Raw genomic sequence first — 140867 nt, forward strand, 5'->3', positions numbered from 1 at the left:
TTCCCCAGCCTACCTCTCATGGCCTGAACCACTCACCGTGTCCATGGGAATTCTCTTGACTAAGAGAGACACATTTTTCAACGAGCAAGCCCCTAAACAGAAGCCAGCTGCTCCGTCTGGTCTTAGCAGCAGACACAGGATCTATTCCAGGACGAAGTGTAGGCACCATACGTGCAGGGCAACAGAGGGGCCTCTGGAGAGGATCGGAGGAGGGGCAGTCTGTCCCCACTGTGGTCGGGCACTGGGCACCTTGACCTCTTTGTGCTCCACCCCCACCCCACACTGCCAGCATTGCACAGTCTGCAAAACCCAGGTGTCCCTCTGCCCTTAAGCGGGGAATGTCCTCTGTCACCTCCCTCCTGTGAGACTGAGCCCTCATTTCCTGACTCCTTGCCCTCCTTCTTCTGGAAGCCCCGCCCCACGCCTGTGCTCCTTCACGCAGGGCCCCCCCGCCCCCCACCCTTGCCAGGGAGCTTCTTGGGGGCAGGCTGTGCACCTGGTTCACCCTTGAGTCTTTGGCACCCGGCACATAGGAAGTGAACAATAAATGATCTCTGAAGGAAGGCAAGGAGGAAGTTTCCTGTAACTCGAGTCAGACTGTACGGGATCCGCTAGGCTTGTTCACATGAAGACAGTAAGCTACTGAATTCCAGGAATAGTTAATAGAGGAAAATTTACCGGGCGCCTAGGGGCTCCATTCTACACACCCATCACCTCATCACTGTCAAAGCCAGACGTGTAGCAGACAGTGTGCCATTTGTGTTGCCCTGTTAAGCCTCCCTACACCCCCAGCAGGTGGCTACCCTCACCGTTCCCATTTTACAGATAAGGAAGCTTAGGCACAAAAAGAGCCAGCAGTGTGTCCGGGGCACAGAACAGGCCACGGGGATGTGAACAGGGGACAGCTGAGTCCCCAGCCCCGGTTCTAACATCCCAGCTCCATGCCTTTCAGTGTCACAGACCCATCCAGCCATCCCCACAGATAGGCCTCGGCTGGGTAACTTAGGCTCTCAGGGACCCAGGTTCATTTAAGGTGAAAGCATTCAGCTAAGGGGAAAGTGTCCACAAAGGCCAAGGGAGGTGGGCAAGGGTGGTAGCCCTGTGGCTATGTGCCCGTGTGTGAGCACGTGTGCAAGCGCGTGGGTGGGTGTGCGTGTGCATGTGCGTATGCGTGGGTTTGTGTGTGGATGCCTGTGTGTGCCGGGGCAAAGGGAGGGGTTTGCCAATTAGGAGAAGGTAATCAATGTGAAGCTTCCTCACATGGTCGGCACACAGTAAATATTTGCAGAATTGAACTGAAATGCTAAAGAGAGTACTCTACCCATGTGACATGTTATTATTACTGTGATCTCCAAGTTGCATGCCTAGGGAAGAGAGGGACAGGTAGAAGGTTGGTGACAGGGTTAGTTAGCCTCATGTCACCTCCAGACCCCGTGGCCCCACCTCCCCTACCTGGACTCTCTCTGAGAGAGAGTCCTCCCGAGCTGGCTGAAGCAGGGATCTTGTCAACTGTGAGGCTGGCAGCAACAATGACAGCGGTCACTTACACACAAGCAGCCCTCTCAGTGGGCTGGCCCCCGTGCTCAGTGCTCGGTCTGCCCGCTCTCTGTCACTCCTCCCAAACCAGCTACTATAGTCCCACTGCACGGAGGACAAAAACGAGGCTCAGAGGGGTGGGCCGAAAAACGTATACATGGCTACTCCTCCACCATCAATATCCCCAGTCCTGCCGGACCGCATGGGCGCAGAACCAGCATGCAACAGACCAAGGAATGCAGAGAGCCAGGCCCGAGAGCTGGTCAGCCCCGAGCTAGCCCCTTCCTCTCCCACTAGCTCGATTTCCTCAGAGAGCATCTCTGGCAACAGCATTCAGTCTAACATCCGGTACCGAGCACTCAAACGTGGAGGCTCGTCCTGTAAATGCACTCGTTCTCCCTCGAATCTGATTCTCACTTCTTCTCCCACCAGCTAATGAAATCAGACTCAGAGAATTGGTGCCCATTTCGGAATTATCTAGTCCAACCCCCTCTGGGAACAGGTAAGAAAAATGAGACCTAAAGAACAGCACCAAGGTCACGTGGCTGGTCAGTGGCAGGGCCTGGACTGAAACAGATTGTCGGCTGCCAGGCGGGACCTCCCCGCTGGCCCAGAGCGTCGCTGATGGGGATTCGTGGAGCTGTCCTGAGGGTGCAGGAGGGCCAGGTGAGGCAGGGAGGGGTTCAAAGGCCCAGCCGCCAGAGGAGGGGCGGCAGCAAAGTGCCCATAGAGCTCAGCTGCCACACTCTTCCATAGTAGATGCCGGGCGGGGGAGGAGAGCCAGGCGACCCTGAGTGGTCCCAGCTGGCCCAGCAGCTCATGGGAGACAGCGTGTCACTCATTACAGCCCAGAGCCTCTCAGCCCTCCTGAACTCCTGGGAAGAGGCCCTTCTCTTCTCCCTACTCACCAGCCCCACAAGTCTCACGTCTTCCCCAATCTGAGCCACTGACCAGGACATGGCTTGGGAGTGTTGGGGGGGGAGATCTTGAACACCATGCCATCCCCCAGTGCTCTTCCCTGCCCCGACCACCCCTTTCTAAGGCCCCTGCCCGCCTCCTCAGTTCCAGTTGGTCCCTCCCGACTACCACGGAAACCAAGAGCCCACAAAACACCCGTGTCAACGTGCCTCCTCCCTGGAGGTCCAAAGCCTTAAAACTTAATAGTCTCTCAAATGCCGTAACGCTAGAGGGGGCTTTTATGGACTCAACAGGGATAACATTATGAAGGGCGTTAGCAGCCTACAGTGGGCAGCTTGCGGTGGGCCACCTGCCTCCACCTCCCTCACACATACTTCAGGGATCTCTGAGAGGCCCCTCCACCGTGAGGCCACGAGCCCCCCACTCCTAGTCTCCAGCAAGCCAGCTCCCCTGCCTTCTGAGGACATTATTAGGAATATTAGGTACAGTTCGCCACAAACAGGGGCCTAGTGGGAGGTTGGGACCCCGCTGGCCCCGGCTCGATTGAAGCTAGACGAGTGGGGGTGGTTGGTCCAGGGGAAATATCTTGGTGACTAATGAGCGGGCAATTGAAAGCCCCTTGTGTCAATGGGGAGCAGATGGGGAAGGAGGGGAATTCCTGAGGCCTGGCCTCAGAGGTGTGGGTGGCTGGGAGGGAGGGGGAGATGGGGGAGGCATGTGGGGTCAGCAGGTGGGGGCTGGGGGAGGGAAGGGAGGCCCAGCCTGCTGTCACCCATGGAGCAACACAACTTCTGGCAGCCCAGATCCAGGGACCCTGGCACACCAAGAGCAGGGACCCGGCAGGGGGCTGGGGTGAAGTCACCAGCTTTTTTTCTTCCCTTCTCAGAACCATATTTTTCTACTACTTCCTCGGTCATTCCTTTTCTTGTCCACTCAGGATCTCCTTGTCTGGCCTTGCCCTGCCCTCTCCCGCCCCCCACCCCCGCCTTCTTCCTCCCTGTTCCCCCTTCTCAGGTCTCTCAGGCCTGGGAGACCACAAACAGGGATTCTGCCCTGTCTTCAGGATGAGTGGACAGCCCCCATCCCCCCCGCCCCCGCCGTCCAGTAAATAAAATACTAAACAATGCTAAACAAGATACCCCAGCTGACTTACCGACGGACACACACACACTCACACTCATCCTGGGCGCACACACACGCACACGCACGGGCACACTCACACATATTTTCCTCATTACCTCCTCTAATACTGTCTTTCTTCCATCTTGAGTTCAATGTTGTTTTTTGTGTCTTTTTGACCCTCCCCCTCCACTTCCCCTCAATTTATTCCAGCTGTGAAAACCTTTTTCCCATCTCCTCTGTCACCCCGGCAGATAGGTGAGTGGCAGGCAGAGGAGTCCACTCCGCAGCCACCGTGGGTAATGGATGCCAGATGTGGCGCTGGTCCCCAGCCCACCCCCAGGCGGGGCTCCTGCGCCCGGCCCCTGCGTCTGGGTGTGAAAGGCAAGCTGCAGCCCAGACCTAGGAACATGGGGGGCTGCAGGGGAAAGTGCTGGGCCCAGGGCTGCAGGGGCAGAGAGGCGGGGTGCAGAAGATAAGGTGCGAGAACCCCTTGAAGAAGGTGGCTGCCCAGCAGGTTGCCTGGGATATGAGACTGGGATGAGGGAAGCTGGGGCAGCCCTTGGCCCCTTGTCAGCCATTTGACTTCACGGGGGTAAAGGGTTTGCTGCTGCAGTTGTTTATAAATGTATGTAAAATGCATGTAAAATACAAAAAGCCAATTAGTCACACTAGAACTCTCTGTGAATATTCAACTATTAATGCTCCTGAAACCAGCTAACATTCATGGAGTATTTTAGGTGCTTTCTGAGTCATTGCACGCGAATTCACTCATTCTCTTGATTAACTTTCACCAACAATCCTCTGAGGTAGGGACCATAGCGGTCCCCATTTTACAGATGTAACAAAAGAGGCCTAGAGCATCTAAATGGCTCATCTAGAAAGTGGTGGCAACAGAATTTGAACCCAGATGGCCTGACTCTGGAGACTACATTAGGCTCTCAGGGAAGGACTTTGAAATGTGAAAAGGTCAGAGCTAGAAGGAACTTGGCCCACACCCTTTTTAAAGAAGGAATGGAGGTCCAGAGAGAAGGGACTTGTTCAAGGACAAACAGTGAGTTGGACCCAAAGTGGGGCTGAATCCCAGAACTCCTGACCCCCGTTCAGACCCCTTCATACAGAACCATGGTTCTGACTCGGACTCAGGGCTGCATACCCTTGACTAAGAGCCAGGCTTCCTGGAGGAGGTGTCTTCTATAGGGTTTGGGACAAGATGAGGACCAGAAACTGGCAGAGAGGTAGGAGGAAAGAGTTTCAGTGGAAAGCATTCTGTTCAAGGCTAGTGTGTGCGTGGAGGCCAACACCAAGGTGGAGCTGGCAGATGGTATTAAGTATGTCTCTACTGGCGGTCACTGGGGTCACTAAAGAGACTCAGAGCCATATTCTGCTGGAAAAGAAAGAAAGAAAGAAAGAAAAAGAGAGGGAGGGAGGGAGGGGGAGGGAGGAAGGAAGGAAGGAAGGAAGAGAGGAGAAGAGAAGGCAAGTGCGGGGCTACCATGAGGGGCAGCAGAATACTGTTTCAGATAAAGGGGCAAGGTGATGTTTGAAGCGACCTCTGAAGAGGCAAGGGAAAGAGCCATGTGAACATCTGGGTGAGAGTGTCCCAGGCAGAGAGAAAGGAAGTGCAAAGGCCCGGAGGCAGGAGTTTCCTTCACTAGCTATGTCCAGAGCACAGGATGCAAGGGAGAGAATAATGGGAAGCAAGTCAGAGGAGGAAAAGAGACACATAGATCACATAGGGATATTTTAGGGGTCTGGCTTTTGTTTGTTTTTTTTTTAAAGATTTTATTTATTGTATGGTGACTAACATAATTTAAAAAAATATTTATTTATTTACTTGAGAGAGACAGAGTGAGCACAAGAGGGGAGAGGGTCACAGGGAGAAGCAGACACCCCACTGAGCAGAGAGCCTGACATGGTGCTCAATCCCAGGATTCCAGGATCATGACCTGAGCTGAAGGCAGACGCCCAACCCGCTGAGCCACCCAGGTGTCCCTAGCAGTCTGGCTTGTATTCCGCTGCAGGGGGACGCCACAGAGTGATTCTGAACAGAAGGGAGACATGGGATTAGAAGATCAGCAGTGAAGGTGGGGAGGAGTGGTGGCTTCTGGATGTGTTTTGCAATTAGAGCCGACCTAATTTCCTAAAAGTTGGACATGGGTGTGAGAGAGAGCCATCAAGTCTGACTCTAGTTTTTTTGGCCAGAGCAACTGGGGCTGCCTTTGCTGAAGCGGGAAGACTACAGAAGGAGCAGGTTTGGGGCAGATCAGGAATTTGCTCTGGAGCCCACCGAATTCGGGGTGGCTGCTCTCAGCGCTAAGATGAGTCGCATTGGAGACTGAGGCAACACCACCATTCGGGGAAGATTCTGTCTTTATTTAAACTTGTGGTCTCTTGTGCATCGTGGAATTTTTTGGCCATCATTTTGATTTTTTAAGATTTTTTTTTTTAAGATTCTATTTATTTATTTAAGAGCGAGAGAGAGCCAGAGCAAGCATGAGTTGGAGAGCTGCAGATGGAGAGGGAGAGGCAGACTCCCCACTGAGCAGGGAGCCCAACGTGGGGCTCTATCCCAGGACCCTAAGACCATGACCTGAGCCAAGGGCAGGCACTTAACCGACTGAGCCACCAGGCACTCCAAATTGTTTAAGGTATTACATCAAAATATTATTTATTTATCTTGATTCCTAAGGTTTGGGACCCCCACTGATATTTAGTTTCCTTGTCTGGGCACTGCCTGCTTCAAAGATCCACATGGAATGCAGGACTTGGGCCAACCTCCCTCGATTCCCAGACACTCTGTGTCCACAGTGAGCAAGAGGTCCCCTGAGTGTGATCTGTTGCAGGAATGTGACCTAAAGGGTAGCGCCTTATAGCCAAGAGGTGGTCCGGAATGGGGACCTTGGCCAGGGTGGGCCAGGAGATGCGTTTGTTCTGATGTGTGGCTCGCTGACCTACAGGCAGCCAGAAGGGTGTGAGTCCGTCAGCTCACCGCGCCCCACCCAGGGCCCCAGTGATGGATGGCATCTGTCTTCTGCTTTATTAAACTCACGCCGCTCCGTTCAGCCCTGGATTTGCAAACGGCTTAATAAGCATTTGGAAGGGATGGGGGGGGGGAGGCCGGGATTTCAGGGGGTTACCAAGACCCAGACAGGAAACGGCTTGCGCCCAGAGTGGGCCCCAGGAGGGAGTCAGTTGTCCCGGTGGGCAACTGGGGGGGAGTATTTGGTTTCACTTGGGAGCCCCAGAGGGAGACCACGGGCCTTTGGTGCCACCCCTCCCCCAGCACCGTTGTTACCGTGCACTAAGAGTTTATGGCACCTAGAGGGACTTTCTGGACACTCTGGCAAGGGGTTGCAGGGACTGACCAGGGATGGGGGAGGGGAAGGGGCAGTCCCCATCCTCTAGGAGTTCCCAGCAGCAGAGAACAGTGGGATGCAGAGAATTGACACCCCCCCTTCCCCCGCCACACACACAGAGGCACTCCCTTCCCACTTCTGAACTTCTCCCTAGCAGTTTGGAACCCTGTATACAACCCCTGGAGTTGGGCTCTGCTGCCCCTTCTCTCCTGAATGAGGCTGAAACCCCCAGGGGAGAAGAGGGAGCTCTCTGCACACGCTGCTTGTGTCCCTGGCCTCAGTGTGGTGCGGGGTCCAGAGCAGACTGCGGGCAACAAGTCCCAGCCCCCTGGCCAGCGAAGGGTCCCAGGTAGCCCGGAACCATTGTGGTGCGAGTATGCACAGTGTGGAAACTAGTGAGCACTTTTTTTTGCCCTCCTCTTGGAAGGCCACTTACCTGTAGACCTCTGCCTCGCCCACTCTTCCCCAGCAAGAACTGCAAGCCCCTTTGGATATATAAAAATCGGCCCTTCTTCTCGGAAAGGTTGTGGGGTTCCTTCTGGACAGCGCCGACTGTGACTGCGTCTTTTATTAATAAGGACAGGACCCAGGGGCGCCTGGGTGGCTCAGTTGGTTGGGTGACTGCCTTCGGCTCAGGTCATGATCCTGGAGTCCCGGGATTGAGTCCCATATCGGGCTCCCTGCTCAGCAGGGAGTCTGCTTCGCCCTCTGACCTCTCTCCTCTCATGCGCTCTCTCTATCAAATAAATAAATAAAATCTTTAAAAAAAAAAAATAAGGACAGGACCCAGTGTAATTAATAAGTCTCGAATGCCTAGGCTCAAATCATGGCTTCACCACTGAATAGTTCGTGATTCACAATGGTCTTCAGTTAGAGCTTGGAGTTGTCCTGAGATTTAAATGAAATAATACTTGAAAGGGGCTTTAGAACAGAGTCTGTGAACAGTAAGGAGCCAACAGATGTTAGTCCTTACTGTGGGTCTGCGGAGACGTTAATTACCTTGCCCTAACTTGCGCCTTACAATCCTTGATAGAGATACCACTATTATCGCCATTCTATAGATGGGAAAAGTAAGGGTTAGGGCATCTGGTATTTGCTGTCCACCTCTCTTCCAACTCACTACTTTGGTCTCTGGGCAGGTTTCTGGCCTGTCTCTCCTTCTCCCTCTCTCTGCATCTCCTGCCCAAGCTCCGTTCCCCCCCCCCCCAGGTCCTCCCAAGCTGTGGAAACCTGCTCCAGCGCTGCCTGGCTCAGCAAGGGGCCAAGGCCAAGGTCCCCGGAGCCAGCCCCAGGGAGGTCAAGAGCTCAGCAGCTTCCCAGCAATGTCCCTTCGAAGTCTCCTTTTATTTATTTATTTTATTTATTTATTTGGTTCCGTTTCTTGCCAATTTTACCATCTCTTCTTCCCTTTTCTCCCTCCATTTCCTTTCTTCTCCTCACCCTTGTTGATCTCTTTGGTGTCTCCATCTATATGTCTTCCGTCCTTCCATCTTTCCTCTGCTTTTGTCTCTCCCTGGGTGTGTGGGTATGTGTTTCTCTGTCTGTTTTTTTTTTTTGTGGAGGTCAGTGGGTTTGTCTCTCTTCCTCTGTCTCTCCCTTTCCCCAACATCTTAGAGTCTGGGGGTGGGGGGCTCCCCATGTCTCAGAGTCTAGCTTTAACTACCTCAGTGCCTTTCTTGCTCTGTGTGTGTGTGTGTGTGTGTGTGTGTCTGTCTGTCTGTCTGTCTGCCTTTGACTCTGTGTGTCTGTCTTCAGGGCTGTCTCTCCGGGTCTCTCGCCAGCAGCATTCTTTAGGGCTGCACTTTCCAGGCTCCCGGAGGAGACCCCCACTCACCCCTCCCAAAGTTCACTGCCTTGTCAAATGGAGCTAATCTCTTCTGGGAGGAAAAAGCCTCATTCAAACTGGGGGGTGAAGGGGGGGAGCAGAGGGGGAAGGGGAGGTCTCCTTGGCTGCAGCCTGAAAACACCCAGGCCCATAATACCCCTTTTGTTCTAGGCTAGTGGGAGGGGGTGGGCGGTGGAATGAAAGAGGGGGGATATTAAAGGAGCAGGTGAAAGACATGTGTCTTCAGCAGCCAGAGATAAGCGCTTACCCCCTTCTAATCTGACTGAGGCCTATTATCTTCCCGCCACAGTCATTACTATTAATATTAAACACCCCCAACCCAGCTAGAAAACAACCTGAAGGGGCTGACTTCCAGCCCCAGACAGTTCTGGGCGGGGAGCTCCTGCCCTGACACCTCCTCCTACAGGACTTGACTGCTTCCTGGGTCTCCCCAGACCCCAAGCCCCCTTGAACTTCCCCAGGACTTCCAGTCCTTTCTTCTGCCCTTCCCCCAACTCTACCCAGTAGCCTCTCTGATTACCAGTCCTTTCTCTCTCCAGCGGACCCTCCATTTCAGCTTCTTTTCTGGGGTGTCTCGGGGCTGCAACCCTCTTCTCTGCACACCTCAGTATAACCTGAAATGTTAGTTAGAAGCCTGTAGAGGTTGATTCCCCTGACTCAGACATCAGACAGAATTGTATTTGCATTCCAATGTCAGCACTTGACAGGCTGGGGTGACCTTGACCCTCTGAACCTCAGTTCCTCACCTCTAAAATGGGGGCAAGTTATAAGCCCTGTGACATGAAGCTGTTGTCAGGATTATACAAAAGGACAAATGGAAGGACTCTTCGTGTATATACTCAGTGCCTTTTAATGGCTCAATAAACGTAGTAACTGTTGTTACTTGGAGGAAAAGCGACCCAGGACAGCAGGTCTCCCCGCTCATCCCTTCACCAAACCACCGAACAATCCCCGGGCCCCTCCGCCGCAGCAGCTTCCATGTGGAGCACCACAAATACAGGGGTGAGAAAAAAAGATTCCTGCCTCCAAGAATTCACAAACTGGGGACAGCAAGAGACACATAAACAGGCAAACGCATCATTGCAGTGCTCAGTAATATGAACCACAAGAGAAGTTCGTACAAAGAGCTTTGGGATCAGGGGACAATGAATTCATCCTCCATGGGTGGTGTTGTGTCTATACAACCAAAGGATTAATTGCCTATTCAGTGTCTACAAGGTGGTAAAGCCAGTTATCACTGTAGTCATGTCTATGGTTATAGCTCTCAAGAGGAGAAAGTCATTTGGCTTCTGCCAGGAGTGGCAGAGGTTTAGCTGGGGGCCATCCGTGGGGGACCCCTGCCCTGCTCCCAGGACCCTGGAGTGCTGAGGCTGGCCTCAGGAGCCTACAGACTCAGGAAGGAGGGAAATGAGAGCTGATGTTTGGTCAATGTCTTCCTCTGAGACAGCACCGGCTGGGTGTTTCAGTACCCTTACCGCCGCCACTCTCCCCAGTGGGCATTGTTGTACCCATTTTGGAGGGGAGCAGAGAGGCTCACAGAGAGGGCATGACTTTCCTAAGAGCCCACTGCTGGAAAATGGAAGAACACATCTTCATCTCTCTGCCTCTCAAACCCATGGTATTTCCATTCCCAATGCCTCTCAAAGTTCCAACCCCAACTCCACCCTTACCATCAGAGAAGCTTGAAAAAATATGCAGGGGGTAGGGAGGGGGTTGGATGAGGAGAAGAGCCTGCTTGCTTGCAAACCCTGAACTCTTTTGACATCGTCTGTTTTATCGTAAAAGTCTATATGAATTTTGAATTTTACTCCATAATTTAGCTCTGTGTGCTATAAATAAAAATGTTTTAAAATGTCATTAAAAGCTTTCCCCCAGAAAATCTTGGACTAAAATTTGAGACTCCAAAAAGGTGTGCCAAACTTATTCTATTCTTTTTTTTTTTTTTTTAAGTTTTATTTATTTAAGGAATCTCCGCACCCAACATGGGGTTCAGACTCATGGCCCTGAGATCCCGCGTTGCATGCTTCACGTCTGAGCCACCCAGGTGCCTCTATTCTACTTCTCTTTTCCCTATGGAATGTAGCCTTGCCCGCTTTTTGCTGTTGTTGTTTTCCATTTCTGTGACTTATTTATTTTATAACTAGAAGTTTGTTCCTCTTAAGCCCCTTTATCTAGTTCACCCATCCCCCACCCCACCCCTCTGGTCACCACCAGTCTGTTCTCTGTCTGGGTCGGCTTGATTGTGTGTTCATTTAAACAAATGTAGCCGGGTCCACTTTTGGTGATTGTACCCCCTTCCTTCACAGAACAGCCGCTCCCCCATTCCCTGCAATCCTATGGGGCTGCCAATCACAATTCCCCACTCCACTTGCCTGGTGGGCGGGTGAGCCCAACTGAGCCAATCAGTGCACAGCATTTTCCTAGCCTCTTGATTTGTCTCAGGTGTAGGTGCATGACTCAAGCTAAGCCAATAGGAGCCTTCGCCAGGATTCTTTTAGACAGTGGGTGTTGAAACTAATGCGTGTTCTCTTTCCTCACAGATGTGAGCATAAGATTGTCTGTTGCCAGTCTCTTCTATCAACCTCTCCCTGTCCTCCAGCAAATGAGAAACCCTGACCTTCCTGTCCTTCCTCACTCGCAGTAGGGGGGACAAAAGAGGTCATCATGCACCAAAAAACACAGCCAAGGTGTGAGTGAGGTCAACAGAGAGTACCAGAGAGAAAGCAGATGGTATCTTTGAGGCATGGCAGTCTCTAAACTGTGCCCGCACCCGTACCCTGTGTGTGTGGAACAGACACACACACTCCTTCCTGATTGAGTCAATAAATCTCTTCCTTTTGCTTTAACTGTTTGGGGGTAGGTTTTCATCCCTTGTTTGCTAAGCAGCACCTCCCAGAACACTCAGTTCTACTTAGTTCCTCCCAGCTCTCCAACAGCTGCAGGCAAGAGAAGGAGCAAGGGCCCAACTGGCTTTGGGATTAAGAAAGCTCCATTAAGCATCTGCCTTCAGCTTGGGTCATGATCCTAGGGTCCTGGGATGGAGTCCCAAGTCAGGCTCCCCACTGGGTGGGAAGCCTGCTTCTCCCTCTCCCACTCCCTCTGCTTGTGTTCCCCCTCTCACTGTCTCTCTGTCAAATAAATAAAATCTTTAAAAAAAAAAAACAAAAACTCCATTTATATTCAACACAGGTGTCACAGTCTTCCACCAGGGACCTCCACGGGCTCTCCCTCAGTTCTGGGCTGGAAAGAACCAAGAGCAAAGGGAAGAGAGGGAATCTATTCTTTTTTTTTTTCTCTCTCTCTCTCTCTCTCTTTTTTTTCCTTTTTTTTTTTTCTCTCTCTCTTTTTTTTTCAAGATTTTATTTATTTATTTGAGACAGAGAGAAAGAGAGGGTACATGAGCACAAGCTGGGGGAGGGACAGAGGGAGAGGGAGAAGCAGTCTCCAAGCAGGAAGCCAACAGGGGGCTGGATCACAGGGCCTTGGGATCATGACCTGAGCCAAAGGCAGATGCTTAACCGCCTGAGCCACCCAGGCTCAGGGGATAGGGAATCTAATCAGAGCTCTCTGCTGTCTTCAAGGACAACTGACCATGACCTTAACTACGTAGGTTCACGCACTCTGTGTGGATTGTGTATTCGTTAGGAGCCCAGACTCTAATCAGACTGCCCAGGATCAAGTCCCAGCTGGATTACTAGCTATGTAACTTTGGGCAAGTCGCTTACCTCCTCTGGACTTCAATTTCCTCCTCTTCGAAATGGGAAGGATTCTATGAATTAACGCATGTCAAATGCTTAACCCATTCCTGGCACATAGTAAGCACTCAATAAATGTTAGCCATGATTATTATATATTAATGCTCTGTGTGTGTGGCTTCCTCCATCTGACTGGGAGTTCCCTGAAGACCCAACCAAGACTTGCCTTGCTCATCGTTGAAGGCTCAGGCTCATTGAAAGGATGCTTAAAAGATGTTAGCTGAGTGAACAGTAAAGGAATGAACGTCGGCTGGCTGAACACTCTGAAAATTCCAATCTTGATTTTTGTCCTTAGGTCTCTCAATAGCTCCGCGTGGCTAATCAGCAACTCTCCCTCCTCCTTGCCCCCGGAAGGGCACTTTGTCAGGCAGAAGAGATCTTGTCCCAGAGTAACAGTAGAAGCAAAAGCAGTCATTTCTGTCCTCTATCCAGGGCTCTGTTACAACACCACACAACACTTTGTGGGTCAGACAGGACAAAGGCCACCCCTAGCCCATTTTGCAGATGAGTAAACTGAGGCTTAGGGCAGTTATATGACTTTCCAAGGAAAAGTCCCAACTGAGGCCAGAGCCTTGTCACCAGACTTGGGTAGATCTCTGTCAACCTCCATCAACCACATCCCAGTGTTCAGATCTTTCTCCCTGTTCCCTCCTGATGCAAGGGGGAGGGGTGGGGGGAGGCAACAAGGCCTGGGCCACGCAGCGTTCGGCACATCATCTCTCTCCATGTGGTCCAGGCAGGAGTGGAGGAGTGAAAGCAGATGGCTATGAATTCATCTTCCACATATCTTGATATTTGTACAGCCCAGCGGGAGGGGGGTGGGGAGGGAGGGGAAGCCCAGAGCCTGGGCGTGACAGACAGTGACTCCAGAATACACAATGGCCCATTGTGACCCCCCATCTGTGGCCCCCCTCCTCCTCCACCACACCCAGCACACCACGTCCTGTTTACCTGCCTCCAGGACCTGGCTCTGTCTCAGGTGCCACTCCAGCTGGGCCGATGCACAGGCATTGCCAAACCCTCTGCCCACGAGCCTCGGCCTGGCAGCAGTGTACCTTCCTGGGGGCTCCCCCCAGCCTTTGTCCTACCCCACCCCCAGCTACCCAATAGAGACACCTCCTCTTGGCTCACAGCACAGTGCCTGGCACACAGTAGGCTCTCCGGAAATGGTTTCTGACTATTATGAGTGGTTCCCTCGTGACGCTAATGGCTTCTGGCCCATGGGCCTCTGTGAAGGAAGAGCTTCTCCCAGCCTCAGAGGTGGGAGAGGGTATTGTGAAGGAGGTGGGTTGGGGGCTGAATGTCAGCTAGACTTAGAAAAGGCTTGCTTTCCTGCCCCCTTTCCTGAGCCCTGGATTCTGAGCGGGAGGGAGTCGCATGGCAATATCGAGCCTGTCAGGCTCTGGAGACAGAAAACCCATATTAGGTGTTCTCTTGGTCCAACTAGGATGCCATTTTGCCCCTGTCTCAGAAGTCAGAGGTCAAGGGTCAGAGCACCACCAAGACCTTCAGGGACAGAATCCCAGCTAAGAGGACCATGGAGAGGCATGGTTCCGCAGGGCCAGGTTCTGTCTGGGGGCTTAAGAAGCCAGGTAAAGGTGAGAGGGGAAAGCCTGGAGAGGGAGCCGGTTCATCCACACATTCTCTAGGCCCTGGGTCTATGGCAGAGGAAGAAGAGGAGAAAGAAAAAGAAGAGGATAGCCAAAGGGAGCAGGAAGGGAGGAAGAGGGGTGCACCACAGAGAAAAAACAAAAGGCAGTCCAGAAATGGGAGAGCAGAAAACCATTCCCTCAGCTGACCAGCCTCCAGAAATGAAGTTGAGCCCCACCCCCACCCCCACCCCCCAGCACAAAGGAGAAGCAGACCTAAACCCCAAAGGCTGTAGGGGAACTTGGAAAGCATCCAATCCAACCCATTCGTTTTATTTATGAAAAATCCAAGGCCCAGAGAGGGCACATGTCTTGCCCAAGGATACACAGACAGTCAGGATTCAACCCAACCAGAGCCACAGCATAGTGACCCCGGGCCGGAAGACACTTCTTGACTTTCTGCTGAGCAGCAAATAGGGCCTTCAGATGGTCCTGCTCTGCTTGACTTCCAGAAGAACAGCCATCCCGGCTCACCCAGCCAGGTATCAGAAGGAAGAGACAGCCTATCCAGGCCCACGACCCCCCGGACCCAGTATTGTCTACCTAGTGTCAATTGAGCCAAGATTTGACAGGCTTCCTATTTACTCATCCATTTATTTTACCATGTACTCAGTGTACCCAGCACAGTGCCTGGTCCTCAGGCTGAGGGGAGCAAACAAACCCAGAATGGCAGGGAAGCTCCAACCTGGTCTGTCCATATCCTCCAGAAGAAAGAGAGTTAAGGTGGACATTCATTCATAGCTTACCAAAGGCCAGCTGCTTGTCCTCTCTTATCCCATTGGATCCTCGCAAAGCAGTTACTATTGCGAGTCCCACTTTTTAGATCAAGAAACTGAGGCTCGAAGAGGCTAAGAAACCTGGGATCCCACAGCTGATCTGGCAGCTTCCTGGCAGAGGAGGAAGCTGAACCATACCGTCTAGCTTCAGAAACCTTGTTGTTTGGTTTTTTGTTTGTTTGTTTGTTTGTTTAAGATTTATTTATTTACTTAAGAAAGAGAGAGAGAGCACGGTGCCAGCAAGCCCAAGGAAGGGCAGAGGGAGAGAATCTGGAGCAGACTCCCCACTGAGCACCGACCGTCCCCCCTTCCTTGGGGGGACTGGATCTCACAGCGTCCCCCCACCCCCAGGATCATGACCTGAACCGAAACCAAGAGTCCGCCGCTCAACCGACTGAGCCCCCCAAAGACCCCCAGAGTCCTGTTCATAACCACGAGGCTCTACTACCCACAGGATGAGCTTCAAGAACCACCCAGGACCCATCCCTCCCCTCCTTCCATCCCAGCCAAGCTGAGTCCGTCCCTTCTCTGGGCACACCCTGAAGCTGTAATAAATACGTCACTTGGGCCCTTATTTTCTGCCTTGTCTTAGAATTGACTGTTGGCATGTCTATCTCCCTGGCAAGTTTAAAGGGCAGAAATGGTCTTTGATCATCTCTGAACCCCCAGTGCTTAGCACAGTGCCTGGCACATGGCAGGTATTCAATGACCGATTTCAGAAGGAGTGTAGCTGGAAAATGTGACATCCCCATATGAACAAAAGATAAGTGTCAGAAGAGGCTTAGGCCCCGGGGGGACAAGGAGTCTGATCCATCTCCTTCTCCTGACCCCAGTACACTGCCTGGCATACAGTAGGTGTGCATAATTGTCTATTAGAATGAGTACAGTCAATATGGACTATGCTTCAGAGATGAGTCTTCTGTGGGTCTGGAGGGTCGGTCAGAAGAGCTGGGACAGCATCCGGAGAGGGGTCAGAACTGAGGGTCTCTCCCCAAGAAGTCAGAGGCCCAGCCAGGCCTCCCTGAGAGCCTGTAGAGGGCCAGGGTTCAGGATGCCAGGGACAGTGATTCCTGGGGACTCTGCCAAGACTCAGAGCTGGGGGCCAGGGGTGGGCTGGATCCAAATGGAGAGGAGTGGGCAGACTGGAGTTGGGGTAACTTCTCCAGCCTCTTCTATTTGCAGGTGCCCAAGGACAGTACCCTAAGCTACAACTGCCACAGCTAACCTTGTACAACTATCACCAGGAACTGGGGAAGGGAGCTACCAATGGCTAGGTTTTTGGTTCCAAAGGCTAGAAGAGGAGCCATAGAAACTAAGAGATGGACAGAGAAAGGTGAGGAGTTGCAGGGAGGCCTCTGAGGAGGAGTGGGAAGGTTACTGAGGAAGGAAGTCTGTACTCCCAGCAAGTCATGCCTCTGGCAGCAACCCCACTGGGCTAGGGTCCCAGGGATTTATTGACTAATCCTCAAATGATACACTCTCCCTGATTTATTCTCTATCCCGCTAGCGCCCTCACAAGATCCCATTGTCTTCAGACACTGCTGGCCCAGGGCCTCCACCTCGGGGCCTCCTGCCTCCCATGCATTTCCGGGGGGTGGGAGGGCTGGTGATGGAGGCTCCCAACCGCCAAGCACCGACCCTTCGCTTTGCTCTTCCCGCCAGAGGGTCAGGCTGCCAGGCCACCAGGCAGTGCCAGGCACAAGGCAGGCGGCACCTAGTCAACTCTAGGAGCTGCCGGTGAGCAGGGGCACTGCCTGGGGCTGCTGGCTTTCGCGCCGACTGATGCCTACGCTGGGCGAGTCTGAGGCGGGAGGCAAGGGCGGGTGGGGGCGTGTCACCAAGGAGTGGGTGTCAGGGTGCTGAGCGAGGGGGCACAGGAAGGTCAGAGTGGGGGTTTTCACTGATCCGAGTGGGCGGGAGTAAAGAGAATTCATAAAAAGTTTCTTTCTTTTTTAATGGTCTTTTTTCCCTATCCGAGGGCCCAGGCGCGGGAGGTGAAGGAAGACGGGCGGGGGGCAGGGCAGGCCCTCCACAAGTGACACTTAATTCCCGGTCTGGACTGGGCCGGCGTTTGAAAGCAGCTAAATTAGCAAAACAGAAGTCAACTGTCGATTGCTTCATTGGAGGATTAAGTGTGATAAATGGGGGGTTTGTTCGCTCCCAGGCCCAGATGTTGTGTCTAAGTGAGGGGTTTTTTCAAGTTCTTTTTTTCTTTTTCCTTCTTTCTTTTTTTTCTTTTCCTTTTTTTTCTTTCTTTCCTTTTTCTTTCTTTCGTTCTTTCTTTTTTATTCTCTTTTTCTTTTTCTTTTCTTTTTTCTTTTTTCTTTTTTTTTTACATTCTTGGCCCAGAGCCCATATATATTTTGGATACTGCTGGGAGTATATAATATCATTGGAAAATGATGCGGTCTGCTAACCTTTTAAATAACATTTCCTCCCTCCTCTATTTTCTAATAGTTTGTTTTTCTTTCCATGTTTGCCTTTTATTGGGGGAAATTTTTTTTGGAAATTAATGAGGCTCAAGTTTGGAGACCAAAATAAAGAGAGAGAGAGAGAGGAGTGTAAGCGGCAGAGGGGTGTGGAATGAGGCTGGGCGGGAAGAGGGCTGCTCTTTGTATCTTTTAAAACTTTCCTGGTTTGATTTTTTTCTTTTCTTTTCTTTCTTTCCTTTTTTTTTTTTTTTTTAAATCTTCCAGCGGAGGCTGCCTGTGGCCCTCCGGCGGGGCTGCGTGGTGGCGCGCGCGGGCAGGGAGCCCGGGACTCTCCGCGCCGCCCGGCGCCCGGCGCCCGCTCGCCCAGCTCGGGGCCTCGGGGCTGCGCGCCGCGGGCCTCCGGGAAGAACCTGCCATTACCCCTGCCGCTCGGCCCGACGTGAGACGGGGTGGGGGTGGGGGCGCCTCCTTCCTGAGTGAAACCTACGGAATCCGGCAGGAATTCGGGCCTCCCAGATTTAAGAAAACAAACAAAGGAAAGATTGTCAGAGAGGGGCCGCCAAGAGCCGCCGGGCCGCCGCGCTGCCCTCCGCGCTCACCCCGCGGGCGCCCGGGCCTCCCGGCGGGGGCGGAACACGAGGCTGGGGGTGGGGGTCCCCCGGGTGGTCCCCGGTGGGCTTCCCCGTCTTGGGCCTCGGCTAACCTGCCATCCCCCTGTCTCAGGGCGCCAGGGAAAGGAGAGTGCCTCCGGTGTGGCTGCCTGGTGGAGGAGGGGCCTTGCGGGAGTCTTTTGGGAGCATCCCAGCTCTGTGAATCAAGACCCCGCAGAGCCCCGCCCCGCACTCTCCCGCAGAGTCCAAGTCCCTAAGCCGGATTTGGGGGTGAAGGGTGAACTCTATGGCTCAGGTTCCTTTGGGGACCAAGGCTCTTCCTCCGCGCAGCCACCTAGGTTCATCGAGGCCAGGACTGGGTCCCCGTGCGGGCGGGCCCAGCCTAGGAGGACTCTAAGAAGGAATATAAAAAGTGCGAATGTGAGAAGGAGGTTCTGTGAAACAAGACGGGTAGACACCTGTAACGCAGCAGCGACCTGGCAGTAAACATGTGGGTCTCATGGGCCCGATTCTTCCCTGCCGTCCGCGCGTTTAGTTCTCATTCACGACTCTACTACTCCCGGGTTGGCTCCCCCTGCCTCTGTTTCCCTGTCTGTCTTTCCATCTGTCTGCGTCCGTCTCTCGCTCCCACTCTTCTGTCTCTGCCGCCGCCTACATCGGAATGGGGCTCCGTGTTTCTGGTTCCCTCTTTGTCTTTGGGGCTGTCTCTTTTTGAGACCGTCTCTGTCCCTTTCTGTCTGCCCTGTCTCCGTGTACCTCTGCCTCTGAGTCTCCCTCGCGCGATCGCTCTTGCTCTCTCTGGCCTTCTTTCCTCCTCCCCATTCTCCTCCGTCTCTTCACCCCGCCCCCGCCCTAGGTAGTTCAGCGGACGGGCCCCGGGCCAAGGCCGCCCCCGACTGGGCCTTGCCTGCGCTGACAGAGTCTCGCGCCCGCGGCCCAATTAGCGCGCGGCGCGAGGGACGCGGCATCTGGAATTGCGCTGCGCTCACGGCCAAGGCCGATTGTTTAGTCTGCGCGGCGGGGCGGGCGGCCCGCGCGGTGGCCCCACATCTGGAGCCGTGGCCAGACGGCCCTGCTGGCGGCTGGCCGGGGTGCGTGTGCATTTTTAACTCTGGGATTTGCTGACAAGTTAAGAAGTCAGAAAGTCAGTGGCGGCGGGAACTGGCGAGGCGCGCAAGGAAGGGAGGGGCAGGCCAGAGGCCCAGGCGCACACGCCGCCAAGGAGACACGCTCCCGGGGCGCGCACAGCCGCTTGGCGCTTTGGCGCAGCGTGGCTTTCCCCAAACCTGCCCCCACCCACAGGGGCTGAGCGCCACAGCCGCGTGTTGACTTTTCTTCAGGATTGCTTCCCTCCCCCGCCTCTATCCTCTCCCACTTCTCCTTCCTCTTCATTAATTAAGTGGCTGAATTATTCCGAAATCCCACACTCCCCAGCTGGTCGGAGCTCCTTGGAGGCCAGCCTCTGAAGAGGAAGCCTGGGAATTACAGCCCCTCCCTCCTCCCCACCACACTTTGGAGGAAGGGCAAAGAGACCCAGAGAGGGCCAGCGACTTGGACGAGGTGGCACAGCAGTTAAATGGCAGAGCCAGGGCCAGAGGCCAACTCTCTTGACCCCTAATATGGTTCTTGGCACAGTTCCGGGCTCCCTTGGGGCTGGTCCAGACTGATGAGTATTCTCACGTCGTCTGAGCTCCTTCCCATCTTTAGAAGCATGCTTCTGCACTTCCACTCATTCATTTAACAAATATCTGTTGCTCACCGCTGGTGAGGCTTGGGGAATACCCCTGTAAACAAAACAGGCACGTTCTCGTGGTAGGGGACAACCATTTGAGAGCAGAAGCCAGAGACTTCGCGGTGAACAAGCAAGTCCACGTGTGTCCCCACTTTGCAGATGGACACTCTGAGGCCCAGAAATGTTACCTGATTTGTCCCAGGTCACATTCACACGTGATGCAACTGAGGGGCAAGTTTAGGCCTGACTCCAAAGCCAGGACTCTTTGCAGTCAAGAGAATTTCAGAGGTGAATTTCGGAGTTGTCCAGACCTGGGTAACTGGCATCCGGGTGCTGTACCATTTCCTCCCAACAGCCAAACAAGAATTCACCAGGCCTCAGCTATAATGATCGTCACTAGTATTTGTGCACACCTTTCATTTTCCTAAGCCACTTTCCACTCACTTAGTCACTTTTCATCTTCACCACAACTTAGAGATGTAAAGCATTATTATCATTTCCCTGTCTGGAAACCAAAGACCGCCAGTGGGCCCAAGCTTCTTGGTAACAGGCCCCTTCTTTTCCTTTCCAATTTTGGTCTGTTTTTCTCACGTTCTGTTTTCCATAGAAACAGACCTCCACACCCACCCTCGTCCCCAAGGGAAGAGCAAGGACATCATGCCTCTGAGATGTCTCCCTGCAGGGGAGAGGGGTGTGCATGGCTGTGGGTTCTCAGCCTCATGGGAAGCCGGGCCTGCTTTTCGGGGCCACAGGGCCACACAGGGCTAGGGACTTTGGGGTTCAGCCAGCTCTTGATGCGTCACCCAGCAGTCACATCCCCTCTCTTGAGATGGGACACTTGGGGCAGACCACATCTCCTTTTCCTGCACCACAGACTCATTTGACAATTGGCTGGAAGCTTCAGATCCCCAACATTGAGTGGTTCCCGCGCATGCATATATTCACACACTCAATTTTCATGCACTCTCAGGAGAGTTAGAGGCTCCCAAAATGTGTCCATGGATTCCTAGGAATTCCAAGAGCCCCACATTCCAAATCTCTGTACTAATGATTTCTCTATTTGGCAGCCATTGGCAACTCCTGGAGCTAGAAATAAACCACACAACACCCCTGTGAATTCCCTCAGATCCTTTTGGGATTCTTGCCACTGAGAAGTCAGCAGTTTGAATCCCTTTGGCATCTTCTTTCTTGAGCCTTTACCTTAGAAGTTATCATGTGACAAGAAGAGGCAAGGGACATCCCCAAGGGGCCAGGGAACTCACCTGTGTGTTTTGACCCCTGAGCGTGTGTGAACAGTGTGTCCCTGGGCAACTCCTGCTTTAGATAAAGCCTGGATAGAGGAATCGCCCTCTGCCCAGCATCATCACAAGCCACACCTTACCTGTTCTCTGTACCACCCCCCCCCCCACAAAGACCGTCCATCCAATGGATCCCAACAGGGCTACGAGTTGAACAGGGAAGGTCACAATGCCCTGATTTTACAGAAGAAGCTGATGAGGCCCAGAATGCTTGTACATCTGCCTCCGCATCACACGAGTTCATATCTGAGCAGCAGGGAAAGTCTAGGTTTACCCAGCTCCCAGCCCAGGCTTCTTGTGGTCGCCAGTAATGATGGTGAGCCTACTGGGTACAAAATCTTGTGCTGCCTGGAAAAGTCAAGAATTCAGCCAAGGGCACTACTGAGGCCCCTCTCATGCCCCCAGGTCCGCCTCTTAGGTCCTGTGCAGCTGTCACGGCCAGGGGACAGTGGGCACGAAGGACTAGCCTTTCTGCTTCCCACCTATACAGTTTTTCCAGCGCTGGGCCCCAGAGAGCTTTACTCAACCCACAGGGCAGCTGGGACTTGCCCAGGATTTATGGCCCCGGGGACAGCCTAACTAAGGAGGGCCAGAGTGAATGGATAAATAGCCCGCTGGGGGACAATTCGACAATGTGCTCTCCCAGTCCTTCAGCGAACTCCCAGGCCCCCCACCCCCCTTAAGTGGCTCATTCACCTACTTTCATTGGTTTTTCCCCCTTCCCTTCCCTTCCCGTCTCACTTCCCATCCCCTCCCTCCAGTTTCCAAGGACCACCTTCCAAATAAACTACCTGCACTCAAGTTCTTGTCTCAGAGTCTGTTTTCAGGGGACCCAAACTAGGACACACACACATGCACACACGCACGCATGGCACAGAAAAGGCTTGCTACTCAGTCATGATGGGATAGCACCAGTAGTAAATGCCGACATGCACGGAGCTCTTAGACTAAGCCCCTCACTTAGCTAATCACATTCATTCTATACTTGCTGCCTTTAACCCACACCACCACCCCCAAAATATACCTGTTTTACAGAGTAAGAAACTGAGGCTCACAGATGAACTTACTCCAGGTCCCTTTGCTTACTGGTAAAGCCTGTCTGTAGGCCCAGACCTTCCCACCTCCAAAGCAGTCTAGTAATGACCACGCTGGGTTCCCAGGCCAGTGCTGTAGGAGCCCAGAGAGATCCAGAAGGACTAGCCGATGGGGGACTTCCTGGAGGAGATGGGGCTCGGCTTGGGTTTGAAGGACAGTGTAGGCTTTCACCGGTGGGGTGGAAAGGTGGAGGGAAAGTTCTAAACAGGGTGCGAGAGTATGAAGAACTTGGGCGAGAAGATGAGGAGCTGGGTCTGGCTGCTCAGAGACCTGTGTCTAGGAATTGGAGCTGGTTAAAGCCGGCCTGTGGAGGCCTGACTATCAGCCTAAAGGAATGGCTTCTTCTTCTTCTTCTTCTTTTTTTTTTTTTTAAAGATTTTATTTATTTACTTGACAGACAGAGAGGCAGGCAGAGGAGCGTGGGGGAAGCAGGCTCACCACTGAGCAGAGAGCCTGATGTAGGGCTCGATCCCCGGACTCTGAGATCATGACCCGAGCCAAAGGCAGAGGCTTAACCCACTGAGCCACCCAGGGTGCCCCTGGAATGGCCTCTTTTTTCCCCTTCCCCTGACTGGCCTGTGTCAGAGAGGGCTCAGTCCGAGCTGTCTCCAGGAGCAGGGATGAAGGAAGAGGGTGGGGACTGGCCCCGGGGAGTCCTGCCGTCCACCTGGCCTGTCCTGTTTCCCGGCCAAGCATGTTCCTGGTCTCCCTCATCCCCTGTTTCCAAGTAGTAAATAGATGTACAAAGCAACCATCTCCATTTAAAGTGCTGCAGACCGTAGGGAGGAGGGCCTGCAGGCCATCTGGGCCCTTGTTTGGCAATGTTTGTGCTCACAACAAACCTGATAGACAGAGATTTATCACCGTTTTCATTAGCTGGGGTTGGTTTGGTTTGCTGCTTTTCCACCATAGTACCCCCTCCTCCCCGCCGCACCCCCCAACACATACACACACTCACTCCAGAGTGGGAGGGCCAGGGGCCTGGGGGAGAGGGGAGGAAGGAGGCTGAGAGCAAGGTGTGGGCTTGGAGCAGGGAGGGAATTGGGGCCTCTAATATGTGTACGTGCATGTGTGTGTCTGTGTGTCTGTGTATGTGTATGAAGGAGTGAGGAAAGATATCTGCAACAAACCCCCCCCCCATCTCATAATCACCCTAATTGTTGAACAGAGAGGCTACTGATAGTCTAAGCCCTGCCATGCCAGGCCAGAGGCCCAGGAGGATACCCAGCCTGCGTCCACTCCACGCTGAACGGATAGAACAGGGGCTTATCCAGCCTTCCTCCTCTGCCCCTGTTCTGTGACTTTAGCTACATTCACTCCTTTCACCTCCAAACCAACGTTCCAGAGCAGATACTCTGGTTAGTACTACTCCCTTCATGCTGGTTCCTGTCCTCTCCCGCTTCAGGCGGTGCCCCACTCTTCTGGGGGAAGAAGTCTGGACATGTGTGTTCCCAGAGGCTGTGAAAGTCATCTTTACCCCCTGATGTGCCATGTGCTTCCATGAACCCCAACTAGGAATCTGTTTCTTAGGTTCCCAGCTACAGGTTCCAGCTACAGGACTGCTCCAGGGCAGCCGGGCTGGCTCTCTGTCCCCGGGCACCTTGCCCATCCCTGTCATAGCTCCTTTCCTCACATCCCGCCTCCTCCCTGCCATGCCCTCCCCGCATCTCCACAAGGCACAGAGTTCTTCCAGCCTTCAAGTTCATCTTGACTTCCCCAATGAGGCCATTCCCAAGCTTTCTCAAAGTGCTTCTGGCCTTCCAATCAGAGACACTTAGAGCTGCCCTCCAAAACTTCCTGAGAACAGGAAGAAGCCAGAGAACATGGGCTCCCCACCCTCAGAAGCAGAGCAGCTCTACATTTTGCGGCAGAGTCCTGTGTTGGATTTCGTTAGAATACAGGTGCCATATCAAGGAGGAGTAAGAGGTCAGCCATTCTCATCTGATGGTTGACAAACCAAGATCAGAGAAAGTAAGTGACTTGTCCAAGGCCACAGAGTGAGTTCACATCAGGGCCAGAAGGATGAGGCTTTTTTAAAAAAGATTTAATTAATTAATTTATTTATTTGAGAGACGAGTTAACAGCAGGGGGGGCAGAGGGAGAGAACCTTAAGTAGACTTTGTGCCACGTGCAGAGCCCGATACAGGGCTCAACCCTGAGATCATGACCTGAACTGAAATCAAGAGTGGGTCAGTTAACCACTACACAGACTGGGCCACTTGAGTGCCCCAAGGCTGGGGCTTTTTTAATGTGATGTTCCCCCAGTATGAGTGTCCCATCTCCCTGTGAAACTAGACTCTGGAGGGCAGGAGCCAGAATCAAATGTCTCTGTCTCCAGTCACAGTTGAGTGTCATTTCATGGGCTTTTGCTCCTCAAATCAGGCAGCCTTCCAAGGAACCGTTGTGAACCTTGTCACCAATTTGCCTCCATGGTGCCCGGTCAAGACGGGCTTATGGGGCTGTGACAAGGTGGGGAAGGAACAGCATCTTGCCGCTAGAGAATCCTCTCTGGCTGGAACCTACATGGCCAGAAGCGGGTCTGCCCCAGGATTTCCAACACACAAGTACCTTCCTTTGCAGACCCATGCCACTCATGTCTCTAGGAAAGAGAGCGCTGTTTTTGTTTGTTTTTGCCTGGCAAGTCCTCAGCTATCATCTGAAGGAAACCAAAGGAACTTCTTTTTCCCCAACAAACCAGATCATCAACCCCCATCCTCCTGCTCAGTGCCGGCAACTCCCCCCATCAAAATGCCTCCATTGGGATGGGAACTCGTTCCAGCAAATCTAAGCCCGATGGAGCAGGAATGTCACAGGAGCTCTGAATAAGGCTGGCTTCCTCATGGGCAAAAGAGTGCAGTCCACCCCACAGTCCTGGATTCCAGTCCCAGATCTGCAATTTGTCAGCTGGGAAATCCTGGGCCATTCACTTAGCCTCTCCGCTCCGGTCTCTCCAACGTGCGGGATAGTAGCATCTGGAATAGCACTCATAGGATCATTACAAGGATTGGACGAAATCCTGAGTGGAGGGCACTCAGCACAATGCTGGGCCCACTCTCACCCCATGATAGCTTCCTGTGAACGGGAGCCTCAAGAACTGGCAAGTGAGTTGCTTGGCAAAGCTTCCAGGGAATGAGAGTCTATAGATAATAGAGCAGGGGGAGTCACCCAAAATATCAGACAGCCCTGGGAGCGAGGGGGACCCCAGAGGGGGCATGGGGGAGGGGCAGCCTGATCACTGAGTGGCCTCCGTGGGAATCCTGAAAGGGGGAAGAGAACGACCTGAAACCAAAACCAATGCTGATTCCTTCCTTGGTTTGGCAGGAACCCTTAGCTTGGCTTCACGTTCCCTCGAAGGGGGCATTTTATGTGATAGTAATAACAAATGTTTTATAGCACTTACTGCCTGCCAGCTCGGTGCATCTCCCCCCCCCCCCCCCGCCCCCCCATGCCCTCCGAGGTGGGTAATTGGGGATTATTATCACCAGGCAGTTCTCTAAGCACTCAGAGCTGAAACAACCTGCTCCGGGCCACTCAGTCCTAAAGAGCAGGGCTGCCCTTGGCAGCAGGCAGTCTGTGAATGGAGACTCTGCTTTTAACCCCCAGGCCCCCACAGTCTGCTATCTCCCCAGCCCCTGTGCAGGCCACGCCAACCACAGGCCTCTGGAGTCTCCAGAATGACCTTTCCCCCTGGGGCCATATCAAGTCCACATTTCTCACTATCAGGCTGGGATCTGATTTTCTTTCCAGTTCAGTGGAAATTACCAAGCATAGGGGCCCCGGGTGTGGTGCAGGGGGTGCGGAGGGAGGGAGAGTGAACAAGGCAAATAAGACCTAATCCTGGCCCTGGGAAGTTTTCCACTCACCCCTTCTGGACCCGGCAAAAGTACAAATGCAGGCCCATATTCCATATGTCTAAATATTTAAAACTTATAAATCAAGTTAACAAACTGTTAAATAAAATATGTTCTGTTCTCCTAGGCTGACACATATACCTTCTAAAAATCAGGAAGGCCAGGTTCAAGTTTAGAGTTCTCAGGCTCCCTGGAGCTCTGCACAGGGCAGTGCGGGACAAACTTCCTCTGTGCTCCCCCAGCCTCTGCCGCCCCGCCTGCCCTCATCCCTTCCTTCCCCAACTTCACCTTAAACTTTGAAGGGCTTCAGTGTGTGCACACCCCAGCTCTGTGCACAACCCCTGTGCTCAGCCCAAAGCAAGGGCAGGTTTCCCGGGGTGGGGCGGGGAGGATGTGTGGAGGACCCAGGGCAGTGGCCCTGGGGAGGCGCCCGCACAGGCCCTGCACACAGACTCTTAGTCCTCTCCATGGAATTCAGGAGCTCTGGGTATCTGGAGAGCGATCTGGAAGAAGGGTGGCTCCCAGAGCAAACTCCTTGTCTTGTGAGAAGGGGCAGAGGAGGCCCTAACTGAGAGACCCTCATACCCAGTCCTGAGGACCTGGAGCTGAACGTGGACCTCCCCTCATTCCCCTGCACCTAGCTCCCTTTTATCCAATCAGGCAATGTCTGAACATCCTGAGGACTCTCCTTTCTAAATGGTCCTCTGAGCCCCCTCAGGGCTCGTGTAGTCCAGGCCCCTCTCATCTGTAAGTGGGTCCCACCAGCCTCCCAACTGACCTCCCAGCCCCCAGTCCTGTCCTTCCCCCTCTCCACAACCAGTGGGATCTTTCTCCAGCACAACCTGGATCGTGATGAGGTCAGGCTTGGCATGCTCTTGGCTCCCAGCTGCCCACTAGACAAAGCCCAAACTCTTCAAGCCCCCTTGGCTTCTCCCTGCAACCCCCTAGCAGCCTCAGCCCACACCACTCCCGCCTCTGAATTCTGCTCTGACTCCTCTATGCCCATCCCAACTCCCTGCGAAACAGGAAGCATGCTCCTCAGTGCTTGCTGGCCCCCTGGTCCGTGGCCTGTGGCCCATCTCCCTTCTGGACCAGTTCCTCCTCTTGAAGTCCCAGCTCTGATCAAACTTCCAGCAATCCTTTCTTGTCAGAAGCCCCATCCTGCCTCCAGGTCCGTCAGAGGTCCTGGACTTGTGCTCTCATGATAGAGTGTCTCCACTGTACTGTAATTATCTCTAATCTGACCACTTCTCCATACCCCAACCTCCTCACCCACGCCTGGCCGGTTGCAGTAGCTTCCTAACTAGCCTCCTTGCTTCTACTCCTGCCCCGCTCCAGGCAGTCCTCTCCCAGGAGCCTTCTGAAATGCGTGTTTGCTCATGTCACTCCCTCTTTAATATCTCCAAGGGCTCCCATGTTACTGTAGAATCCGCAGCCCTTGCTGGGATCTGGCCTCCCTTCCCTCTGACTCATCTCTTCCTGCTCATTCTTCTTCAGTCGCACTGGCCTCCTTTTTCTCCTCGCACACCCACGCATCTCTGCCTCAGGACCTTTGCACAGGCTATTGTAACCCTTCACTCAGGTCTCTGCTAAAGTGTCTCCACCTCCCAGACCCTTTTCCTGCCCACTGTTTCATTTCCCTTCACACTCTCATCTCCACCTCGCAGGTTATATATCTCTCGGTTTATATGTGGCCGCCCCAACTATATAAATTGAGAGCAGGAACTTGGGCGTTTTCCACCTCCGTGTCCCTGGGGTCTAGACCAGCATCTGGCACATAGTAGGTATTCAATAAATATTTGGCAAAGAAATTAATTAATCTGTTTCTGCTTCTCTGTTTTAACTAGGCTGTGTCGCTCTGAGAGCAGAACGCATGGCTTATTCATTCCAGGGTCCTCACTGCTTCGCCTGGTGCTGGGCACATAAATGAGGCCTTTGTTTAGGTCAAGGAGAGAAGGGTAGGAGCGTCCCATGTGCAAAGGCACAGAGGTGACTTTAGCTGAGGTGGGAGTAGGGAGGGGCGCGAAGGCTGCTGGGAAGACTTGCCCCTAGATACGGAGCATTGCAAGGTCTTGGGCCAGAGACAAGAATTTTCTACAGAAACTAGAAAAGGGGGAAGAGTAATCAGGAAGACATGGAATTGACTGAGAGATTGCAAACGCCCCTCATGTCCCAATCACAGATCCCAGAGGAAGAGGCTCATTTTGGAGTCAGACATCATATGCTGTTCCTGCCTTCTGAGGCCTCTGGGCCTGCCTACCTTGGGTTTTGTACTTTCTACCTCTTCTCATTGCTGGTGAACACAGCTATCTGCCCACCCCTGAGGCTGCCTGGATTTGCAGGAGAAGCTGTATAAAGAAGGAGTCCCAGGGCTCAGTCACCAAGAAAGACCTGTGGAAACAGGGTGACAGAGTATCTTGGGTCTCCCCTCTCCCTTGCCCACCCCCAAAGCTTTACTCTGGGTCAGTTGGAGCCTGAAGTGGATTTTAAGCAATTAGACCGAGCGCTGGGCACTTGCAAATCTAATTGTTTCAAAAGCCCTTGAAGGGTTTGAGTCTGAGCTCTTAAAATGCCAGAGAAGAGGGAAATCAGTGAGGGTGGGAGGCGTGGAGGCCCTGCCTTCTCTTCCCCTACCCCCCTTTCAGCTCTCCATCTTCTTGGGAGGTTGAGGAGGGGCCAGTTCAGGGAAGAAGGGCCCTTTCCCCACCCTTCAGTCTCTAAAGGCCCCCCTCACCCTACTTCAGGTCTCCAAGCAACTGTCTGATCAAACTCATGCCCCCACCAGCCGAGCTGAGGAGGACTAGTGCCTCCGGGGAGGCAGACCCTTCTCCCCACGGGCAAAACACCTCACCTTCAACCCAGAAAACACGTCAACAGCTTCCCTGGGACCACACACCTATTCACAGGCTGGATGCTTGAGATTAAAAAGACACCCCTGACCTCAGAGAGCCCAACAGTCAAGGGAGGGAGAAAAGACCTGCCCTGGAAGAGCAGAAATGCCAGGAAAGTGGATCCTAGGAGACATGTAGAAGCCGACGGGGTGGCGGGGGGCGGGGGGTGCGTGATGACACTCCACAAGGAGGTGGCATTTCACTGAGCCTCAGGGTTTTGCAGGGGAGGATTTTGCAGGTCCAGCTGGAAAGGAGGACCCATCATGGGTCCACAGAATGAACATGGACCAGAAGCTGACCCTGGGCAGGCAGAGAACCCTAAGGACCACCTCCCCCCCCCCACATCATGTTCTGACTCAGTTTCCAAGCAGCTCAGAGGATTCTGTTTGCCTTCTCTAAGCTTTGGAGATCCACAGGGGAGCTTTGGACCACTTCTGCGGGCAAGTGGGAGAGTAGAGTAGGCGGGGTCCACCCCCCACCCCTGCCCCACTTCAGCTAGGGCTATAGCCCTTGCCTTTTTACATTTTGGGTTTCAGTATAAATTAAGTTTATTAAAGGGCTGTACTAGTTTTAAGCCACTCCACCCTCTGTAAACTGCTGGTCTAGATGGTTCCTTGGGTCCCTTCAAGCTCGGAGCTCAGAGTCTTCTCATAGCTCCCCGCCAGCTCTTTGTCTACTGAAAAGGACAGAGAGACAAACAAGCCCAGAGCCTTCATTACCCGTGGCCCTGCTTGGAAATTTCGCCTGAGCCCTGATGTCCTGGTTGGACCCCTTCCCAACCACCCTGAGGAGCTCAGCCCCAGGACCAGACTAGGAGAAACTGATCGTTGATGCCTGAAAATCCACCATCAGAGCGTCTCCTTGTTCACTGAAGGCAAAGCCCCCTGAACTTTATTCCTGAGGATGTTACCTTTCCTTTCACTGAATTGTGACAAAGCAAGCGCCAGTATACCCACGTGGTGTGTCAGAAGGTAGGCTTGTCAGAGCTTGGACAGCTACCTGCCAAGCCACTTCGGTTGCAGCTAGGGCTCTCCGATGGGAGGGAGGCCCTCCAGGAACACCAGAGGAAATGACTGAGTAAATCAGAGAATGGATGGACCAACAAAGATGCTCTGCTCTCATGGAAGGGTTATTTTATTTTATTTTATTTTTAAAGATTTTTTAATTTATTGGACAGAGACACACACACAGAGAGAGAGAGAGAGAGAGAACATAAGCAGGAAGAGTGGGAGAGGGAGAAGCAGGCTCCCGGCTGAGTAGGGAAGGGAGCCTGATGCAGAGCTCAAACCCATGACCCTGGGATCATGACCAAAGCCGAAGGCAGACACTGAACGACTGAGTCACCCAGGCACCCCACGGAAGGGTCATTTTAGAAAGTGTTATCAGTCATATTGACTTTGGTGTGAATGAAGGATCTTAGAGCAAGAGTTGATGGGGATAGGAAAGGTTTTGGAAACTGGTTGTCACTATATAAAAGAATAATACAAAAAAGGAAGGTGACGGGGGCACCTGGGTGGCACTGATGGTTAAGTGGCTGCCTTCAGCTCAGGTCACGATCCCAGGATCCTTGCTCAATGGGGTGTCTGCTTCTCTTTCTTCCTCTGCCTCTCCCCTAGCTTGTGCTCTCTGTCTCTGATTCTCTCTCTCAAATGAATAAATAAAATCTTTAAAAAGCGGGGGGGGGTCACCAAGCGCAAAGCAGGGAGTCACATAATTTTGTCCCCCCCTGCTACCCCCACCTCCCCGCCTTACCTCACCTCACCCATCACACTCCCCCACCCCTTTTTTTCCCAGGAAGCCTGGCTCAGCTCAAAGCCCAGGTGCTGAAAGGTGCCTTCAGGGTGAGGGGAAAGGTATCTGGCCTGGAGCAGGCAGGTGAGGGGACAAAGTGTCAGTCTGGGCCCTGCTGAGGGGTGTGTCCGGTGGAGTGTAAACACGGAGATGGCTTCCGGCCTGAGCTGCACCTGAGCTCCAGGCAGGAAGGGGTGGAAATTCCTACCTGCCTTTCTCTCCCTTCCCCACCTGCTTACACAGCCCCATCGCTTCACAAAGCACAGACTGGAAGTTCACAGAGTCTCTGCACAGACACCCTTCCTCGTCCAGGGCTTCGGCCCTTATGGAAGTCCAGGACAGGCCTGCCTTGGATCCAGCCTCGGGGCCCTGCTCTCAAAGGCCTCTAGCAAGGTCCCCTTCTCCGGCCACATCCTCCTCTTTGGAACAGCTTCCATACACGAATTCCCCAGTCCCCTTAGGTTTAAAAAAAAATCAAAAACAATAAAACCTCCTATGGGTCTCCCATGTTCCTAGGTTGAGAAGTCAGATGTGTGTAACTTAGAACAGGAGCCTTAACGTTTCTGGACTTCAGCATCTTCCCAAACGGACAAAGAAAGTGTGAGGACAGCTTGAAAAGTGTAAAGCATCCTTCAAGGGCTAGGAAAATATATGAGGCCTTTCAGTTGCAGATTCCAATCCTGCCTCTACCTTCTACCCTAAAGGTGGGTGGTCTTGAGCAAGTTACTAAGTTCTTAGTGCCTCTGTTTTCTCATCAGAGATGCTCATGTGACTTCGTTCAAAGCCCTAGGAGAGGGATTCAGTGAGGCAGTGTGTGCAAAGCCACCCAGCCAGGGCCACACAGTGGGGAGGTAGTTCAGTATTGTTATATTTCCTTGAACTTAAGATGGCAAGGTGCACCATCATTTCTGTTGCACTAATAAAGAAATAGTGCCATCAGTGGATTGTGAGACATGCCTCAGATTTCAGAGATGGATGGATGTATATTAGAATTGATGAAATACTGTATTATCAGGAGGACAAGACAGGGACAACAAGAATGTCAATCTCTCTCTCTTTTTAAAGGCTTTACTTATTTATTTGAGAGAAAGAGAGACAGAGACTGTGAGTATGAGCAGAGTGAGGAGCACAGGGAGAAGAAGAAGCAGACTTCCTGCTGAGCAGGGAGACCAGTGACACAGGATTTGATCTCAGGCCCTGAGCCAAAGGCAGACGCTTAACCGTCTGAGCCACCCAGGCTCCCAAGAACATCGGTCTCTGTTACAGTAGCTTTCCACTTGGGATGCACTTGGAACAGGTTGATACACCCAGGATGTATCTGAACTTTTAAAAAAATTTTAAGTGGGGGGAAGGGCAGAGGGAGAGAGAGAATCCCAAGCTGACTCCCCACTGAGCCTGGAGCCCAATGCGGGGCTCAATCTCACAGCCCTGAGATCATGACCTGAGCTGAAATCAAGAGTCAGACGCTTAACCAACGGAGCCACCCAGGCGCCCCAAGTGTATCTTCATTTAACCAAACCTCCAGGGTATCACCCAGTCATCTTTCTGTGCCTTGGTTTCCCCAGCTGCAAAACTGGGATAATTATAGAAGCTACTACTGGGGTTGTATTAAATGAGTTAATTCATGCCAGTGATTTAGACCCGTGCTGTGCCCACAGAAATACTAACGTAAGTGATGTCAGTCAATGTTAACAATTACTCAGCTCGGTACCCCAGGTCCTGGCCCCAATCAGGTATGTCCTAAGTGTTGGTTGAATGCAGTAGATGTTGCCATGTGACGGCTGCTCTGCTCCCCACACCCACCCCCACCCCCTGGCTGGGAGAGCCCCACTCTGGCTTGCATCCGGGGTGGGGGCCCAAGAAGAGGCTCACCTTCTCAAAAGGCCTTCCTTCTGAAGTTCAAGGGAGCCACGCCCTTCCCAGGCTCAGCGCCCATTCCCTACAGCCGCAATGTGATGGGCGCTGCTGCCCCTGGACCTGCCACTGCCCTGTGGAGTCAATGACAAGAACCAAACTTCTCCCCCAGCCTCCACCCCTCCCCTTTCCTGCTTTTTTTATTTTCTTTTCCATAAAGATCTGCCTGCGTTGCTCCTCTATCAGGGCCTGGAGGATAAACATGCAGTCCAGGAGCAGAGAGACCCCAGGCTTGAAAGCCCTGCTGCCCCCACCCCAGGCAGCATAAACCCAGGGCTTTTAAGTAAGGAATGGTTTTCAGTAAATCTCTCCTATCAGCAGAAACCTTTGAAAGAGTTTGTTTAAAGGCCAGGGAGATAAACAGCAAGAAGAAGTGTTTGTTTAAGATGTATGTTCTGTGTGGCCACTCTGGGGCCCGGGTTCACATCTGAGGGAGAAGAGCCACTCAGAGACCAGTGTGGGGGCCTCCCAGGGGCACCCAGGGCCCTGAGTGTGGACTCCAGCCCAGGCCCAGACTGAGCCTCAGAGGAGGGAGCTGAGCTGGGCGGCACCTGTGGGAAGAGAAGGGGGAATGAAATGAACTGCAGGGAGGGAAAGAGCAGTGGGAGGGGGACCCAGAAGGATCTGCTGGTTGGAGACCAGGTAGAATTCTTCCAGGAAGCTTCCAGGGAGCAACCCCCCCCCCACCCCGGCCAACTCAAAGTTCAGACCACCCGCTCGCTCGGGGCCCAACTCCTCATGGCTCCCTAGTCAGCAGACCAGTCTGGGACTACCAGCTCCGTGACCTTGGACAAGCCCCCTAACGCCTGCCTGCCTCCAGCCCTGGTTGCTGGCCTCAAAGGGATTAACGAACATATATTTAGAGCCCCTGCTCCATACCAGACACTGTTCTAAGGGCCTGGGATCCAACCATCACAAAACAAACAAGGCTCTGTCCTTCGGGAGCCTAAAGCAGAGGGAAATCATCAGGGAGCAGGATGACCGAATTATGACTACGGTAGGGGAAACAGAGCTCTGGAAAGAAATGGAACAGAGCACAAGGGACTGGGAAAGGTTGGTCCGGTTTGGCCTGGCTGAGAAGGTGGCCTTGAAGGACGTGCAGATCTCAGAGGGGTGAGGGGCCAAGTGGAACCCGCAGCTGGGGCAAATGCCAGGGAACAGAATGAAATGCTATCTGTTAGGCCCGTCTACAAGCCCAGACACGGGGCTCTGCGGTCAATAAGGAACAGCTGATGTGGCCACTGTCACCGAAGCAATTACTGAAAGGAGCGGCGCTTTCAAGGAGGAAGCAGGACTTGAGCTGGGTTTCCCCTGGAATTCCTTTTCTCTGCCACGTAGAGAAGAGAGAAAACATCTGTGGAGCAAAGCATCGTGAAGATGCAGAGACAGGCAGACCAAAGATAGAGCTGATTTCCCAAAACTCAGTGGATTCTCAAGGAAAGCCCTCAGCCTGGCTAGGGGGTCCAAACTCCGATTCTGACGCTGTTTCTTATCTACCGGGTCATCTGGGGCAAGTGGCTTGAAGTTTCCTTGGTATATCTTTCCTCTTAGTAAGATGCAAAGAATATATCCCCTCTCCCTCAGTGGTGGGGGGGGGGGTGGTGAAAGGAAGTATGATGGGTGTTTGCACCTAGAACATAGTAGATGCTCAGTAAATGTTGGATTACTGCTTGGGACCTCTCTCGTCCTTTTAGAATCCTTTGGGGCTCTTCCATGGGAAGGTGAAGCTGGTTAGTTGACGGGCCCACTGGGTCCCAGAATTGGAGGAGAAGTTATTGGACAGCTGAGCACCGTCTTCATGTAGCTGAAAGGCTGTCCCACTGGAGGAAGTTCAGATTTGTTCCTGGGCCCCAAAGGGGAAGGAAGGAGTTTGGGGGATGCTTACGCTCAGGAGGGGGTCTTCCAGTGTCCAGTGCTGTCTACTGGCACAACTGGCTTCCTTGGAATGAGTAAGCTCCTGCTGGTAGCAATTGTCAATGTTGAGCCCAAGGTGCTGGGTTTTGGGTGGAGTTTGAGCAGAGGAGACACCTGCTCTGGGAGGATTTGGGACCTGCTGGTTTTAGAGTCCCTCCCAGCTGTGAGATTGGGGGATTTACTTCCAAACCTTCCCCAGGCTCCTGGGTCCATCTGTGTCTGCCCACAGGCCAGACCTTCTCTATCAGCTTGTGAAAACTTGCCTGACCCCTGTCTTCCGGGTTCTGCCAGGGTACAGGCCAGCATGTCTGATAGCCAAGTCCATGCTGAATTTGGAAAGGTCCCAGATTAACATGTCAGTCCCACAAGGTAAGCCAGGTGCAGTTTAATGGAGTCTAGGACGTGTTAACTCAAAGGTATATGGGACAGTGTAATTTCAGGCACTGAGGGAGAGACCAAGGGACAGATATGTTTGGGAAAACATGCCTGGGTAGTTAATCAAATAGTTCCTAGTACCCTCCGAATCCTACCTAAGGTAACATCAGCTTCAGCTAAAATCAAGGCCATGGCTCAAAGATTTAATGGGCTGGAGCCTTGGCCAGTCCTCAGCCCATCCTCACCAACCAAAAAGTAGCTAAAGTAGCTGTGCTCCTCTCCCTGCCCCGTGGACGCCTTGCCAAGGAGAACCCGCTCGCCTGGCAGCTGGAAGCCAGCACTTTTCTTTTCAAAGCCTCTGCATCTCCTTCCCCTCCTCCTTCCTTCCCGCCTCCCCCCACCCCAAAAGGAGGATGCCCCTTCTGTTGAGTACACAGCCTGTAATTTTGCTGTCAGATCTCAGCCAGGAGGTCAGTGTTGTGACTGACTGTGTAAGGATCGCTCCCTTAAGGGTAATTACACTAAATTCCCCTCTGAAGGACAGCTCTCTCTGGATAGAATACAAGAATCCCCGCAGCCCCCATTCACGGAAATTCATGATTTCTGTGGTTGTCACTGGCACCCTGACAGCGAGACACTTCTAGGTGCTCGAACCACTTGGAGGTGAGTCTGCAGGGTGGCAGGACCCAGGCAGGGAGAAGGGGTGGCAGGGCTGGTCAAGTAGCAAGGGGAAAGGGGGGCACAGAGGGACTGCCCTGGTAACCCGGGGGCTTGGGTGGCCAGCAGGAACAGGACCAGTTGGTGGCCAGGAACATCGCCACCCTCAACTAGGAAATCGGGACAGCCTCCTGCTGACATCCAGCCAGGAGAGGAGACCACCCCCCACCACATTCACTCATTCCTTTGTTTAACAGGTTGGCTTTGAGCACCCATTGGCCCCACACTAGACTGGGCGCTGAAGGCTGACTCCAAGATGGGCGGCAACTCCCTCTGGAAGGAGCTGGAGAGCTCTCGGGCAAAACAAGGCCCTCACAGGTGGAAGGTGAGTGAATATCCCAGCCCCTGCCCACCATCCCCAGACCACTTTGGAGGGGTGGAGGGGGGACGGCCTGACCCTAGACCCTGGCTGCTCCCCTGGCCCAGAGCTGGGAGGCAGAGACCTGCCCTGGTGCTTCTCCCCACCCTCCCAGGGAGACCCCTGGGGGGGAGCTGGGGAGTCACTCACCCACGACAAACAGTTAAAGGGAAGAAAGCGGGTCTGGCGATATCAATGCACTTTGATAACAATAAACTCTGCTTTTAATTTATGCTAATGTGTAGGGCTGTGGTGACAGTAAGAAGTAAATTACAGAGTGGCTTTCGAGCTGGTAATTATCCCTCCATTTTTCCCTGCTCTGGAAGATGGACACACAATTATGCTCTCTTGCTGTATATTAATACAGATTCTTGACATCTTCAGCAGACCTGGAGCTGTCATGGAGCTTTTTGTCTCCTTTAATTGAAAATTAATGGTTACTGGGTTGCCACGGAAACAGAGGCCACGGACGCCAATGGCGCTCACGTCTCACCGAGGGACTGGCGGCGGCAGGAGTCCGGAATGACCTTGAAAGTTAAAAGAAAAAAAAAACTTAAAAAAGAAGGGGAGAGGAGGGGAAATGAGGACAGGAGGGTGGGAGAGTGTGTCAGGGCTGAAAGAGAGGAGAGAGGGAGAGAGAGAAAGGGACCGAAGGAGAGAAAGGGAAAAGAGGGAGCGGAAGCAGAGGGAAGGAGAAGATAAAAAGAAGAAAGAAAGCTGCAGGAGGTTGGGAGCAGGGTTGTTTGAGAGGGGGACATTCAATTAGGAAGTTTACCTCTCGATTTTGGTCTCTTACCTCTCTCTCTCTCTCTCTCTCTCTCTCTCTCTTTGGTAAGACCCATTAAAAGACTAAAAGCTGGATCCCAGCTCCAAAATCCATGATACTACAAATCTGTTAGGAGGAAGGTCGGCCTGCGCCCAGAGACCCGGGAGGAAGAGACAAAGGCTCCTTGGTGCCCGGGGAGGTGGCAAGCAGAGCCCGGGGCCGGGCCGAGGTGTGCCAGAGTGGGCACTTGCCAGGGGCCTGGTGGGCGGTGCTGTCAGAAGGGGCGGCCGGAGAGGAGGCTGCTTCATGGGGATCCCGGGGAGCTGCCACAACATTGCTCCAGCGGTAATGAGCAGGTGAAAGGGCTCTGTCGGCTGGGCCTTCAGCTTGAAGACACAACAAAAGAGCTCAAATGAGTCAGAGATGGGGGGTAGGTAGGGGGAGGGCCCCCGCAGGGGGAGGTGAGGATGGTTGGTTTGCTACCAGGAAGATAGGAGATAAAGGGAGGCATTTCCATGGGCCTCCAGGACAGCTAGTGGCTCTGGGTTCAGGAGTGTCTTTTTCCTAGAACTTGGCAGGCCCAAGACAGGGGCGCTGGGACTCCTGGGGGTTCTAGCAGGGAAGGTGGGCTCTTGCCTCATCCGCCCACCTTCCAGTCCCACACTCCAGAACACGGGCTTCAGAAAGGCAATGCAAGTCAATGTTTACTGGATGTCTACAGTGAACCAGGAGCCAAGCCAGGGAATTGGGTGCAGAGTCTGACACTCCAAGTGGAGGTGGAGGGCGGATTGGGGGCAGTAGGAAGACGGACACAAACGAACATTGCAAAGTCAACCACACACACACATACACACAAGCACACGCATGTGCCACACAGATCTCTATAGGAATGTTCATCACAGTGTAGTTTATAATAGAAAAAAATCTAGAAACACTCCAGATGACCAAGAATTGAGCACTCGTAAAAGCACAGGAACTCCTCTTTATCTGTGGTTTCACTTCCCCTGGATTCAGTTACCTGTGGTCAACCTCCGTGGGGAACTAGATGATCCTCCTTCTGACATATCATCGAAGGTCAACAGTAGCCTAATGCTACGTACCGACGCCTGGTCATTCCCTTCACTTCATCTCGTCCCGTGGGCATGTTACCATCGCACGTCATCACAAGAAGAGAGGTAAGTACATGGGGCACCTGGGTGGCTCAGTCAGGTAAGCATCTTCCTTTAGCTCAGATCATGATCCCGGGGTCCTAGGATCGAGTCCCGCACTGGGGTCCTGGCTCAGCGAGGAGCCTGCTTCTCCCTCTGCCTGCTTGTGTTCCCTCTCTCATTCTGACAAATGAATAAACCAAATCTTATTTTATAAAAAAAAATAAAAGAAGAGGGGTGGGTATAGAACAGTAAGATATTCTGAGAGTGAGAGACCATATTCATATAGCTTTTATTACAATTGTTATGTTATTACTATTAGTTAACGCTGCTAATCTCTTACTGTGCCCAATTTATAAATTAAACCTTATCATAGGTGTATATGTATAGGAAAAAAACACAACATATATAGACGATGTGGTACAATTCATGATTTCCACTGGGCACCCACAGGGGTGGTCTCAGAGCATATCTACTGAGGACAACTGTATACACTTTATGACTGACCCAAAGGATGGAGCTCTCTACAGTCATTTCAAATTATGTTGGAGAAGAATATTTAATGACCTGGGGACAAGGTTCTCCATAGTTTGTTTAACCAAAAAGCCAGCTTATGAAACAGTAATGTCACAATTCCATGATCCTATATCTAAATTTTTGAGATATATATTCATTAAACATGTTATGCTATAATAAAGTTACACATGTGTGTGTAAATGTGAGTGTGTAACTGTGTACTTAAAAAAACTAGAAAATGCAGTAAAGTCCTCCTATGGTTGTCTCTGAGTGGTGGAATTATGGCTGAACTCTATCTCCTTTTTGGTATATTTCTGTATTTTCTAAATTTTCTGCAATAAATAGATATAACTTTTATGGACAAGTTTAAAAAAAAAAAAAAGATTGGGGCACCTGGGTGGCTCAGTGGGTTAAAGCCTCTGCCTTCGGCTCAGGTCATGATCCCGGGGTTCAGGGATCAAGCCCCGCATCGGGCTCTCTGCTCAGCAGGGAGCCTGCTTCCTTTCCTCTCTCTCTGCCTCTCTGCCTCCCTGTGATTTCTGTCTGTCAAAAATAAATAAAATCTTAAAAAAAAAAAAAAAGATGTATTTTTGAAATTAGTTTTTCCAGGGGACACCTGGGTGGCTCAGTGGGTTGAACCTCTGCCTTTGGTTCAGGTCATGATCTCAGGGTCCTGGGATTAAGCCCCGAACGCTGCTCTCTGCTCAGCCAGGAGCCTGCCTCCCCACCCCCCCACCCCCGCCTACTTGTGATCCCTGTCAAATGAATAAATAAAATAAAATAAAAAGAAATTAGCTTTTCCAGACACCTGTCCCAGGGAGGTAGAAATTCCTAGGCAGGAGCTACCCACACACTGAGACTAGCCCCCTAGGCCCAGGTGCTTTTCCCAAGAAATCAGACTCGGCAGACCCTTTCCTCAATTACCAGTACCCCACTCAGGCTCTCACTCTCACCCAGACCCTTTCCCACTCCTAACCTGTCCACCCTAAGGTGTCCTCAGATGGGGTGAGGGACTGAGGCCCCCCAGGAGGGACTGTATGGTGGGCCAGGCTAAGCAGGTCCTAAAGCACATAACCAACCCTGGAGACCAGGAATGGCCCTTCCTTGGTTCCTGTGTGATTCTCAATCCCATTCTGCAGACCAGGCAACTGAGGCCCAGAGAAGCTAATCAACTAGTGCCAAACCACACAGCTGGTAGGTGGCAGAGCCATCTACCTCCGGATTTATAGTCTCTATACCTTTCTCTCCTGGCTCATCCTCCACTGGGTCCAGAGAACTAGGGTGCCAAGTTTGAATTGCTTGAATTTCTGGAATAAGCTCCATTCTGGGAAGTTCACCCTGATAAAATGCATCTTTTCATGGTCTTTGTACTCTTGGCTTGCCCTTGGCTGGACTGGGTGGGGGTAATCATGTCCCCCCTAATTAGAGCAAGGAACTGCAGAAAAAAACTGGCTGGGAGTGGGACTCCTGAGAAATGCATCCTTTCCCCTTCCCAGACACATCCGTAAATCCCTGAAACTCCACACTCCCCTGGCAAACGGGATCTCTGGGATCTCTGGGATCTCTGTCCCTCATCCCTAACTCCTGCCTTCCCCGCTGCCAAGTCTCAGTCTCCAAAATCAGATTCCATGCCCCCTTCCTCTGGGACACTTTCCAGGGGTTAACTTCCTGCCGCCACTCTCATTCCCTCCTACCCCTTATTAACCAAACTACCCTCTTGGCACACATCCTCTGTGGCAGGCCCTATCCAACTACTTTTCATGTGTTCCCTCCCTTCTCCTAACAACCTTAGGAGAAGGCACTACTATCTTTTATCACTCGGTCACAGAGAGGTAAGCTGAACTGACCAAGGTCACACAGCAAATGGGGGCCAGAATTAGAACGCAGGCAACCTGAAAACAGAAGCCACACTCTGAACCAGCTCCCCTGTGGCAGTGAGTTTTCACTGGTATTCCGTCACACTGGCTGACCTGTAATTCAGAAGCCCACTTCACTGGGCTATGATGACATTTGCATGACCAGGCAGGTCAGGGTGATGGCCTTTCCCCCAAAAGAGGGGATCTTCCATTTGTCAGTGGGTGGAGACAGGTTCACTCCTTATCCAGAAGGTGTCTGGCATCTGCCACAATGTCCTGGTTGATTCTGCTCTCCTCGGTCCTGCCACCAACATTCAGGACAGGCTCTGCATTGGGCGGACAGTTCCCGGAGGGGTGGGGTGACTGGCCCGCTGGAGACAGTCTCTAGGGAAGGGTCCCAGGCAAGCGCCCCCCGACCCCGCCCTGCCCCATGCATGTGGCAGACCCCCTGAGCCCTTGATATCCGAAGGAGGCCCCGGCATCCTCTGCTCTCCGCCATCCTCCACCTGGCTGGCTACCTGCCCTTCTCCTCTCTCCTCTGTCCTTCCCCCACCTCCCCACGGGGCCCCAGCCCACTTCCCTCCCTGCCCACCTTCCCAGAGTGAGAATAAACAAGAAGACAAACCCAGCATCATCGTGGTGGCGGCAAGGGGAGCAGGGAACTTGCCTTCATTTCCCTGGTTTCCCTGATCCCGACCTTAATCCCCCGCTCAGCATCCTGTCAGCCGGGTTGTTCTCAAGCTGACATTGCTGCAGGCGCCTTCTCGGCAGCCTTTCCTCAGATCTGCCTCCTCGGGGGACTTCTAAAGAGGAGCCTGAGGTTTCTCTGTTACAGCCGGCTTCACTCGCTGCCCTCAAGCAAAGCCTGGGCTCCCAGGGGGCCCGCAGGGAGAGGGGGCGGCAGGGGGGCAGTGCCAGGCCTGACGTTTTCGCAGGAAGAGGGGAGGATGGAGGCGGCTGTACCCCAGAGGCTTCCAGATCGAGGGTCAGACCTCGGGCAGGAGCCCCACCAGAGCTGCTGGTCACCTCCAGTGGTGGCGGAGTCTTGCTCAGATGCGTTGGCCCGAGAGGGGAAACTGAGGCCAGAGCCCAGGGAATTCAAGCTGGCGCTGGTTCTGGTTAGGGAGGAGGCAGAGGGATCTGTGATTTTCTCAGTCTGCCTGGAGATCACAGCTCAGGGTGGATTTACAGAAAGGATAGCTAGGGTCTGCCCTGCTCATGTACATGAGAAAACCGTATATATGCGCTCATCAGTTGACCTGTGGAACATGTCTAAGTGCTGGGTGCTGGGAGAGAAATGCGAAAGGCAGCCTGGTGAAAGGAATGAAGTGTGAGCTGGGCATATGGGCCGGGTCCCAACCCAGCTCCACTGGGCAAGTGCTGTGTGGCCTCTGGCCAGTCACTTGGCTTTTCTGAGCCCCATCTTTGTCTTCTCCAAGGCAGTGGGAGGTGGGACATGGGGGAGGTTATACCCAAAGCTACCTTGCAGGATCAAGGTGAAGTTTCAAGACATAGTCTGAGCACCTGGGCTTTAAGGATGATTGTTATGACTCTTGTCACCAACCACTGGAGACATTAGAGTCCAGATATTTTCTGGGTCTTCGTGAAGGGGTCTCTGTATGCAGGGGAGTGAGCTGAGAGCACACGTCTTTAGGTGAGCGTCTGTGGGGGGTCTGAGTAGGGCCTCGGTGAAATTGTTAAGTCCCTGCATTTGAAATCAAGCTCAGTCCTCAACATGAACAAACATCCAGGATAGTGGGCGCTGGCCGGCCCTGCCCCTCTGACACTCCCTTCTGCAAGCCCGTGACGTACCTATCCTGCCAAGGGGACAGGGATATGGGAGGCTCCTGGAAACCCAGAAAGGGGTGCTCCTTGAGTACCCCCCTCACCTGGCTCCTCTTTCCTGGAGCCTCCTCAGGCCCATAGCTACTCCCCGGACTACATTGGAAGGTAGTACCTGAGACCCCAGGCACTCAGTGTCCTGTCCTGCGCATTTGCCTTCAGGCAGAAAGCTCTGAGATGGGGATGCAGCCTGGGTGGGCTTTGAGAGAGAGCACTGGCTCTTCCTGTTGCCAGGATTTACTTAGCTGGGTGGCCTTAGATAAGTTACGAAACCTCTCTGAGCCTCGGTGTCCTCCTCAGTAACATTACTGTTTGTAGCACTGTAGTGCAGTAATAAGAAATAGAATGTTGACAACGTCTTAGGTTTCACAAATGGGAAAAAATGTCAAGAAGTCAAAACAGATCAAAATGTCATATCCATATGCCTGGCACCTAAGAGACAGTGAGTAAGCTCTCCGTTCTCCTTTCTCTCCTTCCTTCCTCCTGCCTCTCTTCCTCCCTTCCTTCCAACCAAACTGATTTTACCACTCTGCTGATCAATTCATTCCTGCCCTGCAGGGCAAGTCAAATTCCCTCCTGACCCAACCAGAAGGCTTCCAGCTCACCTGGGAGGGAGGGGCTGCCTTCAGGGTCCACTTAAGGCACTATCACCTCCCAGTCTTTGGGAAACCACCAGACTCAGAATTCTCAGGAACTTGCCACAGATGCCAATTCCTGGACATGCTCCACCTGCTGAATTAGCACCCAGGGGTGATCCTGGGCATCAGTGTTTCATAGGCCCCCTCGTGATTCTGACAGCCACTAGATTTGAAGGCCACCTCCTTGGCTCTCTCTTTTATACTAGGTCCATGCTGTGTGGTCTCAAGTTTGTCAGGCAGTGTTGAAAGTCCTTGTCTTGGGAATGTGGCTACTTCTTCTACAAGCCAGGAGACACCCATGGGACAGTCCTGGGAGAACCCAAAGCCACTGGATAGGACCAATCACAGGCCACCTATACACACACCTCCCCCACAGTCTGCAGGAGCTGGGGGCTTCCTGGCCCGTCTTCCACAGTGGCCCCAGCCTTCCTTAGGTCACTACTTCTTGGTTTCCCCAGCCAGTGGTCTGAAATACCACTGGGGCTCCATGTCAAGTCAGACAGAAGCTCCCGGCCCTGGCATTCAAGGAGACAGGCTCAGGAGGAGCAGGTTGCCTTCAAACTTCCCAAGAATCTCCCTGCACTGGGGCTTGGAGAGCAGGGCAAATTTGCTTGGCTTCTTCCCTCCCTGGACCATCCCCCAAAGGATGGCTGCCTTAGTGTTTGGGGGAAGGACTGGAAGGGGGCCCACTTCGGGTCCCTGAGGGCTCACATCCCCCCTACATTCCAAACCCCACCCCCTTCTAACTATTCCCACCTGCCTTCACATGGGTTAAGTTGACCAGAACTCTACCAAGGGAGGTGCCCGTGGGAGAAGGGGGGCAGTGGGATGTGTGAGTTGGAAGTCCTGGCTTTTCACAACCCATTGAGCAGACCATGGCAAGTCCCTCCCTGTCCCTGTCCTCCCCTCCCTTCCCTTCAGGGAGCAGCACCTGAAAGCTGGGACACCAGAGAGTTACTTCTATCGGTGCTAAGTGAGCACAAGGTATGGATCTTTTTATTTGTATTTTACAGGATGAATCCTTTTGTACTGTCCCCCAACAGGTGCAGGCTACCTAGGAAGTGCCCTGTCCCAGTGCCACCTCTCAGGGAGTCCCAGCCTCAAGCTGTCTGGCTCTTAAAACAAGCCCATCTGTTTGAGGGCGCTTCAGAGGCAGCTGGGAGAGTCCCCAGTCACCGCCACTCCTTCCAAGAATAGGAGAATCCTGTTCTAAGGTAGCTTGAGCCATGATATCTGCCCCTGAGGTTATTGGGGGAGGCGGGGAGTGGAGGTACCAGGGGAAGATGACTCTGGGAGCCAGATCCTGAAACTCCCATGGGCGTGAGACCAGAAACCCAAACCCTGGCCCCCCACCCTACCCCCCCTAAGCCACCGTCCGGAAAAAATAAACTATTTCCTGCAACCAGCTCCGAAACAAAGTCTATGAGTGAGCTGTGACACATGTTACATAAATAGAAGCCGCAGAGGGGAAAAGCCTGTTTTCTCTTTCATTATTTATCACTCTCTAACCATCTCCAGCTGGGTGAGTAAACAGGCGCATTGGCCCATAATGAGGAACAGACCTCGCTGTGGGGCTGCTGTGGGGGCGTGGGTGTGAGTGTGACAGTGTGTGTACCCTGGGTCTGTCTGTCTGTCTGTGTGTCTCCCCCCACTGAGAGGGGAAAGTGGGAGTCTGCAAGGAGCAGGCTTGTGGGAGACATCTGATTCCAGAGAGCAAGGGACAGTCCCCCTGATGCCCCAGCTGGGGTTCCATGCCTCCCCACCCTGAGGGTTGTTTGGGGACCTGGGCGGGCATGTTGGATGAAGGAGGCGTAAAAAAGGGAGAGACTGTGTGGGTGGGGGAGGCTGGGAGGCTGAGAAAGTGCCAGGTCTCAGAGTCTGACCCTGGCGGGGTGGCCTCTAAGTGGGGCCAGGGGCTGCGTGGGAGCAGGGCAGGAGCTGGAGGGTGTGGGGGGCCGTCCATGAGACAGGGACTGAGGGAGAGGGGACCCTGGGAGTGCGGAGCATGCATGTACCATCCTGGGGGTGTGTATGGCTCTGTGGAACTTTCTGACAATGGGAAAGTGTGAGTGTGTGTGAGCCCTGACGGCATGTACATCTGTGCGTCGCTGTGGGAGCATGATATGTCCATGTGGGAATTTACGGCCGTCAGCGTGGTTATGGCTTTAATATGGTGAAGTCCTAACCCCCAGCACCTCAGCCTGTGATCTTTGGAAACAGGGCCGTTGTCAACGCATTCAAGACAAGGTCGTGCTGGGATGTCCCTGCGGCACCCGACGCGATGTGACCAAGGTCCTAGGAAAGAGATGTCCCTGTGGGGACACTATGGGGACACTATGGGAATGTGTACGTGAGATCCCGGTAGTGAAGATGGGTGTGGGTGTGACTCTGACTATGGGAGCATGTAAATATGTGTGTAAGACCAGGAATTGTGCGAATGGGCATGCTAGTGTGTATACACACACACTCGGTATGTAGATGGAGGCAGAAATTGGGTAATAATCGATAATAAGGTTCTGTTGTTTCAGCCCCCCAGGCGGTGGTACTTTGTTACGGAGACTCGAGGAGACAAACACCGGAGTGTATGAACGTGTGTGTGTACACTTGGGAGAGGGTAAATAAGCGTGAAAACTATGGGAATGTGTACGTGAGATCCCGGTAGTGAAGATGGGTGTGGGTGTGACTCTGACTATGGGAGCATGTAAATATGTGTGTAAGACCAGGGATTGTGCGAATGGGCATGCTAGTGTGTATACACACACACTCGGTATCCACCCATCATCATCCTGGAAAGGGATCCAGCATCCATCCTTCACTCCTGGCTGCCTCTGCACATCTTCAGAACCCTTCCCTGACCTCGGGCAGTCCTGCCTGACTGAGGTCAGGTCAGTCCTGAAGGAGGGCTGAGCTGGTCCTGCTGCCAGCTACCCACAGCCTGTCCTCACCTCGGGGTCAGCCCGACATCAAGATTTAAACCCCACCCATGCATGCAGAGCCCAGAGTACGGCTCCTCAAACTCCTTGTTTGTGGCCCTGGGGAATTCTCGCCCAAAGCCTGATTTCTCTCTAGCTCAGGTCTACCGAGCCGGTATCAGCTGTCTCGCATGGGGAATTATAAGGGAGACAGGTCTAAACCCTGAATTCTTGGACAGAACTGGCTTCCTGAGCACCTGTGTTCACAGGCCCATCTCAGGTGACCACTGAATGTCACAGAGCCACCTGGACACCTAGCTTCCTGGGTTATGTCCAGACCCATCTGTCCTGCTGGCCAGCTTCTGGCCCCCAACCAGGGGATACCACAGTTGTTCAATTACTCAACATAGCACACACCACTCGACTCTATCTTAGAATCCTCTAAGGTGTCCCAGAGACGCCTTTCTGCAAACCTCAGACAAGCCACTTATCTCTGAGCTTCAGTTTCCCCTCTGTGAAAAGGGCACAACCACCCATGCCCTGCCTATTTTATGGGAATGGTGTCAAATTTAGGGGGGCTTAATGGACATGAACTTTTCTTATAAAGAAACGCTTTATAAAATGCTCCCACGGGAGCACCTGGGAGGTTCAGTCGGTTTAGTGTCTGCCTTTGGCTCAGGTTATGGTCCCGGGGTCCTGGGATTGAGCCTCGCATCAGGCTCCCTGCTCAGCAGGAAGCCTGCTTCTCCTTCTCCCACTCCCCCTGCTTGTGTTCCCTCTCTCACTATATATCTCTCTGTCAAATAAATAAATAAAATCATTTAAAAAAGATTTATTGATTGATTGACTGATTGATAGATTTGAGAGAGAAAGCATGGAGATAGGGAGGCACAGAGGGAGAGAGAACATTTAAGCAGACTCAGAGCTGAGCATAAAGCCCGACGCAGGGCTCAATCCCATGACCCTGAGATCACAACCTGAGCCAAAAAACCAAGGGTGGGATGCCCAAATGACAGTGCCACCCAAGTGCCCCAGGAGTGATTTTTATAAATGAACATTTGCCACCAGGTTTATGATAGGGAGCATTAACTTTGAATTCCAATCAAACAAAATGTTAGCCCTCTCCTCCCCCCAAATCCCATTCTTTTCATTAGCAGACGTGTACTTCAAAAAATTATATTAGGTTGTTACTATAATTATAATACCATCAATAAAAACTTTGTGGAAGTCTGTTTTCTTTCTTGTTATATAAGTCCCTACATAATACCCTTGAGGCAGCCTCTTGACCCACTAAGCCTAAAATATTTACTAACTGTCCTGTTACAGAAATCATTTGCTCGTCTCTGCCTCCACTACTGAACTCTGCCATTCCAGAAACACGTTGGCCACAGTTTGCCAGTCCCCAAAATAGAATACACTAAACCCTTGGCCATTTTGATTGGTTTGGAGAGAAGCAAGTAAATTCCTAGACAGGTCCCGACAAGCCAGCATTTGCTTGAACAGTTCACTGGCCTGGACTGGGCAGGATGTGAGTCTAAAGCTGATGGGACTCCCTCCAAGGACTCTGAGAACAAAGCCCACCCAGCGAAAGGCAGAGTTAAGCAATGGTAGAGGACCCAACGGCATTGCTTCAAGCCCCTGGATCACACATCACCTGCAGTAAGACCTACCCTTTGATTTTTTGGTTACAGTAGCCAATCAATTCCCATTGTTACATAAGCTTATTTGAAGTGAATTTTCTGATGCTTGCATGGAGACAAAAGCACAGAAGAAGAATGTTTAACCTAGCTCTGGGCATTCAAGGAAAACTTCCAAGAGGAGGTGTCATCTTTACTGGGTCTTAGAGTCAGCCATGAAAGCAGAAAGAAGAAACAGTATTCCAAGCAGAGAGTAGGACATGAGAGCAGGCACATGCCCCAAGTCCCAAGTGGCAGAGCTGGGAGTGGCCAGGGATAGAATTTGAGGTTCAGGAAAGGAAAGCTCATGTACCAGGCCAACGTGCTTGATTTTAGCCCTTTGGAGATGCATCTGAAACAAGGCATGACAAGTTCAGGTTGGCCCTTAAAATAGAACTTTCGACCACTGCTTGGAGGGAGGTGCGGGAAAGGGATCGGGTTGGGAGTGAGGAGTCAATAAGGAGGCCACTGGGATACACCAGGAGAAGATGCTGTGGGTCCAGACCACCAGGAGCGGGGAATGGAGAGGAAGGAATGACTCTGAGAATGTCCTGGAAGTGGTGGATCATGATGCTATCACTGAAGAGAAAATGCAAAGGTGGGGCATGTTTTTAGATACAGATGATGATTAGAATCTGGGACGCGTTGAATATGCCATCACTGGCTCACCGACACAGGGGTGGGAATGAGGTCCAAGATGGTGATTGTCCTCAGAGCCACCAACCCACAGCTGTGGTTAAAACCACAAGAGTGGGTGAGATTGTCCAAGGGGACATGTAGATTGAGGAGAGCCGTGGGTCCAGGCTGGAACCTTGAGAACCACACCAAGCATTGAAGAGGAGGGGGCAGTGGGAAACGACACAAGCTCACAAAGGCACATGGAAAGGGAAAGTCAAGGAGAACAGAGGGCAGAGTGTGCCAGGTGCGGGTACCCTGCCCATTATCGCCGGGCACATACCTCTAGATGGACAACAACTGCTCTTTGCCAGAGAGTTTTTCTGGCCATGGAAACACCCTGGCTCCAGCTCAGGGCATGCTGGAAGTGCTGGAGGGTCAATTGCCGGGAAACAGCCCTGAACCGATGGCAAAGGAGGGGTAAATACCATCCCGTGGTATGGATGAGCCGAGGCCGATCTCATATACCTTCCCGAGGTCCCAGCCAATGGAGGGAGCATTCCTGTGTGCTCCCAGCCTTCCTTCTCATTTTCCCATTCCTCAACTGGTGTTTCCTGGGACCATTTCCCAAACAGACCCCTTGTGCTTGGATCTTTGTCTCAGAGTCTGCAGAGAATCTACACTTGTCACAAAATCCCAACAAGTAGAACATTTCGAGATACTTCCTCCCGGTAACTTCTGTCTTGGGGGGAGAGGGACTCAGGTCATCCCTGCCCCAGGCACGTTGCCCATCCCACACTCCTAAAGAAGCAGGCTAATTTGTGCCCTGATCCAGAGGTCCTCAACAGGGGTCTTCCCCATTCTGAGGCTGAACAAACTTCACTATCAAAATATCCTTTCCAGGGGTGTGGGTTGGGGGAGATCATTTTCTATCTCCTCACCTCAGCTTCTCCCATGTTTATAGGGGCTCCTGTGGTCAGGGATGTGTGCTCACAGCCCTCTGAATATTGCAGAAGCTTAGAAAGACTCCCTCAGCCTGATCCCGCCTCTCCTGGGACCACTGGCTCAGACTTCTCCTTTTCCAGCCCTCCAGGTGACCCTCACTTCTTTCCAGTCGTCCAGCCCTGCTGGTGCTCACCACTGCTTTTTCTGTCTGCGACCCAGGGACTGGCTCTGATGGCCAGTGGTGATCCCCAGGGAGGTAGGGAGGCCTGGGTGGCCTGGAAACACTCCTCACTTCCAACCTGCTCTTCACCTCTTATCTCTCAAGGCAAAAAACCAAAAAGAATAAACCAGACTTCTGGGGGCAGAGAGCCAGGGCCCTCAAGAAGCCATACGGTAGAGCAATGAAGTAGACACTGGGTGGTTACCAAGCCAGGATGTGGACACAGGTACTTTGCTTTCGTGACTGTGGAACCGTGTATGTGTTTCATTGAGCTGTGGGCTTGTCACTTGCCAAGTGAGGACAATTAACAGTACCTGCTTCAATGTAAACTGGTGCCACCACTGTGGAAAACAGCATGGAGGTTCCTCAAGAAATTAAAAATAGAAATACCATATGATGTAGTACTCCCACTACTAGATATTTACCCAAAGAAAACAAAAACACTTTGAAAAGCTATATGCATTCCTTTGTTTACAGTAGCCAAGACAGTAGATGAAGGGATAAGGAAGAGGGACTATCACACAATGGAATGGTACTCAGCCATAAAAAAGGATGAGAGTTTGCTATTTGTGACAACACGAATGGACTTGGAGGGTATCATGCTAAATGAAATAAGTCAGACAGAGAAAGACAAATCCCTTATGATTTCACTTACATGTGGAATTTTAAAAAAAAAAAAAAACCCAAAGAGTAAACAAAGAAAGCAGAAATAGACCCGTATATACAGAGGACAAACTGATAGCTGAGGACGGGAGTAGGAGCATAAAACAAATGGGGTGAAGGGAACACAGGCTTCCAGTTATGGAATGAGTAAGCCATGGGATGAAAAGCACAGCATAGGGAATAGAGTCAAGAGTGTTGTAATAGGGGGCGCCTGGGTGGCTCAGTGGGTTAAGCCGCTGCCTTCGGCTCAGGTCATGATCTCAGGGTCCTGGGATCGAGTCCCGCATCGGGCTCTCTGCTCAGCAGGGAGCCTGCTTCCCTTCCTCTCTCTCTGCCTGCCTCTCTGCCTACTTGTGATCTCTCTCTGTCATATAAATAAATAAAATCTTAAAAAAAAAAAAAAGAGTGTTGTAATAGTTGGTCACTACCCTTGTGAGCAGAGGATAACACACAGACTTGTGGGATCTCTGCATTGCACAACTGAAACTAATGTCATGTTGTGTGTCCACTAGACTCGTTTTTTTGTTTTTGTTTTTTTTTAAGGGGAGGGGATTGGCCTTTATCCCTATGAGAGCTGTATACTACTACTCCCAGTGAAGGAAATGCGAATTCCAAAAAAAATAAAATAAAATTACAGTACCCACCGGACTCAGGCTGGGTTCCCCCAGAAGCAGGCCCTGGAGATGACTATTCCAGTACACATGGTTAATTTAGGAGGTAAAGGAAACAACAGTGGGGAAGTGAAGAAGTCAAGGAAGGGAAGGAAGGCGACCAAGTGTACACCATCTCACTGGCTCCTAGGGTGGGCTCTCCCTGGGCTTGCGCACATAACATACACCACCAGAGGGATGAGGGAGTGGGGGTATTTATACACGAATTCTCACACGCCATGGGCGGAGGGCTCTCCCAGAAGCTGTCTTGGGGGGAGTTCCTGGCCCACTTCTGGCCTCCCACACAATAGGAAAGTGGGTTTCAATGCCCAGAGGGAGCCCTCTCAGGTAAGGACAGGTAGGTGCTGGCGATTAGAAGCCTTGGGAGTGGAAGTGGTCAGGGGGAGGGCATAGGAGCAGGGCACCAACCGCCTCTGTTGCATCATCTCAGAGAGCTGTTAGGAGGCACAATGAGGTCACAGATGAAGAATGCTTAACACGGTGCTTGATGTTCAGGTGATTCATCACTAACTGAGATCCAGCCTCACTCCAGCCTTCCCATGTCTGGTTCCAGCAACTTCCTGCTGCCTAACAACCATAAGGGAGGTCTTAGGGATGGGAGGGCCAGGGATCAGGAAAAGAAGGGACTGGAGAAGAGAAAACCAGAAAGCAGAGGGGGTGCAAAAGAACCAGGAAGGAAGTGGGCCCTGGAGCCCAGGCCTGACATGAAATGTGATTTGGAACAGAGTGTGAAAGCCACAGGAAAATACGGGACACCTACTCCATGGGCCCAGCCAGACATCACATACAATAATGAACATAGAACAACTCTCTCTTATCATCTCCCCTTATGTCCACATTTACATCCATCACCTCTGCCATTTGGGATGGTGCCAAGAAAGAAAAGAGAGGGAGGGAGAGAGAGAAAGAAAGAAGAGAAAAAGAGGGAAGAAGGAAGGAAGGCAAGGAAGGAAGGAAGGGAGAAAATTAGGACACATTAGAACACTGGGGGGATCCGAGATACATGTCAGAAATTCCCAGTTAAAGATGCTTCCTACGTGGTAGCTATTTCCAGTGTTGAGGTGACTTTGCCTTTGATTTTCTTCCTCCACATTCCATCTCACCCTCCTGTGCCAGCAGCTGAGACCCCAAGCCCTATGCCTTCAAATTTCCCCAGGGAAGGAATGTTTCCCTTGCTCAGCAAGGGAAAGCGTTCAGGAGGCATCCTCAGGGACCAAGAAGAAGGGAGTTGGGAGGAGTAAGGAAAGCTGGGAACACAGCCCTCTGGGAGGAGGAGATGGACCCTGGGGGGTGAGAGTGCCACCTAGTTCCATTTCCTATCCAAGTCCCACCCCACCTCCCTTGCCTCCACCTCCACTGCCCCTCCAGTCAAGGAAGACACGTTTCCTGCCCAGGTTCTAGAACCCCCCCACGCCCCCCTCCGGCTGATAACTTCAGGGCACCAACTTGCTCTGAGGAGTGCAAGGCTTTAATTTTTTTGTTTTTTTTAACTCTGCTCTAAAGTATCAGATCATAATAAAAATCAAATCAACAAGCATTTACTGTGTAGTTACTATGCAAAAAACACCGTGCTGGGTGCAACAGGAAATTCCAAAATGACTACAATTGTCAGCCACTGACCTCAGTGTGTTATATAGTTGGAAAGATGAGGCATAAATGATTAAACAGTTAACAACACAATAGAATGTGTTCGAAGTTTCTAGGTGCTTATTAAATAAAAGTTAGCCAACAACACATTGTAACATCCACAGGAGTGCCAAAGAGGAGAGAGAAGGAGTTGTCAGCAGGCCCATGGGTAATCAAGGAACAACAATCCACCCAGCTTCAATCTACCCTGTGTGGACACTAAGGAGAAGCCTGGGTGACTTCTCTTCCTTCCCTCTGCCAGACCCTCCTTTCTCTCAGAAGAAATATACTAAGCACCTTGCTTCAGGAGTTCAGACCAGAAAGTACCAGAATTAGGATTAAAATTAGGGTCTTCACAAGGAGGGAAATCATGGGGGTAGATCCGGAAGGATGAAGGGAGAGGGGTTCTTTCCTGTGTGCCTGCTCCTTGGCTTTTCCTTATCCCCAGGCATACCTCCTCTTCCATGGAAGGCTGGGTGCCTGCCTAGGGGACGCAGAAGGGCACTGGGTGGGTGTGCTCTACCCTTCCCTCCATCTTTAGGTGTGTCTGCTATCTCCCATCATGGAAATCCCTCCACAAAGAACTCTCACTAGACCCAAAGACTCTGTGTTCTAATTGATGGGAAATTGTTCATTGCTTCTCAAGTTATTGTTCATTTCCTGATCCTTAATGACTGATTTTCCACCAACCAGCCTAGAGTCCCATGTCCACTACCCCATGGACCAAACCAGAGTCTCTGAGTCCCTAGAAATGACTGCAGGGGACCCTGCAAATATCTCCCAGGACCCAGGCACTCAGCCAACTTGGCACCAAATAGGGCAACTGAGCCCCACCCCCAGTCCTGAGTGCCTTCTGCCCCATAGCCCCCTGGGACAGCTCCCCACAGTGCATGGTCCTCTACTTGGGGCAATATGGTAACCTGATAAGCTTCCCCCAGTGCTAAGAGCCTCCCTTAAAGGGGGGGCATCTAGAGAGCATCTTGAGGGTTCCTGGCACAGTTCATTAAGATATCAACCCTTAATGAAATATTTCTTTGTTTAGATCATCATTTATCTTGGGGAACAGGGGCCTTTGTGGCCAAGGAAAAGGCTGCCCCTTTACAATCCCTCCACCACCTCCACCCAACACAGCGCCCCCCCAGCCCAACCAGGGGTCTGTCAGAGTCTGAAAGACTGGGAAGTAGGGTGGGGAGGAGCATTTGGGGAAAGGGGAGGGGAGAAGATTCCAGAGTGGAAGAATCACAGGGGGAAAGGGGGACAACTTGATTGAGCAGGAGGCAAAGGAGGAGAGAGAAACAGAGACCTGGGGTGGGAGGGGTGGGAAGGTGCACACAGAAGGAAGCCCACTACAGTGTGACCACAATAGCCAAAGTTCAGAAACAACCCAACTGTCCATCACAGGGAGGCTGGGCAAAGAAACCAGGGCACTCTGATATAGTACAATGCCCTCCACCAGCCTTTTCAATGATTGACCTAGAGATACATGTAGTAAGCCTAAGATAATCGCCCCAGCATGAAATAAACACCAAGAACAAAAAGTAAAAAAAAGCAAGGAGCAGAAAGATCCCTTCTATTTAAAATTTCAAGACACCCAAGTGACAACTTACTTGGAGGGCTACCTATCAGCTGCAAGAAACTGGCTGCCTCTGGCATGGGGATGTTGGAGAAAGTGGAAGGAATAGGGAGAGGTCCTCAACCATATCAGCAACAATGTTGATGCTTATACAGCAACTCAATTCATTTCACAAAGGGAACACACTCTTGCAACCAACTCCCAAATTCAAAACTCAGAACATTCCCAGACACCCCCAAGAGCCTCCACTTACTCTCTCTCAGTCATGGCCCCTAAGGTCCAATGCTAGAACCAGTTTTTTGTTTTGTTTTGTTATTTTTGTTTTTTAATATTTAATTTTTTGACAGAGAGAGAGATCAAAAGTAGGCGGGGGTGGGGTGGGGGGGATGGGGGTGGGGTGGGGGGGTGGGGGGGTGCAGGGTCCCCGCTGAAGAGAGAGCCCCATGCAGGGTTCTATCCCAGGAACCTGAGATCATGACCTGAGCCGAGCAGAGGCTTAACTCACTGAGTTTTTGAATTTCAGAGAAATGGAATCTTTCTGGGTGCTTTCTCATGTCATGAGTTTATGCTCAACATTGCGTGTGTGAAATTTCTCCATGTTGCTGTGCATGGCAACAGTTGGTCCATTCTCACTGACAAGTACTAGCTCTTGTACACGAAGACCATGATTTGTTCCCTTATTGCACTGCTCATGGCTATTCTGCATGGTACTGTGGAGAACATTCCAGTGTATGTCTTCTGGTGAACACACATATGTCTGAGTTTTAGGACTGGAGCTGCTGTGTTATACTGGAAAGTTCTATTCCTTAATAAGGCCAAAACAAAGTTCTGAGAACAAAAAAGTAAGAGTCAAACAATCAGATGAATGGAAATATAAACTATCTGAACCTAGATGTATGGGATTGAGGAGATTAATGTTTTTGGACATGCCCCCATACCTCCCAGGCCTGGAAGGAGGAATAAGCTCACCCAGTAGTTCACTTCACCCCACCACAGGGCAGCAGCTGACCCTGGCGAGGAGCCTATGGAGCAGGAAGACCTGGGAGCACTTCCTTGATACACCACCTCCAAGCTGTGTGACCTGAAGCGGGTTGCCTGACCTCTCTGAGCATCAGGTTCCCCATTACAAAATGAGAAGAGTGACCATGTCTAGGGCGATAAGCTCAAAGACCCATGAGAGTCAAGTGCCTGGAGCAGAGCAAGCTGAATAAGTATCTGCTGCATTTGTGTTTAGGGTCTGCATTTCTGTGAGGTCAGTTTTCCTCATTTTTAGGTGAGGAAACCAGGGTTTACAAAAGGGAATAGGAGCATGTCTGGAAATCTAGATGATTTGTCAGTGCTTTTTCCTCCCAGCCACCTAAGGAACCATTCTCCCAGTGTTGTGGAGGAGGAAAGTCAGGGTCAGACAGCATGTAACTTGCCCAGGTCACACTGCTGGTAAAGGTCAGAAGCTAAAGCTCAACCCAGGGCTGCCTCATGCCAGCCCCTGTGCAGTTGACAATGGCCTTCCCAGCAGGGCTAGGCCGTGGGCTCTCATTCTCACCATAGTTAATGCCCCAGCCCCTTTGAAGGGGACCCTCCTGCCAATTCCGGATCACCTCCACCTCGGGAGCCAAGGGCCACTCTTAAACCTTCTCACAAAGCCCTTGTACCAGAAGGAAGAGCTTCGGAGGGGCTGAGTTGATTTTGGGGTGTTTGTTCGGTACATTTCTTTGGTGAGGCCTTGTTTTCCTCACCAAAATGCTATTTTTAGGTGAGGATCAGGGTCTTTTGCCTCTCTTATACTCCCCCTCTGTGACTCCAGGGTGCTGGAAACTGAGCTGGCTTGACCTGTAACCTGAAATGAAAGCCAAAGCATTTCCCAGGGAGCCCCCTTTGGGCAAGAGAGCCCCTGTGGGAGGTACAGAGGACAGGGAAAGGACTGGGGGGGGGGGTGCTGAGCGTCAGCCAGAAAAGAGATGGAGGAGCCTGTTCCACCTCCCCTCTGCAAAAATTCCTTCTTTTGTACTGAAAGTCCACCCTGAGCCTCTGCAGGAAGGATGGGAAGGAGGCCTGAGGGGCATGGCCACGGCTCAGTTGGACTGACACAAGGACCGGCCAGCTCCAGGCCAGGCCCAGACCTGTCCACCCCGCCCGACTCCCATCAGAGCTGACTCTCCATGGAAGCTAAACTGGATCACGTGGCTAAGGGCCTCCTTTCTTCCAGACCGCACTCCTCTTCAGGTAAGCTACTAGCAGAGCTGCTTTAGAAACTTCCGTGATGTTCTTCCACCTCCTCACTGAAGTGGCTCTGGTCAGAATCCTGCTTCACCACTTAATAGCTCTGTAAGCCTGGGCAAGTGACTCAATCTTCCTGTGCCTCAGCTTTCTTTTCTGTGAAATGGACATAATGGTACTCTCCACCTCATCAGGTTCTTGTGAAGATGAAGTACGGTGTCTGCCTGACCTGAACCTTAGCTTTGTTATTCCTTACTGCTACTCCTATTACTACCCTGGGAGGGACACTGTGGAGAGTCACATAAATGCCACTTAGAATCCGCCCTACAATTTCCCACCTAGATACCTGAAGGGTTCCAGAAGGATCTAATTCTGCCTGTCATACCCACCTAGTAGGGCAAAAACAGAAGATCCAGACCGGGATGGGGTATCACTAACTGTACAACTACTTTTGACTATTTGTGCCTGCCGAAAAGGGATGGAATAATTGATGAAAACTGACCCAAAAGGGAGCCTCCTCTCTTAGGTTCCTGTCCTTCCAAGCCCTATTGGAAAGACCTCTTCCAAAAGATCCTTCTCTCTCCAAGCAACATGCCTGACTCAAGCTAAGCACCCCCAGCTCACACTCCACGGGGGCACCAACGCGTCTGCCCCACCTTCTCCTGCCTCAGGTGCTCTGGCCAGAAAAGCTTTCAGGATCCACTGCCTTCCTGCCCTCCTCCCACAGCAGGGCCCTCAGGGTATTCCTTTAAGATCTGGGGCGGGGGGGGGGTGTCTTTCACTTCTCCCCACCTGTAACACACGGAGACAGACAGATGTTTTGGTAAGTAGAGGTTTTATTCAGGTTTCCAGGGGTATCTGAGTAGGGGCGTCTGCTACCAACATACCCCTCCGCCTTGGAACTCGGGCCTTTCCCCATCCGGACTCCCCCATCCGGACTCCCCCACCCCCGCCTCCGCCCCAACCCAACCCAAGCCACTGCCACTATCCCTCCCAGCCCCCAGGCAAAGACATTGAGTTTTGTTTGCTATCCGATTTGTCCGGATAATTGCCTCGACTTTGCACTTCGCTTTGCCCGCGTGTATCCGGCTTTGGGCCCCTTCTTCACCGGTTCGCAGAGCACTTTCTGGGAAATTCCCCTTCCGGTAAGGGAGTCAGCGCGCGCCCGGGGTGAGGGTTCACAATGCCCAGAAGAAGCCTCCCCACCTCCCCCACCCCCGATTCAGAAAGCTCACCCCCAGCCCCCACGCAGTGGGGATCAGAGGGAAGCAAGGAAGTACTCGGGCCCGACACCGGCTCCGGGATCAGGGCCCCCGGCCACTCCCCGCGCCGAGCGCAGCCCGCCGGGAACCAATGAACCGTGTGGGAGCAGGGCTCGGCCGTACCTCCAGACTCCGGGGAAAAGCTGGGGTTTGCAGAGCGCGCCACAGGATTCGCGAGGGCAGGGAGAATCCCTGGGGTCTTTCCACCTCCCCTTTCTCAGGTCCGCAGCCCCGTGTCTTCTTCCCAAGCCCCCACTTTTCTTCCCCTAAAGTTCGGTCCACGTGGTCTTCTCTCGCTCGCCGCGGCGGCCTGGCCCGGTGAAAGCGGCTGCACCTGCTTTAGGCGAATTATGGTAGCGCTAGAAGTTGGTCTCCCCTCCCTCCACCGCTCGCTCGCTCGCTCGCTCGCTCGCTCGCTCCCTCCTCCCCGGCTCTCTCCGCGCGCTCCCTCCTTCCCCTTCCAGCCCGCGTCCCCCGCCCCCTCCCGCCCCGCCCGCGCGCCGCCCGCTCGCAGCCACTCGCATTCCGGGCTCAGTCGCAGCCCCTCGGAGTCCGGAGCCGGCCGCCCCTGCGGACCGGACAGCGCGACCGGCTGCCGGGACGGAGCCCCCAGCCCGCGAGGAGGGCGCGGCGCAGGCGGCGGCGGCGCGGCGGGGAGGAGCCCGGGCCGGAACCAGGGCTGGGCCGGGGGCGGGGACGCCGGGGTCCCGGAGCCCCGGAGCCGGAGCGAGCGAACAAGCGTCGCGGGAGCACCGGGAAGAAGGAGCACCGCCGCCGGAGCGAGCCGAGCTGCCCACAAAGTGCGATGCCCCGGCGGGGCTAGGGCGCGCGGCGGCCGGCGCGGCGCGGCGCGGAGGGAAGACGCCCGGGAGCTGCGCGGCGCCGGGAGGCGCGGAGGGGCAGCCCCAGCGGGCGGCGGCGGGCCCGGGCTGCGACCCGAGCGAGCCCCATGCCCCGCGCGGGCTGACGGGCCGGAGCCCGCACGGAGCGGCCGGGCCGGACAGGTAGGTGGCGGGCCGAGCCCGGGGACGCGAGTGGGGGCTGGGCCGGCGACCAGACCAACTCCCAAGCTCGCGCACTCTCTCGGCCGCTCGCTGGCTCACTTTGTGTTTGCAAACTGCCCGCCGGAGCCGCGCCGGGCGCCGGGAGGAGCCGGGCCCAGGCCGGCGCACTTTGTTCCAGCCGGGGCCGGCTGCGGCGCCCTGACCCCGCGCCGCCACCACACCCCGCCCCCGGCCTGGGCCCCCGTGGCCCACAGCCGCCTTGGGAACAGGTGGGGGCTACGGCGGGGCGGCGGGAGGTGGGGGCAGCCGGAGGTCGGCGGGGAGGGGGGGTTGGAAAGGCTACTAAGGCCCGCCCTTCCCCCAGAATCTGGGCCCCGCCCCCTCCCGGCCTGGCGGCAGGGAGTGGGGTGTAAGGGGGCGCGACCCCCCCACCCGGCCCCCGCCCGAGTCAAACAAAGAGTACTTCTCGGCCCGGACTTTCCTGAGCTGGGGAGGGAAGTGGTGGCTCGCGCTCCCCCAACCCAACCCCAGTCTGTCCAGGATTCCCCGAGACGCGCCGGAGGCAGATGGGGGGGGGGCAGCGGTCGCACCCGCCGCGTCGCCTCTGGTGAGAGGGGGACTTGTTTTGCTGGGCTCGCGCCTTGGAGGTTCCGGGGCCAGTCAACCCGGTCCCCCCATGGCTCGGCCAGCTCGCAGATAGAGCGGAAAACTTCTTGGGGACTTAAGAGCGTCTGGAAACGGCGCCTGTGCTGGAGGGCGGGGGACGGACCCGGCGGATACCTTTATTCACTGCATTTGGGGAGAGCCACCCCCACCCCCAACCGCCTCACCATTTTGGGGGGGAAAGGGTGGGCAGCAGCAGGGTTCCGAGGCCCCCAGGGAAGAGGGTTCCCGAGTAACCAAGCAGGACGCCCCTCAGACTGCCGACCCCAGTGTCTCCTCCCGACGGCCCCCCACGGACACCTCTCTGACCGGCAGTCACCCCGGCGGCGCTCCGACCCCGCGCTCCGCGTCAACTCCAGACTAACTTGGGGCTGAGCCCGGGCAAAGCCTGTGGCGCTAGAATGTGGGGCGCCCTGAGCGACCCGGAGTCCCGGCCTCCCCGGCAAAGGACCGTGTGATTTCGCGGGACGCGGATTCTGAGACAGAGGCCCTAACGGCTGCGGATGCCTTCCTACAACTGGGGCGACCTCGTGAACACGGCCGCGTCCCTCCCGGACCCTCTAGGTTGTAGGGAAGATGATACGGGAACAAGGAGACCCTGAGCCTATAGAGCGCCCGGCTCAAACCTTGGCAGTCCAGCTTCTCTTGTCAACCCCGCCTGGCTGATTTCCTCGGTCCCTCCGCGTCTGGGGTTTAAGGCGTCTGGAGATCACCTTGTTTCTCGCACCCCAACACCGGATCTCCCTGCAGACTGGCCTCGGAGTCTGGAGCAGGGGTTCAGATGGGGGGATGAAAGAGCAAACCCGAGTCTGAAGCTGTCATCCCTGCAGTTCCTGAGAAAGCCCAGGAGCATTTTGGCCAATGCGGGTTTTTACAGCATCTTCATCCCCCTTTTCAAGCACCGCCTGGATTGTCCCAGGGCGAACTGTGTTGGGTCTGGGATTGAGGGCCCCGGGAGTAAAGCTTGAAGGATAGCAGGGGTTGTGTCAGAGACTGGCCAGGGTGTGCCCCCATCTCCCACGCAGAAAGAAGGTGCAACAGGACCGCTAAAAGGCCTGTAGAAGTGGGAGGGTCTGACCAGTCCCACCCGAGAGGGCAGTGGGTAACCCAGACTCGACACTGAGAATGTGAACCCAGAAACTCACTTTCAGCAGAGAACCAGGACTAAACGATTCTAGCGCCAGGCATTTTAAGCCCCTGACTTCTGGTGAGCCAGCGGGTGGTCACAGGGGCCGGAAAGGCAGGGATGGCCGCATCTCAGCTGCCCAAATGAGAGACACACTTGCTTCAGACAGCCCTTGCCTCAGACAGTCCCCACGCAAATAGGCAGAAAATTGCTTCGGGGAATGGGAGGTCTGCAGGCTTGTTTTGTTTTGTTTTAAACTTGAGAAACTTTGTCTTGCCTGGGTTCTGGGGTTCTTTGTCACCTGGCAGGCTGGAGGAAGGGCCCAGGACTGCTTTAGGCACCTGGATGGCTGGCTTGCTCTGGCTGTTTTAGATCTGAGCCTCTCAAAAGCGGGGATGTGCCTCGGGAAGGGGGGACGGGGAGCACTCCCTGTCTGGTGTTGCTCCCACTTTTGTCAGCCAGGCAAGGTAGCATGGGGAGGAGAGGGTGCTGTGGGGGCGCAGTCCCCCAAACATACCCAGGACCCCAGTAGGATGGGACTCTGCTCCCAGACCCTCAGCCTACTACCTTACCCTGATCCCAACCTTAGCCCTGAGTTAGGGGAGACTATGGGAACCGTCCCTCTTGGCACTAAGCCATTGGGTGTCTGGGTGGGGTTTTCTATCCTTCTCCCAGTCCTGGGCAGGTTTCCCAGGAGTTATGGAGTTGGGGAACCCCTGAGCCCTGGGGAGAGAAAGGCCTGACACCAACGCTGGGGAATGCCAGGGGTAGGGCAGGTTGGGCCCTTCTCCAACCTAGACACTGATACCCCCACCCCCTTTCCCCTGCCTTTGGCCAGAAACTTCCTTTCTGGCTGCCAGCAGGTAGGTCCCTTCTTGCCAGGAATGTGCATATCCTGCTGGGCCCCTACTCCAAACACACTTCTTCCTTGGCCGGGGTGGGAGAGAAGGCAGCGGGACTTGGTGGTGGTGGTTGGGGGGGCTTCCTTTGATCAATAATTCCCCCAAGTGTTTGCCGAGCCCCCCTACCCCCCCCACCCCCGCTTGTCTGTGTGGGCAGGTCCCCTGCTGGGCACTAGAGAGCCCTAGCAAGAGGCTCTGATCCTCTGTTGCCCAGGTAGGAGAGACAGACAAGATGTCACATCAGGGAGAAGAGAGTGGGAGCAGGGTGTCTGTTTCAGAGGGAGAAGTGTGAGCTGTGATGGAAAGGACAGGTCATCTCTAGAAGGCCCTGGTGCTCTGCCACACCTGGCCTAGCCGTACCCTCTCTCCCGACATCCTAACCCTTCTCTGTGCCCCTGCCTCGGTAGTTTGCCTGTCTTTCCAGCTGAAAGGCAAACCCCCCACGTCTATCCCCAGCGCAATGACTTTACTTTCCTGATAGCACAAAGCGTGCAAAATAATTTCTTCTACCCACGGAGTTCCACACAGCGTCTCTTCATGATCTTTCTACTCTCCCAGCTTCCCCAGAACCCAGACCCCGCAGGTGCTACTTTTGACAGGATTTCACTGGCCAAAGTGGTTTCCTTGGACTTGGTTCCAGAACTCTGGAGCCCGGGGCAAGGAACTCTAGCCAGCCCAAGGCAGAACATGGGTTAGGGTGGAAAAGGCTTTGGACCCCACCAGCCATGATGGGACTCTGGGTGAACTTAATTAAGCTCTTGGAACCTCAATTTTCCTCTGTGTAAAATGGGTCAATAATAACCACCTTAGAGAGTCCATTTGGGAGTTGAATGTAAGGTACCTAGCGCTGACCGAGGAGTGGTTTTTATTATGAGACTCTGAGCATTGCCAGGACGCACGCTGGACTGAATGTTGGAAATGCTTGCGTTTGAACTTCCATTTCACAAGCTGGGGGCAAATGAAGCCCAGAGAGAAGAAGCAACTTGTCTGGTTACACAGCCAGTCAGTGGGAGAGCTGGGGCTAAAATGTGGGGCTCCTAACTCGAACTGGGCTTGAGCCTCTGCTGTGGGGCAGGGAGAAAGGAGGGGACAGAAGGGCTTCTCAGCTCCTGCCCTCGCTCCTTTACAGACTCAGGCCTGAGCTGCCCCCTCTGCACTCCCGGTGAGAAGGCTGTGTTTTCTCCTCCTGCCTTCCCTTTAAGGGGGGGGTCTAGGTTCAGAACCTGGCATTTCCCACCTCCACGTGACTTTGGAACGATGCAGTCATATGTTACCCCCCCAAACACACACACACACACCACCCTTTTAAGATGCTCATGGAGACAAAAGAAAATGCAAGGGATAATTCCCCAGAGTGTAGAGAAGGAAAATGGCTGGCACCACCTCCAGAAAGGGAGACTTCTGGGGTTTGGAACCCCAGGCTACACAGTCTTAGAGCAATTCGGGACCTACCTGTGGATGGATCATCTCAAAGAAGAAAAAAAATACTCGACTTCAGCCTATAAGTTCCTGGCTTTTTCAGCATTGCCTTTCTGGATTCTACAGGAATGGATCCCTTCACCCAGTCCCGCCATGGGTGATCGTGGAATGATAGCAGGAACCATTTACTTCCAAGCCCTATGGCTGCCCATACAGTGGTCTGGTGAGATGGCACCCAGTGGGCCCCTCATGGAGCCTGGACTCAGGGCACACCTGCCTGAGCTAGAAATGGAGAGCTCCCAGCAGGGAAAGTGCATGCATCAAAATGTCCTGTGCCCCAAGGGGGCCATCCAGGCCTGAGCATGGCATCAAAATGTCCTGTGCCTCAAGGGGGCCATCCAGGTCTGGGCATGGCGGATGTTCTTCCTTTCCTTGATCCCCATCCCAGGCCTCCTCCTTTCGGGTCTTTGCCAGGCTGTCCCTCACTCCAGTGCAGCCCCGCACCCTCTCCCCACCCTGGCCAGAGCCATGCAACCTGTGTCCAGAATCCTGGTAGCTCTGCTGACCTCATAGGTCCCAGTCCTCTACCTACTTGGAGCCTCCAGAGCTGGGGCCTGAGGCGCACTGGGCTCATTGGTAGTGCTGATAGAGGTAGCTAGGGTTTTCTCCCACTCCCAGCTGATTCCAATGAAACCTGACCTGGGCTACCTTGCAAAATGGGGGCAGGGTGGATAGGGACTAGATGGTGGGTTTTCCTCACACATAAGAGTGGAATGTGTGGAGTAGCGACCCTTTGGCATTTGTTCAAGGTAGTCAGGGTCAGCAGGTAGAAGTTACCTAGAATTCTCACCAGCAGCAGAGGAGGGACAAAGGACAGCAATTTAAGGGCAGGGTGACTAGGAATGGAGACCAGGAGGACTGCTGTCCAAGCCAAAAACATTGTGGAGCGCTTAGTGTGTGCTGTGGCAAACATGAGGGTTGGGGGAAGAGCTTTAATAAGAGGTGACTGGATTGCAACTTGGACAATCAGAAATGGAGCAAACACCCTAGGCTGATCTTTCAGATAGCCCTGGAAGCAGGGCTCTGGTGTGACGCTGGGGGGCCGTGTTAACCGGATGCCTCTGCTGGCCTGGGAGGGCCCTCATGAGGTCTGTGCTGTGGGAAGGGAAACTGGGGGGCGGTGGGCGAGTGGGCTCCCGTTCTGGGCTCCTCAACCCGATGAGCTCCCTCGAATTGAGCTGCGCAGCTCTGGAGCCCACACTTCCGGGAGACCTAGGCTGAAAGAAATTGGTCCCAAAAAAGGGTAGTGGTGTACTTCCTGCTTTCCTTCAGGGGTTCCCGTGCCAGATGTGCATCTGCACCCTGCGAGGAAGGGTGTGCCGGCTGGGGAGAATATTGGGTAGAGATTGAACGGCAGGATTTACGGGAGACCCAGGGAGTGGCTGCAGCTGTAAGCGTTTAGGGAGCAAAGCGCTCAGCGTGGAGAAGCTCCCTATCTTTTCAAGGCTTCCCATATCACTGGATCAGAGCAGGAGGTGCTTGCGAAGGTCGGATCTTAAGGATGCAGAGTTGGTCGACTTAGGGGAAGCCTCCAGAATCTACCCCCCGGGAGAACCAGGGCTACTGGCCTTCCCTCCCAGCTCAGCGCACTTGCCCAGGGTTGCTTGCCTCGCCAGCATTGCCCGGAGCCTCTTCGAGCACATCCGTGCAAGTTACAGGAAGCTCCTTAATCTCTGAGCTCCGGGATGCTGCACTACGGCCAGAGCGCCGGAGATACAGCCTGGAACTCGGGACCCACTCCGCCCCGGGGTCTAGGGAATGTTGAAAGAGGGGGCTGCTGGTCCTTTAGCCAGCGGGAGGGCCGCCTCCTCCCCGAGGGCTGCACTCCTCTCACTTGGGGCTGACCTCGCAGGTCTGGGTGGTAAACAAGGTCTGGATTCACTGACCAGGGTCACCCGTACGCCCGCTGCTACCAACTTCCTAATCCCGTGTAAGACCTTAGCCATGGCCCACTTCTTTCTGGGCCAAGGTTTTCCTAACTGCACAACTGGGAACACAGGCAGTCTCTTCTCCCAGGCTTCCCTGGGCCGAAGCTCCGCGTTGGGCATCAGGCGGAAAGAGAACCGGAAGGTCTCCGCGCACTCTCTCTTTGTTCACCGCGGCGGGAGCCTCCTGCCTCCGCGGCTCCTTCCCGAAAGGGGCGCTGTGGAGTGCGGGGCAGGCGGCCCGCGGCCCAGGCAAGGTTCCTCCCTTCCCAATTAGGCAGCGGAGCCTGATTAAAAGGGGGTGCTGCCCGCCCCCTCCTGCCCGATCTACATCGACGAGATTTCCCTTCATCAGAATCTCACATCCTCCAGAAATTAATTTGATGCCTCTTGTTATCAATTAATTGAATCTCGTTGGGAGAGAGAGCTCAGCGAGGCGGGCCGCGGCTTGGCCCTGGTGTGCCGCTGGTCTGCCCTCCCCCTCACATCAGGACAGCCTCACCCCCTCCCCATTTCTCTTGTTTCTGCCTTGCTAATAATTCCACTTATTTTCTAAAATATAGCCACCGCTGTGAATCCTTTTGCCCAGTTTGGCTTGGATGGGTCCCCATGGATGGGGCACTGCCTGGGATTTACCCTTCCTGAGCTGAGGAGGGGGCCATGTGGGGGTTCCTCTCCCCTGGGCCCTCTTCCATCCCTCTGTAAATCAACAGCGCTGGGGAATTTGGCCCTGACCCTGACCATGTGTACTCCAGGGGCTGCTGGTGAGAAACTTGGAGAGGAGGACTGGGGGAGGCAGAGCTAGGGACGGATGGCAAGGATCCTCCCCCACTAGACACACACACCCTAGTTGGAGGAGGCGATACTGGAGGGCCAGGCTAGGGGCCTGTCCGCCAGCAGGATTTTGTCCTTGTGAAAGTTTCATCTTTTTTAGAGGAGGTGATTAGGAGCTGTTGCCCCTGCCAGGGCTGATCTGCTCAGTGAAGGGGCAGTGGGCACAGATGTGTGGTACCTCCTAGCCGCCCAAGAGCAAAGTTGGGCATCTGCAGGAACAAGAAGGTAAATGAGAGATGAAGGAGGAAGGTTCTAGAAGACATCCCAATCTGGGAGGGGGATGTGGCCGATACAGGGTACAACTAAGTGGTTACCAGACCCTGACTTGGGAGCTGTGCTTTGCTGTTCCACATACCTTCCCTTGTCCTGCTCCTCAGGACAGCCCTGGGAGATTGTCCAGGTGATGATCTGTATTACTCTCAATTAATGGTGAGGGACCCAGGCCTGGAGAGGTCATGTAACTTGCCCTGGGTCACACAGCTAACTGAAACATGCTTCTCTGGAATGCTGGCCATAAGGGCTGAGGTCACAAATTGACCAACTTCACCCTTTAGGCGTTTTGTTGATGCACACAAAGCTTATTACAAGGGTATGTACGTTTCACACAGATATCCCCACTTTGGCTTCTTTTGAAACACCCAGACCCCGTCACTCTCAGCTTGCATTTCTGCATGTGGTAAGGACACACTGGGATTGAGTGTCCCGTGCTCCTCACCTGGCCTTCTAGGTGACAGGCCTAGCCCCCAAGGGCATTTTGGGTAGTAATTCTGTCTTGGAGATTTCACCTGTCCTCTGTACTCTCCAAGGAGGAACTCTGGGGAAAGGGGGGTGGCCTGAGAGACTCTTCAAGGCCTTTACTAGAGCTCAGAGAAGACCTTTAAGGACACTGCGACCCCACGTGAATTCCCACACAACTTTTCAAAACTGGTGTGGGGGGGATAATTGTCCCTTGGAGCCTGTCCTAAGCTGAAACCAGCCCATCCCTGCCCAGGTGAGCCTCTCTGTGAAAGTGGTCAGCCTCTTACCTGTCTCCCAAACTTACTTACTTTTTGTGGGGGAAGGGAGAGACTTTCTCCCAAGAATAAAACCTCAGTTGGCAACAAGAGAGGAACTGGGCAGAAGTCACCTTTCTGAAACTCATTTTGGAACAGGGCAAGAGGGTGCTGATGCTTATATATTCAGATGTGGGTGTGTTCTGGATGCCCCTTGAGTTGGTCCCGAAGATCCCTGTAAATGCCACATGTGAACATCATCGGGGAGACAGAGAGAGGGCCCAGGGCTGGTCAGGCAGGTGGGGCGGGAGGCAGTCAGGGACCCCAGGAAGGGCCAGATCCCATGGTGTGTCCCAGGTTGGCTGAAGCCCCTCCTTTGCACACGGGAGCCCCCTGGTGCCAAGGGCACTACCAGAACCAGGCTCCAGATGGCCACTCAAGCCCTGGATGAGTCGCCCCCACCCCTTAACCAGCGCCCCCCCCCCCCACATAACACGTCACTATTTAATTAGCCGTCTCTGATTAACCAAACTTGGCATTCGGCTTCTCTTGCCCTCATCTTTCCCAGCTCCGAATCAATGGCTTTGATATGCTAATTAGGGAGTAATTTAATTTCAAAAGGCCGCAATTAACAAGGGTGTTGTGGACATGCTGTAGTTAAGCGGAGTAATCTAATTTGCATTAGTAACAAGCAGGGACTAATTAGAAGCTTAATTAGACACTTAGATGGCTCTTATGTTTACTTTCTTAATGAGATGGAGTGGGATCTTTGGTTCTCTTTCCTTTTTCTTTCTTTCTTTCTTTCTTTTTTTTTAATTGTTAATTCTTCCTCTTGGTGTGGTTCTAGGAAGGAGTGTTGAGGGAGGCCACCTTGCTAGGGCCTGGTGGGAACATTTTAGGGCCTGAGTGGGTGTAAAGGACACTGTGGGGGGCGGGCAGTGGTGAGGAAAGGTTCAGATTCCAGGGAGATTCCAGAATGACTGCCCTCCGGGCCTTAATGACCTCTGAGGTGGGATTCAGGAGAAGAGCACTGATTTGGGAGTCAGGAGAGCTATAGGGTTTCTGTTGGGCTCAGCCTCCTAGCAGCCAGGTGACCTTGTCAAGTCAGTAGGCATCCTCTAAGTGTCCTTCCCTCTTTATCTGTCAAATGAACACCAGGTTGTGTGCAGAAGAGTGAAGGGGGGCAGTGTATGGGAAAGGGCTTCAAGGAGAATGGTTGTTATTAAAATAAAATATAGTTACAAACTGTGTGCCCAGGTTTCTCTTCCTTGTGACTCAGCTTAGAAGTCACCTCCCACCAGAAGAGCCTTCCCAGAGTGTCCACATTCCCTCTAGGCACCCACAGCCAGCCCGCCGGTGTCAACGTAACATAACATTTGTAAAGTTGTGCACCATAAAGAGTAGAGGCTCTCGACCCTGGCTGCAATTGAAGTGTAAGATTTTATTTTTTTATTTACTTGAGAGAGAGAGAGGGAAGGAGCACTAGTGGGAAGAAGAGCAGAAGCAGAGGGAGAAGATGACTGCCCACTGAACAGGGAGCTCCCATGCAGGGCTCAATCCCAGGACCCTGAGATCATGACCTAAGCTGAAGGCAGACGCTTAACCTGCTGAGGCATCCAGGCACCGCTGCAATTGACATTTAGAATACTTGGACAAGATTTTTAAATTATCCGTGCCTGGGTCCTACTCCCCAGAGTCCAATTTATTTGACGCAGGGTGCAGCCTAAGTATTGGGTATTTTTCTTAACACTGTGTTTGTCTGGGTGTCTGTCTTTCTCTTTCACCAACATGTAAGCCTCCCAACAGCAGGGGCTGTGTTTTGTTCCCTCTTTATGCCCAGAGCCCTGTGTTCAGTATTAGTTGCAGGCAGAGGCCCACGAGCCTGCTGTGTACCCTCTGGTGGGTGTGTAAACTCACCCAGGTTTGACAGCATCTGCAGTGTTGCTTTTTGAAAGCCTTATGCAGGATCTGAGAATCTTCTGGAAACAGACCTGAGGAGAATGGAGGGAAAATGCTAAAAAGGTGAGGGGCTCATGAGTCCTCGAGGATGTGGGTACATTGTCGAATGGAGGATAAAATTGGTACAAATTTTATGGATATCAATTAGGGAATAAATGTATTAACAGCCTTAAAATTACACAGTTCTAAAAAAAAAAAAACACAGTTCTACCTAAACACGTATGTTTTTTTTTTTTTTTAAGATTTTATTTATTTATTTGACAGAGAGATCACAAGTAGGCAGAGAGACAGAGAGAGATGAGGAGAAGCAGGATCCCTGCTGAGCAGAGAGCCCGATGCGGGACTCGATCCCAGCCCCTGGGATCATGACCTGAGCCGAAGGCAGAGGCTTAAACCACTGAGCCACCTAGGCACCCTCTAAACATGTATCTTAAGCATATAGTTAGAAAGGTCGAGTATTGCTTTCCTATAAGGGTGTTTATTGCAGCATTGTAGTTTAAAAAAAAAAAAAGGTATAGTCGGGATGTCCAACTCTAGGGGATTGGTTAAATAAATTCTGGAACGTGCAGCCCATTTGAGCAACTATGTGACCACTAAAAACTGTTGCTTAAAATATTTGATGTCATGTGGAAATGGTTATGATAGTAAGTGGTGAGTGGAAAAATAGGAAAGTTCAAACCATGTACAGATTATGACCCCAATTTCACTTTTTAAATATTTATATGCCAAAGAGAGTGAAAATGAACTGACTGGAAGGGGGTGGATCCCAAAGGCTAGCTTTCTGGGTGGCACAATTATGGGTATTACTTTTTTTTCTTTATACTTTTTTTTTTCTCTTCAAAATTTTCTGCCAAGGTGTCTGTTACTTTTAAGATTAAAAAATGGAGTTACTTGAAACTTGGGAGAGAACTTGAAGCAGCACAGAATGGTGGTTCACCTTCCAAGTCAGGGACTTGTTGTCGCCTTTTGTTTATTTATTTATTTTTAATTGATGTTATTTACTTATTTGAGAGACCGGAGAACGCATGTGTTCCTGGGGACAAAGGGGCAGAGGGAGAAGCAGGCTCCCTGCTGAGCAAGGAGCCCCACACAGCTCCAACCCCAGACCCTGAGGTCATGACCTGAGCCGAAGGCAGACACTTAACTGACTGAGTCACCCAGGCATCCTTATTGCCACCTTTTAGAGAGGCGGGTCCTCACCCTGCCACTTGCCCTAAGTTCCTCAGGCTCTGAAATTTTGTGTGGCAAGGCCTTGAATGGTCCCTAACATCAGGGCGTGTGGCTGCTAATGTGTCATTTCGGGAGAATCTTGGGAGTACAGAGGGAAGCCTAGGTGCCTGCCTCTGACCCACACAAAGGAGAGTCCCAAAGTACAGGGACAACGTGGGCTTAGAGAGGGATTAAGCTTTTTCTGGAACTCAAGAGAGCCCCATCTTCCTGGGGCAAGACACTGTAGGCGTAATCAGAAAGCCAGATACGATGTGACTCACATCACCCTGCTCTGGTTTAGGGACTCACTTTGGAGCTAGAGACATCCTAACCTGTGGGTCCTGCCTCACTTTCTGCAAATGCCGAACCAAGGGCTGTGATGAGAGGATAATAGGATCACAAACCCTAGCCCACTCAGATTTGAGGTATAGCAGGACTTTCTGGGCTCCCATAATCATAGTAACCGCCCTTCTCTGAATGGCTTTTTCATGCAGTGTATTCTGTTTGCTATCACAGCAGCCCTGTTTGCAATCACGGCAACCCTGAAAGGAAGGTTTATTGGTATTAGTCCCATAAGACAAATAAGGTCACCAAGGCTCAGCCTGGTGACCTCACTGCTCAGTGCTCTCCATACAGAGATAAAAGACCAGAAATTGGTCCACAGGTAGGATGGCAAATGAGTGTGGCTGGCTAAGGAGGGCCAAGGCCCAAAACGGCTGCTGCCCAAATCCTCACCTCTGCTGGTAGCCTGAGTCAGTGTTCCTTTGGGGCCTGAGGTGAACCAGGGAGGGGGGATCCCCACACCTTTGGAGGACAGGTTGGGAAGCATTCTTCTGTTACTTGTGATGTCGGTGTTTATTGCTCTGGAAAGCCCTCTGCTTTATGTCCCTGACACAGGTAAGATCTGATAGCAGGACAGCTAGAAAGATAGGGAAAGAAAATAGAAAGAAATAGAAAGAAAAAGAAAATGCATCTTCGTGCTCTGTTCTCTCTGGTACCCACATCTTTTTATGGAATCTAGCAATGTGTCCATTTCAGAGACTTTTAGCTCTGGAAAAGTCTGAAAGCAGCAACCTCTCATAAAATATGGGCCTTTGCCCGAGCTGTTTGCCCTGAATTCAGTGTACATTTTACCTGGCCAGCATCTAATCACCTTTCATCTCTGAACATAAATGCCATTTCCTTGAAGAGAAGGGAAGGCACTCCCACCCCCTCCCCCCATTAAGCTAGAGTCCCCTGCTTATTCCCTGTACTCACATTTGATGGAACCTACTTTCTTTATGTGAACTTATCTACTTATTTGGGTCCTTATTTATCATTTGCCTCCCCTCACGGGAACCACGAGCTCCAGCACATTAGGGCCTGGGCCCTGTTCTGCTGGGGTCGGCCCACACACATAGCCTGGCACACTGTACATGCTTAAGTTTCCGGGGGACCAGTGAATGGACGAGGGTCACTGCTGGTGCTATACGCTTTTGGCTGTCCACTGGAGGAGAGAGAAGCATGACTTTGTTCACGGCCAAAACTCTACTAGTGGCTAATTTTTCAAAAAGACCATGCCGGATTTACCCAGTGAAAAGGGGTTGGGGTGAACAGGACCCCCCCCACCCCCGTTATTATAAATTACCCTCAAAGTATCTAGGGCACTGCTGCACTGGTTTGTTCAAGATTTGGATACCAGCAGAGGGTAGGGACCAAATTCCGGTGTCTTGCAGTCCTGCAAGATAGATCCTCAGGGTTTGTCTTTTTTTTTTTTTTCTTTTAAGATTTTATTTATTTATTTGACAGAGAGATCACAAGCAGACGGAGAGGCAGGCAGAGAGCCTAATGCGGGGGCTCAATCCCAGGACCCCGAGATCATGGCCTAGGCCAAAGGCAGAGGCTTAACCCACTGAGCCACCCGCCCCCCCCCTTTTTTTTTAAAGTAAGCTCCGTGCCCACTGTGAGACTTGAATTCACCACCCTGAGATCAAGAGTTGCATGCTTTACCAACCAGGCTAGCTAGGCGCCACCCCCCACCTCCCTGTTGTCTGTCTTAATCAGGCACTAAATCCATGTTGAATGAATAAATGGCCTTGGACATGGATCATCTCATTTTGGCCACGAGGCAGCTCATAAACTAAAGTCAGTGGTCATCACTGAGGAGACCTGTGGTCTTGGATGAGCAGCACTAACATCACTTGGGAACTTTTTAGAAAAGAAGATTCTCAGACCTACTGAATCAGAAACTCCAGGCCTCAGGCCCAGCAGTCTGTGTTCCGACAAGCCCTCCAAGGGCATTCTGATGCATTCAAGTTTGAGATCCTCCGGCTTAAGGTTTCGGCCCATTTTGTTCTCCCTTTGACAAAAGCTTCATCTGTCTTTTTTTGCAGTTGGCTTCCTGAGCTTTCTTGGAAGTCGACAGGGCTATACTATTATACTATATAATATATATGTGTATATATATTATAAATAGTATATATGTGTATATGTACATATACATATACATATACATATACACATATATATTATAAATAGATAATCTAGTATCCCCCATCATGCGGAGGAGAAAAAGGGGTAATGAACTTGGGCCCAAGTGCCCCGGCAAGTTGGTGACAGACCGGGGCCTAGATGCCACGTTTCCCAACTTTAAGGCTCAGTTTCTCGGCTCTCCCTGACCAAGATTGTGGGTTTGCGGAGGGCTGGAAACTGTGACTACTTGTTTCAACTTGAACCACCACCCTTGCTGGGGGTGTGGGTTACCTGTGGTCACGCCCCCACGGGCCTTGCTCTGGTTAGAGCTGGGGTGCAGCAGCTGTCCAGCTGCGGTGCTGCACGTGTGTGCTAGGGGCTGCCCCGCCCCCGCCACCCCCTCCCCGCGGGTAAACTCCGGGCATCCATCAGTCTGTTAATTGCGCTAATTAGAGATCGCGGAGGTGTTAATTGGAAAACCCTGGTATTGTGCCTGTTTGGGGAAGAAAACGTCAATAAAAATTAATTGATGAGTTGGCAGGGCGGGCGGCGCAGGTTCACGGCGAGGCGCAGGGTGTCGTGGCAAATGTTACGGCTCAGATTAAGCGATTGTTAATTAAAAAGCTACGGTAATTAATACTCCCTACACCATATGTGCCCGCGGAAAAGGCACAAAGGTTCTTCAGCGTGTGGGGGTCCCCGCCCCTCTTCCTCTCACCCAAAACACCCTAGTCCTTGGGTTCTCCTTTTAGCCTCAAGATGGGTAGAACTCGTCACTTCTGCCCTGGGAGGGGACCAGACTGACCAGGAAAGTTACTAGGAGGCGTCCCCTGTGGCATGCCCACCAGGGTTCTTCGAAGGGCCAGGAGCCTCAGGGGAAGTGGGAGCCCCCGGTGGCCCCACAGCCTCCCCCAGAGCGGAAGAGGAGGCTGCGGCTTTGACCCAGTTTCCTTCCTTTCTTTCGAAGGCGTCTGTGGGACCTTTGGGGCCTGGAGCAAGGCTCTGAGGTGCCCTGACTCCCCAAGGGGTTCCCTGAGAGATGGGAGACTGGGGACCTGCCTAAAGATGGGACTAGAGCCCGAGAGAAATCCTTGACCACCTAAACCACCTAAAACAATTCGGCCTCAGACACTTTCACTTGTCCCCAAGACGTGGTAGAAGAGGGGTCAGGAAAGGCTGGGGTGGGTGCAGGATGAGGGCCTCAGTTTTAGCGAATCCTAGAAAGACCTAATTCCCCCCTCCTGACATGCTGTATAAAGGAAGAAAGGCCAGCCAGGTGACTTGGGCAAGGGGTAGTGACTTGCCCAAAGTCACACAGCTGGCCCTTGAAACCAGATAGTCTCTTTCCTGGAGCTCTCTTCTTCTCCAGGTGTCAGCTGCTCTTTTCTGGGGAAATGGGTGACTGGGGTAGGAGTGTGTGGTGAGAGGGGGAGGGGCAGGAGTGAAGGGAGGAGGAAGCTTTTGGAGGGTGTCCCTCCATCCTGGTCCCAGAGGAAGCAGCTAAGGTCCACATAAGGTGGATCCTTGGGCAAGGGACCATAGCCGTGACTCTGATGGGCTATCAGGGGCTCCAACCAGCCACTAGAACACTGTGGCTTCATGTGCACATGCTGGACTAGGGAGTTTTACTCCTGGAAATTTCCAAGACCAATAAGACTTCCAGGACCACCCCTTCATGTAGAGATGGGGAAACTGAGGCCCAAAGGAGGAAGATAGAGGATTCACAGCTGGTTGTGGCTGAGCCCAGGCCCTTGCCTTCTCCCAGCCAGGGTCCAGGTTCTCAGGGCACTGCTATCAAGGCCTGCCTCCAGCACCACTAACTTCCCCCCACCCTGCCCCGGGCCTGCCTGCCCCAGCCCCCAGAGTCTGCACACCCACAAGGCAGAGGACACCCCATTGCTATTGCAACACCCAGTGGAGAGATGGGCAGGAGGCGTGAGGCTGCTGGTGTGCTCATCCTCAGAGGGCAGATGTCCCAGGGCAGGGAAGGTGAGGGTGTGGAGATGCCTGGGAACACATGCAGGTTTGGGTGCGTGTTGGTGAGCGGGTGGGAGCAATGAAGGAGGTGAAAGCCCCAGGAGAGGGCAGAGCGTGCCACATGGGAATTAATGCCATTCATACACCCTGCGGAAATGACTTTTCAAATGCATATAATCTCAAGCATGCAAATGAGAGGCTTGCTTCACCCTGTTTAATATGAATGATCGGCCCTTGAATAGCTATTATTACATGCCACATTGCAGCAATTATGTTGTACACTGGGTGTCGCTCTGTACCCCCCCCCATAAAAAGACAGAAAAGAAAGGGACACCTCTGTTTGCAGCCTCATTCCTTTCTTCTCCCTTTTTCCAAACTTGCTGTCTGATCTACAACTTTATGGTGTGTGTGTGAGTGTTGGAAGGGGAGGCACTCTCCCCTACCCCAGGGAAGGAACTGCTGGATTCTCTTTCCTTTCTCCTGTGCACACACAGGCACCCCTGAGGCTCTGGTCTTTGTCCCCTGGGGCCCAGGAGTTCTCAGATCTCAGAAAAGCTAGACTTGGAATCAAGGCAGGCAGCTGCTCTCCACCCCCAGCAGGGCCAGGGTTGGGGGAGAGGGAGCAGAGTGGGCCCCTGCTGTCTCCCCATCCCCCTTATGTGTAGCTGAGCCCCAGGCCTGAGTGGGGGAAGGTGCTCCGTAAGCTGCTGCCAGGGATCAGGGTGGGTGGCTTGGAGGAGGGGGCTGGGGCCCTGTGCTCTGACGGGTGGAGGATGGCGCCCACCCCATTCATCATTTGGCAGCCACTGGCCCTCGGGCTGACATGGCCATTAAGGCCTGGGCCCAAGTGCTCAATCTCTTCCGAACCATCACCCCCAACCTCACCCTAGCCCTGGCCCACCTCCTCTTGGAACTCAGGAGTGGGAGCAGCAGCTGGGGGGTGGGCGGTAGGGAGACAAGCCCTTGGAAACACACAGACACACACAAACATGGGAAACCCTAGGAGCATACAGTCACCCAGGAGGCCACACAGATCAATCCATTACGACAAAGATACCTAGAGTCACAGACGGAGAGGGGCACAGGAGCAGCGATGTGGCACATGTGACCGTTGGGCTCCCCATGGACCCTTAACACCTCTCTGTCCCCCTCATGCACCCCCAGACCCTCACACTCCTCCCAATAGAAAGTGGCCCAGCCAAGAGGGAGGGGGGAAGAGTTCTTCCCGGGTGAAGGGAGAGAATTTCCCTGGCTGGAGGGAGATGCTCTTGGGAGCGGCCACCTTGGGGAAGGAACTAGGGAAATGATCCAGCCTCTCTGGTCTGCTCATCCACTGCCTATTGGGAGACCCTGCGATCCTGGGTCTGCCTAGGCCAAAAGGGGATCAGAAAGGGAAGAAAGAACGAACACTGGCTACCTTCCATAGGTCCCTTGATCTCTGTGTGATTTGGGCCAAGTCTTGGGCCTCCCAAAGCCTTAGAGTCCTCACCCTTACAAATAAGGCAGCTGGAGAAGGCATGGATCGGAGCTTACCTGCTGCAAGGTGGTTTTTACACGTGCTGTTTTACTTACTCCTCACAGGACTCCAAGAGGCTAAGATTAACTGCTTCTACTCACAAACCGAAGTTTGGGGAGGGTTTTTGTTTTTGTTTTTTAAAGTTAATTTATTTAAGTAATCTCTGCACCCAACACGGGGCTCATACTCATGACCCAGAGATCAAAAGTCACATGCTCTTCTGACTGAGCCAGCCAGATGCCCTGAGGTTTAGGGAGTTTAAGACTCTGTCAAAGATCAGTGGTGGGTTTCAGCCAGGTCCCTTTTGATTGCGATGCATGTCCCTCTCAAGGGGCTGTGGCTTCGGGGATAGCTGGGAAATGGGGACACTCCAGACTTGGAGAGCAGCTGGGTATACTAAAGGCCCCTATTTGCATCACAGTGTGTGTGTGTGTGTGTGTGTGTGTGTGTGTGTGTTGCCTGCAGGCGCGCGCGCGCACACACACACATACACACTCATCCCCCCTGTCCCCCCAGCAGATGTTGGACCCTCCTTGAGTGATAGAAGGAATCTCTGGCCTTCTCCTGGCTACCTTTGACCATGCAAACAGACCCTCTCTTTCCGGGAATGCTTCCACCCCTGGAGAAGCAGCTGGGGAGGGAGGGGAGGGCACAAGATTCAGGCCTTGACCCTTTGCCCTGAACTGTCTGGACCCTCAGTTTTTCCACCTATAAAATCAGGATGATAATAACTGTCTCTCACCATCTTTGTGAGAAGGAATCATGGTGCTAATAGAAATAGTAAATGTTATGGAGTGTCTGCTTTTGGCCAGGGCTTTTTGGCAGGTCAGAGAAGTGGAACCACTGACTGCCTTCACCACCCAGCTCCAGCCCAGTTGAGTGGCTCCCAGTAGGTGCTGGGCAAAGGACAATCACATTTGTGGTACAAGTGTGGATTAGAGCCTTTCTGGGTCCTAGGGGAGGAGACCCTATAAGGAGGCCCTGCCCAGGGGAAGTCTCTGTCTGTGGGGAACACACACAGAGGTCATTACTGGTGGGGGTGGGGCTCAGCAATATGGTTGGTCCCAGTGAATAGCTCCTCGGAGCTTTGATATCCTAGCGGGATGATATCCTAGCCGCAGGCTAGCTTCCCCAACGGTCCTAGCCTGGAGGGAGAGGCCAACACCAGACTGGGGGGCGGGTGGATGGGATTCCCTACCTTACCCTCCCCAGGAGCAAGGGTGAAGACATCACCTCCTCCTCTTCCCGGCCAAAGTCTCCTGGAAGTCCGGAAAATGTGGGGGAGGAAGGCAGTGGGGCTGTCTCAGCTTCACTGAGCTGCCCCTCAGTGGAGCTGCCCCTTCCCCAGCCTAGGGAGAGGATGGTCGGGAGGGGGCCCGCACCCCGAAAGGGGTTGTAGGAGCCGCTTCGAGGAAGTTAGGGAGGAAGAGATGCCCTAGGATTGGGGGGCAGGGGGCTGTTAAGCTGTGGAGGTGTGTTGTTTGGGGGTCGAGGGGCTTCGCTGGCTGCCTTCCCCGGTAGCCCGCGTCCTGGTTTGAGCCTCAGTCCCTCCCCCATGTCTCTCCTCCCCCTCTAGGTCCCGCTAGAGCGACATGATGGTGGAATCCGCCTCGGAGACAATCAGGTCGGCTCCCTCTGGCCAGAACGGCGTGGGCGGTATCTCCGGGCAGGCCGATGGCGGCGGTGGCGGCGGCGGCGGCGGTGGGGCCGGGGCGGCGGGCGCTGGCGGAGGCGGCCCAGGCAGGGACTCCGCGGCGGGCCCAGACAGCAACGGCGAGTTGAGCCCGGCAGAGCTGCTGCACTTCCAGCAGCAACAGGTAGGAGCGGGCGCCCCTCCCTGGCAACCGGGAGGAGCAGAGGGGCTCGGCGGGGCCACTTCCCACTCTCTTTCTGGCGACATAGGTCCTAGGCTTCTGCCAAGCAGCCTCACTTGTAACCCTCTTGAAAAGATCCAGCCTCCAGGGACTCCCTCTGCGCCCTTCCACACCAATGGCCATCCAAAGGCAGGGGGAGAGCAGGGCTCCCAGGAGAGAGAAGTGGGACCCAGGAGGCCCAGAGGTCAGGAAGCTTGGACCCGTTTCAGAAAGAGAAAAGGACAGAGAGACTCCTGGAGAAGAGCGTGAGAATGTGCGTTTGTGCTCTCCTCCTGCACATTGGCTAAGTGAACAAGGTTGCGGGAGGGAGACCCCTCTCTAGGGTACATGTTCCTTGGAGAAAGGGGTTGTGTATACAGGGGTATCTTCACTTTCTTTGTACTGTAAAATATCCCCCACTGCCTTCTCTGCCTGGGCCCCTAATCCAGGCTGTGAAGAAATTAAGCTTCCAGGCACCAGAGTCCAAAGCAGCTAGGAAAAGGCCAAAGGTAGGAGGCAATGGCAGGCCTCCATTTTTAGGGGTCAGTCTGGGGATCCCTATCTGCCTCCCCCTTCCGTTTCTCCCCCCTCCACCATTCCACCCTAAATGGCAGAGTTCAGGAGTTCAAGACCAGCTGCTAAAGTTTGAGAGGCCCTGGGGTGGGGAGCCTGGTTGGTGATGACAGAGCAGGGGCCCCAGGTCCTGGCCCCACAGCCCCACCCCTGGAAAAAGGGAGAATCATGCTTGACAAGTTCAGGAGAACCGGCCCAGCCAGCCTTGGCCTTGGGATTCTCCTCCTCTTACTTGATTGCTCCTCCGAGCTCACTGCTGGCACTGCCCCTTGGGGGCTCTGCTGGGAAAAGTCATGTCCCCACCCACATCCCCACCCCTGCCTCAAGTGCACACAGATGTATATTCCCACCTTGCCCTGGTGGTCTCTCCCAGGCTCAACGTGGGGCTCCTCCCCTAACTCCATAAGCCCCTCAGGGGCCCTTTCCCACCACTCTCTGTGGAGTGGAGGTCAGACGGAGCTGCACCATCCGAAGCCGGCACCCTGCCTGGAGCTGGTCAGCCACTATTAACACAGAAACTGAACCAACCCGGGTTAAGTCCCAGCCAGTCCCTTAACCAGCTGTGCAACTTTGGCCAAGTCCTGGACCCCACCCTGAGCCCTGGCCTCCTGGATGCCTAAAGCATAGGATTTTTAGGATCAGGTGCGATTTGAGCTTGAAGTCTCTGCACACACCGAGTGGCCCATGTAGATGCTCACAGAATTGAGGACTTCAGAAATCACTTCCTCTTACAGACCATGGAGACCCGTCACCTTCCCCTGGGGAGATAGCCCTTGGGAGTTTGCTGGCATCTCCCAGGCTTGCTAACAAGCAGGATCTCTGGGGAAGAGACCAGAGTTTGTGACATCTACTGGGGACAGAAGGTCAAAGGGCCAAATCTGACCCTTATGAAAATAATAACAAGACACACCCCACCAGAAATCTCTAAGGCCACCCATTTTTTATAACCACCTCTTCCCTTCCCCCACCTCTGTGCACACAGGGCTAGGAAAGGTTTTGAATGTGGTGGGGGATGGGACGGATTCGGGAACTATGGACACTGGAAAGTGTCTTTTAAACAATTATTTTTCAACTGCAGGGTGAACACAGATTATCTGTAAACTGGGATCACGTGTGGGCTGGGGAGAGACAGAACTTTCTGTACTGGTCAGGTTTCTTCGCTCTGCATCACACACAAGCCATGTTGTGCCATCTATATTTCACGTTCAGGTTATTCCTGTTTGTTTTGGGGAGTATCCCAAAGTCCTGGAAAATCCTATATCTGTTTACAAATAAACTGGGGTGGAGATTTGGAGGCAGGCGGAGGGCTGTTTTAGCCTTTGGGGCTCACTATGGGCCTGGGGCCCGGGGCCAAAGGAAATAGACTTAAAAAAGTTCTGTTGGCTCCGAACTCTGAAAGAACCCCACAAAACTAAAATGATAAGTTTTTTCAATTAACAGGAAAGTCTGTGGCCCATCCTTCTAGCCCCAGTCTATGAGCCAGGCTTTGGGGGAAGTTTCAGGGGTAATGCTTTCTGGTACCCCCCAACAACAAATGTTCCTGACTATTGGTGGGGTAGATTAACTGTAGAAAAGAAAGCCTGGCCCAGTGGGTTCCTCCTTCCTCTGCTGGGCCTCAACCAGGAAGTCCTTTGAGGACAAACAAACCAATAACCTTCCCTCCGTTTGGTGCTTTGGGTCTTTCTCATACATGGGCCACTTAATCACCATGCCAGCCCTGGGATGTGGGTGTTATGATTCCCATTCTGCAGATCAGGGGACACTGACTGGGCTTGGTGACACGGGGACAGCTGCAGCTAGAGCTCAGCACAGCCTCCTTTTGGCTGATCCCCCATCACACAGTCCCCTATCGGAAATGGAAGGAGGGAGGCCTGAAACATAGTAGGTGCTAAATAAATGTCCGTTGCTGAGTGCCTGACAGCATTCCATCCCTAGCCCTGAAAGCTCTTAGACAAATGAAAACAACACAGCCTGCAGGCCCCAAGTAGCCACTCCAGAGGAGGGAGGTCGAGGGCAGGTGTGGAGGCTGTGCACTGTTCCCATTCCTCCTCCTCAGGCCTCCTTGGGCCTCCAAGCCCCTCTCCCTCTTTCCGTCTGCTGGTCTCTGTGCCTCCAACTCTGGATAAATAAGCCCTGGAAATGCAGGCTTGGCCTTTGGGAGTAATGAGTTGACAGAGGGGAGGGAGATAAACAGGGCGAGTCAGAAGTCAGGCCAGCGACAGGACTGGAGGCTGCGACAAACAGTGCTGAAGAGGGCAGCCTCATCACTTTGGAACAAGAGCAGGCACCGTTTCCATGCAACAGCAGGCCAGGAGCTTGTTCAAACAGAGGCTGGGGATTGGGTGGGGGGGGGTCACATGGCTGGGCTGCCAGGCCCTGTCTGACTAGAGAGAGGGTCCCCACCTGGCTGCCCCCTTCTCCCAGCAGCCAAGGCCCCCACCTCCCCCTCTCAAGCCCCTGTCTGCTCAGTGGCAGAGCCCCACCACCTTAGGGCTTGGACCAGCTCTCCAGTCTCACCCCCTTACGGGGAACCGACTGTGAGAAGGCTCTCGGTGCAGGAGGCCTGGGAGTGTGCATTCATTCCGCAAACATGCCTGGAGCCTTATTTACACCAGGCTCCCTGCTGGCCAGCTGGAGCTGATGACCCCAGCTGCTATTCAAGAATACCCTGGACCCAGTAGACATGCCAGCTGTGCACCCATCCCCTTGCTTCACCCAGCAAAGTCTCCTTCCTCATTGCTCCTTCTGCCCCTGTTTTCCCTCTGAGGGTTTTTTTCTTTGAAGGTTGTTCTTGCATCTTACCCTAATCTGATTTCACCTGGATGAAATGTCCCCAGGACGGGGGTGGGGTGGGGGTTCCCCAGGGACAGCACAGAAACCCTTTGGGCTCTGATGGGGAGCAATGAGGGTTGGGACAAGTGTGGGAGGTGGTGGGCCTCAAGAGGCTTTGGGGCCATGGCCTGGCCGCCCTGGCCCAGGGGGGCTGGAAGGACTGGGCCGGCGGGGAGGGGGCTGCCAGAGCTGCTGGCGGCCGTGCTGAAAGGCGTCCTGGGCCTCTGGAGCCTGCATTTCCATTGTCCTCTGGTTTCGGGGGTGACAGGTCAGTGAGGGTCACAGGAGGGTTGCCTAGCGTCTGGGAACTCCCACTGCAGTTGCTGTGACAACCGGGGCCAAATCCCACCCTGTTCACATCCTGTGAGGACATTCAAAGGGGTTGGGGGGCTCTGCACATTAATGGGCTTTTAACTCACCCCCTCCTAAGAGATGGGGGGGATGTCAGGGCACGGAGGAAGAGAAGAATGGAAGACATTTTTGTTCCCCTCCTGCGTCTGGCCCTCCTCTGCCCAAGCTACCTAGGGGGACGGGTTGGGAAGGGGAGGCTTATGGGGTGAATTAGCACACATACCCCCACATCACACACACTGTCAACAGTGGTCTTAGTCCTCAGGTCAGGGGCCTATTTCTCCTTGGGACTCATGCCCCCAGACCCTACTTACTCCTCCTCTCCAGTCTCACACCTTGTGTACTCTGCTCTTTTCTTTTAGTTAGGATGACACCCTCCCCAGGAGCTTCTGGGGACCTGGAGGGAGAATGGGGGCCCCAACTCCCTGGAGGGGAGACTTAGGAACCTGTCTGTGAAGGCCCTGACTCCCAACAGCTGCAGCGTAGAGCAGACTTGCCTCCACCAGGACATAGAGGGATGGGAAGAAAGGCCGCCACCCAGGTCATAGGGGTCGTAGGGGGAGAGGTCCTTAACTCCCTACATCTTGTTCCAGTCCTGGGTTGCTAAGCCGAAGGCCACCCTTGTTTTATGTGTCTGCGTCAGGGCAGAGGCGGGTGAGAAAGGCAGAGGAGAGGCTCCGGGCCAGGAAAAGGAACCCCCAGGGTCCTGCTTTGCTGGGACTAGGAGGGAGCCAGCCCACCTTACCCCCAGCCTCCCCTTCTGGTATGGAATTCTGACACTCTCTCTGTCTCTCTCCCACCCCTATTTTATGCCTGGGTTCTTGTGGGTACCGATCAACCGGGAGCTTGGGGACAGGGGAGAATTTGGGTGAGGGGTGCCTGAATGTTTCCTCTTCTGAGCTTGAAAGGTTAAGGTGGGGGAGGGCCACCCCTCAGCGGGTCAGTGGAACGCCTTGATTCTGAGCAGCCCCAGGGGGATTCCTTGGGAAGGGACTTGCCTGCCCCCACATGCACTACTCTGTGTCCCACACTTGAGTCTCCTGTGGAAGCACTAGCGTCAGGGTAGTGGCTGGGCTCACGGTGGCTCTGGACCTGGAAAGAGACGTGCTTCTGGAGAGCCCATAGCTTCTGGAGAGCTGGCTGGCGGGCAGCTGAGGCAGGTCTGGGAGGTGCCCGAGCAAGCAGGGGGTGAGCAGGGGGACAGGCAGTGCTACTATCACCCTGCTCTGTTTCCCTGCTTCCAGATCCAGGGAGGGAACCAGGGAGCCAGAGAGGAGTTCCTTTCCTGGCTTCGGAGCCTCTGGGTCACTTGTTTATTCTCATCTCCTGGGGCAGGGAAGCCCTTGGTGGCCTTGGTGGGGAAGGGGGCCTGAAACACGGCTGTGTACCCGGGCTCTGAGTCTCCCACCCACGTGGGCCTGCCTGTATCAGCGCGTTGCTGGTTTTCATTTTAATGGTTCTAATTTGAGAATGCGCCGATGTCATTTTTATGAGGTTGGTGTAAAAAAAATTTACAGCCTTTCCAAAAAGCTTTTTTTTTTTTTTTCCAAGGGAAAAAGGTGTAGAATCACTTCGGGGGTTTTATGGTCTCCTCTCCCCCAATCCTCCTAGCCCCCCTTTTCTGTGTCGTGTCGTTTTTCCTGCCTCTGCTAGAGGACAAAGCCTAGCTAGTCAAGAACCTGGATCTCCCCAAGTCAGTACCTTTACTGGTTGGGTCCACTGACCTCTGACCTTTCTCCCTGGGCCCCTTCCCTCTGCTCTCTGGCCTCAGAGGAGTTGCATTTCCAGCTGTGGACAGAGAAGTGTTTCCTGTTTAATTCCAATCAACAAGTATTTATTAGGCACCTACTGTTTACTAGCAGCGGGTTAGGTATCTGCCCTTAGATATCTGGGTTAGGAGTTGCATTTCCAGCTGTGGACAGAGAAGTGTTTCCTGTTTAATTCCAATCAACAAGTATTTATTAGGCACCTACTGTTTACTAGCAGTGGGTTAGGTATCTGCCCTCAGAGATTATATCACTGTCTGTTTAAAGTCCTCTAGCATTTCTTCCTCAAGCATAGAGTGCAATCAAAAACCCTTGTCCCTGTATGATCTAGCTACTGCTCACCTCTGGGTCTTCCTCCCAGGCAGACTCCTTAGCTTGGCCACTCAGGCCTTGGTAGATCATGATGCTTCAAGCTTAGTCCCGCCTCAGGGCTCTTGCACCAGTGCTTTTGTCCCCCAGGAATACTGTCCCCTGAATGAGTTCTCTCCTAAAACTTAATGTCTCTTCAGAGAGGCCTTCCCTGGCCATGCAGCTTAAGTAGGCAGCCAGCCATCCTGCATGGAACGCTCCTGGAACACTAACCATCATCTCTTCTTAGCCTCTTTCTCTTTGTTTTCACTGTCTGGTTCATCACCTTAGAACGGGATCCCTGTAAAAGCGAAGACCCGGAATCCCCCGGAGGCTGGGATGGTGGGAGCGCCCTGTGGGGCTTCACACATCCTCGCTAGAGTACTGACAAATGAATAGGGAGTCGTAGTATGGCTGAGGGTAAGGGAGGCTGGGAACAGGTCATGGGCTTTCCTGGGGCTCTTTTCAGGTTTGGGATAGGCTAACCACCACCTCCCCAAGTGCCCTCCTGTGCCCCTTACCCTAAATCTAGACAGCCCCGGTGGAAATTAATTATGAAGACAATTTCTATCTTGGTTTTGCCAGAATTAGCTAGATGCAGACAAAAGAAGTTTGGATTTTATTTTGGCTGCCCCTCCCCACAATCCAAGTTAAACCAGAATTTGCCAGACGGTCCTCCATCTTGACCGGCACCTCGTGGCTCTGCTTCCCTGTGCAAAGCCTATGTGAGGCCCAGGGGATTTAGTTTCTGCCTCTGCTACTGTGTGACTTTGGGCACGTCACTGTCCCTCTCTGTGTCATTTCCACATCTCCAAAGTGAACTACAGCTGTGGTTCATAAACCATTTAGCTTAAGATCCAGCCTAAAAGATACATTTTCTTGGAGCCCTAGCACAGTTTCCTGAAACAATGCTTCTGCTTACCTAATACTTCTGATGCTTCCTTATATGTGAATGTGTGTGTATTTTCCCATTTTTTTGACCTACTAAATTGCTGTTATGACCCACCACTAGATCATGACCAGCAATTTAGAAAACATGAGACTAGATGCCCTCCAACACTTGGAGCTCACTGGGTTCTGTAGGGTTCTGCTGCTCTACTCTCCAAGGTCAGCCCTTTCAAGCTGGCCCCTGAGCACCACATCCCTGCCCTCCCAATCCTCAGGCCACAGAAAGGACCAGTAAGCAGCCCTGCACCTGGCCTCCATTGAGAGGATGCCGGTCTCTACCCCCGAATTCTCAGAGACAGAAATGAGGGTGTGGTCTCACCCCGCAGACAAGAGACCCTCCTGCCCCAAGACTTTTCTCCTCATAGCAGCCCTTGTTGCCCTCCAAGCTCTGGCTTCATTCCCCTCCATCCTTACCGCCCTCCCTGGATGCCATCCGTTATAAGCCATTTGTTCCTAATTGTGGAGATCCTGCTAATGACTTCTGATGGGGGGGGTGGCGGGGAGGTGGGGGGTTGGTGAGGGGGAGAGTTCGCCTTCATTAGCAAGACAGTTCTGGAGCTGGAGGGGGAGAGGTGGGGCGCAGAGGCTGAGGGAGGTTTTGGTGAGTGGGTCCTGCCAGGTAGCACTAACAAATGACAAGAAGGTGGCAGGTGAACAGTAAAGACAAAAGTTGGTGTCCATTCTGGACCCACTGGGTGCCTGGCACTATGCTAAGTACTCTGCCTCGTGTACTCTTCATAGCAGCCCTGGGGACTAAGGGCAGGGTTATGCCTATTTTGCAAAGGAAGAAACTGAAGGTCAGAGAGGTAATGTGACTTACCTAGGTCACACAATGTATGGTGGAGCCAGGATTTGGATCCAGATCCTGACCAGGGTCTGTAAACTGAATGGCCTAGTACTGCTTCCTTTGAAGGAAAACTGGACCTTATCCCCTAAACCACAGAGCTGAGGATGAGGCTTTGAGTCCAAGGGGTGGAGAGAGGGGATTGAAGAGGCCAGATGACTCCCAGTTTTCCATTCTGCCCTGAGCACACACCCCGCCCCAGGGTTTGCATGATGGCTTCTCCTTGGTGTGGGATTCTAAATGCCTTTCCCACCCCAGGCTGTATTTGGGTATCTCTGGTCCTCAGGGAAGGGACATGGGGCCAGCCTTCTGAAGATTCCTGTGTTGGTTCTTGTCTACCTGCCTGTACCAGCCTTATTTCCCCTTCAACCCTAGACAGTTGGAAGCACCCAGGCTCAGGGGAGAGCAGACTCATAAGCTTAAAGGGACCATGCACAAGCTCCTGAAGGCCTTGCAGGGGTCAGAGGCACTGGGCAGCCAGAGGTGTGCGGACTCCATTTCCTGCCCATGGAAACTTGGGTCTCAGTTTCCTTCCTTGTCTGGAAGATGGAGACCATGACACAAGTCCTGCCTCGCTCAAGGTGATGAGGCTTCAATCAGATGTAGTCCTCTACAAACGCCAGCTCTTGAACTCTGTCCCCTCGGCCTGCTGCCCCTGTTCAGCCTGGACCAAAGTGAATTGCACAGATGTGTCCACCGTCTGCTGCTGGCCGGGAGGGGGTTCACAGGTGCATTTGACAACATCTGTGTTTTCAAGGGGGCTGTAACCTGGTCGGAGAAAGTGGAGCTGGCTGTACTGGGGTGGGGACCCTCATCCTCCACATCTCTCAGCAGCGGGCACCCTGGCCCCAGGACCAGCAGCCGGCGTAGATGAGGCCTGGCGTGTTGGAAGTGCTGGATGGGACTTTGGTGGGGCTTCAGGAAGTCTCCAACCTACCTGCTCCCTTGGGTGACCGCCCTGGAGGAAGGCATCCTGGGCCAGAGGGACCCCCTCACTCCCAGAGTGCTGTCCCCAGCTGTGGGCAGTGGTGTGGCATGGGGCATGGAGCAGCACTGGAGTACGTTGAGTGGACAGGGTCCTGTCCAGGCCATCTGGAGAAGGGATCTTGGACCCCAGGTCCAGGGTCTGCCCATTACCCTTGCCCTGGGCACCCATGGCGTGATTTTTCAGTGGTACCCAAACCATTCTAAATTGGGTCAGGGCTGAGCACTAAGCAAATGACACGAAATGACCTTGGGTTATCCATCATTACCTCTCTGTCACCTCTAAGCGCAGGGCCTGTGCATGGTGGGCAGTCATGCATGTGAGTAAGTGAATGAATGAAGGAATGAATGAATGAATGAAGTGGGACTGGGACTCCTCCAGCCTCTCCCGCTGCCCAGGAATGGTTTCAGGGTCCCTGGACTTGCTGGGCGATTTCACTCCTCTGCACAGTGGGGGTCACTGTGCCAGGAACACACTTCAGCTTCCTGTTCCAGCTGAGGACCTCGCCCCTCAGGAGTCCGGTCAGGGCAGCGAGTGCCGCCACCTTCTCTGGGCTCTAGGGCCCGGTGCTCACCTCCACCCCGGCTCTGATGGGCGACTGTCCTTGCAGCTCTGCAGCTGTAAGTCCTAGGGCAGGCCAGGTTCTGTGTGTCCGAGTCTTGGCACCCAGCACAGCCCCTCGAGTACAGCAGGGGCTCAGTAACATGAAGGAGGATGTGAGTGGAGGCAATCCCAGGAGGGTCCAGCCTTGGCTGGGCAACTTGTCTCTTTCCTCCTGCAGGGGAGGAAAGGCCTGGAGTGGGAGGAGGGCAGGAGGGTTAGTGAAGGGTCCATCGCAGATGAAGACTGGAAGGCCTGTCCTTGTTTCCTGCAAATCTTGTAATTTCGTGCTCCAGGGGACCACAAAGTAAGAGAGTCTATGGGGAGTGAACCCAGCTCCCCGGGCCACCCCCTGCCCAACTTCCGCTGGAAACCCCTCCCCTGTTTCCCCTCTGGGTCACCTAGGCCAGCCAGCTTCTCCAAGGCTTTCTCTTCCCCCAGCTCGCCCCCTGACCTCTGGCCCCCTACCTCTCTACCCCACCTCCACCTTTTTGACAGAGAGCATGTGTCTGACTCATTAGACCTGGAGGGGATCACTCAGGCACCAAGAGGCGGGGCTCCTTCCCAATGACCACGTGGCCACCTCCCTTCCTTCCTGCACCGCCGCCCCCCACCCCCACCCCCTTTCCATAGCTTCTCAGAGCCTTTTGACTCCAAGAGGTCAGAGTTCTGCTTTCTGAAGTGAATCATGCTGAAGAAACCCCAGGCCACTTGTCCAGGGGAAGAGAGGGGCTGGGGAAGGCCTGGGATCTGGGGGGCTGGTGCAGGGCGCACTTATGTGAGCTCCAGGTATGCTGGGGGCCACACGCCCACAGACACACCAGTGAGTGTTTAGAGACCATGCTAAGAGAAGCTAGGCTCAAGGCTGGGGACAGCTCAGCTGTTCAGTGGCCGTAAGGAAGGGGCTTCGAAGGGCGTGTGTGAACATGCAGTGGGCACTTGGGAGTGTTTGCCGGGCGGTGAGTGTGTATGAGTGTGTCACATAAGGTTTTGCCTTGTTGGTGCGCGTGATGAGGTCAGGGAGCAGAAGTCCACATGAGGACAAACACGAGTGTGTGTGCGTGGACAGAGGTGAGGGGCCACAGTGAGCACGTGTCGTTATGCAGGCATGCTGGGCAGGAGGCCATGCTGGCTGCTGGCTCACTGAGCCAAGGGGGGACAACCCACATTCCTTAGAAGGGAAGGGAACAGACCCTTCACTACACCGCCTTGGTGCCCAGCTTGGGTCCTTTTGTCCCACTGGTATTTCAGAGATGGATGGTATCCTGGGTTTGCAGAAGACTGAAGCACAAAGACAGTGTAATGTGCCCACAGCAGTCATACTGCTGGTCAGTGGCACAGCTGGGATTCAAACCCAGGCCTGTCTGATGCCAGAATCCCTGTCAGAGGCCTGGACACAACTGTCTGGGGAACGTGAGGGAAGACAGGTGTTGTGCTCCTGGAATGTGGATTCAGGACAGGTCCCCATGTCCCCTGCCTCTGAACCCCGCACTGATCCAGAGTGGGGCGATGAAGGGCTTGACCATCCTTACAGAGAACTTCCTGGGCCTCCCTCTCTGAGCCCCCCACTCTCCCACCAGACCTCTCACTGCTCACCTTCCAGACTCAGGGATGGGCCAGAGCTGCTCCCTCTGCAAAGTCCATGCATCTCCACTGCTATGACCCTGCCAGCTCCCAGTTCAGTCCAAGCCACGAGGGCCTCTGAGCCCGGACCACCACAGTGAGGTCAGAGCTACTTGCTGGAAGTTCAGACACACCCTTGAGGACTTGACCAAATTCCCCCATACCACCAGGCCTTGCACCAAGATCCCTGGACTCAGAAGGTCACACCATGCTCAGAACATGAGACTCCGCCCTAATCCCCCTCAACTGAGTGCAGTGACCCCAAGTGAGTGCTACTCCCTTCGAGTCCAGACTGGCCACCTGGCTGAGGCTTCCTGAGTGCAGATCCTCACTCTGTGATCCTGGGCAGATTATTCATCTCCTGGAGACTGTTTCCTTAGCTGTCGAATGGAACTGATAATCCCTACCTCACAGCCTCACAGGAAGGATTCAGTGAGATCTTGCAGGTAAAGGGCCTGACACGGAGTAGAGGCTCAGCAAGTAGTACCTAGTATTAGTACCTGGAGTCCCTCTGTTGTGCTTTCCGCTGGGATCCTTTTGTGGCCACTGTCCCTTCTGTTTGCTGCCCCCATTGAGGCCCAACAAAACCTCTCAGGTCCCAGAGTGAGGCCCCTATAAGCTCTGATCCCCACACCCTGGCAGCTTCTCTCAGGGACTCCTACCTATAGGCTTAAGGGCAAGTCCAAGTGCCCCTGTGACCCTCTCACCACCCTCAGTACCTTCCACCTTAGTCTGGCTTCCTTCTCCTTACTGCCCCATTCTCTGTGAACTTTCGATCCCGCCCCCTCCAGGCCCTTCAGGCCTTTGTTGGAGCAGGTAGGCCCTGTCCTGACAGCCAACTGTCCCCTCTCCTGCAGGCTCTCCAGGTGGCCAGGCAGTTCCTGCTGCAGCAGGCCTCGGGCCTGAGCTCCCCGGGCAACAATGACAGCAAGCAGTCGGCCTCTTCCGTGCAGGTGAGGAGGAAGGCAGGGGAGGCGGGTGGAGAGGGTAAATTGGCCCTCGAGGGACGGGCAGGACCAGCTGGAGGATGGCTCTGGCCAGTCCCCAGTGCCACAAAGTAGGCAACTTTCCAGAAGCAAATGCAGTCAGTGCAGGGGTGGGGTGAAGAAACGACTTTTTCTTGTCTCCACCCCCATGGCCCAGGCTTTGCTTTGCTCCGTGTCTTTGTGTGTGTGGCTCAGAGTTTGTGTCTGCAGTCAGCTCTTGCCTTCTCCGGGTACCTCCTGCTTGCTTCCTTTCCCTGGCTCTGCCCTCTGGGTCCCCGTCCCTTCTCAGGTTTCTGTTTCTTCATCCCCATGGGTCACTTGGCCTGTCCCTCTCTCCCTGGCTCTCTTAGCTGCTGAGGTCACCACGTGCCTCCTCCCCATCTCTCACCCGCCAGCTCTCTCTCTCTCTCTCCCCCCCCCCCCCAGTTTCCTGTCTCTCGGTGTCTCTCTGTCTCTTTTGTTTTCCTTTGCACAATCTGCCCTTTTTTCCCCCTTTCCCTTCCCCCAGCTTGCCGGCCCATCTGGCCGGCTGGGGGAGGGGAGTTCTGTTGGAGGTTTTGGGGGGGGGGGGAAGCCAGGCCTTCTGTTTACCTTTTGTGTCACAAAGAACTTGGGAGAATTGCGGTCTGAGTCGGGTGGGTCACGATTCGGGCAGCCAGTTCCCCTCCCCCTGGGCCCTGCAGCCTTGCTTCCTCGCTCCTCCACCATCCCCCCTTTCCCCACAGCAGCAGGGGAGGAATTGGGGAGAGGATTAAGCCGGGCTTTGAAAGGAAGTTTATCTAGGGGAGGAAGGGTAAGCACGACCCTGAGCTCGGAGCTCTGGAGTTTGTGAGGGTGGGGTGGGGAAGGAAGGAGGGAGGTGAGGACGGCAGGGAGGAGAAGGACCCAGGACAAGGCTTTGTCCCAGGATGGGGATTGCCGGGCTCTGAGGAGTATCTGAGTCTTATGTCATACAAGCTTATATTTGGAAAATGGTTTGAACAAGTTCAAGGTGGCCGACGGGTGTGGGGCCTGAGCAGTGGTCCTCTTTTAGAAGTCTTGAACCTAATGAGACAGCCCTCAAGAGGGAGGAGTTGGGGGCCAGGATAGGTGGTGGTCTGGATGGGGAGGTGAGAACAGATCTGGAAGGTAAATAATGGGAAGAAGAGCAAGTTCTCACACCAGAATGATATAGAAGGTTCTCTTACCCTTATCGCGTCAGGACTGGGCCCCTTTGAATTAGGGATCTCCCAAAGCCCCCCCCCCCCCCCAAACACACACACATTTCCCGGGTCTGAAATGGCTACTGCTCTGAGTTGTCCTCACCCTGGGCCGGGCCTCACACCCTCTTCTAAGAACAGGGAAGGGTGGGCTGGGGTAACAGGAATGTTCCCCTAGCCAGAGAGGGCCTGCTGACCCAAGGCAGGAGGGAAGGAGTTTGATGGTAGTTGGAGGGACTGAGGTCAGGCATCAAGAAGGACTTTATTACAGGGGCACCTGGGTGGCTCAGTTGTTGAGCATCTGCCCTTGGCTCATTTCATGATCTCAGGGTCCTGGGATGGAGCACCGCATCGGGCTCCCGACTCAGCAGAGAGCCTGCTTTTCCTTCTCCTACTCCCCTGTTTGTGTTTCCTCTCTCACTGTGTCTCTCTGTAAAATAAATAAATAAATTTTTTTTAAAAAAGGACTTTACGGCTGGCTATGAGGTATAGGAGATCTGAAATAATTGAGAGGGGAAGGGAGGCTAATGGAATCTGCCTCAGGAGAGCCCCTTCCCCAACACAAGAGCAGCCCTGGAATGGCTTAGAGTAAGAGGCGGAGGTTTGGTCAGAGAGACAGAGCAAATGATCCTTTTCCCAGGCCTCCGCTCTCCTTGCCTCCTCCTCCAGATCATTGACTGATTCATCCATTCGTCAAATACTTGCTCAGGACTAATGAAACTAACAGCATTTACAGACTGCTGACCATGGGGCAGACACTAAGTGCTTTACATGTGTCATTTGTCTCCCCTTATCCTCACAATCCTGTGGGGTCTAGAGATGCTGTTATGAGCAGATAAGGAGACCTTAGCCCAGATAGGTTGAGTCACTTGTCCAGAGTCACACAGCTAATAAGGGACAGAGCCGGAATATGACCCCAAACAACTGGCCCCAGAATTTAGACTCTAATGTCTGCGCTGTGATGTCATGTGTGCTCAGCATAGCAGCGAACGCCAGCAGTCCCCAGGTGCAGAGTCCCAGCCAGATGAGTCTCTGGGTTCAGGAAGATGGGGTTCATGGGCCATGTCTGAACTTCCCCAGGAGCCTGGAGATCCAGCTGTGGACTCTCTTCTAACCTGGATACCTTCCTTGCCTCTCATTCCCACCCTTAGGTTCATAGTTTCTAAGGAGGTGGAGCTTCTGTCCCTCAGTGGGGCCCAGGGCCTTCAAATAACTTCTCTGTGAGTGAAGTGGTTAAAGAAAAAAGATAGATGGCCACCAGTTTCCGGTGGCCTCCACATGACAATGCTCTGCAGGATTGGCTGCCTCACCTCCCCTCTCCCAGAGCCAGCTTCTGAAGTTTCTAGAACCATGTTAGTCTCCAGCTCCAGCCTGGAGATGGCCTAGTTTGTGCCCAGGCCTGGGCCCCAGGCAGGGAGAAGTCCGTTACAGAAGGCAGCAAAGTTAGCTGGGAGTTTTGAGGTGCAGAGCAGACGGCAACTAGGGCCAGGCCCCTTAGCCCTGCCCAGCCTCCGTGCAGCTTGTCATTGCCCCTAAGGCTGACCCTCCAGAATTTCTGGAAATTGATCTTGGTGCCCCACCGCTTCTTGCCGCAGCCCCAACCCAGAACTAGTCTGAGGACTTCCTTCTGGTCATCTGCAAGGGAGTTTAACCTAAACCGAGCTTCGGCCTGGTGTCTCCACTTGAGCCAGTGACCCTAGACCACACTTTAGGGGTTGAGTTTGGGTCCTTGATTCTAACACCAAATTGCATCCGTGGGGTGCTCAACCTCCCCACGGACAAGCATCCTCTCTGTAAGCCGCCAGCCAGACCAGCACACTATACATACCGTGGGTGGAGAGGACCCAGGGGCCTGGGCCGGGGCCCTGCGGGAGGGACTGGAGGCAGCTGTGGGCATTTAGCCCACGGCTCACACTGCCAGGCCTTTAGTAAGTATTTAACCGCCCTGGCCACTCTCCAGACAGTGACTCATGGGCCTTGCTGAGCTGACAAGCTGACAGTGTCTATCCTGACCCATCCCAGCCTAGTGAGGGGTCAGCGGGGACACCAGGGGAGCTCCAGCTCTGTCCTCAAAACCCTGAGGGGTGTTGGGGGGGTGGTGTCAGCCAGTCCAGGAGCTCAGCAAGCACTCGGCGGCAGCCCACTCCCTGACCTCTCTTGACCCCTGGGCCCCGGCAGACTAGTACACACAAGGCAATCCAGGCGTCTCTGCAGCCGCCTCTCCAGCCAGCTGTGCGGCCAGCTGTTCGGCCAATTGGCAGGGACGGCGGGGGCCGGGGAGGCCTTCCAAGGTCATCTCTTCCATTCCCCTGCGTCCAAGTAGGAAAGCCCCAAGGAAGGAAATGCCACATCCTTTCTTGTATGCCACTCACCGTGACTCACAGCCCTATGGTGTCTGGGCTGTCTCTCTGCCTGGGCCATGTCCATCTCCAGTTCAGTCCTCCCAGGATGAGGAGGTCAGGCCCTGGCCATGCAGTGCCTTCTGGGGTTGGAGAAATCATGGAGAAAGGAGAGTGAAAGGAGGAGAAGAGGAAAACCCAAATGTTTTACAAAGTAGTTTTCTCTACATTTGCATAGAATTTAATGGGCTACAAATAACTTTCACTTGCCCCTATTCCCACTGTCCCTTTGGGGACAGGCCAGGTTCTTTAAGTTCTCTAGGTCTCAGTTTTCTCATCTGTAAAGTGGTAGTGATGATTAGACACCCTACCTCCCCCGCTCCCATTTGCTGTGAAGATTTAGCCTCCCATTTGCTGTGAAGATTTAGCCGAGTGCCTAAAGGCACCTAATTAGCAATTAGCGGTCTGGGTGGAAAAGGTGAGGTGAGGTGATTTCAAAGAATAGCCTCAGGAACAAGAGCCTAGGTCACCTGACTCAGAAATCCAGGACTCTGAGCTCCCTGCCACCATGGTGGGCACCCCCGAAGGAGGAGGAAAGAAAAGGACGGCTGAGCGGCCTCCCAGCCTCAAGGGCACCCAGCAAGGGACACAGGCTGCCTCCGCAAAGGGTGTGGGTCTGTGCCACTGTCTGCCCCCTCACCCAGGCCCCTCTGAGAGTGAGTACCAGAAGACCCCCCACGGCCTGGCTTTCTAGGGTCTCCTCCAGGTACAGTTGTAAAAAGGGAGGTTGGCCTTTGGCTCTCCAGCCTCCTCGACCCCTCCGCTCTCTGGATAATTCAGTTTCCACCCACACTTCCTAACCTTCCTCAAGATCTGCTCCAAGGTAGGGAAAGCAGTGTGGACACGGGGAAACACCAGGAGCCATGGAGTTCACAGACCCGGGCTTGAATCCCAGCCCTGCCATTTAAGGCTCCTCTGTAGAGGCCCCGGGGGCCTTCCTTTACCCACAGAATTCCCCAATAAAGAGCCAGGGTGTGTCCCTCCCAGGGCTGTTGGCACAGAGATGGCTGAGATAAAGGAGAAGAGCCCAGGGCTGGGGCTCAGCCACCAGTTATTGGGGTGAGGTGTTAAGAAGAATTGGGAGCCCTGGGACTTCCCCCATGTCCCTGGATCCACTACACCTCCTCTGCCACTCCTCTTCCTGGGGATTCCCTAATTGGTGATTTGAGGCTGAGTCCTTCTCCCCCTCCCCCCTACCAGCTCCGCCTCACCTGCCCTACCCATGAGGCTGGGGTGGGGGGAGGTGACAGGGGTCACCAGTCCCTTGAGGATATAACCTGTCATATCCTGCCCAGACAAGTCCGGCAGGATACTCCCTGCCTGGGCTGCCCGGACCCCTCCCTCCCCACCCTTGGGCTGCCAAAGGGGCCTCTGAGCTGCTGGAGTAGGTTTTTCAGTTCAGGGGAGTAAATGCTCAGTGAGTGCCTGCTATGTGTGGGAAGTGGTTGGGGTTAGGGGTGCTTTGAGAGCTTGGCAGCAGGAGGGGAGATGAGACCAGCTGGGCTCTGAGCCCCATCAGGGCACCCGTCTTGCCAGAACGGTGCGACTAAGACAGCCTTGCCACTTGGGCTTCCCTGGTGATGACTACCCCAAAGCCCGGGGATTTCAGGAAGGTGGGGCGGAGGAAAGAATGATGTTAGTGCTTTTCCAGGAACCTGTTAGCTGATAGCTAGGTTCTCTGAGCCTCCTCCAGAGGCCTAAGCCAGGCCAGGGCATGGAGAGCTCCTCCACTCTGAGAATCCTGCCTGTTCCTGCGGGAAGGCATCATCTCCACTGGTTCAGTTCCCGGTTTAGCGTTTGAGGAAACTAACACCCCAGAAATGGCTGCAAGGGACTTGCCTGGAGGGCACATAGCAAATTCCTCCCAGAGCTAGAAGTAGCAGCCCACACCTGGCTCCCTGCTTGGTGTTCTTTCCAGCCCATTTTGACTTGACAACACCTACGTACGCCGTGGCCGGCCCTCCCTGGGTCAGCTCTGGCTATGGGTGTGCCCTGCCGATGGCCATGCCAGGATATGTGACATATGTGTGATCGGAACCAGAATCCAGGTCCTCATGCTGTGGGGGCCGCAGACTGCTCTCCGGCCAGGCCCACTGTGGACATCGCGCTCTCGGGACATACCGAGCTATTTACCGGGAATGGCTAGGTGTTGCCCATCCTCATCCCTAAGGGAGAAAGCCTGCCAAGCTTGGATATGGGTTCTATGACTGGTGTCACTGGACATAGTGCCTCTTGCGATAACAGCACCCCCCTTCCGGGGCGCCTCCTGCGTGCCAGGCTGTGTTTGAAATTTCAGCTCACTAATCTTCATGAGAGCCCTAAGAAGTGGGCACTATTTTTACTTGCCCTTCAGAAACAAGAGTATGGAAAACAGGGAGGTAAATCACTTGTCCAAAGACACACAGCGCGTAGGTGGCAGAGCCAGAATTTGAACCCAGTGGTCTCCCTCCGGTCCTCATAGCCATACTGTGGGTGGGAGTGAGAGGAGCAGGCTAATGGGGCCCAATCCCACAGGTGCCTGTGTCAGTGGCCATGATGTCGCCGCAGATGCTTACCCCCCAACAGATGCAGCAGATCCTGTCGCCCCCACAGCTGCAGGCCTTGCTCCAGCAGCAACAGGCGCTCATGCTGCAGCAGGTGAGTCTGGCCCCAGGGCAGCTGGGAGGTGGGAGAGAGGAGGGTGGGACGGTGGCCTTCCACCATCACTGCTGGCCAAAGCCGGGGAAGAAACCAGAGAGACTGCTCAGGCTGGATGGATCTGCATTCCTCCAGGGCAGCTGGGGAGAGGTCAGGGGTCAAGCCTCTCCTGCAGTGGCACCCCCATGCTCCCTGTCTCACCTGCCCGCCTCTGTATCCAGAACCCCAGGGAAGGGCAGAGTACTGGAACATCCCGGCACCTCGCTGTGATGGATTCAGGAGACCCGGAGAGAGGCAGGGCGGGCTCAGAGCTATGGGGTGAAGCCCCACCCCCCCCCCAACCCCATCCCTGCTCGGCTCCCTCCCCACCCAGGCCCTGCTGAGGATCCTCAGAGCAGACTGAGGAGAGCAGGCATCTCCCTGCGGGGTGTCTCTTTCACCACCCCAGTGAGACTCCGTACTTCTGCCTCCAGGAGCCCCATCACAACAGGGCCAGGGCTGTTCTGGGGTCCGCAGTCCCCGGCCCGTGGTAACCCACTCGCACCCCTGCCCCCCTCCACCTCCCACCCAGCTGCAGGAGTACTACAAGAAGCAGCAAGAACAGCTCCACTTACAGCTTCTCACCCAACAGCAGGCTGGGAAGCAGCAACCCAAAGAGGTAAGGGGCCTGAGGTGCCCCCTCAAAGGACCTCTGCCCGTCCTGGCCGGAGACTGGGAGCCACACAGTGGCTAGGAGAGAACTGCCTTGAGGGCATAGGAGACCGATCAGGAAGCGCTGGGAGGAAATTATGGGACAGAAGGGAATGGGAACTGGGGGTGCACAGTTCTCCAGCTGCCCTTGTCCCCACTCCGTCCTTCCTCCTTGCCTCCTGTTGTCGGATTAGTGAGGACAGGCCCCCGGTGTCCCTTGCTCATGACCAGCTGCCTTGTCAGGTCCTTCCCTACCCACTTGTCTCTTAATGACTTAGCACCTCAGCCTGCCACAAACCCTCCCCCACCCCCAGGTTCTGGTCCCTCAGAACCCTTAGAACTTGCGCTGCTCCCTCCAACCCTGCCCCAACCTCTGCCACTTCTTGTAATATCAGGCCCTTCCCCTCCAGAGAATTCCCCGGCCTCACCTGGGCCACAGTGCCCCCCTGAGCTTCCATACCAGGCCCCTGGGCTCCCCCTCCATGTCCCAGACCTGTGCCTCCCTCCTGCTGGCCTAACCACAGCCAAGTCCTGGGTGGCTTCTTCCCAGAAGGCTGCCCTGCTGACTCCCAGTCATTTCCCAGTGCCCTCAGCCTCCCCCTCAAGGTCTCATCCTTGTTGCCTTCCCTGCATTTTCTCTAGGCTGGCTTTACTGAATAGCTAGCCCCCCACTGCACCCCCAGGGCAGGGGGCCAGGCAGAGACGTCCCTGCCTCCCGAGCACCCAGCACAAGCTTGGCTCCCGGGGCTCAGAAAAGACCTGCGGATGCGCTGACTTGTTGGTGCCTGTGTGAAGAACTGACGGGCTGGGAGGCTGGGGGGAGGGGAGCGCTGGCGGGAGACAGGGAGGGAGAGAGCGGAACTCCAGACCTACAGTGAGCAAGGGAGCAAGTGTGCGCCTGAGCAGTAGAGATGCGACTCTTCCCCAGGCCTGGGTCCGGATGACCAGCTGATGCGGATCTTTTAAAGTCCCGTCAGACTCTTTGATTCCCTGTATCTAAGAAGCAGGAGAGGAGAGGAGCTGGAGGGGGTAGGCCCCCTCCTTGGCGCAGGAGGGGGGCAGCCGCGCATGTGGGAAGGGTGCCCGCCAGGCGGGAGTGGCCCCCGGAGCCTGACAAGCTCATCGATCATTGTGATGAGAGCCCCCCCCCACCCCCGTTTCCAGGCGAGCACAGCTGCGGTGTGGGGAGCCGAGACGGAAGGAGGGGGGCGGGAGCAGGGAGGGCGTCGTGCTGAGCGTCTGGGTCTGCTGTGTGTGTTTGCGCGCGTGCGTACGTGGTGCGTGCGTGCGTGTGTTTACTGCGAGGAGGCATGCAGCCCTATGGAAGCTGGGCCGGGAGCAGAGAGGCTGCAGCGGCGGACGCCACTACGACAGCTCCGGGGGCTGAGAGGCCCTGGGAGGGGGTGGCCGCGGGGTGGGGGCCGGAGGGCGTGCCCGAGGCTGATGGTACCCCTCTCGGCCCGCCCCCTCGGGCCCCCCACCAGGCCCTGGGGAACAAGCAGCTGGCCTTCCAGCAGCAGCTCCTGCAAATGCAACAGTTGCAGCAGCAGCATCTGCTCAACCTGCAGAGACAGGGGCTGGTCAGCCTGCAGCCCGGCCAAGCCTCAGGGCCCCTCCAGACCCTCCCGCAAGGTGAGTGTCCCCCAGCCCAGACCTCCCCCCGCCCCACCCCATTCCATTGGCGCCTGGGGCCCTGCTAGCCTCCCATCTCTCTCTCCCGCAGCAGCCGTGTGCCCTACGGACCTGCCCCAGCTGTGGAAGGGCGAGGGTGCCCCCGGGCAGCCCGCCGAGGACAGCGTCAAGCAGGAGGGGCTGGACCTCACCGGCTCAGCCACCACCGCTACCTCGTTTGCCGCCCCCCCCAAAGTCTCACCCTCCCTCTCCCACCACACCCTGCCCAACGGACAGCCCACTGTGCTCACACCTCGGAGAGACAGGTGCGGGGGCCCAGGCCGGGAGAGGGCGCTGCACACCTGCCTGGAGGCAGCCCTGCTCCCTGAGGGATGGCACCCCTGGGTGAGGGACAGGGAGGGGGGAGGCGGAGCTCGTGGACCCGGAAGTTTATCCCTCTCGCAGGGCACACAGCATTGTTCTCAGCCTCTGGGAAACCCATATGAGGGACAGAAACTTCACCAGCAGGGGTCCTGGCCAAGCTGGACCCAGGCCCTTGTGGTTTCCAGCGTCCCTGACTGCTGCCTCTCTCTTGCTCTCCTAGCTCCTCCCACGAGGAGACGCCAGGCTCCCACCCCCTCTACGGACACGGAGAGTGTAAGTGGCCAGGCTGTGAGACCCTGTGTGAAGACCTGGGCCAGTTTATCAAGTAGGTGTCACCGCAACCCTCCATTCGCCCCGCCCCGCCAACAGCAGACTTTCCACAGGGCCCTTCATCCCGCCCCCCAGCCGGCCACCTAGCTTGCCCCTCTTTGGACCTTAGCCACCAGCTGTCCTGCTGTCCTCCCCTCTGGGGCATCTAGCCTAGCTCCTTCCCTGCCCCCACCAGCTCCCTGATCCCCAGCCTCCCATCTATATTTGCAGGGGCCTGCAGCCTCAGTAAACCCCATACCCAGGCTCTCAGAGCCCCTCAGTAGGGGGGTGTGAGGAGCAGGAGAGGACACCCCCTCCCCCCCGTAGCCCTTCCCTGCTTCCCCTAGACTCAGCCCAAGAGACTGACAGCCTAGTGACAGGCCGGAAGGCCGGTGGACAGGCAGGGCGGGAGGCGACCAGCTGCCACTGCCGTGCCAGGCTCTGTCACTGACTGATTAACTCCGCTGTCTCCCAGACCCTTGCAGCATCAGGGTCAAACAAATTGTTTTCACGCTTCGTCAGAGGTTTACTTAATTAGTTCATTTGCAATTAGATCTCTCTGTAGCTGGGATTTTAGCAAAGACATCAAAGGAGGCTGACGAGAAGGCGGCTTCCTTGGTTGCCCTGTTGCCCCGTTTTTTTTTTTTTCTTCCCACCTCTTTCCCTTTGTATCTCTTGGTCTGTCTGCTTTCCAGGCTGTGGGCGGGCTGGGAGCACAGGATGGGAGGGTGGTGGCCACAGGCAAAGCAGGGCCAACTGTGTCTTCTCTGCCTCTCCTGCCCCAAAGACACCTCAACACAGAGCACGCCCTGGATGACCGGAGCACAGCCCAGTGCCGGGTGCAGATGCAGGTGGTCCAGCAGCTGGAGATCCAGGTGCAGCTCTGAGGATGCTCAGTGACGGGGGGGGGGGGGGGAGGTGGTGCAGGGGATGCCAGGCCTGGCCCCACCCTCAGCACTGACATCCCAAGAGGGCTTTGGAGGGCCTTGCGGACAGGGGTCATCTTAAGCTTTCTTGCTCCTAAGTGCCAAGACCATGAGGTGATTGTAGTTAGAGACTCAGGAGCAAGCCAAGGTGGGGGGTGAGAGTTGCGGTGTCTCTGCCGGGAGTCCCAAAAGAGGAGTGTCCATATAAAAACCATAAAAATGCCAACAGCTAACATAAGGATCCCTTACTTGGTGCTGACTTAAATACTTTACCTGTTGAACTCCGGGAATCCTCTAAACAGCCGTATAAGGCAGCTGCTATTCTCATCCCCACTTTATAGATATGGAAAACCGAGGCCCAGAGAGGTGAAGTGACTTGTTGCTCTGATCACTAACCCCAGCGGGTGGCCGAGTTGGGGTCAGAAGCACGGCGGTCTGACCCCCGAGTCTAGCATGTAGACCCCGAGGTCTAGCATGTAGTACCTGACAGTCCAGCAGGCAGAGTGAGGGACATTTACCCATTTCCCTCTGGCACCTAGCAGAGCGCCCTGCCCTGAGAGGGTAGTTGTGAAAGACCTATTGAATTTATGAATGGGGGTGAATGAATCATTCATCCATTCCTGTGTTTCCATTCATGGCTCGAGGTCCCTCTCACACACAAGTGCCACTGAACTTGGGTGTTGTTCAACCACAGCCTCTGCCGTGGAGGAGGAGAAAAAGCATGTGTTGTTGTTAGCGAGGGGGCCCCTGACCTGTAGCTTGAGCCTGGGACTCACGGTCTGGAGAAGTGACTTGAGGCCTTCATCGGGGCCGGCAGCCCCAGGCCCTGGGCCGGCAGCCCCAGGCCCTGGCCTCGAGGGTAGCAGGGGATGGAGCAGAGCCGAGGCCTTCTAGGAGCAGGGGACAGAGGGAGCCAGAGGCTGATATGTGAAGAAGAGTGGTGGGAGAGGGCTTTTCTCGGGTGTCTGGTTGGGGAGAGGTGGCATGTGGAGGAGGAAGAGGACTGGACCCCTTGGGGGCTCAGCCCCAGCTCACCTCCCACCTCTCCACAGCTTGCCAAGGAGAGCGAGAGGCTGCAGGCCATGATGGCCCACCTGCACATGCGGCCCTCCGAGCCCAAGCCCTTCAACCAGCCCGTGAGTGACTCTCCCCTTCCTGCGACCCTCCCAGGACCCCTGGCACCCCCACCCTGGGGACTGGGCTCAGCACCCTCCCCATTGCTCACAGCTGAACCCAGTCCCCAGCTCTTCCTCATTCTCCAAGGTGACCGTCTCCGCAGCAGACTCGTTCCCAGATGGTCTCGTGCACCCCCCGACCTCGGCTGCTGCCCCCGTCACCCCTCTACGGCCCCCCGGCCTCAGCTCTGCCTCCCTGCACAGCGGGGGCCCCGCCCGCCGGAGGAGCAGTGACAAGTTCTGCTCCCCCATCTCCTCAGGTAAGGACTGACAGGAGGGTTATTTCCCCCCGCCCCGAGCTGGATCCCTCAACCGGCTACCCCATCCTCTGCCTCTCTTCCCCAGAGCTGGCCCAGAATCACGAGTTCTACAAGAACGCTGATGTCAGGCCCCCCTTCACCTATGCCTCCCTCATCCGTCAGGTGAGCATGGAAGTAGATGGGGGGGCACCCAGGCTGAACCCCCATCTCGGAGTCTCAGCCTCCATGAGAGTCAGAAGAGAGATAGCCCCTCCTGCACCTGACCTCTCTCTCTCGGGCTTCTTCCTGGCTGTACGGCCTCTCACCCAGGCTCCATCGGAGTCTGTGCTGCTCGTGTGGGCGTCTCTCTGGGTTTTTGCTGCTTACACCCACTGTGCTGTTCATTCTCTCATTCCCATGTACACACGCTCCTAGGAGACTGTTTTCTTTCTTTCTTTAAAGATTTTATTTATTTGACAGAGATCACAAGTAGAGAGAGAGAGAGAGGAGGAAGCAGGCTCCCTGCCCAGCAGAGAGCCCGATGCGGGACTCATCCCAGGACCCCGAGATCATGACCCGAGCTGAAGGCAGAGGCTTAACCCACTGAGCCACCCAGGCAGCCCCAGGAGACTGTTTTCTGATAGACTCAGGGTCACTCTCAGTTGGTTGCCACCTGCCTGCCTGCCTCTCCCTCACCCTCCCTCCCCACCAACCCTCTCTCTCTCTCTCTGTCACATACACAGACACCCCTCTGTTTACTCACGTTCTTGATGCTCACGTAATATTCTTTTATGAATAGACATTTGCACAGATGTCCTCTTGCTGTGACCCCCCAGCAGGCACACGCATCCTCACAGGTACCCTCATATATGCACACACCCCCCACCTCAGGCTTAGGGAGCCCTTTGCCAAAATCAGGATAAATTGTAAACAGCCCCCAGCCTGTGGCTTTCTCTCTCCCAAGAATATTACTTCATTTTCATTCCCGAGTGGGGGCCCTTGACACCAGTTGCCCTCCAGAAGGAATTCACGTGCTCCTTGCACAAATGCATAGCCCTCACAGCTCATGTTTCCTAGCCCGGAAACAGCCTGCCCCACTGAGGGGATGGATGACACCTACCAGTCCTGTCCACGAGCCTCTGTAGCGGGTGTCCTCTGTTCTCAGGGTGGGAGTCGGGCCAGGCAGGAGGGAAAGAACACAGGCCTGTGACCCTTGAAGGCTCAGACTGAGGGTCCCTCTGCTTCTCTCTGGCCCACAGGCCATTCTGGAAACCCCTGACAGGCAGCTGACCCTGAATGAGATCTATAACTGGTTCACCAGAATGTTCGCCTATTTCCGGAGAAACACTGCCACCTGGAAGGTGAGGCATGCTCCCTCCTCCTTGCCAAGGGCCCCAGTCACCCTCGAACATCTCCTCATCCCCTTGACACCAAGGCCGCATCACATTTCGTCCCCTCAGAGGGTCAGTTCTTCAGAAATGCCCCCAGCTGGGTCTGGGCCACACCATAGGTCCCTCCACCCCCACCTCAGCATGGGCTGTGGAATATTCTCTAACTGCCCCTTAATAGCCCCTTCTTTCCAGCCTTGTGCTGCCTGCTTTCTGTCAAGAAATCCTCCTCTTCCCTGGAGTGCCCCCCAATAGGCCCCACAAAGTAGGGCCTCCAGGAGTTAATAGTGCCCCAGCCTGTTGGGGAGGCTTGGGGTGACACTCTCCAGAGACCCTAAGGGTCTGGGTACCTTGGCTAAAGGTGCCTGTTCTGGAGCCAGGGGTGGGGTGGGCCGTGTGCAGGCACAGACACAGGGACAGCAGAACGAGACCTGTGGACTGCGCACTGGGACATAACCACAGGCACCCCCGTACTCTCCCCAGCTCTGCCATGGCGGCAGGAAGATAATTGTCTCCATCCAATTAGTCATTTCAGCACCTTCAGCCATAGAGTTTTCTCAGGGGACTAGAGGCAGGGAAGGAAGGGACCCTAAAAAATGGGACACGGAGATGTGGACTGGGGCACTCAGCCATTCATTTTCCTATAGCCAAGATGGGAGGGGTGTGTGTCTGTCTGTCTGTCTGTTGGGTGAGAATATTAGTGTCTGTGCAGCAGAGTGGAAAGTGGTATCTAAATTGGGAGGGGGTGGAGGGAAGGAGAAGGGAGTGTTGGCACCCTGCGGGGAAGGTTAGAGGCGGGGAAGGAGTCCTTAGCTCGCAAGCTTAATTGGATCCCTGGCTCTTGAGTCCCCCTGCTGGCCAGCTCAGAAGCTGCAGCCAGAGGCTACCTCCCCACCAGCGGCCCCTTTCAACAAGTGTCATGGAGGCCCCCTCCCCACAAATGCCCAACTCGGTGGGGTCTGCATAGGGCCCAGTCTCCTCTAACCCCAAAATGTGCTAACCGCAGTAGGAGAGACTGCTCTGTGACATTCCGTATCCCTGCGTGCCCAATTCTCAAAGCTGGGGAAAGAGGCTTGGAGGCTGGGACGGCGGCTCTGATTGGCTCTGAGTGATGTCATTTCCTGCCAACCACAGTCCTGCCCTCTCTCTGAGCTGGCAGGGCCTTGTTGGGACCACCAGGTCCAGTCTCCAGCCTCTGGGACAGTTTGGATATCAGGTTTTAGAAGATAAGAGTCCTGCACAGACATAAAGGGTCGTTAATGATTGTTATCTAATGTTTATGTTCATAGTGCAGGTTAATCCTTTACCTGTAGGGGTGAGAGTAGAGAACCTCATTTCCATTAGACAGCTCAGGGGCACGGTGTCCCTCACCCCCCTACTCTCCTTTCCTGTTCTCTCCTTTCTCTGGGATCAGGAGAAGCTGGTTTGGGTGACTTCCTTAAACCCCTCGGGGACCGTCTTGAAACCCCTCCCATTTAGCCGAGCTCCTTTAGGCCTTCCATGCCCCCTTCCATGGTCGCCCAGCCAGGATCATCCCAGTGGTCTCGCACCCCCGGGGTCTTCACCTCCTCGTCCCGTCGCCTCATAATAGGTCCCAGCGCAATGCCAGTGCTGAACGAGCAGGCGACCTTTCTAGTGAGCAGTGCTCGGCTGCTGTGTCTGCCACTTCGGGCACTGCCTGTGTCCTCCCCTCCCTGTGGCACAGCAGAATCTCTCTTAGCTTGAGGTCCACTTTGACCTTCAGGACTTTTGCCACCAAGCTTCATTCATGTTCCTGGGGAAATGTACCCTGTCTACACCTAACTGTTCGACTTCCACCCGCCAGCCATATATCTGGCCCTTGAAGTCCTTCTTCTTCTCAACTCCTCCTCCTCTTGCATTCTCCCTCTTGCACTCTCTCTGGCCCCCACCCCGAGATGCTGTCCACTTCGGACCGGGGCAGAAGGGTCGGGAGCCAGCGTGGGCCAGGCCAGCTGCCGTTCATCCGGGGACAGAGCTGCCATCTGCCAAGCTGATGGTCTCCCCCAGCGCTCCCCCTGGGTCCATCCCCTCCCAGGGCCCATGTTGTGGGCCCGTCCTTTTGTTTACGCAGCCCCCGCCAGACCCCTTAAATTGCCGTTAATGTTTCAGCGTAACGAATTAGTCTCTCATCACGAATCAGGCTTCGAAATGAGGGAAAAAAGCCCCGGTGAGGCCATCCTCGGAAATTGGGGTCATTCTCATTTGCAAAGCGGAGGATCGGAGCCCTGTAATGCGGGCAAATTTATTCCGAGGCAGGAGCCCCGGCGTGATTAGGCCCTTTGTAATTATCGCTCCAAGAGATTCCACTCCAGCCGCCCGCCTCCCTCGTGGATTAGCAAGCGAGTCGGAAAAATACACAGGATTTAATTAGAGGCAAATTAAAATTGGTAATGAAATCGGGCCAGTTGCAAGTGGCAAGAGTTGGAAGGGAGAGAGGGAGAGGGGATCTCCAGGGGCACGGGCTGCCCGCCCTGCCGGCTTTCTTCCCCGTTTAGAAATGTAAAGAGGAGACAAGGATGGGGACAAGGCGGGGTGGGGGGGTGGAGGCTGAGGGAGGACAGGTAACAGGGACAGGGATGGGTGGGGGGCGGTGGTGAAGCTGAGAGAGGAGAGGACAGGGACAGGACTGAGGGACATGGAGTGAGTGGGCTCGGGCCCTCATCTCGGCCCCCCCGGGGGGGGGCGGTTGGGGCCAAGCCACCCCCTCTCACCCAAGTGTCCTACAATTCAGATGGCCTCAATTCCTGAAGTCACCCCGCCAGGAGGAGGTGGGAGCGACAAGGTGACTTTTCCTCTTTTCTCTCCTCTCCCTGCCTCGCAGCTACCAAATACCGTGCTCTTCTTTCTCTCGGTTTATTTCAACAAGTATGTATGTGAGGCCTGCAGTATGCCTCCTGCTCTTAAACTGTTCTCAAAGCCATGGCTTCCACACTCCTAGAGGCTGAAGAAGGTTGCAGCAAGGGTTCCTGATTTATTTCCAAAACTTGTAAAGCCTCGTGGCAAGGCTGCATGCACCTAAGCTAACAGGCCCCAGGCTCGATGAACAGGCCAGGGCCTGAGTGCAGGCCCACGGCGACTGGGGCCCCCCGATTGACAGCTGCGTGTGCCTGATCAGTGCTGCTGGGAAAACAAATGATTTCTACCTGGGTAGTGTTCAGTTGGTAGACAGAGTTTTCCGAAACACAGCAGGGAGAAGGGGAGCCAATCATAGAATGGGCTGTCTGCAGTGAAGACATTGGCGGTCCCTGGGTCAAGGGCAGTTGAGAGGCAGAGGGACTCCTCCCCCTCGGCAGCCTGAGTGGCCCGGGCCTGGGGAGGTGGGAAGTGGTGGGGCTGCGGTGGGGCGGGGACATCCCCGTGTGCTTGCCAGCGCAGGGAAGGGGCCGGGCAGGCTGCCTCTGAGCCCATGTCATCATTGCACCCCCAGAATGCTGTGCGACACAACCTTAGCCTGCACAAGTGCTTCGTGCGTGTGGAGAACGTCAAGGGTGCCGTGTGGACTGTGGACGAGCGCGAGTATCAGAAGCGGAGGCCGCCAAAGATGACAGGGTACAGCCACCTGCAGCATGGACCGGGGCACCTCCCCCATTCTCTCCAGGACTTGCCTGTGTACCCAGTCCTTCCTCCTTTGGAGGCGGAGTGGGGAGAAGAGGGATGGAGGAGCACAGGGGAGCCCAGAATCCAGAAGTGACATGAAGGGGCAGGTGATCTGTCCCTATTTCTGACTGAGGAAAGGAGCCTGGGGGCCTGGGACCAGAGAAAGAGACCCAAAGTACCTGTGGCCAGAGTTGGGACATGAGCAGATGCCACCTAGAAGCTCTGGCTTCCCGTGCACCTCTGCTTCTCACTGGCTGTGTGACCTTGGGCTATCGCCCTCGACGCACAAGGACGCCATTGGGCCAGTTCCTTGACCTCTCTTGGATGCTCTATAAATGGGGAAAGGGGATTCATCATTATGGTAGAGGGACAGCTTTGAGCCACTGCTTTACCTGACCCAACTCCTGGACACATTTCCTGGGCAGAAAAGTCTTTGGTGTGGAGCGCACAGGGACCAGCAGCGCGCAGGGCTATTAGATGTCCCAGAATTCAGGATGGCAAAATAACGTGGGTATTATAGATGTGGGCCTATCCCGGCTCTAGCTTCAACCTGTTGGCCCCCGGAAACAGCAGAGAAACCCCGCTGGGGTGGCATGATGTGAAGACCAGCATGGGGAAGGATCCGTGTTCCCCCTTGCCAGCTCCAAGACGCTGTACCTGCCCCAGAGCCCCAGAGAGCCTCGACCTGGGAGCTCTGAAGGGAGCTGTCCCTCCACGCTGCGTCCCATCAGCCTGAGGCTTGAATAGGCCTTAGAGGTGGTGCTGACCCTACTCTGGCCTCCTAGGTTCAGGAATGGAATGGTCCCTGGCATGAGCAGGGCCTTGCACGGCTGCACTGGGAAGGGGGAGTAAGTGAGTGAAGGAACCAAACAGTGCCTTCTCTGTCTTCCAGGAGCCCCACCCTGGTCAAGAACATGATCTCAGGCCTCAGTTACGGAGCACTTAACGCCAGCTATCAGGTGAGTGCTCCCTTGGCCTTGACCCCTGGCTGTCGGGCCCCTCCCCCACGCGCTGACCCTCCCCCCACTCTCCCCTGCCAAGAACCCATCTGTCCAAGGAGGGGCAGGAGGGTGAAGACCACTCTGGGTGACCTGAATCCCACCCCTCTGCCCGGGCCCCACTCGGGGCTCAGCCCCCACCTCTGCTGTCAGGGCTGGGTTCGGGCACAGCAGAGAGCAAGGAGGGAGGTTGGCATAACCAGTGGGGCCCTGTTCCCTGGTTTGCCATTCTTGGCGGGGGAGGGGTTCTTTGCCCTCCCCCTAAGGGATCGGTTAGGCCCAGGCTCCCAGGGAGGCTGGGAGGCAGCAGGTCAGGGTCATGATCTGGCCTCCAGAGGTCAGGGCACAAAGAGTCCAGGAGGCTGGCTGGGGGTGGGGCAGGGACCCACTGGGCCAAGTGGAGCTGGCTTACTGGACCAACCCTGTGCCCTCCAGGCTGCCCTGGCCGAGAGCAGCTTCCCCCTCCTCAATAGCCCTGGCATGCTGAACCCGGGCTCTGCCAGCAGCCTCCTGCCCCTCAGCCACGAAGACGTGGGCGCCCCCGTGGAGCCGCTGCCCAGCAACGGCAGCAGCAGCCCCCCTCGCCTCTCCCCACCCCAGTACAGGTGAGCATGCAACATGGAGCCCCCACCCCAGTGCCCCCCAGATGCCCCTGCAGGTGGGATCCCCATCTTATCACGCCCTGCCCACGTACACACTCCTGTCTTCCCAGGACGAGTGACCTCGCTTTCTCTCCTTATTCTCCTCCCTCTCGCCCCTTCCTTCCTGTAACTTTCTTCCTCTTCTCCTTCCTCCTCTCTTCTGTTTCATCTCCCCTCTTGCCTACGGACACCACCTCTGTCCTTTCCAACCTCCCCCTTCCTCAGAGGAGAGCTCCTGTGGAGATCAGACTGAAGACATCAGGCCCCAGGGGCTCAGGGATGATACGGGTCCTGGGGAGGCGACCTGGGAATACCCCCACTGCACCCCCAAATTTTGGATATTTGAGGGGCAGGGGAAGGCCCCTGAGGTGCCCATACAATCCCTTCACAGCCACCAGGTGCAGGTGAAAGAGGAGCCACAGGAGGCAGAGGAAGACAGGCGGCCGGGCCCTCCCCTGGGTCCTCCCAACCCCAGCACCGCAGCGCCGCCAGAAGACAGGGACCTGGAGGAGGAGCTGCCAGGAGAGGAACTGTCCTAAGGGCCTCTAGGGGCTGGCTGGGCAGGGGTGAGACCCCTCCCTCCGGAACCCAGGCCCCACCTTCCCCCACTCCTCAGCCCCGCCCAAACCTCAAGGCACTTCCAGGACTCAGATGGGGGGGCTGGGCCAGCAACTCCCCATGTGACCTGACTGACAGACGCTCGGGGGCAGGGACGGTCCCGCCCCCGAGGGGACACAGAACCCCTGGTCTGGGACCGGTAGAGGACTCGGAGGGCCCAGACCCTTCCTCACCCTCCCCTACATCTGAATACCGCCTCCCCCCAACCACCAGCAGCAGCAGGGCCCTCCTCCCCCACCAGCTTTCCCCTACAGGGCCCCTCAGCGCCGTGGAGACCCGCAGGCGGGGCTAAGCCACCCCTCTCAAACCCAGGGCCCCTAGCACCTGGCTCTGGCAGTGTTTTCTGACCGGAGGCCCCCCACTTTCCCAATTTGTGCTCCCTTCCACCTTCTTTTCCATACTGTGAAGTCTCCCCACTGCCCCCCAACTCCTGCCCCTGCCCTGGCCTAGGGCATTGGGGGAGGGTGCTGAAGTTTCAGACCATCCCCAGAAGAAACCAGCTGCCTCTGCTGTGCCTACTCCAAGGCCACAGCTGAGGCGGGACAAGTTGTGTGCGCTGTGGGGGTCGGCGGGAGCAAGACTGCCCGGCTGGACCCTGCCCTGGACCTGAGACAGAACCCAAGCTGAACTGGGCCTCTGCCCCCTTCAGGGGGTGCTCCTCAGCTTCCGCCATCCCCCCCGCCCCCAACAGAGGAAGAGGCCCAGCACTGGCCTACTGACAGGGTCTGTGCTGGGTATACTAATGGAGGGGGAGCTGCCAAAAGGAGCTGCGCGGCCCTTGAGGCTGGAGTTGGGCTCAGAGGGGCTGCCAGAGCCACCAGAAGCATCCTGCCTCTGTCCTAGGAGAGGCCGGGCTGAAACTAGGCTTGAGGGGCAGGTGGCTGCTGTGACCCCGATGGGTCACCCCCAGCCTACAGGTCCCCCATTGTAGTCCTTCCTCACCCTCCCTCGGCACCCCTCCCTGACCCCCCCTCCCCCAGTTAAACCGATGACCAAAGACCTTTCTTATGCCGGAAGCAAAAACCAAAACTTTTTGTTGGCTTTTTCCTTTGTCGCCTCCTGCACCCCCCACTCCTCCTTGCTCCTCGACCTTGGCCCCAGGCTGGAAGCCCTCCCTCCACTTAAGTTATTGTTTTAAACCAAAGTTTACAGTGTCTGTTGGTGGCCCAGACCCTCTCTCCACCCTTCCTCCACCCCACCCCGAGGACCCTGGGACTCAGTAGAGGCTGGGGGCCCTGCTCACCCCCACTCTACCCTTGGCCAGCCCGGAGGAAGGCAAGAGGGCGGAAGGAAGGAGGTGCACTGCCCTCAGCACCCCAAGGGGTTCCCCTGTCCTCAGGCAGTGGACCTCAAGCCCTAGTGCCCAACCCTGGGCTTCTTCCTGGGGGCTCTCCAGACCCCTTGCAAGGACCAAGTCCCCCATCACGCTGGGAGTGTGGATTCCAGCAGAGGAGCTGGGAAAAAAAAAAGTGAGACTCCACAGACCCCCTATGGGGGACCCCAACTTGGGCCAAGGACTGGGTGTGTTGGATGCTTATGATACCCCAGGCCAGGCCCCTTTGCTGAGAAGACTCCTTGGACTATTTCACCCCCCCCCCACATACACCCCTTCACAAGCCACCCCTCCTGAGAGGCAGGGGGCCCTCCGCCCCCTCCCCATGTACTCCCCACCTGTGTTCTGTTTGACCAGCACAGAAATATTAAACGTCCTCTATTCACCGGGCCCTGCGTGTGTCACCAAGGTGAGGGGGGGGAAGGACAAGAAAATGGAAAGATTGTTCTGGGGTCTGAGGGCAGCAGGCCCTGGCAGACGGCGAGAGCCCCCCGGGGGGTGCTTTCTGGGAGTGCATGAATGCACCAGGTGTGGGGGGGTTGGCCCTCTCTGCTCCTCTTGCCCCCCACTTCCACTGTCACCCACATTCTCTGGTGTTTTCTCTCAAAGCAGGTCTCTGGGTCATTCTGCTTTCTCCCAAGGTCACAATTCCTTCTTGTGCGTCCTGCCCCTTCCTCCAAAAGTGTATTCAGGGCGTAGATATCCTTCAGGGCTGGAGAGGGTTCCTGCCACAGGGCCACCACCTCTGAAGACGGGAAGTCTGTCCCCCTGCAGGCCCAGGTGCCCTTCTGGGCCCATCACCCCGTCTTCGCAGGGACTACCTGGCTAGGGGCGTGTGTGCGCACATGCGTGTGGGGCTGCGGTTGTAAGGGGGTGCGTGCGAGCCACCTGGTGTGGGGCTGGTGTCCTGCTGGGGGGTTCAGGGTCAGAAAAGGGCTTACTCTAATGCACGGGTAGGGGTACCCTGGACAATTAGGGGAGGAAAGGAAGGAGGAAGCAAGCCTAAGCTGTAAACCAAAGGTGTGTTGTGACAGGTCCCTCAGCCTTGCCGCTCCCTGCAGCAGGAGAGACCCGTCCACCTCAGCATCCAGAGCCCATCACCCACCTGTCGGATCTACCAGTTCCTTCTTCAGCACCTCCCAAACCCTTCCTCCTCGAGGGCATGGCCCCCAGACTTCTATGCTGGGGCAGGGGCCCCAAGAAAGAATGTGTGTCCTTGAGGGGAAGCAGGAAAGTAGAAGGGCGGGTATGGAGAAAGCAACCCATTTGGAATCAGTCACCCTTCCCCCAAACCACCAAACTGCTGGAACTTTCCAAAAGCCAGACTTGGGGATGGGGAGACCCGGGGACATGGGGTGTGAAAGGGGGATCTGGAAATGGGAGTCTTCGCTGACTTCTGTCTCAGAACTGTCTTGTCCTTTCCTACAGCTTTCCATCTGATCTGTTATCTTCTGCGTCTCTCCCATTTCTCTGCCTCACCCCTGCCCACACCACCTCCTCGCCCAGGCCCTAATCCTCCAGACACTTGCACGGGCCTGGGGTGAATTCCCCATTCCGCCTCAGGGCATCTCAGAGGGCCTGGCCAGGTCAAGCCAGGGGAGCTTGGCCTGGAATCTGAGTACGCTCTAAGCCTCCACCCACAGGCTGGCCCTCCCTGCCCTCTGTGGAGGTTGCCGGCCCTTCCCAGAGAACTAGCTGCTCTGCCATCTGCGTCGACAGCAGCTTCCCCTGGAACGTAATAAAACAATTACCTACGATTTCATGCCACCACTTCCCCTTGGGGGACCCATCAGCCCCCTCCAAAGCCCCAAATCCATCTCCCTTAGTCTACCTTGGGAGAAGGTGGTCTCTGGTTTACAGACTACCCCCACAGACGTCCTTCCTGCATCAGAGATGACACCCAGCCTCACTCCCACGACAGTCCTTCCAACAGTCCAAGTTCAGTTTCTCCTGCTTCAACTAGAGTTTTGGTTTGGGTCTTTGTTTTTAATTCCTTCCCCAGAGGTAGAGCAAATGTCTGGTCAGTGCACTTGGACATGGAGTGAGGACCTATCTCTGGCTTTGACTGAGGAGGGGAGGGGTCTTGTAATATAAGCAGCAGGAGACTGCTGTGGGCCACAACCTTCTGAGTGTGCCAGGCTTACAACTCCATAACTCATTTTCTTACTGATCTCACAGGTTCCAGGGGGCCCACTCCCATGAATTTCTTCCAAATAAGAACCAACTCTCCTAAGCCCCCTCATGTTCTTCTGTCAGGAAGTTCTGCCCACTGTCTCGTCTCCTTCCTGCTGCTGTTCTGGGTGATGGGAGCAGGTGGCTAGTGCTGGCTGTGCCGTAATCTTGGTCTTAGCATTCTTCCCTGATGGGGAGAGGGAAGCTCTCCGCTGAACCTGTTCTCAGGCTGGCAAAAAAGGAGGGCTCCTCCAGGTCGAAAATTTGGGGGGTTAGAAGGAAGCACAGTGGGCTCTGCACGGGGCAGAAGACCCCCTTCCCCTCATATTGGGAAAGCTCCTTCCTCCCTCTACCATTAACTGTTCACCCCTGCCCAAGGTCTTTTGCCAATGGCCAGCAGAGGGAGCTTTAGACAAAGCGGACCTTGGGCTTCTCTGGGCACATTTACAGGTCAGAGGAGGAAGGGAGGAGGGGCTGAACCTCCTAGGAGAACTACAACCCTTCAACTGCTCTGGCCCAGGTCACGAAAGGCCCTCTGCTGTCTGTGGGCTTCCCCGGACCTCTCCAACTCACTGACCTGTGAAGTCTGAACAGCAATGGGAGAAGGCAGGGGAAATGCTGAGAGTGATCTGGAAGAAAGTGGTCTCTGAAGACCAGTACACCGGGAAGACAGGCTCAATAAAGATGTTTGATGGTAACAATTACTAACATTTAATGACCTCTTGTTGTGTACCAGACACAGTTCTAGGGACTTTATCTTTCATGTCATCCTCACAACTCTGAGTCAGATGCCATCATTATCCCCATTTTACAGATGAGGAAAATGAGGCCCAGGAATTGAAGAGGTGAACAGATAAAGCATTAAGAATGAGGAAACAGGCTTGGTGACAGTCTCAGCATTGTAGCGATGCTATTTACTTTGGCTTCCCCCTCCCCCACCCCTTCCTGGAGACTCCCAGTGGGGAAACTGAGGTAAGAGCACCTCAGAGCCAGGGGCTACTTCCCCAGCAGCCATCCTCCTTTCGGCAGAATGAGGTAAGTCGGGGCTTGGAACAGTTGCTGTGGGACAGAGGGAACTGGAGAGAGAAAGTTGGAACACCCTATAAAAATAAGCAACTGGGGGCCTTCTGATGGGGCAGCGCGTCAGAGCAGCGAAGACAAAGAGGCCCTTGTCTGAGGTGGGGAATTCACAGCGACCACACACGCGCGCACACCTGAGCATGTGTGCAGACGCACACGTGCTGCCCGCTACGCAGGCTGTTTACACCCAGAGGTCTCTTCCATCTTGGAAGCCTGCGGTTAGCCTGTGGACACCTGGGACTGGGACACAGGGCACGCTGTCGTCACAGAGACATCCCATCACACAGGCCCAGGACCTCTCCACACCTGCAGCCGGCCTCCACCTCAGGATCGAAAGTGTAGAAAAACAGCCCCTCCCAAGAAGGTGGTCATTCCTGGTGGTGGCTGGGGCTGAAAGGCGCTCAGTCCTCGCCAGGAGGGGTCAGGGCCAGGGCGTGGGGGGTGGTGGGGTGGGCCAAATTAATGGGGGAGGGGGTGCAGAGGTGGGATGGGCACCCTGGAGCTTCCTGCCCAGACTAGGAGGCTTCTACCCCCTTTAGAGGTCAGTGCCCCTCCTGCTCTCAAACCTGGAGCTCAGACTGTCTACATTAGGCAGACACAGCCTGGGCTTAGGAAGGGGCCGAGCGCAGGCATGGGGAGGGGCAGGTGGACACCAGAGAATGACAGGACATGTCTCTCAAAGAGCTGGTTTTCTGGCTGAGAAATGGTTGGAGATGGGCCGAGTGTCCAGAACTACGAGGAAGAAAACTCAGGCCCTGCGGGAGTTAGCCCAACGAGGGTCCAAGTCCTCCTTTTGCTCCTTGCTAGCTCTGGGGCTCTGGGAAACGTCTTTACCTCTCTGGGCTTCCGTTTCCTCATCTGTGGATGAGGGGGAGATGATCCTCTCTGGCTTGTTGAGAAGAATAATGATATATGTAAAAATTGGCCCATATTAGGGTCATAACACATAATAGCTATTAATAAAATGTAGTCTTGGGTGTACAAGACCAGTGACCCTAGGGCGTGTAGGGGACCAGAGCACTCCTGGAGGACTTCCCGGAGGAGAGGCTGGAGCTAGGGAAGGGAAATGTTGTGGGGAGGGGAGAGATATTTCAGGCCTGTAGAGGAGCCTCCGCAGGTCTGGGAAAAGGTTCCTGTGGCAGGGGACGGAGTGCTGAATCAGGGCAGGAGACACAGGGGCAGGGAGTCTCTCGGGCCCACAGCTGTGCCTGCCACTGTTATTGTCAAGCAAGCCCATTCACATCCCCTGGCACAGGACAAGGCCTCAGGGAAGGAAACCGCAGTGGGTTTCCTTATCTCTAACAGGGCATTGAGGAGCCCTGACCAGGCAGGAGATAAAGAGGAGATTTAGAGGAACAGAGGATAGGAAGCATGAACCCCAGATTGATGCCCTGTAGGACCCCATAAATGCTGAGCTCCTGAGACTGCCGGGAAGGCTTCCAGGCACGACCCATGTCCTTGAGGAGTTCCCATCAGAGGGGGACAGACTTGCATTCAGATAAACACAGTGGGCTTGGCCTCCAAGTGGTTCCGACACCACATGCTTGGTCCTTGGAGGTGTTCAGAGCAGGCCTCGTGGAGACGATGAGTCTGACTAGGAGCCTGGAAGAAAAGAGCATGGGAGAGCAGGAGAGCTCGCCATTGGGGCAGTAAGGGAGTGGAGGCATGGGGGGGACTGGCTAGGATGTTCGGGGGTGGGGGGACCCTGAGGGGCCGAGATACTGGAAGATGATGCTGGGGAGACGGGAGCCAGGCTATTTGGGGGCCCACAGGCCAAGTATGTGGGGTCCAAGACAGGGGTATGGGGCAGCGAGCCCAGGAGGTGAGAGCAAGGCAATGACCGATAAATGTCAGGTTTAAAGGGAAAGTAGATGTGGGAGAACAGCCTGAGTGAAATGCCAGGGCGGTGGGCGCCGTCCGGGCGGCCGCCTGCGTTGTTCAATGGCAGGTGACCAACTCCCAGATGGGGAGGGTGCTTTGCAGAATGATGTCAGGGGGCTCATTGAATAACCACAGAGTAGAAGACGGGACTGGGTGGCTGCGTGAGAGGAGGGAGGCCCAGAATGGCCTCCCCAGGGTGTATGTAAAGGTCTGTTCCAAGTGTGGCACATTTTCACATGGGAACATTATCCTGCCCAGAAAGGGAATACGTAAGAGCGATTTGTATCTGAGGGTACTTGCGAGGGAAAAAAAAGTAAGTGGAAGAAAGAGTATTGCCATTTACATAATGCTTGCAAACAGGCATAATAATGCCATATTTCAGGTATAGCAAACGTGTAGCAAACATTTAAACAATTTGGAGTACTGAGAGGGCACAAACTCAGGTCACTGCCTCTCTGGGGCGGGGAGGGGACTGAAGGGCGTGGGGCACTCAAGGGGCTTCCAGTATATTGAGGATAATTCATTCTTGAGCTCAGAGTGGGGGCCCAAGAGTTCATCCTCTTTCTCCCTGTACCTTTTGTTAGGCTGGAAGAGTTCATTTAAAAACAAACCCAAAAAAGAATGGCTGCAAGGTTTGGGTCCTATACCGCAGACCTCTCATCCTCACAATCCCTCTGGGCTTAAGATAAGGCCAAGGAAGAGGTCAAGTATTCAACGGGGCCTGCTGGGCTGGGCAGGACATCATGTTGCCCCAGGGCAGAGGGGCTGGAGAGAAGGAGAGAGAGAACTTCCTTGAGGGGCACATCTGAGCTCACATCAGGCACTAGGGCAAAAGCCGTAGCTGTGAAGGAAGGTGGCCGTGATCAGCAGGCAAGGAGGAGGAAGAGCCAGGAAGGAGGGCAGTCCTGAGGCAGTGATGGGGCTGTGGGGTCCATGGGCTTCAGGGCCGGAAGAGCCTCCCACCAACACCACCATGGGACTTGGCAATAGGAAGCCTCTGGCACCCTAAGACAGCAGTCTCCAAGGATAGGGATGAGATCAGGAGTCAGTGTGTGGAAAAGAGATGGGGGTCTCTCTTTCAATGAGTATAGTAGCAAGGGGAGAGGAGAGAGCAGACCCCTGGAGGCAGTGGGGAGGGGGAATGCTGCAAAGATTTTCTTTTTTTCTTTTTCTCTTTCCTCCTTCTCCTCCTCCTCTTCCTCCTTCTTCTTCTTTTAAGATTTTAGGTATTTATTGACAGAGAGAGAGAGCAAAAGTAGGCAGAGCAGCAGGCAGAGGGAGAGGGAGAGGGAGAAGCAGGTTCCCTGCTGAGCCTGGAGCCTGATGCAGAGCTCGATCCCAGGACCCTGAGATCATGACCTGAGCCAAAGTCAGATGTTTAACCAACTGAGTCACCCAGGTGCCCCAAGGAAAGGTTTTCTTATTGATGTTCTCAACTGTAATGATTTTGTGTACTGTTGAGTATTTTTAAGCTGGGGAGAGGGCAGAGGAGAACCAAACTGCATACTTCAGTGAGTATGTGTGTGAGAACCCACCCTCCCTCCTCCATCAGACAAGGCAATTCTCTCTCTCCTTCTTCCTCATTACACATTAGCTCCCCCAGGACTCAGGCCCAGCTGCTCAGGAAGAGGGGAGTCTGGAAACAGTCGCGGGACTCATGTCCGGGGAAAGCGGGGGTTGGGAATCCCATCCTATCCCATCCTGGAGCACAGGCCTGGGCCCGTCCGCGGACCCGATGACACTATGGGGGAGAAGGGAAGACCGGGCACACTGGGGACCAGGGTGGCTCTCACACACATACTCCATGGTGAAAGTCCTCAAGTGAACTGGAGGCGGGGAGTGGGAGGGAGGGCTGGGCAGCCACTGGGGTGAGGCCTTCCCACCTACTTCAGCACCCCCCACATTGCACTTGCCGCCCCCACCCAACCGCTATCCATCCCCCTTTCTATCTCTCACCATCTAACACTGTCCTCATCTGCCATTGCTTCCAGCCTCTCAAAGAACACGTGGATGTGACTGGCTTTTCCCAGAGGCCCTCTCCCAGCAGCCCCTCTGGTCCTCCATGTCACATGCCCCTCCCCCCTCAGCTCTGACCCAGGCCCAGCTAGGCTTCCTGATTTTGCCTCCATACCAGAAAGTACCCCAAAACTGGCCCATTTATCTTCCCGTACTGGAGCCCACCCAGTCCAGCAACAAATCTTTACTGAGTACCCCTATGCCTAGTGCTGGGTGCTGACAGCAATAGCGAGGCACAGGCCCTGCCCTCAGGGGCACTGACACAGAGAAGGTCCTTCTTAAGACACTTTCAAGGAGTTCAATTATTTAAAAGACCTTCTTGGGGCGCCTGGATGGCTCAGTGGGTGAAGCGTTTACCTTTGGCTCAGGTCACGATCTCAGGGTCCTGGGATCGAGCGGGCTCTCCGCTCAGCAGGGAGCCTGATTCCCTTCCCCTCTCTCTGCCTGCCTCTCTGACTACTTGTGATCTCTGTCAAATAAATAAATAAAATCTTTAAAATAAATAAATAAATAAAAAGATCTTATAAAATTGTGATTAATGTGGTGACAACAAAGCCAGTGGCATAGACAGATGATAAAGCCTCGCTACAGTCAATCATTCAAACACAGGATGTTTATTGACAACTTATTACATACAAGGCACCAAGCTGGGCTCTGGAAGTACAAGATGGCCAAGACACAGTCCCTCCCCCTAAGGACCCAAAGAGAGGCAGATATGTAAGCATACACACAATCTGTTGGAGTTTCGGGACTCAGAGCAGGTGTACACGACTTCCCTGGGGTAAAGAGATGCTGCGCATCGGAGGTCATAATTTGAGCCAAGGCCAGAGTGAGGGTCGTCAAAGGAGGGCACTGGTCTGTTTAGAGTGACAGCGCCCAGCAGAAGTGGCAGGAGAATGAGGCCCAGAGAGGCAGGTTGGAGTCCTATAGTGGACACTTACCTGCCCAACTCAGAAATCTGGACTTTTTACTCCCTGGGTGTGAGAAGGCAGATTGGGGTAGTGGCCGGGAAGAGAGAGGGAAGGAACGGGGAAGACCGCCAGAGAGGAAGTAGGGAGAAGGGGAGATGCTCCACAGATAGGCAGCAGGAGACAAAGGTGAGAAGGGGGCCCTGTGGTCTCCCCCTAAGGTAACAGAGAGTGGCAGAAGCTTGCACGGAAGTCAGAAGAGATGGAAGAGGAGTTTCTCCAGGTAAGATGTGAGGGTTCAGTGGGGGTTGGGTTGAATTTGAGGTAACAACCAAAAATCCAGTGGAAGTGATTTGTAATCAAAGATGGTAGATGGAGCTCATGCATTTCTCTTCAAACCCACTGGAAGCCCTGCTATACAACAGTAGAGGGACTTCTATTTTTTTTTTTTTTTTTTTTTTTTTTTTTAGATGTGGGCATTTAGAAACAAAGAGAACAAGGCAGAAGAGGACAGCAAGTTTTGGAGTTTGGAGAGGGGAAGGCAGAAGAATCCGAGTCCTGAGCCAGCAACGAGGGGAGGGCAGCTGAAAGGCACCCAGCCCACATTATGGGCCTCCCACTCAGGCGCAGGGATCCATGGCTGACACGGTCCTCTAGAAGTAGGGGCAGGAATGGATTTTTAAAAAGTAAACAAGTAAGTGGCTCCCGGGGGTAGAGAGGAAGATGAGATAAGCGAGCAGAGCTCACAGGATTTTTAAGGCAGTGAAACTACTGATGAAGGATAGTTGGAAGGCAGGAAGGCAGGGACAAGGGCCCCCTACCTCCACTCCCTGCCCCTGCCCTAATTGGAAACCACCTATAAAAGGACTTTACACAGAAGGGAGCCGTCTGCCCTTCCCCCATGCTATACATAGGTGATTAAAAACCTGATTGGATGACAGACGCAGGTGGGCGGTTCATGAGATGAAAACAGCCTGCCTACAAGCCCATAAAATCCCCAGGACTTAGAAACTCTGTGACAACCCTCTCAGGTCCCCCTCTCTTCGGGAGGTTTGTGCAATGACTCTGCTATCCCTCAATACACCTTGCTTCGCTTCCCGCACCTCTGTCTGGTCTACTTCTTCATTCTTGGAAGGGAGTGACCAAGAACCATGGGCACGGGGGCGGAGAAAAAAGTCCCTGTAACACTAACCTGTATGAGATGATGGTGGTTGATACCTGTTTCCACAACTGTCCAAACCCATAGAATGTACAACAGCAATAGAGGGAGCACTAATGTAAACTAGGGATTGGAGTGACTATGATATGACCATATATGTTCGTCTGTTGTAACAAATGAATCACTCTCTTGGGAGATGTTGATGGTGGGGTCATTGTGTGTCTAGGGGGAGCAGGGGGTATATGGGAATTTTCTGTATTTTCCCCTCAGTTTTTCTGTGAAGATAAAACTCTAAAAACTAAAGTCTGTTATTAAAAACCAAACAACAACAATAAAACAAGCGAGCAAACAACAGAGCAAACCGGGAGAAAGTCAGTTTAAGGAGCAGTTAGTCCTCCAGAACCCCTCCCCCACCATGAGCAGGCAGGTCCCTTCCCTGCCCAGTCCCATCAGAGACCATGAGAGATGCATATTCTGGAGAGGGTAAGACAGAAGGTCTCTGGGCTGGGGGACACTGATACAGTTAAGGCAGGGACACCACAGGGGAATTAAGTGTAAGACTCTGACATCGCAGTTTCTAAAGACCAGGGCAGCAAAGAAAGGCCTACCCACCTGCACAGAACTTTGAGAATCCCATTCTTTAATAGAAATCCAGGGATCAGTAGACATTTGAGGAAAGTAATATGAAAAAAGAAAGAGAGAGAGAGATCAAAGCAAATAGACAGAAGCTCCTTGGAGAACTCTCCTACGCAAAGAGAAGAAAAAAAATTTCAAGTCATTTATTCGAAGAGAAATATGATATTGCACCTATGCAATAAGAAAACATGAAAGAAAGGAAGGAAGGAAGGAAGGAAGGAAGGAAGGGAGGAAAGAAAGGTTAAAAAAATACAACATGCTATAAAATTAAACATTTGGAGAAGAAAATGAAAATTAAAAATAAAACAGAAATGAAAACAAAATGGAAAGCTGGAAAGTTAAAGATACCCTCACCAAACTACTGCAAACAAAAAAAAGCAGGGAAACAAGAAAAAAAAAAAATGAAACTAGAGGACCAGTTCAGGGAGACCAACATCTAAATAAAAGGAAATCTAGAAAGAGAGAAACCGGCGGAGAGAAAATCTTTGAAAAGGAAAGTGAAGAGAGCATTTCCCAGGGTGGAATGACATGAGTTTCAAACTGAATCAGCCAAAGAGTGCATAAAAACGTACCCTCCCCAGAGCACATCCTCATGGAAGGTCAGAACACCAGAGACAAAGAGAAGATCCTACAAACTTTTAGAGAATAAAAACAAGTCATGTTAGAGGACCAAGACTCAAATAGCATTGGGTATTCAACAGCGCTATTGGAGAAGATAATGGAGCATCTGTTGCCTTTGAAGTTCTAAGAGAAAATTATTTCCAAGCTAAAATTCCATACCCTGCCAGACTGCTAATTAAGCGTAGGATAAAAATGCGTCAAGACATGCAAATGACCCAAAAGCCGCAACTCCGGTTTACCACTTGCCACAGTGGGAGGGGAAACAGTGGGTCCACCCAAAACAAGAAAAGGGAATAGGAAGGCAGCAGCCAGCTTTTAGGGGCCCATACAAGGAATAGACCCAGCTGGGTCTGCTGGGGGGAGTCAAAGATCTCTGGGAGGGATTTCTTCAAGAAGATAAAATGCAGAAGTAAAATTAATTAATTAATTAAAAATGCAGAAGATACCTAAAATTTGATGAAAACCTACGGCACTGGGAAAGATTTGGGGGAGTGGGATGAATCACTAATGTGTATAAAGAAAACTAAGCAAATAAAAAAGGACCATTAACTGCAGAGGGAAGAAAATGTTGAAAAAAGGCAAATAATGTATATGATTTAGTTAGAAATAACATTTTGCCATAATAATGAAAACACTGAACCCTGATCCAACTAAGAGGATTATATAACCATAATTCATCCTGAGAAGATGGGGAGACAAGCAGGGTTTTGGGGCACAGTTATATGAGGAGAGAGCCTGAAAGAGAATTTCATCTACACCTTATGGGGGAGACCATAATGGGTACCCCAAATTGAAAAATCCAGAAGCAGCAATGCACGTCTCTTTTCTACAGATATGATGCCCAAACTCAAAGGAATCATCTAAAAGAACTGAGAGTGGCGGTGCCCGGCGAGTGGGAAGGGGAGGCCGGGAGGCCAGGAGACCTCGGCTTTTCTTACCAAGGCTTCTAGAACTAGGTGATGCTTTCAACCACAGCCCGTAGCCCTCTGTGTTCTAATTCCATGCCTCTCCATCTGCCTGCCTTCTGGGAAGTGAGTTCTACAAGGACAAGGGCCAGGCCCCACTCATCTCTGTTGCCCCAGCACCTGGCCCATTACCTGTCCGACTACAAGCCCTCAATTATATGTTTGTGGAATGAATCACGGTAGGCTCAAGCTGGGAGGAAACTTTCGTTTCGAGTCTCTCATTTTATAGGGTGGAAAACAGGAGCCCACAGAGAAGAAATGATGTGACCCCCAGTACCATGTTGTCAACCTCTGGATTCTCTGTCCACCGCTCCTGCAACTCCAGGGGCTGCCTTCTCATGGGCACAGAAGTGACAGCTCCGGGAGCTGACAGCTCTCTCAGGGAGAAGCTTTAGGAGAGGAGCAGGAATGTGAAGGGGGAAGACAAGCCACCCAGGAGAAGGAGAGGTGAGCGGAGCCAGCTTCTCAACAGCCAGGATGCTACAGAAAGGTGCCTGGAACAGTGTTGCAGAAAAAACGGCACATTCCCACCACCTTATCTGTGGGCAAAGGCACCCACAAAGAGCGCTGAGTGCATGGACATTAGACAGCAATGAATTTGCACCCACATCACGACTGCCTGTGAGTTTTGAAAAATGTGGCCTTTACTCTCTATAGCCTCCAGAGAAGAAAACTGGATCAGAAGTGGAGAGCGAGGCTCCACAGCCTCCTCCGGGGCTATGCCACCCCTCTCTCTCTCCCTGCATCCCAGGAAACTGCACTTGAAATGCCCCCCTTCCTCCCCAGACCTCTGAAGGCATGCCTACCTGGGCATTAGTAGATTCATACAAGCAGATGCCTGGGGGCATCCAGCCACCCAGTTCTGCCCCTAGCCTGACTCTGAATCCCAGTGTGGGCTTAGCAAGGCCACCTTGCTCTCCAAGCTTGAGGAAATATCTGTGTCATTAATGGGCACCTTGTCCTTCCCTGGCCATGGGGATCCCCAGGTTGGTGAGTGGGATGAACCAGAAGACCTCTGCAGAGACAATATCCATTTGGGACGGTGTGAAGTCTGGTGGTGTCTCAGACAGGCTACAGAGTCAGGTCTGTCTGGGTCAAAGAGCTCCTGGCCACAAAGACCCTTCCTCCAAGAGCTCTGGGAGTTACCCTGACCCCCCCCCCGCCCCCGATGCAGAGTCCAGGATCCCCATTACCTTCCATCCAGGGGCAAGAGGGAGGGACGCAGGCAGCACCGTCTCTCCCTCCCCACTCTCAAGAGAACACGGGCCCTCCCCGGCACTCCTAGTCATCCCCACCTTTGAGTCTGACAGACTTAGAGCCAAACCCACACTCCGCCACTTTTTAGCTGTGAGACCTGGCACCGGGCGGTTGCCACCCTTCTAAGCCTGGCTTTTCTCAACAGCTAAAGGCGATATTCGCTCAGGATGTTGTGAGGATTAAATAAATAACGCGAGCAAGGCATTTAGCAGGGCTTGGCCCACGGTTCAGTGGTCTGTTGCTGCATAAAACCCACTCCAAAACTTAGTGACTTTAAACAACAGCTGTTGGGCATCTGGGTGGCTCAGTCAGTCTGTCTTCAGCTCAGGTCATGGTCTGAGGTTCCTGGGATGGAGCCCCGCATCAGGTTTCCTGCTTGGCTGGGAGGTTGCTTCTCCCTCTCCCTCTGCTGCTCCCCCTGCAGCCCCGAATCAGGTTTCCTGCTTGGCTGGGAGGTTGCTTCTCCCTCTCCCTCTGCTGCTCCCCCTGCTTGTGCTCTGTTTCAGGCAAATAAAAAAAAAATCTTAAAAAACAAAACAAAACAACAGCAACAGTTATTCATGATGTCTCAGGATTCCCAGGGCTCGGCGGGACTGTGGTGGCTGGGATCACTCATTTGGCTGCATTCAGCTGACACTTCACCTGGGGTGGCCAGAACAGGTGGGCCCTCACTGGACCTCATGCTCCGGCAGAATGGGTTTCTTGCCAGGTGGCCCAGGACTCCCAAGAATTCAGTCAGACGTGGTCAGTTAACACTTAGGCTGGAACTTGTTCAGCATCACTTCTGGTGCATTTACTGGTCAAAACAAGTCCCAAGACCAGCCCAAGAACCAAGGGGCGGAGGATGGGGAATAGCTCTCGTTTCCTGGTAGGAGGAGCAAAATTGCCGCAAGAACAGGAGAGTGTTGGGGAGTGCTGGGGAGTATCTTGGAAATCGTGTACCCAGCACATAACATTAGAGTAATGGTAGACAGGGAATGGTGTGATTTTGGAGTGGCTGTTTGGATTAGCACCCTCTTGGAGGCTGGCCCCGAGCAGTGTTTCCCAGACAACGGGGGCTGGGTCACTGGTGTCCTGGAGATGATTTGGTGGACCTGGGCATGGCGAAAAGTAACTTTGCATTTTCAATTCTTTTGTAATCCTTTGATACCCTCAAAGAGAAAAATGTGCTTAGGTCTAGCTTGTCTGTAACACCTCTCTGACACTAGCCATCACAGGATCTGGCAGGCAACAGTATGTAGCCAGACTGTAAGATGTTACTTTGTTTCCCCTGTACTTATTTTTATTTTTCTACTTAAATTCAATCAGCCAACATGTAGTATGTCATTAGCTTCGGATGTAAAGTTCAGGAATTCATCAGATGCGTATAACACTCAAGTGCTCATCACATCACGTGCCCTCCTTAATACCCGTTCCCCTGTATTTATTTGCATAATTGCCAAGCTTTGTTGGCTTTCTGTTCCTGAGGCTAATAGGGAGTTGGATGAAGATAGCCAGAGAGGTAAGAACCCAGGGACTTCCCAGTGTGAGCTGCAAAGTCTCTCCTGACACTCCCTGCCCTTTTAGTGAATCTGTTGTCTCAGAGGAAAAGCTAGCTGCCTGGGAGCCCCCATACTTAAACTGTATTCTTTACCTCCCTCACCCAACAAACTTTCCCCCCTCAACGTAAATTCCACTCCCTACAGAGGTTCCTCAACATCTCCAAAGTCCTCTTCCAGAAACTTCTCTGTGCTTTACTCTTACCAGATACCCTCCCCAGGCAGTCTGGTGCAGTGGGAAGCTCTTGTTCCTGAGGCCAGATCACCTGGGGGAGGTCCTGGGTCTATTACCTGCCACACACAGCCCGACACTTTATGTTTGCAGCCCAGGGCAAGAGAGCAAAGGAGGCCCCCAAATTCTCCATCTTGACAGTTAAACCTTACAAATAAAGCCAACAAACCATTACATAAAATAACTCTCAACTTCCTAGGTAGACAAATATATTTTCTTTATAACCAAAAGATTGTGTGTGTGTGTGTGTGTGTGTGTGTTCACACACACAGAGGTATGGTTTTTCTATGAGAGACAGAGAAATATAAAATATAAAAATGACTCAATGTAATTAATATTATAAATGTATGGGAGTTCTTTGATGGGTTGGTAATATTTAGATGAGTAATCAATAAAATATTCACAATTCACAAATTATTATGTATTGATTCTATAACACTTTTATTTCTTGCACTAATTTCATTAAGATCACCAGTTATGGGGCACTTGGGTGGCTCAGTGGGTTAAGATCACCAGTCATGTTTTTATAATTGATTCCCATGTAAGTGTTTTATTGACGGAAATGGCATGACAGATTAAAAGTAAAATGTAAGCATATTCAAAGTATACAATATTTTAATATATTTTATTGCAAATGCATTTTTAAGTAAATGTAGCAAATTTAAAATTATTTAGATTCTTTTAACTTTTCTTATTTTTATTTAAAAATATTCAACATTATCTATTATGATTAAAAAAGGAAAAAACAAATTATAATCGATGAACACCATTTCATGAATACCACACTATAATTTTATAATATTCTTTGAAATCCCTTAGTGCAAGGCTTCCTAATTTTTACTTCTTCTCAAATTTGCTTTGGGTATTCTATTCTTTTTTTTTTTTTTTAAGATTTTATTTATTTGGCAGAGAAAGACACAGCGAGAGAGGGAACAGAAGCAGGGGAGTGGGAGAGGGAGAAGCAGGCTCCCCACTGTGCAGGGAGCCCCATTTGGGACTCCATCCCAGGACCCTGGGATTATGACCTGAGCTGAAGGCAGACACTTAACAACTGAGCCACCCAGCAACCACCCCCCACCAACCCTGCCTTGCTTTGGGTATTCTAGATCCCACCTTTTATGTCTGTAGGTTGCCTTCACTTTTAAAAGAGATTTTCACTATGTATAGAATTCTGGGTTGACAGTTTCTTTTTTCTTTTTTTCTTAAAAGTACTAAAATACTTTAAAGATGTCCCTCCATTTTCCCATGACTTGCATAGTTTCACACGAGAAGTATGCTGTCATTCTTTTCCTTTGTTCCTCTGTATGAGACATGCCTTTGTTGTTCTAGCTGTTTATACAATTTTCCCTTTGTCACTGGTTTTCAGTGATTTGATTATGTTGTGTCTTCATGTGGTTTTCTTTATGTTTCTTCCTCCTGGGTTCATTGCACCTCTGGAATCTGTTGTTTTTCTCTGTTATCAAATTTGGAAATTGGGGGTGGTTGAATTATTTTTGTTTAGTTTAGTTTTTTCATGATAAGTGTGCTCTTTAATTTCCATCACTTACGTCCCCATCCTCCCACCCATCTCTCCTCTGGTAACCATCAGTTTGTTCTCTATAGTTAAGAGTATGTTTCTTGGTTTCTCTCTCTCTTTTTTTCCTTTGCTCATTTGTTTTGTTTCTTAAATTCCACAGATGAGAGAGATCATATGGTATTTGTCTTTCTCTGACTAATTTCACTTAAATTTGGAAAACTTTTGTCCATTATTTCTTCAAATATATTTGTTATCTCCCTGTCATGACCTGGGTCTCCAATTACTCATATGTTTGATTTCTTGATATTATCTCGAATGTCATTGGTGTTCTATTTATCTTTTTTCCCATTATTACTTTCTCTCTGGGCTTTATTTTGGGTGTTTTATATTGCTGTATTTTCAAATTCACTGATCATTTCTTCGGGTATCTAAATCTGCTTTTGATCACATCCAGTGTGTTTTAACATTTAAGATATGTATTTTTCATTTATGGAAATCACTTTGGGATTTTTTTACACTATTTTTCTCTTCATAATGTTCATGTGTTTCTCTATATTCTTGAACACATGAGGCATAAGAGGCATATTTATATTATTTCTTTCCATGTCCTTCTCTGCTAAGTCCTTCATCCCTTCATTTCTGGGTCTCTTTCTGCTGAGTGATTTTTTCCCCCTGATGGTAGGTCATACTTTACACACACACACACCCCACATACATATATGAGATACTATTGTTAAGTAATCTCTACGCCCAACATGGGGCTGAAACTCACAACCCCAAGATCAAGAGTTGCATGTTCTACTGACTGAGCTAGGCAGACACCCCATACTTTCTACTGCCTTGCATGCCTTTTGTTGTTTGTTTGTTTGCTCCTTATCAGCTTTAGGACATCTCTTTCTATTCCTAGTTTTTTAGACGTTTTTATCAGAAATAAATATTAAATTTTATTAAATGTTTTTCTACATCTATTGACATGATCATAGAAGTTTCCTCTTTTTAGTATGTTTAATATACTGAATTAAACTGATTGGTTTTCTTTTTTCTTTTTAAGGACTTCATTCTTTTTTCTTTTAAGATTTAATTCATTTATTTGATGAGAGAGATCACAAGTAGGCAGAGAGGCAGGCAGAGAGAAATGGTGAAGCAAGTTCCCTGCTGAGCATAGAGCCTGATTCGGGGTTTGATACCAGGACCCTGGGATCATGACCTGAGTGGAAGGCAGAGGCTTAACCCACTGAGCCACCTAAGCACCCCTAAACTGCTAGGTTTTCAAACATTAAACCAATTCATTCAATCCTTATATATGCCTCACTTAGTCATGATGTATTTTATTTCTTATACATTGTTAGTTTTTTTTTTGTTTTATTTTTTTTTAAAGATTTTATTTATTCGACAGAGAAAGATCACAAGTAGGCAGAGAGGCAGGCAGAGAGAGAGGAGGAAGCAGGCTCCCCACCGAGCAGAGAGCCCGATGCGGGGCTCGATCCCAGGACCCTAGGATCATGACCTGAGCCGAAAGCAGAGGCTTTAACCCACTGAGCCACCCAGGCACCCCACATTGTTAGTTTTGACTTGCTAAACTTTGGTTAGGATTTTTGTGTCTACATTGAGGGAATGGTGTATACTTTGATTAGATGCTAGCACTGTGGATCTTTCATTGCTTGGTGTCAGCATTTGTCAAATTTAGGTAGTATTGGATTTTGCTCCGGCACATAGTTAACGTACGTGGAATAAGATGTGTATTTTTGATCCTTGCTTTTAAGATTTTTAGGACAGTAGCTGTTAGTCTAAGGTTAATTTAGACCTCTACTACAGCAATACTGCTCTGAGTATTATACCCCATGTATTACAAAGTCTTTCTACTCTGCCTTTTGGGAACACAAACTAATCCCTACCCTGTGTGAGCTACAGGCATAGCTCTGCCTCTGGTGACTCCCTAGCCATTCCTTTCATGTATGTGTAAATCAGTACTCTTCCAGAGATTCAAGAAGACACCTCTGTAGATCTCTGGATATATATGTTCAGTTCCCCCTCCCTGGGACTCTGCTCTATAAATTCTAGCATGTTGGCCTATTGAACTCTAAATCTGTCTTCTCAATCAGCAAGACATCCAAGCTCTCTTTGGATTCTCTCCTTCCTGCACTGAGGCCTGCACACTGCCTCAGGCAGTGAGTTGGGGTAATTATAGGGCTCACCTCATTTGTTTCCCCTTTCAGGGGATCACAGTGCCGAGCTGCCTTTGTCCAAAGTCTGAAAAATCATTGTTTCAGATATTTTTTCTGGAGTCCTATTGTTTTAGGGTAGGAGAGTAAAGCCAGTCTCTTTCACTTCATTATAGCCAGAAACTGAAGTCTTGTTCTGTTAATAAATTTATTTTTGTAGGGCAATGACATACAGAACCTTCTAAGGTGCAGATTCCATGTCGGAGGCCCCTCTGCCTCCATCTAAAAGCAGTACTAACTAGATGTGTTACTTTAGGCTGGTTACAGATCCTCTCCGTGCCTCTGTTTAGATTACTGTCAAACAGAGAGAACAGTAATGGTATTAATCCTAAGGGTTGTTGTGAGAAATGTAAGATTTTATAAGCTTAATACTTAAAACAATGCCTAGCGCCCAGTGACTGGGTGTTCTGTAAATGTGGATTCTTTCAGGGATGATCAGGACCACCTAACCCAGGCTCCCTCAATCTACTACTCTCCTCTTTGCTCAGAGAAAGAGGAGCCCTTCTTCTTCTTTATTTTTCCTAAGGCCATTGTATCCCCTGGCTGATGACGTAAAAAGATCTTTTATGATTATACTTTCCCTTCATTCACTTTTTTCCCCCAGATTTTTCACCCTCTCTTTTTCCACAGACTGTTTTCCTTCAGACTAAAACATATTCCTGTCTACTGCCTTCTAAACACAAACAAATAAAAACATTCCCTCTTCCCTACCTCCCCCTTGAGCTCCCTTCCTCTGGCTTTATTTCCTTTCCCTGCCAACTTTCCTGAAAGAGGGCTCTGTACTCTCCACTTCTGCTTCTCACCTCATGCTCACCCGACATCTCTCCACAGCCTGCGTGGCTTGCACTCCGCCCTCTCACAAAGCCCAAGCGACCTTCTAGCAGCAGCGGCCACATCTTAATCCTCAATCCACTCAACCTCTCCAGAAAACTTGACATTGGATGAATCTTCTTCGGGCCTCTATGATGTTATCCAAAATGGCCATTGGGCCCAGACAAGCAGATTCCTTAACAGAACAAGCTGCTCTTGGGGCCAAAGAAACATGCCTTCCTAGAGCACGGAATTGTCTTCAAGGCCACACCCCACGTACTCAATATTTAGGAATTCTTTGCCCAAACAGCCCTAGACCCACTTGCAGTGTCTGCAAGATCTTCCTCCCTTCCCTCAGTGTGCCCTCCTAAAAGGTGGAGCCTGATCTACTTGTGTACTCTGGGCCTAAGGAGGGTGATCGGGGGCACTGCTGGCAGATGGAGAGAGTGGACAGAGCTTGGCCATAGGGCTGGGATGGGCACGTATGTTAATATGAGGCCCCTCACTCCGCAGAACAAGATGAGAGGGTGAAAAGAAAGGTGGCAGGATATGAGCCGATGGCCATTCTCGTGATTTTCCGGCCCTGCAAATGGTAGAGGTGGGTTTGATTCTGCCCGCTGGCTCCCCTGAAGCTCCCTGACCACGTTTCCCTGTCTCCTTCACTGACTTGGCTCTCACTTCCATCCTCCTGAAAGAGGCTTCCCAGGAGCCAGCTTTTGGTCACTATGCTCTACCTCCTCCATGCCCGTCTCTCCCCACTCATGGCACTGTGAGGTGGCTCAGCACCTCACACCTGCCTCCTCCTCCAGATGGGCGGTCCTTGAGGGAGGCTGCCAAGTCACCCTGGTTTCCCTGACACAGAGCTCACCGGCACGCACTGGGCACTCTGTCCATATTTGATGAATGGCAGTGAATGAATGAATGCAGCTCACTCATTGGCTCCCACGGTCTACATTCATCTCGCTAGGCTTGTATTTCCTCAATGCATGTGATGAAAAGACTAAACAGGATCTCTGCAGTAAGGCTGCAGGGCTGCCAACCCCAGGTCACCACTCATAAGCTGGATGTGGTCCAGAAGAGGTCATTCAACTACTCTGTGCTTCGGTTTATTCTTCTAAAAAAAGGGGATAATAATAGTACTTACTCATTTAAAATGCCATGAGGAATAAGAGAGCTAATCCACAAGCCCCTCTTCCCTTCTTCTATGTCTATGCTTGTGTTGTTTGTCCTACCTGGAATGCCACTGGCATCATCCTGTTTTTCAAGACCCAGCTTGAACACACCACCTCCTTGCAGCCTTCCCAGATGCCCACAGCCTCGTGCCTCCTCCCCAGGTAAACAGCCATGACAGGCTGACGAAAAGCCCCACTCCTACTCAGCCCCAGGTTCTAGTTATGTCTGTCTATGCCCCACTATCTCCCTACAGAAAGCTTCTGGAGGGCAGGGCCTCAACGGTCGGTGTTTAATGGATGCTTAGTGAATGAATGAGTGAATGAATGGACAAATGAATGAATGCATAGTTGTAGGATAGTTCAGATGCTCTGACAATATTCTGATAAATCTGTAAGAATTGTTTTTGAGGGAGTCTTAAACTAAGGTGAAGCTGGCCCTCAAGAAATTCTAGAATCACCATCAGAGTTTTTTTGGTTGTGGTTACTGCTAGCAAACAATGAGTCTGCAGGGAAAGAGGCCAGCAAGCTGATTCATGTACAATTACGAAGTAGTCACTGCTTGATGACTCTCTCTCCAATTCTAGCCCCATACCTGTTCTGTAGGTCAGAGGTCTGTAGGTCTCATGGGGTTAAACTCATGGCAGGGCTTCGGACCTTTCTGGGGCCCAAGGCCCCTTCCTCCATCTTCAAAGCTGGTGTGGTATGTCAGTAGGTCAGTAGGTCGAGTCCCTCTGCTGCCATCTCTCTGGCCTTCTGTCATCACATTGTGTACCTTCTCTCTGATCACAGCCAGGAAAGTGTCTTCACTTGGAAAGATTTATGTGATTAGATTGGCCCACCTGGATAACCTAGAGTCAGTCACCTTCCCATGCTAAGGCCATTACCCTTTATCACATCTGCAAAGTCCCTTTTGCCATGTAAGGGAATCTATTCACACATTTCTGGGACAACTTTGGGGGAGGGGACATCATTATTCTGCCTACCACAGTCTTACAAGTTGTTTTCCACCTGGGGACTGTCCAGTGTCCTCTTCAGAGTACCTCCCCATCACCAGCAGAAAAGCAAGTCATGAGGTAAGGGTCAGCACATGCCAGACATTGTTCTAACTCTATTCATTTCTTAACAGATTCAATCTTCACAATTCCTTATGAGCACTCCTCACCCCCGGCTCCTTAAGCACGGGCTGTGCACAGTGACTTCCTTCCAAAAAACACAATCAGGAAGAGGGGGTAACTTCTCCATACAGAAACCTGACAAGCAGGCCCTCAGCCCAGTGATCCAGGCCCATGTCCATATTCATAAATCACATCGATCATATACCATATGAACATGATATGATGCAAAGGGCACCGCCCCCCCATCATTTCCCTCCCTCCCCCCAATCCAGAATCCCAGTTAGATAATAAGAAAAGAATCAGACAAATTCCATAAAGGGCTATCCTACAATACGTGTGACTGGTACTCCTGAGAACTTTCAAGATCATCAAAAGCAAGACAAGGCAAAGAAACTGTCACAGCCTGGAGGCTCCTAAGGAGACATGACAACTCATAGTATGCAGTGTCCTGGATGAAATCCCAGCACGCAGAAAGCACATTAGGTAAAAGCTAAGGAATCTGAATAAACTCTGGACTTTACTTAATAATAACGTATCACTACTTGTTGATTGATTGTAACAAACATTAACAGTGGAAAAAACTGGCCATGACATATATGGGAACACAGTACTAGCTTCTCAACTTTTCTAAAAATCTCAAACTTTTCTAAAACACAGTCCATTATTTAAAAATAAATAAATAGGGCGCCTGGGTGGCTCAGTGGGTTAAGCCTCTGCCTTCAGCTCAGGTCATGATCTCAGGGTCCTAGGATCGAGGCCCGCATCCAGCTCTCTGCTCAGCAGGGAGTCTGCTTCTCACTCTCTCTGCCTGCCTCTCTGCCTACTTGTGATCTCTCTCTCTATATTTCAAATAAATAAATAAAATCTTTTAAAAAAAAAAAAACTAAATAAATAAATAAATAAATAATTCAAGAAAACCCTACAAGATAGGTGGCATTGTTATCCCCATCTTACAGATAAGAAACCGAGGCACAGGAAGTAACTTGTTCTGTAAATAAATGGTGGAGCCAGTATTTGAATCCAGGATTCTGCCTCTGAAGTTGTTTTTTTGTTGTTGTTTTTTGTTTGTTTCGTTTCGTTTTTAAGATTTTTATTTATTATTTGAGAAAGAGCAGGGGGAGGGACAGAGGGACAAGCAGTCTCCCTGCCGAGTAGGGAACCCAGCCTCTGGGCTGGATTCTAGGACCCAGAGATCACAACCTGAACCAAAGTCAGACGCTTAACGGACTGAGCCACCGAGGTGCCGGAAGTTCATGCTCTTAATCACCATGTTTCCGGCTTCTCTAGGGGCTGTCCAATATCCGCCATTAGCACAGAAGCTCCTGGAGGTTAGGATCTTTTTTCCCCGAGACCAGGAACAGGATTGTGCCTCTTTCCCTTGAGGGACAAGGACTATATTTTCTGCCAGACAGAACCACTCCTGGCCTCTGGGCACAGTGTAAACATATGTCCTGCATTTTGGGGATAAACCAGTTTTTCAAGCACAGCGATTTCTCTCCCCCCAGGGAAAACTTGGCAATGTCTGGAGATATTTTGGGCTGTCACCCCTAGGGAAGTGCTATTCCATTCTAGTGGGTAGACACCAGGGGTGCTGCCAAACATCCTGCAAAGCCCAGGACACCCTCCCCAAAGGAAGAATTTTCTGGTCCCCAAATGTCAATAGCACCAAGGTTGAGAAGCCCTCACCTCAGACAGACCCCTCGTCTAATGCCTCCATTTTCCTCTGCCGATCATAAGTGTCTACCCTCGTGACAATGTTTGATTTGGCATATCGGGTCCCCAGAAGTGTACCCATGCCCAAGTGGTGGGGAGCTACACCCTGGGGAAACGGGAGGGCGTGGCCAGAGCCTGGGGAAACGGGAGGGCGGGGCCAGAGCCTGGGAAAAGGGGAGGGCGGGGCCAGAGCCTGGGGAAACGGGGGGGGGGGCGGGGGCGGGGCCAGAGCCTGAGAAAAGGGCAGGACGGGGCCAGAGCCTGGAGCCTCCCACCGCCCCATCTCCTCCAGGCCCTGCCGAGATCACCTGACCTCCCTGGTGGTCCTTCTGGCAGAACCACGACGACGCCCCATTTCCTGGGGTAGAAGAAAGTAACCAGCTCTGAGGAGTTCTTGGCCTCAGCTCTGGGAGCACATGGAAACTAGAAGGAGGCAACCACGCTGTGGCTCCTGGCTTGCTTGGGGCAGCCAGACCAGGAGGCGTGACAGGGAGCGGGGGACCTTCAGCTGCCGAGTCAGCCCCGACTTCCAGAGCCGTGCCAGGCGGGCATGTTCGGGCAGCTGCGTCCCTTTGGGCGAGTCATGACTTTCTGGACCTTGGCTTCTTTGTATGTTGAAAGCGGAGAACATTCACGCTCTCTATTTGCAAGAGGACAGAGTTGTCAGAGAGAACATTTCTATGGAGCCCTCCTGACTCAGGTACTGGTTCCAGGGCTAGAAGAAGTGTGGTGAGCAAACAGCACCCTGTCCTCACTGAGGTCAGACTCTGGCGAGGAAGGCGGCAAAGACACTGGCAGACAGGGAGCAGATTCCTAGTGGTGGCCTACCCTAGGGGCCTGGGGCCTGCTGCTGCCTTTCAGGCTGGCTGGCTCTCAGTCTCATTCCCCCAGCCCCCACCCCTACCCTGCCTTTCTGGGTGCTGCAGGTGCTGGAGGCCTCAAAAGGACACTGCCCAGACTCCAATTAGGATCTGCCCATGGGAAGAATGGATGAGAGACGGGAAGAGAGAAGCAGCCTTAGCCACTTCTGCAGGTGATTCCTGAACTGGAGGGCGCTGGGGGAGTCGCTTCAGCAGGCAGCCTTGGTGGGCGCATGAGGGCTCCCTAGGTGCTGCTCAGTGGCAGCTGTCCGTGCTCTAGTAAGAGCAGGAGGGTAGCGCTCCCAGATGCTCAATGCCAAATGCAGCCTGGAGGCTCCAGCCAGGGGTGTTAGCCCTTTCCCAGCCTCTGAGCACCGCCTCCTCCCTCCCAAAACATCTGTGACCCATTCCCTGTATGCAACCACCTTCTACCTGAAGCACCTAGAATGGTCTCTGTTTTCCTGATTGGACACTAGTTGTTACAGATGACAGAAAGTGAGATGATAAATGTGAAAAGGCTCTGTTTCTTATTACTACAAGGCTCAGAGCCGAAGGGAAACCCCAAAACCAAACCTAAACTCTCATGACTTTCCCCCTTAGTGGGACCCTGATATATTCCTACCCTTCAGTGTGACTGCTTCAGGCCAGACCGCCTGCCACCCCACTGGGAGACCATGGGCATCTTCAGGGACCAGGACACCCCCTTCACTTCCAACACCTTTTTCACTCCCTGCCATCCTGTGTTATTCTTATGGCTATTTGGAAGTGCTTTCTGATTACCTGACTCAGTCTGACTCTGTGTACTTCCCATCTGTTTTGCTTTGTTTGTTCTCTTCCATAATGTCAGACTGCCCTCAAAGACCTCTAGACTCAGAACAGGGCTACAGAGGAGGATAGAATCCTCGTTCCCTACCTCCAAACACCACTCCCTGCAGAAGCCTGACATGCCACTTGAGTGGTCCTTCAGATTAAGGCAAATCATCTTAAATGAAGTTTTCTGGGAGGCTGTGACTCTCCCAAACATGTATTGGAAAAACTATGTTTCTTTGAGGGGGAGTTCTCTGGGGAGAGTGCCCATGGTGTTCATCAGATTGTCAAAGAAATATGGACTCCAAGGAAAGCTACCACCAGTAGGTTAAGACCAGTCTGTCTGTCTATTATATCGATTCCTTCAGGAAGAACAGTGCTTCATGGCCCCCAAAGTGGGATTCAGGAAGGAACACCTGTTTCCATTGACTTCTATTTATACCACATTTATTCTTCTTTTCTCTTTGTCTCACCTTTTTACTTTTCTTTTTTAATATTTTTACTTACCTATTTTTTAAGATTTTCTTTTTCAGTAATCTCGACGCCTGATGCATCGAGATTTTATATTGACACAACAGCACAGGAATGTAATGTGTAAGTCAGTAGACACATTGGGACTGGCGTTCAATTTGTTTGCACTGAAAAAGTTGCCCTGTGAATAATTTGGAGGAAGCAGAAGGGTTTATATACCCACGTTCACTGCAGCACTATCCATAGCAGCTAGAAGACAGGAACAGTCTGAGTATCCATCAAAAACAGGAATGGGTAAGCAATGTGGTCTCTCCATACAGTGGAATATTAGACATAAAAAGGAATGAAGGTCCAACACATGTTGGACATGACGGATCACATGGATGAACCTTGACATCATGCTAAGTAAAATAAACCAGACACAGAAAGACCAATCTTGGATTCCACTTTCATGAAATATCTGGAACAAGTAAATTCATAAGAGGCAGAGAGTATATAGGAGGCTTTCAGGGGCTGGGGGGAGGAAGAAACCAGGAGTATTTTTTTTTTAAGATTTTATTTATCTCAGAGAAAGACACACAGAGAAAGAGAATACAAGCTGGGGGAGTGGGAGAACGAGAAGCAGGCCTTCTGCCAAGCAGGAGCCCAATTCAGGGATGATCCCAGGACTCTGGGATCATGACCTGAGCTGAAGGTAGACACTTAACCAACTGATCCACCCAGATGCCCCCGAAGAAAGAAGAGTACTATGTATTGAATTGTGTCACCCCAAAATGAGGTGCTGAGGTCCTATCCCTGGGTACCCCAGAATGTGAGTTATCCCTCTTATTGAGAAATAGGGTCTGAGTGGACTGAATGAGGTGGAGGTCATTAGAGCGGGCCCTAATTCAATATGACTGATGTTCTGGGACTTTTGGACACAGAGACACACAGACACAGAGGACAGATGATGTGAAGACAGGGACAAGGCAGCCACATGACTAGAGTGATATGTCTCCAAGGATTGCCAGAAAGCTCCAGAAGCTAGAAGAGGCAAGGGAGGAATCCTGCCTCGAGCTGTCAGAGAGTGTGGTTCTGCTGACACCTTGATTTCAGACTCTGCACCTCCAGAAGTGCAGAGACAATAAATCACTGTTGTTTTAAGCCACCTAGTCTTTGGTACTTTGTCATGGCCACCCTGGGAAGCTAACACAGGGAATTACAGCCTTGGAGGGACAGCATTTCTACTGGGAGCCATGCAAAATCTTTGGAAATAGATAGTGGTAATGTTTGCACAATAGTTTGCATGTAAGGAATGCCAGTGAATTGCACAATTAACAATAAAAGTGGAAAATTTTTGATGTTATATATATTTTATCATAATTTAAAGCAATTAATGATGGAAGATACAAAAAGTCTTTGAACTGTACATTTTTTAAAGATTTTATTTATTTATTAGACAGAGATCACAAGTAGGCAGAGAGGCAGGCAGAGAGAGAGAGAGGAGGAAGCAGGCTCCACGCTGAGCAGAGAACCCGATTTGGGGCTCGATCCCAAGACCCTGGGATCATGATCTGAGCCGAAGGCAGAGGCCTTAAACCAGTGAGCCACCCAGGTGCCCCTGAACTGTACATTTTAAAGAGGTAGATTGTATGGTATATAAATTACATCTCAATAAAGCTATTAAAAACAGTTTGTTTATGGAGAGGCGAAAGACCTAAAATAGCCAACACATTGAAAAAGAGTAAAGTTGGAAGACCAATGCTATCAACATCAAGACTTGCTATAAAACTATAGTGAGCAAGGGGCTCCCGGGTGGCTCAGTCAGTTAAGCATCTGTATTCAGCTTGGATCATGATGCCAGGGTCCTGGGATCGATGGAGCCCTGCATCGGGTTCTCTGCTCAATGGGGATCCTGCTTCTCCCTCTGCCGCTCCCCCTGCTCATGCTCATGCTTGTGTTCTTCCTTTGTCTCTCTCTCTGAGATAAATAAATAAAATCTAACACACACACACACATACACACACACTAGAGTGATCAAGAAAGTATGGTACGGGAGAAAGCACAAACAAATAGAACAATGGGACAGAAAAGAGAAGCCAGAAATAGACCCACGGAAATATTGTCAATTGATCTTTGACAAAGGAGCAAAGATGGCTTTTTTCAGCAAGTGGTGCTAGAAAGACTGGAAAGGCAAGAAAGAAAGAAAGAAAGAGAAAAAAGAATCTAGACACAGACTTTATACAATTCACAAAAAAGAGCTAAAACTAAAACCATAAACCTAAATGAAAACACAAAACAATAAACTCTTAGTAACATAGGAGAACACCTACAAGACTTTGGATTTGGTGAAGACTTTTTATTTTTTTAATTTTTCAAAAGATTTTATTTATTTATTTGACAGAGATCACAAGTAGGCAGAGAGGCAGGCAGAGAGAGGAGGAAGTAGGCTCCCCGCCAAGCAGCAAGCAGAGAGCCTGATGTGGGGCTCGATCCCAGGACCCTAAGATCATGACCTGAGCTGAAGGCAGAGGCTTAACCCACTGAGCCACCCAGGCACCCTTGGTGAAGACTTTTTAGATACACCACCAAAGGCAGGATCAGGAAGATATCGTTGATGAGCGGGACTTCATTATAGTGAAAAACTTCTGCTCTGCCAAAGACACTTTTAAAGAATGAGAAGGCGGGGCACCTGGGTGGCTCAGTCATTAAGTGTCTGCTTTCGGCTCAGGTCATGATCCTGGGGTCCTAAGATTGAGCCCCGCATCAGGCTCCCGCTCAGCAGAAGCTTTCTTCTCCCTCTCTCACTCCCCCTGTTTGTGTTCCTTCTCTTCCTGTGTCTCTCTCTGTCAAATAAATAAAATAAATAAAATCTTTTTTTTTAAAGATTTTATTTATTTGACAGAGAGAGAGATCACAAGTAGGCAGAGAGGCAGGCAGAGAGAGAGAGGAGGAAGCAGGCTCCCTGCTGAGCAGAGATCCTGATGCAGGGCTCGATCCCAGGACCCTGAGATCATGACCTGAGCCGAAGGCAGAGGTTTTAACCCACTGAGCCACCCAGGCACCCCAAATAAATAAAATCTTTATAAAAAAAAAAAAAAGAATGAGAAGGCAAGCCATAAGCTGTGAGAAAATATTTGCAAAAGGTATGTTTGATAAAGGACTGCTATCCAAAATACAAAGAGCTCTTTAAACTCAATAATAAGAAAATAAAACACCCAATCAAAATATGGGCAAAAGATCTGAACAGACGCCTCACTGAGAAAGATCTACAGATGGCAAGCATATAAAAAGATTCTCCACATCCCATGTCAGTAGGGAAGTGTAAGTGAAAGCAGTGAGGAAATACCAGTATACATCTGGTCCATGAGTCTGTCCAATATCTATTAGAATGGAGAAAATCCAAGACACTGAAAACACCAAATGCTGGTGAGGATGTGGAGAAACAGGAACTCTCATTCATTGCTGGTGGGAACGCAAAATGGTACAGCCACTTTAGAAGACAGTTTGGCAGTTTCTTGCAGAACTAAAATACTCTTTACCATATGATGTAGCAATCACGTTCCTTGGTATTTTTACCCAAATGAGTTGAAAACTTATGTTTTCATGACCATGAATGTTTATAATGCCTTTATTTGTAATTACCAAAGCACAAAAGCAACCAAGATGCCCTTCAGGAGGTGAGCGAGGAAAATAAATTGTGGCACATCCAGACAATGGAACATTATTCAATACTACAGAGAAATGAGCTAGCAAACCATGAAGACACACGGAAGAATATTACATACACATTACCACTGAAGAAAGCTAATCTGAAAAGTCTACAAACTATATGTTTCCAACTACATGACATTCTTTTTTTCTTTTTAAGATTTTTTTTTTAATTTATTTGACAGAGAGAAAAAGGTCACAGGTAGGCAGAGAGGCAGGCAGAGAGAGAGAGGGGAAGCAGGCTCCCCACTGAGCAGAGAGCCTGATGCGGGCCTTGATCCCAGGACACTGAGATTATGACCTGAGCTGAAGGCAGAGGCTTTACCCACTGAGCCACACAGGTGCCCTCTTTTTTTTTTTTTTTTTTTTTTTTTAAGATTTTCGATATTTGGGGCACCTGGGTGGCTCAGTGGGTTAAAGCCACTGCCTTCAGCTCAGGTCATGATCCCAGGGTCCTGGGATCAAGCCCCGCATCAGGCTCTCTGCTCAGCAGGGCGCCTGCTTCCTCCTCTCTCTCTGCCTGCCTCTCTGCCTACTTGTGATCTCTCTCTGTCAAATAAATAAATAAAATCTTAAAAAAAAAGATTTTAGATATTTACTTGACAAGGAGAAAGAGACAGTGAGAGAGGGAACACAAGCATGGGAGTGGGAGAGGGAGAAGCAGGCTTCCTGCTGGGCAGGGAGTCTGACACTGGACTCAATCCCAGGACCCTGGGATCACAACCTGAGCCAAAGGCAGATCCTTAACAACTGAGCCACGCTGGCACCCCTCTAAAAACTATTTTTAAAAAAAATCCAAATTTTGGAACTGTCCAGAAAATTTTAACAAGTTTATTTATAATTGCTATAAAGTTGAATTACCAAAAATTTTTAAAAAAAGAGTTTGGAGGCCACCGTAAGAGGACATATATATGTGAATAACAGCCCAGAGTTTACTAACTTACCACTTATCACAGGATGAATGGAAAGAGGTCCTGTGTCAGAGGGGAGGACCAGGGATGACCTGAGCCACCTCCTTTCTCCCAGGAAAGATGGCACCCCGTGGAGGGCAGTGGGCCTGGAGCAAGTTGCTCAACCCCTCTGTGTTTTGGTTTCATCATCTGTGAAATGGGAGAAATATCAGTATTTAGTATTACTCGACACTTCCTACTGTAGATATTGATCTCAGTTGTTGTTGTTGTTTTTTTAAAGATTTTATGTATTTATTTGACAGAGATCACAAGTAGGCAGAGAGGCAGGCATAGAGAGAGAAAGGGAAGCAGGCTCCCTGCAGAGCAGAGAGCCCGAGGTGGGGCTTGATTCCAGGACCTTGGGATCATGACCTGAGTGGAAGGCAGAGGCTTTAACCCACTGAGCCACGGAGGCGCCCCATCCTACTGTGAATATTGAATTGGTGAATTAATGCAAAGTGCTGTTTGTTGTGCCTGTCACACGGGAAGCACCGTGTCATACTCAGAACCACAGACACCGTGCCGTTGGAAGCTCCCCTCACCTGCTGCAGGGTAAGCCTGGAGGAGGGAAGTATGGACCAGACTGTGAACATCTACTGAGAGATAGCCATGTTGTACCAGGGCCTCACTTAGTCCCTCCCCCTGCTGTGAGGTAGGAACTCTCCTTCCAGAATGGGCCACCCAGAAAGTTCAAGTGATTTGCCCAAGATCACATTGCTAGGCAGAAGTGACTGAACAAGGATGTGGACAAGGTGGGGCTCCACGACACCAAACCAACTCATTTCTACTCTGCCACATACCTGCTATCCCCAGTGAACCAATGAGACAGAGGTGGGCAGCAGAGCACCATGTCTCCATGTTCAGCAAGCTGCTTGGAGGCGGTGACACCTTAGGAAGAATGTCACAGGTCCCTCCATGTGCTAAAGGCTGTGTCAGGAATTGGAACAAGCACTGCACATGGCCTCAGAAAACGTGGCACAAGCCCCAGCCACATCTACTGCTAATTGTGTGGCCAGGAGTAAGTCACTTTACCCAGGCCTCAGTTTCCTCATCTGTAAAATGGGTCTAATAACTATCCAGACCGTGTGGATTTTCAAGGAAGCCACAAAGCCAGAAATGTCTAGCAGGGGGGCTGGCCTAGAGAAAATGCCCAACTCATGTTTACTGAATGTGACACACCACCAAGAATAGAAGAGAGGGATAGAACCAGCCCTGGAGGATGAACTCCCCTTATTCCGTCACATGCCATTTCTTTCAGGAAGGGCGGGGGTAGTAGAGCCCCTTTCCCCACACAGTGCCCCTCAGGGAAGGAGTCAGGGAGGGGAGCTGGAGGTTTTCAGCTCCCATCCAGCAGCCTCTCCCACTACACACAAACACATCCCCTTCCACACGGCCCTCTGCTGAAAGGTTGCGCCATAATGTCCTGTCCCCCATTCTCCCGGGCATGGCAGAGACCACAGCTGTGGTCCAGCTGCAGAACCCAGCCCAGCCGCTCCCAACGGGCCCTGTGCCAGAGACAGGAAGCCAGGAAGAATCGTGCACGCCTGCTGGACACTGGGAAAGCGTGGACACCAGGGGCTGGAACCAGGCCAGGCTTGAGAGTGCATTGTGTATGCAAGACCATAAGGGAGAGCTGTGCAGGGTCACGGTCACCCAGGAGGGTTCCGGGGGGAGAGGATTAGGATAAGCCCCAGGAGGCTGGAAAGAGCACTGGTGTGGGAGTCTGGAAACAGGATTTAGTAAAATTTTGCCATTCACTTACTCACTCACTCACTCACTCCCTGTGTGACTTGCATTAGCCCCTGTCCCCTTAGGCCTCTTGTGAAGCTGGAACTATCTACTGACAGTCTGGAGCAAACAGGATTCTAGGGAATACACCAGCAGACAAGGCAGAGTCCCCTCTCTCCTGGAGTTTCCTTCTGCCAATAAACAAGCAAATGTAATAGAAAACAGGGTGAAAGGTCTAAGAAGATTAGTGGTGTGAGGGGACAGTGAGGGGTCTGGGATGGCCTCTCTGAGAAGGTGATGCAAGCAGAAGAAATGCGGAAATGAGAAAGGAGACCGTAGGAAGATCTAGGGGAA

The 140867-nt window shown here is 52.9% G+C and overlaps 1 protein-coding gene and 1 long non-coding RNA gene across 4 annotated transcripts; one reads left to right on the forward strand and one right to left on the reverse strand.

Moving 5' to 3' along the window:
- Nucleotides 1-57951: 57951 nt before the first annotated feature.
- Nucleotides 57952-109384, forward strand: FOXP4 (forkhead box P4). Of its 3 annotated transcripts, none has more exons than XM_013062421.2 (17): nucleotides 57952-58087; nucleotides 76697-76937; nucleotides 88701-88796; nucleotides 94942-95064; nucleotides 95636-95722; nucleotides 97239-97386; nucleotides 97478-97691; nucleotides 97970-98074; nucleotides 98846-98933; nucleotides 100037-100120; nucleotides 100248-100419; nucleotides 100505-100581; nucleotides 101658-101759; nucleotides 105235-105356; nucleotides 106297-106363; nucleotides 106838-107007; nucleotides 107435-109384. In XM_013062421.2, the coding sequence occupies exons 2-17, from the start codon at nucleotides 76713-76715 to the stop codon at nucleotides 107580-107582; spliced, it is 2028 nt and encodes a 675-aa protein (XP_012917875.1). In that variant the 5' UTR covers nucleotides 57952-58087; nucleotides 76697-76712; the 3' UTR covers nucleotides 107583-109384. The 3 variants fall into 3 exon arrangements, with proteins under 3 accessions (XP_012917875.1, XP_044926950.1, XP_044926951.1); XM_045071015.1 differs by having other exon boundaries at nucleotides 97481-97691; XM_045071016.1 differs by having other exon boundaries at nucleotides 95642-95722.
- LOC106007043 lies at nucleotides 90420-96977 on the reverse strand. Its single transcript, XR_001181534.2, has 4 exons — nucleotides 96628-96977; nucleotides 94983-95085; nucleotides 92401-92510; nucleotides 90420-90458 (listed from the first exon to the last, which is right to left on the reverse strand). It is a non-coding gene; the product is annotated as an uncharacterized LOC106007043 (long non-coding RNA).
- Nucleotides 109385-140867: the final 31483 nt, after the last annotated feature.

The sequence above is a fragment of the Mustela putorius genome, unplaced genomic scaffold (genome assembly GCF_011764305.1).
Source record: "Mustela putorius furo isolate JIRA1106 unplaced genomic scaffold, ASM1176430v1.1 tig00003983_pilon_pilon_pilon, whole genome shotgun sequence".
Lineage (NCBI taxonomy): Eukaryota > Metazoa > Chordata > Mammalia > Carnivora > Mustelidae > Mustela > Mustela putorius.

Excerpts from the sequence above, each read along its gene's own strand:
- FOXP4 (XM_013062421.2), top strand. The coding sequence starts at position 76,713 with ATGATGGTGGAATCCGCCTCGGAGACAATCAGGTCGGCTCCCTCTGGC. Across the intron at positions 97,387-97,477 it reads CCTCCAGACCCTCCCGCAAG|CAGCCGTGTGCCCTACGGAC; the intron begins GTGAGTGTCCCC and ends TCTCTCCCGCAG. Across the intron at positions 97,692-97,969 it reads CTCACACCTCGGAGAGACAG|CTCCTCCCACGAGGAGACGC; the intron begins GTGCGGGGGCCC and ends TTGCTCTCCTAG.